The sequence below is a fragment of the Macaca thibetana genome, chromosome 2, assembly GCF_024542745.1.
Source record: "Macaca thibetana thibetana isolate TM-01 chromosome 2, ASM2454274v1, whole genome shotgun sequence".
In the NCBI taxonomy this organism is placed as follows: domain Eukaryota; kingdom Metazoa; phylum Chordata; class Mammalia; order Primates; family Cercopithecidae; genus Macaca; species Macaca thibetana.
Genome location: NC_065579.1, coordinates 51,484,886 through 51,624,497, shown reverse-complemented (window position 1 = coordinate 51,624,497; position 139,612 = coordinate 51,484,886). Strand labels below are relative to the sequence as shown.

The 139,612-nt window shown below is 39.2% G+C and overlaps 2 protein-coding genes across 9 annotated transcripts; one reads left to right on the top strand and one right to left on the bottom strand.

Moving 5' to 3' along the window:
* The first annotated feature begins 42,770 nt into the window (after positions 1–42,770).
* Positions 42,771–97,868, top strand: HLTF (helicase like transcription factor). Of its 6 annotated transcripts, none has more exons than XM_050778201.1 (26): positions 42,771–43,006; positions 44,440–44,647; positions 52,847–53,013; positions 54,544–54,677; positions 55,577–55,674; positions 57,240–57,314; positions 57,455–57,646; positions 60,593–60,688; positions 63,477–63,552; positions 64,851–64,944; positions 67,517–67,596; positions 67,688–67,732; positions 68,878–68,967; positions 72,957–73,054; positions 77,974–78,117; positions 79,343–79,481; positions 80,158–80,293; positions 82,090–82,269; positions 86,380–86,504; positions 87,329–87,507; positions 88,832–88,957; positions 89,284–89,396; positions 89,754–89,934; positions 93,025–93,105; positions 95,639–95,810; positions 96,652–97,868. In XM_050778201.1, exons 1-25 carry the CDS (start codon positions 42,987–42,989, stop codon positions 95,789–95,791), a joined length of 3,030 nt encoding a protein of 1,009 aa, XP_050634158.1. In that variant the 5' UTR covers positions 42,771–42,986; the 3' UTR covers positions 95,792–95,810; positions 96,652–97,868. The 6 variants fall into 6 exon arrangements, with proteins under 6 accessions (XP_050634158.1, XP_050634155.1, XP_050634159.1 ...); XM_050778198.1 differs by having other exon boundaries at positions 87,317–87,507; XM_050778202.1 differs by having other exon boundaries at positions 68,881–68,967; positions 95,639–97,868.
* Positions 97,869–100,334: 2,466 nt separating this feature from the next.
* Positions 100,335–137,306, bottom strand: GYG1 (glycogenin 1). 3 transcript variants are annotated; one of them, XM_050778203.1, is made up of 8 exons: positions 137,002–137,306; positions 134,349–134,484; positions 131,814–131,988; positions 131,391–131,553; positions 118,965–119,091; positions 103,893–104,112; positions 101,468–101,518; positions 100,335–101,208 (listed from the first exon to the last, which is right to left on the bottom strand). In XM_050778203.1, exons 1-8 carry the CDS (start codon positions 137,006–137,008, stop codon positions 101,035–101,037), a joined length of 1,053 nt encoding a protein of 350 aa, XP_050634160.1. In that variant the 5' UTR covers positions 137,009–137,306; the 3' UTR covers positions 100,335–101,034. The 3 variants fall into 3 exon arrangements, with proteins under 3 accessions (XP_050634160.1, XP_050634162.1, XP_050634163.1); XM_050778205.1 differs by lacking the exon at positions 101,468–101,518 and having other exon boundaries at positions 137,002–137,299; XM_050778206.1 differs by lacking the exons at positions 101,468–101,518; positions 103,893–104,112 and having other exon boundaries at positions 137,002–137,299.
* Positions 137,307–139,612: the final 2,306 nt, after the last annotated feature.

The window sequence follows — 139,612 nt, the reverse complement described above, 5'->3', positions numbered from 1 at the left end:
CTTGAACGTGCTTGGCAAAAAGATATTTGTTTAATGAAAGAATTCATGGATTTCATCTTGTAGGCATTTGACAAAAGACTAGTTTGAACCCCAGAGGATAGAAGAACTAGGAGGGAAATTCCCTGGCTTTCAGTCCAGTGCTCCTAAAACTATGTAGTAAATGATCCATTCCTGACATCTCAGCGTGGAGTTAACGATCGCAACGCTTTCCCTTTTTTTAAAACAGATTTAGATGAAACAAGTAGTATAACTTTTTCCAATTCACCTAGAAAATGTATGTGTTAGCATGGATTGAGGGATGCTGTTTTGTTTAGGCACACAGGGACATAAATGAAAGTGCAAAATTTTCTTTAGTCAGTTTCCAGTTCAATCACCCTCTTGAGCCCTTTATTTCAAGGATTTGTAAATTAGATGCAATTGGATTGCAGTTAAACTTGCCTCCCTTTCCTAGGCCCTTCAGATGAATAAAGTATCTCTAAGTAATGGGAGACAACAGATTCTTCAAACTCAGTGAGGCAGAGAAGTAGACATGGAGGTAGCTCAGGTCAGGAACTAAGGCTGCAAAAAATCACAGAAAGCTTCTGTGGAAAACAACCAGACTAATAGTCCACCAGTTATTTGTTCTAGATACAACACTTGAGAGCAAATATCACAATCAATAGTAAAAAAGGTTCGTTTCTACAAATATCTGCCATATTATTCTTTTTGGCTTAATTTTCTCCTTCAAGACTTAATTCTCCTAATTAAATTTCCTCCTAATGAAGACTGATATTGACTTTAATGTAATCTCACCTGCATAAAAAGAATATCTATTTTGGATAAAGAAGTGAGATTTGCTCAAAGCCTGGAACCCCAGTCCTTCCTAGAGATAGTGTCTTCTTCCTTAGTATAGTCACTGCACCTGACTCATCTAAAATTCTTTGGGAAGAGACATGCTACCCAAGGGAAGTTGGGGCATGTGTCTGGTTTCCACATTTGTCAGGAGCCGTGAGCAGGAGCTGCCCACTTGCATTCCCGTTACAAATGCAGGGGCAGCAATGGCACACCATCAATTCCTTATGGGAGGTTGTATTTGTTTGCAAGGGCTGCCATAACAAAATACCACAGACTGGGTGGCTTACACAATAGACATTTCATTTTCACAGGTCTGGAGGCTAGAAGTCCAAGATGTCAGCAGGTCTGGTTTCTCCTGAAGCCCCTCTCCTTGGCTTGAAGATGACTACCTTTTTATTATGTGCTCATATGGTCTTTCCTCCATGTGCCTGCATCCCTGGTGTCTCTCCCTTGTCTTATAAAGACACCAGCCACATTAGATTAGGACCTACCCTTATGATCTTATTTAGTCTTCTTTCTTAAAGGCCCTATCGCTATATACAGTCACATTCTGAGGTATTGGAGGTTACAGCTTCAACATATGAATTTGGGGGCAAGACAAAATTTAGCCCATAGCACATGCACTTAGGGTAGCACTCTGTTGAAAAAGGTTGTCTTGAGAACATCCCTCCCTCCCTCCTTCCTTCCTTCCTTCCTCTCTCTTTTTTTAAAGAGATGGGGTTTCGCCTGTCACCCAGACTGGAGTGCAGTGGTGTGATCTTGACTCACTGTAGCCTTGACCACCTGGGTTCAAGCAATCCTTCCATCTCAGCCTGCAGATTAGCGGGGACTATAGGCACATACTACCATGCCTGGCTAGTTTTTACATTTTTTTGAAGAGATAGGGTCTTACTATATTACCCACGCTGATCTTGAACTCCTGGACTCAAGCGATACTCTTGCCTCAGCCTCCCAAAGGATTACAGGCATGAGCCACTGCACCTGGCCCTAGAACTTCTTCAAGCTGTATTTGCCGGGGAGATTTAGGATACTATATGGGTAAAAAGCTCCCCCCAGTTTCTTCTGGGTGACAGCACTGCTGGGGATGGCTACAAAAATGGTTCTGCAACAACATGGACAAAGAGCTCTACTCAACCAGCCTAGAAAAGAAAGATTCTGGATCTCTGGAGCACTGATTCCCTATCGCATCTGTGAGGTGCCTCGGGATATCTGCATTGATCTTAGAAGACGTATTGAGAAAGTCACTCACAAAACGCCATTTACTTCTCATTTATTTCTATATTTCCTCAAAGTTCTTTCTGGAAAAGTCACAAAAATCGAACAAGGAAAGTGTATAGGAATTCCCAAAAGGTAGCTGACCACTCTTTGCATAGGTGGCTCCATTATTTTTGCTTCTTAAAAAAGGGGCCTCTGAAAGACTTTTTAAAAATTAGGTTAGTGTTGTAAGCATGCTTCCGGAAGAATAGAACATGACTCTCTCAGAGCAATGGATGAAGTGGTTTCTGCATCTCTAAACACCACCATCACGACGGTCAGAGAAGCCCAAGGCACTTGGGGAAATCAAGTGCCAGCATTGAGGTGTCCAGCCCTTAGCCTTCAGATAGAGCAGTTGGTGGGGTGTAAGGAGGTGCAAACAACAGCTCCACTGGCCTTCCTTCTTCTTCCCTAGCCTCCTCTTCTCTCCCCTCTCTTCCCTAGTTTTCTTTGCCAAAGTGGTACAGGCAGGCCACTTCTGTAGATTTCCTGGCTTGCTGCATTTAGAGGGTATCCTTGCCTTTAAGATCCACCACATTGCCAAAACTAGTGCTTGCATCTTGACCCGTCAGCACCATTGTATTACTCTGTCTTCTTAAATCATTCTCTTCACTGGGCTTCTGACAGTCCACTTCAGATTTTCCTCCTCTGTCTACTTTACTAGATCCTATCCCTCCTTTCTCTAAACTCTAAAATTAGATGAACATGTTCTCTCCATCTATACTCACTCTTTCAGTGAAATCAACCAATCCCATCACTTAAAAAATTATCTGAATATTAAGAACCCCTGGATTTATATCTCCAGCTCTCAGCTTCCTTGAGCTCTTACCTTGAATATCCAATTGTGTTAGGCTAGTCTCACATTGCTATAAAGAAACACCTGAGACTGGGTAATTTATAAAGAAAATAAGTTTAATTGGCTCACGGTTTTGCAGGCTGTGTAGGAAGCATGTTGCTGGCATCTGCTTAGCTTTTGGGGAAGTCTCAAGAAACTTAGAATCATGGCAGAAGGTGAAGGGGGAGCAGGCATATCACATGGCCAAAGCAGAAAAAAGAAAGGAGAGAGGTGCCACACACTTTTAAACAGCCAGATCTCTCAGGAAATCACTCCCTATCATGAGGACAGTACCAAGGGGAGGGTATTAAACCATGCATGAGAAATCCACCCCCATGGTCCAATCACCTCCCACCAGACCCCACCTCTAACGTTGGAGATTGCAATTCAACATGAGATTTAGGTGGGGTCACAGATCCAAACTATGTCACCAATTTAACATCTTTATTGCCTAACAGTCATTTTCAGACTTCAGATGTCCAAAACTAAACTTCTGATTCCTTCGTGCCCTGCATCCACCTCTTATCTTCCCTAACTAGGTAACTAGCACCAGTCACTTAGGCCAAAAGCCCTGGAATGTCACTGACCCATCTTTTCCTGTATTTTTTTTTTTTTTTTGAGACGAAGTCTGTCTTGTGCCCCAGGCTGGAGTGCAATGGCACGATCTCGGCTCACTGCAGCCTCCACTTCCCGGGTTCAAGCAATTCTCCTGCCTCAGCCTCCCGAGTAGCTGGGATTACAGGCACCTGCCATCATGCCCAGCTAATTTTTATATTTTTAGTAGAGACTGGGTTTCACCATGTTGGCCAGGCTGGTCTCAAATTCTGACCTCAGGTGATCCGCCTGCCTTGGCCTCCCAAAGTGCTAGGATTACAGGCATGAGCCATCATGCCCGGCTGACCCTTTTTCTCTCACACCCTACATCCAATCCATCACAAGTCCTGTCTGTTCTGCCTTTAGAATCTGACCACTTTTCACCATATCACGATTACCATCCCAGTCCATGTCATCATCATTTCTTACCTAAGCAAATGCCTTCTAACTGGTTTCTCTGCTGTACTCTTTGCCCACCTCTAGTCTATTCTCCATAGAACAGCCAGAGACCTTTTTAAAAAGTACTGCACCTTCTCCTCCCCCTCCTTTTCTCTGTCACCCAAAAAATTCATCTTAAAACTATTAAGTGGGGTAAAGTAAGACCACCATAGTAGGGGGAGGAGGAAGCCATGCAAGTGAGGAAGCAGAGCCAAATGTAATGAAAAGGGCATCCATGATGGGGTGGTACAGCCTAGTGTGGGAAGTCAGAGGCCACAATGGGTGAAGAGGGCATTGCCATGGTGTGTCAGAGCCTGATTAGTGAGGAGAGCACTCATGCAGGACAAGGAGGGCATCCACACATGGGGTGGGCTTGTTTGAAGTGTTAGAGCCTGAGCAGAGAGGAGGAGTGTTCATGTGAGGGTGTTCGTGTGGGAGGGGCAGCCTGACATGGAGGGTTGGTCTATTCAGTAAATACAGTATATTAAGAAGAGTGGGAGGCAAGTTTCTCCCTGCTGACAAAGGAAAGGACAATATAATTACTAAAAGGAGAAAATCAGAATTAGTCAATAGGAAAAATAGGAAAAATCGAAATTGTGTATCATGTGATGGGAAGCAATAAGAATACAGCATCATTTCTGAGACACTTTTATTAAAATTGCACAATTTAATAATGAGGAAAACATCAGACCAATGCAATTTTTTTTTTTTTTTTTTTTTTTAGACGTAGTTTTGCTCTTGTTGTCCAGACTGAAGTGCAGTGGCATGATCTCGGCTCACCACAACCTCCGCCTCCCGAGTTCAAGCAATTCTCCTGCCTCAGCCTCCCGAATAGTTGGGATTACAGGCATGCACCACCACACCCTGCTAATTTTTGTATTTTTAGTAGAGACAGGGTTTCACCATGTTGGTCAGGCTGGTCTCGAACTCCTGACCTCTGGTGATCTACCCACCTCGGCCTCCCAAAGTGCTGGGATTACAGGCATGAGCCACTGTGCCTGGCCAGACCAGTGCAATTTGAGGAAGATGCTATGATGAATTAAACTACAAATTAATGACAGAAAGATGTCTGGAAGATCTCCAAATATGTAAGAACCAAATAGCATACTTCTAAAGAAGCCATAGTTCAAAGAATTAACCAAATGGAAAATTAGAAAATTTTTTGAACTGAATGAAAATAAAAACAAACAAACAAAAAACAATACCTACATTAGAAAAGATGAATGGCTTCAAATTAATGACTTCAGCTTCTACCCTAAGAAACTAGATCTCAGAATAGGGGAAAATGATTTTAAAAAGAAAAAATTTTTTAAAAAAGAAACCAGAATAAAGAAGACTAAATTAAACTCAATGTAATCAAAAGAAAGCAAATAAAGTTCAGAGCAGAGTTCAGAGAAACCAAATACAGAAAAACATTGGATAAAATCAATAAAATCAAAAGCTGTTTCTTTGAAAAGATCAATAAAATTGGTAAAACTCTAGCCAGACTTATCGGGGGGGGGGGGGAAGAGTAAAAATACACATTACAAGTATCAGGAATTAGAAGGGTGACATCATTAAAGATTCTTCAGATATTAAAACAATAATAAGGGAATATTATAGATAATTTTATGCTAATATAGTGAACAAAGTACATGAAATGGACAAAAACTCTTGAAAGCACAAGCTACCAAAGCTCACTCAAAAAGAAATAATCTGAATAGCTGTATCTATTTAAGAAATTGTATTTGTAGCTAAGAACCTTCTCAAAAAGAAAACTCCAAGCCCAGATGATTTCATGTAAACATTTACCAAATATTTAAGGAAGAAAAAGCAAATACCAATTCTACAGAATCTTTCAGGAAATGTTAAAAGAGAAAATGCTTCCCAACTTATTCTTTTTTTTTTTTTTTTTTTTTTTTTTTTTTTTGAGACGGAGTCTCACTCTGTCACCCAGGCTGGAGTGCAGTGGCCGGATCTCAGCTCACTGCAAGCTCCGCCTCCTGGGTTTACGCCATTCTCCTGCCTCAGCCTACAGGCGCCTGCCACCTCGCCCGGCTAAGTTTTTGTATTTTTAGTAGAGACGGGGTTTCACTGTGTTAGCCAGGATGGTCTCGATCTCCTGACCTCGTGATCCGCCCGTCTCGGCCTCCCAAAGTGCTGGGATTACAGGCTTGAGCCACCGCGCCCGGCCAAAACCTAAAACTTTTAGACGAAAACATAAAAGAAAATCTTTGTGACTTTGAGTAAGACAAAAATTTCTTAGATACAACACCAAAAATACAATGCAGAGAGAAGAAAAAAATTGATATATATTATAAGTCGGGCTTGGTGGCTCATGCCTGTAATCCTAGCATTTTGGGAGCCCGAGGCAGGCACATTGCCTGGGCTCAGGAGTTCAAGACCAGTATGGGCAACACGGTGAAACCCCATCTCTACTATAAAAGAAATTAGCCAAGCATGGCGGCCTGTGCCTACAGTGCCAGCTACTCGGGAGGCTGAGGCAGGAGAATTGCTTGAACCTGGGAGGCGGAGGTGCACTGAGCCGAGATCACGCCACTGCACTCCAATCTGGGTGACAGAGTGAGACTCCGTCTCAAAAAAAAAAAAAAAATATATATATATATATAAAAAATATGCATATAGGATAATATGTATTGGATTTCATTAAAATTGAACATTTCTGTTTCTTGAAAGACATTGCTAAGGGAATGAAAAGACAAGACCAGAAGAAAATATTTGCTGGTTTCCAGAAATATATAGAACTGTCTTTAAACACTACAATGGAAAAAAAAATAAAATGGGCAAAGGATTTGAACAGATATTTCACCAAAGAAGATACATAGTGGCAGATCAGCACATAAAGGATGGATGCTCAGCATCATTAGTCAAGAAATGCAAGTCAACACCACCATTAGAAATTACTACAAACTTACAATGACTACAATGTAAAGGACTATCATAAGTGTAGATGAGTATGGGGGCAACTGGAGCTCTCATACACTACTGGTGGTTATCCAAAAGGTACGACAACTTGTAAAAACTGTTTGGTAGTTTATTACAACATTAAACATATACCATACACCTACCACATGATCCAACCATTCCATCTCCTAAGTATTTACTCAAAAGAATTAAAAGCATTTGTCTTTAAGAAGACTTGTGAACACATTCATAGGAAGTTTATATGTAATAGAATGAATGGATAAACAAATTGTGTTTTATCCATACAATGAACTACTACTCAGCAATAAAGAGAAATGAACTATTGATATACACAACAACATGAATGGATCCCAAAATAATTATGCTGAGTGAAAGAAGCCAGACAAAAAAATAGTTCATCCCATATAATTCCATTTATATGAAATTCTAGAAAATATAAACTATAGTAACAGAAAGCAGTAGTTTGCCTGGGTCTGAATAGGGGACAGGGGTGTGAGAGGGGGAGAGATTACAAAAGAGCACAAATAAACTTTTGGGAGTGATAGAGCACAAATAAACTTTTGGGAGTGATGGATACGTTCAGTATCTTGATTGCGGTGATGGGTTTATAGGTATATGCATATATTGAAACATTACAGGCATATACCTGTAAGGATAAACGTATATACTTAAAATATGTAGGTTTTTTTAAAAGACCACAAGACATATGACTAAGAAAATTATTCCAAATTATACTTCTACTTAAAGGTAAAGCTCACTATATGTACCTAACTACATAGTAGATACTTAACAAATATTTGTTCACGAATTTAAAATGTGAGAGAGAGGGAGAAAGATAGTGCCACTTTCCTACTCAGAACATCCCAATGGCTTCTCATGATACTGAGATTAAAAGTAAAATTTCTTAGGTTGACCTGCGAGGCCCTGCATTATCTGGCCGTGTCTCTCTCCAACTTCCAACCAAGCTTTCCTACCACTATCTTTCATTGCATCCTTGACACAGAACCCCTCTCAAAATGCCTAGACACAGAAGTCAGTATTTTTTAAAGATTCCAGTAGGAACCACTGAGTTTATAGACCCCTTTTTTTCTGTGCTTAGAGCACTGAATAAATCGAAGCTCTTACTCTAAGATGTTGTTTCACTTTTCTAACTAATGTGTATGAAACTATGAAAGTATGTCCTCAAGTTCTAGACAGACTAAATAGCTCTTCAGACGAATACTGTTAGTCAATAGCGACCTCTGGCGGTCTGATGAGAACCTAAACGAATGATCTAATTTTCTTGGTGTAGGACCGCTCTTAACATAGGAAAACACTTCCCCCCGCCAACACACCCCTCCCCTACATACACATATTATACAGAAGGGGAAACGGAGACCCAGAGAGTAATTGATAGCTGTGGAACTGGAACATGACTGGTCCACCTACCTCCCCTTCCTCTCAAGGGCATCCTCGCCCAGAGTGGCCTCATATTCGTATCTTCCCATTATAAGGAACACCAGCATTCACCAGTAGCTTCCAGGGCTTTTCTAGCTCCCAAGCATGACCCTGGTTGATACCTGCAACTGCCAAACACAGCCACATGACTAACCTCAGTCAGAGTATCTGGAGAGTAATGGTGGTCCCTTTCCTCTATACCCTATGGTTTTGATTTCCCCTCTGGGTAGAAAGAAAAAGTTGCACTGTTAGGTAGGAAAATCTGATGGATGGGGACAACGTATAGGCTGATTTTTCCGGTTAACAATAATGGTTCCCATTTAACAAATTAGAGGACTAAGGCCCATTGAAGGTAATTGCCAAGACCATTTATCTCCACATGTTCTTCCTCTCTGTCCTGAATCCAAGGGCCTTCATACCAAGTGGGGAAACTGAGACCCAAGAACGGAACTATGCTTTCCAGGTAGGCTTCTGAAAGCCCCTGGCTGACTTGTAGCACCAACAGTAATGGGACACCAGAGGTGTGACGTTCTCAATATGAAGTAACAATGGATGATGCCAGAGTCCAAAGGAAAAGTAGTCTGAAGGAAGCTAGGATATCAGAGTTGGAGGGCAGAGGTTGAAAATTCATGCTGGAGGAGAGGGATCCTTGAACCTAGACTGGGAGAATTAGTTCCTGAAGCAGGAACTGAGTGGAATTTGAGGACTGAAGATCCAGGAGCAAGAGAAAAGGGAAGGCTGGGGCCTTATGTACGTGTCCCCTCTAGAGACAGAGAACAGCCAGTGGCTGCACTGCTGCTACCTCATTTTGTGCAGCAGATGCCTAAGGTGTGGATGCCAGGGCACTGGGACCACTAAAGAACAAGAGACCTTTCAAGTCAGTGTGAGCAGGAAAAGACCTGGGGGATAGATAGGGTCTCCTATCCCTTTCTATTCACCTGTCTCTGCTTGACACAGGAGAATCCAGCGGCAGCAGTGGAGAGTCCTACCCTTTCCACTCCATCCAAAGTCTTAATTTCTCGGAACTTTTATTGACACCATGAGGTGCCAAACTGTCAAGTCTAAAAGAGGCTTCACAGACACCTTCACCAGGAGAAAGCTAGGGGCTGCCCTTGTTTCCTCAGCAAAGGGAAAGATACAGATTAATCCTGGTCTCTGTAGTCCAGATGAAAGAAAGGCTTTGAAACCCAGCACAAAGCCCTGTGGAGCTTTCAGGGAAGCGTAGCCCTGAATGAAGAGGGTACATTTTCGAAGCTCCCTGGAAGTAGTAGTTTTTGTGCTCCAGATGCTCATGACCTGCTTGGCATCTGTGCTGCACTCGAGGCTGGGGCCCGATCTTGTGCCAAGCAGGCACATATGGCCATCCTTCAAGGCTGGCCTGGTGCCACTGTGTCCAGAATTGGTGGGTTCTTGGTCTGACTTAAAGAATGAAGCAGCAGACCCTCGCAGTGAGTGTTACAGTTCTTAAATATGGTGTGTCCGGAGTTTGTTCCTTCAGATGTGTCTGGAGTTTCTTCCTTCTGGTGGGTTCGTGGTCTTGCTGACTTCAGGAGTAAACCTGCAGACTCTTGTGGTGTTTCAGCTCATAAAGGCGGCACCAACCCAAAGAGTGAGCAATAACAAAATTTATTGTGAAAAAGAACAAACCTTCCACGGTGTGGAGGAAGACCCCAGCGGGTTGCTGCTGAGGCTTCCTGGCCTGCTTTTATTCCCTTATCTGGCCCCACCCACATTCTTCTGATTGGTCCATTTTACAGAGAGCTGATTGGTCCATTTTACAGAGAGCTGGTTGGTCTGTTTTGACAGAGTGCTGATTGGTGCATTTACAATCCTTTAGCTAGACACAAAAGTTCTCCAAGTCCCCACCCATCCTAGAAGCCCAGCGGACTTCACCTCTCACTGGCATTTGCCCTGGACTTTGTGGCACCCTGCCCAGGCACTCCAGCAGCCCAGAGGCAGCTCCTCACAGACAGCCAAGAGGCAAAGAGGGGAAGCGAGAAAGAGACAGAGATCGGCCATCGTGGCCAATGATCCCACGAAGAGGGAATGGCAGTCCATGCATGGGACTAGCCTCCAATCAAGCCCAGCAGTCGCCTGCCAACCGTGTGGAGTGCGGAGCCCGCCGAGCCCGTGCCCACCCAGAACCCGTGCGGCCGGGGCCACGCGCAGTCCGGCTCCCGCCGCACCTCTTCCTCCACACCTGCCCGCCAGCAGAGGGAGCCGGCTCCGGCCTCAGCCAGCCCCAGAGAAGGGCCCCCACAGCGCAGTGGAGGGCTGAAGGGCTCTTCGAGCGCGAGGTGGAGGAGGCGCGGAGAGCCCGAGGGCTGGCTAGCACGTCATCGCCTCTCACCACCAGGGGTGGAGTGGGTGCGACTGTTACCCTTCCGTTTGCCTGTCTGTCGAGGGTGGAGGGTCGTTAAGACTTTACTGTAGCATGGGACTTAGTGTATCCAGAGCTCACAATCTGGAAAGGGCTAACAAGCAAACCAACAAAACAATCATATGTTACAATTGCTATGTTGGGCAGAAGTGCGTGGGTGGGAAAGTTTCCCAGAGGCACTGAAGTTCGAGCTGAAATCTGGGGAAGCTGGAAGCTGGAAGCTGGCAAGGCGTACAGGCAGGCCCAAGGTCTCCGGGAGAGGTATCACAGGCCCAGGGACCAGAGAGGAGTTAACAGAACTTAAACCTTTGGTGGGAAGAGTAAAGAGGTAACGGGGAGAGAGGTGGGAGTAGGGAGAAGGACCACCCAAAGCTAGATTGAGCAACTTGGACTGTGTGTCTAGGATAGTATGGAGAAATTAGAACTCCAGGCAGAGGTCTTATCTACTCGAAATTGGATTTTAAAACAATCCATTTCCATTATGGAGGGTAGATTGGAATGACTGACATTGGGGTCAGGAATTCATGGGAAGAAAATGATAGTGATCTTGGCTAGAGCAGAAGCAGTGGAGATGGAGAGGAGACGATATCATGGCAATGAGATGTATTTTGGAGATAGGCTGGGGGAAAAAATGGTCATTGATTGGGTGGGGGATAGTAGATTACTTTGGGCCTCCTGGGGGTAGGGTGGGTGCCATTCATTGAGTAGAGAAATTCACACACGTGTTGCCCATTTTTCTTGCACAGGATGTCCTTATTTATAAACTATCTCATTCGAATAAATAAACTGAAGATTTCCAACCATTTGCACATGTGCATGTGAACACACATAATATGCAATGCACTGATAGACATAAATGCATAAGTTGCGTTAGATTTGGAATGACAAACTAGGTCCTTGCCGCCTCACTCCTCCCTTTATACACCTCAGGGTCTGTTCCTCTTCATGGTGAGCTCTTGTGCAAGCTGCTTAGCCTCTTTTGGCTTAATTTCCAAAAGGCAACTGCTTAGAGATGGACCAGTCAATTGTTACGAGCATGTGGCAGTTTAAGCATGACCCTTAAGTACTAAAAGAATCCTAGTGCGTTTATTGATAATGGCATCTGTAGAAGAGATGCCCACTTAGAAAAGAGGAACCCAGCATTGTGTCCGGAATTGGTGGGTTCTTGGTCTCGCTGACTTCAAGAATGAAGCCGCAGACCCTCGCAGTGAGTGTTACAGTTCTTAAAGATGGTGTGTCCGGAGTTTGTTCCTTCTGATGTTCGGACGTGTTCAGAGTTTCTTCCTTCTGGTAGGTTTGTGATCTCGCTGACTTCAGGAGTGAAGCTACAGACCTTCGTGGTGAGTGTTACAGCTCTTAAGATGACATGTCTAGAGTTCGTTCCTCCCGTCCACAGTTATCCATTCCTCCCAGTGGGTTCATGGTCACTCTGGCCTCAGGAGTGAAGCTGCAGACCTTCATGGTGAGTGTTACAGCTCATAAAGGCAGTGAGGACCCAAAGAGTGAGCAGCAGCAAGATTTATTGCAAAGAGCAAAAGAACAATGCTTCCACAGTGTGGAAGAGGACCCAAAGGAGTTGCCACTGCTGGCTCCGGCAGCTTGCTTTTATTCCCTTATCAGACCCCACCCACATCCTGCTGATTGGTCCGTTTTGACAGGGTGCTGACTGGTGCATTTACAATCCTTTAGCTATACACAAAAGTTCTCCAAATCCCCACCGGACTTAGGAGCCCAGCTGTCTTCGCCTAGTGGATCCCATGCGGGGCCTGGGCAGAGCTACCCACCAGTCCCGCACTGCACACCCACACTCCTCAGCCCTTGGGCGGTTGATGGGACCGGGTGCTGCCGAGCAGGGGGCGGCACCCATCAGGGAGGTTCTGGCCGTTCGGGAGCCCACTGTCGGGAGGGGGGCGGGGGGAGGGGGCGCTCAGGCATGGTGGGCTGCAGGTCCCGAGCCCTGCCCCGCGTGGAGGTGGCTGAGGCCCCGGCGGTGAGAATTTGAGCGCAAGGCGAGTGGGCCAGTAGTGCTGGGGCACCTGGCACATCCTCCGCAGCTGCTGGCTGGGGTGCTAAGCCCTCATGGCCTGGGGCCGGCAGCACCAGCCCCACTCCAAGTGCAGAGCCCGCTGAGCCCATGCCCACCTGGAACTCGCTCTGGCCCACTAGCGCCACCCACAGCCCCGGTTCCCGCCTGCGCCTCTCCCTCCATACCTCCCTTGCACACCTCCCCAGCGGCAGGCTGAAGGGCTCCTCAAACCTGGCCAGAGTGGGCAGCAAGGCCAAGGAGGCACCGACAGTGAGGGCTGCTAGCATGTTGTCACCTCTCAGCATGACTGTACAAAGACAAGTGAAAAGAAGGGTTGAAATAAATATATCTTCCCGCGTTTAAAAATGCAAACATGGAACTTCGGGAACATTTGATGAAATGGAGATTATGGTGTAAAAATTAACAAGCATTCACAGCCTCCTTCTGACCACAGAACTGTCAACATATATACTCGTGGTATTGAAGGGTGGACTGGGAAATGGCAGAGAAACAAAAACCTGTTTTCTTCTGGGGCTGACCCAGAGGCAGAAGTAGGCCATAACCAATGCCAGGATGAACAAAGGAAGGTAGGTTTCTTCCCCAGTAAATGCCAGATTCATGTTGGCCAAACTGATGAGAGGTTCCACGGGGTCTGTAGCACATGTCCTTGATAGGAAGAAGTTAGATGTCCCAGATGTCCCTGGGATCCCCACAGGGAGAGAGAAATAAAAACCAGGCTCTCTCCTTTCTGGGTGATGGGGAAGTACCTCCCGGAAATAACTAGTAACTCGGGCAACTGTGCTAATGGTTTTATTACAATGAAAAGTGGAGAAGAGTATAGAGGAGACCCCAAATGGAGCAGAGAAGAGGTGACCTCCCTTTTAGAAGCAACTTAAGTCTTCAGTAACATAACTCCTTCTGGGCCGGCTCCTAGGTGTGTGGTAATTCTAGGGGGACCTATAGCACAGTAAATCTCAGCCTCTTGGCATTGCAAAGAGGGTGGTAGAGGAATGATTTTCTCTGGGGATTGTATGAGGCTTTAGGTCCCTGAGGAATAGCCACACCTGGAGGAAACCTTTCTAAACAGAAAAGGTCTTTGTTAGTGGAGTACCTTCCCAGAGATATCTTGGAGGTCCAAGCTGCTTCCTTACAAGTATCGGGGTGTCAGGGGGAAGGACAGGTAGAGGTGCATTGGGCAGTGGAGGAAAGGAGGCTACCACTCAGCAGAACTCTCCTATGCAACTAACCCATGAGAGAACCTTATAGCTCCAGAACATTTATCCTTCTGAAGTATTCTTCCTGGTGACTCTCAATGGGATAGTCCAATCTATTTTCCAATGACAGCCTGGAACTGAATCAGTCTGGCTCACAAACAGCACTAAGACCTACCCAAATAAGCTGGATTGTCAGCTACTTGTCACCTCTGTAACTCCAGTGTTTAGTAGAAAAGGCTCTGTCACTTAGGAGCTGACCAATAAATACTTTTCAAATAACTAAATGAAAAATTGAATACAAAATATTCAGTACTATCTTAGGTATTGCAGTAAAATAGTCTTGGTGGAAAAAAATGTAAGGGTGGTCTAGCCTGGAGAGAAAAGAACTCCCTAATTTTGCTAAGTCCTAGAGGGTCATACTTTAACCATTTATCATGCCTCTTGCTTAATCTTTTTTAGATAGGCCGAGTATAGGCCTCATTTTTTATTAGTTCCTCCTTTAGCTGGTATTCTCGGGTTTTCCCACCTCCAGCTTCAGAGAATAAATTACAGTATTATTCAAGGTTCATTTTAAGAGTTGAATAAATTTTGAATTGGAAGACAAGTAGAAATAATTTTAGATTTAAATTCCAAAAAACACCTTACAACTTCCTTTAGCCAAAAGATATGAAAACTTTTAAGCCTTAATACTAATTACAGTGATCTTCTATTCAAACTATTTGTCATTTAGGCCAGGCACGGTGGATCGCGCCTGTAATCCCAGCACTTTGGGAGGCTGAGGCAGGTGGATCACTTGAAGTCAGGAGTTTGAGACCAGCCTGGCTAACATAGTGAAACCCCATCTCTTCTAAAAATACAAAAAATTAGCCAGGTGTTGTGGTGCATACCAACAGTCCCAGCTACTCGTGAGGGTGAAGTGGGAGGATGACTTGAGCCCAGGAGGCGCTGGAGGTTGCCGTGAACCAAGATCATGCCACTGCACTCCAGCCTGGGCAACCGAGTGAGACTCTGTCTCAAAAAAAAAAAAAAAAAAAAAAAAAAAATTTATTTAAGTGGTTTAATTCCAGAAACATTTTGAGGTCTAAAAATACCCACAATGGGTGCTACTGATATTTTTATGTTTCTTGTAAAAGCACAAATTCTAAGTGGAAAAACCTAAAGAATGGCACAAAGAATATAAGAAAAGAAGGGACACAAATTGGGAGAGCAATTGGAGGTGGGATGAGAAGGGGATATTGAAACTGATCCAGTAGCCCCATGGACCAGCAGTCTCCAACCTTTTTGGCACCAGGGACCGGTTTCGTGGAAGACAGTTTTTCCACAGACTAGGGCAGGAGGCTGGGGAGGGGCATGATTTTGGGATGAAACTGTTCCACCTCAGATCATCAGGCATTAGTTAGATTATCATAAGGAGCACACAACCTAGATCCCTCGCATGTGCAGTTCACAATAGGGATCGGGCTCCTATGAGAATCCAGTGCTGCCACAGATCTGACAGAAGGCGGAGCTTAGGTGGTAATAATGCTCGCTTGCCTGCAACTCACCTCCTGCTGTGCACAGGCCCAAATTCCTAACAGGCGATGGACCAGTACCAGCCTGCCACTCAAGGGCTGGGGACTCCTGCCATAGACAGTTCTTTTGGATAAACATAGAAACTGACCCTCTGGTTTTAAAACTTGAAATTTGCATTTCTTTTATCTGAGTTCCTTCCTCCTGAGAAGATCTCCAGGCCACTTAAAAAGTATTAGAGAACTGAAACTCACCAGATCACCACATGCAGGCAATTAGAATCCCTCATTTTGTTTCATTACCCCTCCCTAGTTTCTGTTTTCCAACACATTGTTACATATGTTCCCTGCTATATAAAGCCCTAATTTTAGTGGGTCAGGAAGATATATTTGAGACTGATCTCCCATCTCCCTAGACAGTACCTGCTGAAAGCTTTCTTTCTTGGAAAAGCCTTCTTGAACCTTGGCAATAATCATCTCAGTGATTGGCTTTCTGTGCCGTGAGCATCAGGACCTAGATTGAACCCCTGGTGTTTCAGTAACAGATTTCATACCCTGACCTGGAATGCATTGCTCAGCTGCTTTGGGGCCGGTAAGTCTTGGAAAACCTCTGATCACCTGACCTCCCAGTTTTGGCAAGAGGTAAGTTCTGGTCTGTCTATGGCCTTGTGGCAGCCAGCCCCAACTATGTGCCTGACAGCCTACAAAGAACAGCCTTTGAAATTTGACGTATGTATACGAATAGGTGAGTGTCCTTTGTGGGCCCAGACAGCAGGATCTGCTCCTCTCAATTTGAGAAATTTTTAAAGGAATTTCCATTTGCAGGATGAACAAGCCCAGTTGAGTAAGAGAGTGAAACACTTTGTTTCAGTTTGGACCCTCTTGGGGGCTTGTTTGTAATTGTGTGTGCGTCCAGGCTTGTTTGTGGCTTGTTTGTAACTGTTGTGTGTACGTCACAATTGTTGTGTGAGTCTTTTGTGGATATCAGACAGAGGGATTGGCTCCTCTTAATTTGAGAAATTGCGAAGGAATTTTTGATTGCAGGTTGGCCAAACCCAACCTGTTGAGAGAGGACACTGTTGGAGCTAGTTTGTGGCTGCAGCAGTTGGATTGTGTTTTGGTGATTCTTTCGTGTGTGTGTCAATATAGTCGTGGGAAATTTGAATTTGATAAACTAATATCCTTTTGTAATATTGTTTCACCCCAATATTGTTTGGAATCTGGAGTTTGCTGTTAAATGGGCAAGTGAAATGGAGTTCCATGTGTTCAGGTTTTTGTGCTGCTGTTCTAAGCAGGGCCTGGCCTGGTTAGTATGTAGTGTTCTCCTGTGGTGCTGCTGTTTGGCTTCAGTGTTGCTTGGAGCCTAGGAGGCTTGGCCTTTAAAAATCAAACTGCCATGGAAACTGCTTTACCCAAAATTTTGGTTCACAGCGTTCACTGGATGATACAGTTTGGCTGTGTCCTCACCCAAATCTCATCTTGAATTTTACTCCCATAATTCCCATGTTGTGTGAGGGACCCGGTGGGAAATAATTTGAATCATGGGGGCATTTTCCCCATACTGTGCTCATGGTAGTGAATAAGTCTCATGAGATCTGATGATTTTACCTGGGCTTTCCGTTTTTGCATCTGCCTCATTGTCTCTTGCCGCTGCCGTGTAAGAAGTGCTTTTCACCTCCCGCCATGATTGTGAGGCCTCCCCAGTCATGTAAAACTGTAAGTCCAATTAAACCTCTTTTTCTTCCAAGTCTTGGATGGGAAGAAAAAGAGGTTTAATTGGACTTACAGTTAAACCTTATCAGCAGCATGAAAACAGACTAATACACTGGATTACCTATTGAGACAAACAAAGCATAGCCATGTAAACTGGTGAGTTTGTATTGCTATCTCATGGCTAGAGTTCTGAGGTAAATGCTATTGGATCTTTGTCTATGTGTGTGTATTCGTGTCTAGATGTGCTTAGGTATGTACATTTATTATATGTTGTGTCTACTAAATTGGCTTATAAATAAAAGAGCACTTAATATATTAAGCCCAAAGTATTTTTCAAGTTCATGTGACTTATGTAAACCTTTAATAAACAAGCTGGCTTTAAAATTATTGATAATATAAAAATGGAAATCTCTTCAGAATTGTCAGCGTACCTTTATGTCTGGATTTTGTATTTGTCTCTGCTAGATATTTTGAAGTATCAGGCTTTGGCATAGAAGGTTATAAAACTATAAACCCAGCCAAAACAAAATGATCTTGGTTTGTGTGCCTTGACAAATGAGACTAATTTAATGTTGTTAGCTGAATCTTCTGAGTTACTGGCAAAAATACGTATGTATTTAAGGTTCTTACGTAGGTGAGTACCTGATGTTCACTGGCTGTAAAAAAAATAAAACAAGCTTGTGCGGTGGCTCAAGCCTGTAATCCCAGCACTTTGGGAGGCTGAGAAGGATGCATTATCTGAGGTCAGGAGTTCGACACCAGCCTGGCCAACATGGTGAAACCCCATCTCTACTGAAAATATAAAAATTATCTGGGCATGGTGGCGCACACCTGTAATCCCACCTACTTGGGAGGCTGAGGCACGAGAATCACTTAAATCCAGGAGGCGGAGGTTACCATGAGCTGAGATCGCACCACTGCACTCCAGTCTGGGTGACAGAGCAAGACTCCATCTCAAAATAAATAAGTAAATAAATAAATGAATACATAAATAAATAAATAAAACAATGGCTAACAAGGAAATAACTTTAAATGATGATTAGCTGTGACTAATATCTCAGTTTTCAGAAGTAGTCTAAACTGTTGAAAATGAAAGAATTGAGTACTTGTAAATGGGATAAATGTTGTAGGTGTTTTTTTGTGTAATTTAAAATCTTAAAATGATTTTTAATGCTCATTAGATATCTGGGTCGCTTCCAATTAAGAAAAGGTTATGATATGGTGAAACATATTTGTAAAAATTATTGAATAGTTTTCATCTATAAAATGATAATATCTGATAGGCCGCTCAGGATTTTTTGCTTCCCAGGTTTTCACTAAAATTTAAGGTCTAGGGATAAGAATTATAGTTAATATATTATTCTGTATATAAAATGTACCAAAAAGAGGTGTCCTTAGTGAGAAAAATAATAATTTTTATTTAATTCAGAAGTTATCTAAAGTTTAATTCAAAATATGGACTTGAAAAGGTACTTTGTGAAACAAAGTAGTAAGAAGTAGGGGAGAGTGATGAGAAGACAGTTACGGCTATGAAGATGTGTTTTTGGTAAGGAAGGTTATAAAGAAAAGAGAATACTTTCATATGAGAAAGGATGGTAAATTGTGAGGTAAATTTTTGTCCTAAAGTAAAATGACTGGTTATTAAAAAAAAAAAAAAAGTTGAAAAAGTTTGGATAGTAAAATATTCTTTAAAGCCTGCTAGAAAATTGGAGAAATTCAGCAAATTAACACTGCTCATAAATTAAATTTTGTAAAGAAATACATTGGCAGTTTGGCCATTCTTTTTTAATGAAGTTAAGCATGAAGCCAGATTTAGTTAGCATGGAGCCAAATTTCACATATATGCTTGCATTGCTTCACACTATATTTGCTATTCTGCATAGATAGTTTCAGCACTAAAATACTTACTGGTCATGTACCTAAAGTGAATTTCTCAGTTGCAAAAAATACATAATGGTATTAGTGGACTTAAAGACATTTAATTGTGTATCAGCAACAAAATATTCATCATGTGTTTTCTTAGGCTCCAGGCAATACTATAGCCTCCCTGGTAAACCAAGTAAGAGAAAAATTGGAGGGTGGTTTCCTGTTTATTTGTTGTTTTTCTTCTAATTTTCATTTATTTGCTGTTTTTTTCTCCTTTGCATTTTACTTATATAAACACATATAACACCATTGATTTTTTTAGTTTCTAATGGAAGGCTTTTATTTGGTTCTATGAATAGTCATTTTGTTTCCTATGATTTTCCAAGAATCCAAAAATCCCTAAGCTACCATTATCAAACCTCTAAAAATTGATAGAGGATACCAGGTATTTGAAATTTGATTGGTTTTGCTACTCTGATGCTCTCGAGAGTCATGAGAGCTTTAGGGTTCCTGGCAAAAAAAAAAAAAAAAGTACATAAAAGACTTACTTTTATAAGTTCTAAGCAGAAATAGTATATTATATATCTTGTTATTTGGAAAAGTAGATGAGATTAAGATTTTTAAAATGGTGTTTATTTCCAAAGAAATTCAGTTCACTCAGTAATTGGAATTGATTTCAGATCTTTTCCTTTAGGTCATGAAGAAAAACTGTGATATGGGTGCAAAGTTTTAATGTTCAGGAAAGATTAGCCTTGTTTTTTTTTTTGTTTTTTTTTTTTTTCAGACGGAAGCTCACTCTGTCGCCCAAGCTAGAGTGCAGTGGCGTCATCTCAGCTCACTGCAACCTCCACCTCCCGAGTTCAAGCAATTCCCCTGCCTCAGCCTCCCAAGTAGCTGGGATTACAGGCATGTGCCACCATGCCTGGCTAATTTTGTAGTTTTAGTAGGGACGGGGTTTCACCGTGTTGGTCAGGCTGGTCTCAAACTCCACACCTCAGATGATCTGCCCGCCTCAGCCTCACAAAGTGTTGGAATTACAGGCGTAAGCCACTGTGCCCAGCCAGCCTTGTTCTTAAAGAAATTACTTTGACTAGGATTTCTCTGAAATTACTTTAGTTGCATTAACCATTATTAAAATTAAGTGACAGTCACTTGAATTAAGTAGTAATTTTTTTTTTTTTTTTTTTTTTTTTTTTTTTTAAGGAGAGACTTTCTAGTGATCTTTGATCCTAAGCTTTTTATCACTGTTAGGCCTTCATGTGTGTACTTGAAAATAAAATATGTACAAGTGTTAAGTTGGTTTGAAGATTTTAATGGTGAAAGTTACCTAAACAGTTGTCAGTACTATATCTAGAAACCAACTTGGAAATGCATGATGATGCTCGTTTAAATAGCTGAAAATAAAATATTGTATGCTTGTTCTTACTTTGTGACTGTTTTGTAGTATAGAGTTTAAGGGAAGGGAGATAATTTATCTTCATACTGAGTTTCCAGAACTGATATTTGCATTTGCCTTTTTTTTTTTTTTTTTTTTTTAAATAATGGAGAGAAAGGTTAGTTGTCTTACTTTGGTGAGTTGGCATAGGACCTATCACTTTTTGATGCTTTTGGTCACAGATCTACCACTAGAATGCTAGAGTTAGACATACGCAATGAGTAATCTAACTACTTTAATATGGTGGTTTGAAGTACTATAGGCAATAATTCCTATACACCAAATCACAGTGTTTTAATTTGTAACATGTTAGAGCGAGTGATAGGAATTTCTGTAGTATAAACACCCTATTAACTAATCCTTGTGCTGTTAAGGGCTTTGACTCCTGGGTCTTAAGAAGGCACTTACGCCTTCTAAATTTTGAGCATTGACACAAGTTGAAGCATCGTCTTCAGATGCTAGAGAAGGCAACAATGAAAATTAACTGCTTTCATGAGACACAGGGCTGAAAATTGAAACTATTTAGTCCCTCTAGGCCCAGGGACTATAGTGGAAGAGGTGGGTGCATGAGATTGTTAAGTGCTGATTTTGAGGGATAAGATTAGTTTAGACTGTTTCTGTAAATTAAACATTAATATCAAAAGCATACTGATGCAAGGCCAGCATCTGGGACCATATGTCTGAATAACAGGGTTTTCTTGGAGCATTAATCAGCTATTTAATAAAAAATCATAAAAGGTTATAAAAATTTTTTGGAAATCTTACTTTATGGTCAAACTGATTAAAGTTAGATAGATTTGTTTGTAAGGTTTTATTTAAATCAGCTTTAGTATTAATAATATACCATATAAATATAAAATTTGGTTTTTTCTTTTGAACAAAATTTTCATGTAAGAGATCTTAAGAGATTTGCGTTTACCTTTTGAGTAAACTGCAGGAAAAAAAAATAGATGGCGAGGAGACACATTTAGTTGGCTTCACGTTGAATTTATTAGGTCTTATTGTTTGGGAGACTGGGTCTGTCCCCTATCAAAGAGTAAACATTTTTGTTTTATCATTTCAGCTAGATGAATGACTATTTCATAATTACCTATGGTCCTATTTTGTGATATGAAGTGTCTTAAACCTTTGATAGACTCCAAGAGTGGAATTTCAGGTTTTAAATTCAATCTTTTTGACCTTAAAAAAACTTTTTTGGATATTAGGTTCCCTGAAGTTACCTGTCTGTCTCTCCAAGAGAGACATATTAGGCTTATTTGTTCTGTTAGAATTATGCAAAAAGCACTGTCAAATCTGAGGTAGTAGTTAGCTTCCTTTGGGTCATATTTCTAGATGTGTTGCCAACGTATTCCAGGATTGTATGAGATTCCTAAAATTCTGGTATGTCCTAATGTATGTCATCAGTAATAATTATGATTATTAAATTATTGTATGTCATGGAGATAAACCAAATTATCTTGTCAACTGTGTCTTTATGGCCGTGCTAAATTTTGCCATCTACAATTGTTTTGTTTTGATCCTTCTCAAAAAGTGACTTATGATTAGCTACAGTCCATAGAACTTTGGGGGAGTTCGTGAAAGGACTCTTTGAGTGCAGGTTTCTGATAACTTTGGAGACTGTACCATTACATTAGAAAGAAAACTTTCAGGGCACTAATTGAAAGGCTGATATGTTCATAAAGATTGCTAACCCTTTATGAAGCAGAGCAAGAGTTGATTGTATGAACTGAACTAATGGAGGACTGAAATAACTTTTATGGCTTTTTTTGTTTGAACTATTGCTGATTCTTTTTGTTTTTTTCAGAGTCTGGAGAAATTTTTTTTCTTTTGAGCTATATAGCCTTTAAGGATACTTTAAGTATATTGAGTAGAATATACTTTTGTAAACAGACTTTGAGGCATATTTCTCTTTCTGCCTAATTTCTCCAGAATTTGTAAACTGTTTGTGAATATTCTTAATTCATGGCAATGTGGTTGTTTGCATGTGGTTAATAAGAACCTGTTTTCTTTTCTAATGAGACACAGTTGGAGGAGCTTGTTATTTTCCCAGAATTTTGACTGAAATGGCCTTGTGAGAGGTTCCAGCAACGTCAGTTTAGGAGGCCCTATATGGACAATGATTCTTGCTGTATTTGTGGGGGTAATCAGGCCAAGTATAGTGAAAGAAGCTTATTTTGCAAGTAGGTTGGTCTTGCTGTGACTTGTCTTTGGTGGAAGTGGGAGACTGGAGTGAGAAAGATTGTGTTTCAGAAAAAAACTATAGTATTAGATTAACCTTGGATTCCTAGCTAGCCATGTGGTCACCCATGATATGGAGTCACACTTCCCCTCCTCAGCATTCAGAAAGATCAATGACCAGATTCCCCATAATTAAGGAACTGATAAATAGAATGCAGGGATTGAGACCAATCCAATAGTCAAATAGATTTTTTTTTGGATAAACATAGAAATTGGTCCTTCTGGTCTTAAAGCTTGAAACATGTATTTGCTTTTCTCTGAGTTCCTTCCTCAGGAGAGACACCCAGGTCTCTCAAAAAGTATCAAAGAACTGAAACCAGATGCCCAAATGCAAACAGTGAGAAGCCAGACCCTTGATTTTGTATCTTTACCCCTTTCTAGTTTCTGTTTTCCAACACACTGTTATATTTATTTCCTGCTATATAAACTCCTAATTGTATTGTTAAGGGAGATGGATTTGAGACTGATCTCCCATCTCTTCCGCTGCAGCACTGGATGAAAACTTTCTTCCTTGGCAATAATTGTTGTCTCAGTGATTGGCTTTCTGTGTGGTGAACAGCGGGACGTAGACTGAACCCATGGTGTTTTGGTAACAATATGATTCATTTTGTATGTATTCTAGTGAAAGAGACCTCCTCTACTCTCCTCTAGTTTTGTAATTTTTATCAAGATTGTCAGATTTGTATGACTTTATTCTACTTAAAAGTAAACATGTTAGATGTATTTTGTGTTATTTACAGCAGAAGTTCTCACTGGAAACAGCAGTGATTTGGATAAAATTTCTGAAATATCTAAAATAAAATGTTGGATAAGAAATTGCTTTCTGAGAAGTTTTGGGGGATTATCAATTGTCTTTTTTCAACTACAGATTGAGTGTCCCTAATCAGAAAATCCCTAATCCAAAAATCTGAATTCCAAAATGCTCCAAAATCCAAATCTTTTTGAGCTCCAACATGACAATGAAGATGACATTGTTATACTGCAGAAAAACTGCGTGTGGATAACATGGTGAAAAATGTATGATGGACTTATCAAAGACTAGAGCAAGGCTGGGCACGGTGGCTTACGTCTGTAATCCCAGCACTTTGGAAGGCAGAGGTGGGCGAATCATTTGAGGTCAGGGATTCAAGACCAGCCTGGCCAACATGGTGAAACTTCGTCTCCACTAAAAATACAAAAATTAGCTAGGCATGATGGCACACGCCTGTAATTCCAGTTACTTGGGAGGCTGAGGCAGGAGAATCACTTGAACCTGGGAGAGAGTGGTTGCAGTGAGCCAAACTAGTACCACTATACTTCAGCCTGGGCAAGAGAGCAAGACTCTGTCTCAAAACAAACAAACAACAACAAAACAAACAAACAAGGACTAGAATAGCATGCATTTATCACAGAACAAAAAATCATATCAGTTTATGAAATCAGAGACTTTTAAGACAAAAACTATTGTTAATGAGTCAGATGACTCTGGAGGAAATATTTTAAAAGGTCATCCAGCAGAATGCCTTCTTATCCCTTGAGGACTCATTTCCCGGACCCTCAACAGTTTCTGATGTTTCTTCTCATCTAAAAATATAAAATACAGTGTATAGCAACCTTTTAATCAAAATAGAGTTGACTCTTGAGCAACGCAGGGGTTGGAGCGCTGACCTCCTACACAGTAAAAAAAAAAAAAATCCACATATAACTGACTCCCCCAGAATTTATATATTAATAGCCTACCGTTGACCGGAACCATTGCCAATAACAAAAACAGTTGATTAACATATTATCTTTTATGTCATATGTATTATATGCTGTGTTCTTACAATAAACTACAGCAAAGAAAATTTTATAAAGAAAATCATAAGGAAGAGAAAATATATTTACTACTTATTAAGTCAAAGTGGATCATCATGAAGGTCTTCATCCATGTCATCTTCATATTAAATGGGCAAAGAATGAGGAAGAGGAAGAGGAAAGATTGTTCTTGCTATCTTGGGGGTGGCAAAAATGGAAGAAAATCTGCATATAAGTGGACCCGCACAGTTTAAATCCATGTTTTTATTTTCAAGGCTCACCTGTACAGCATTGTAAGTGGAGACTGAAAGCCTGCCATTGTTTGTTGATGTTGTTCTTTAATGGACGGTATAGGCATTCTGGTGATGCTACTGTGCTGCTTACTTACCTCCAAAACATTGTTTTTTTCAGTATCTTAATGATATGTCCCCCCCTTTTTTTTTTTTACTGTTAAGTACTTATGTACAAATAAGTGTAAGAAAATGATTGCTTATCAGTAGCATATAAATTCAGAATCAGGAATGACAGTGATGCCAATCAAAAACAGATTGTTCACATGGGTGACTGATAAAATGATATCTTTGCTTTTTGATAGTTTAGTGTACACAGATTTTGTTTTATGCACAAAATACTTTTAAATGTTGTATGATGTTACCTTCAGGCTATGTGTATCAAGTACATAAGAAACATAAATTAATTTCATTTATAGACTTGGAGCCCATCCTCAAAATATCTCATTATGTATATGCAAATACTCCTTTAAAAAAAATAGAGACAGGGTCTCTTTCTGTCACCTAGGCTGGAGTGCAGTAGAGTTGATCATAGTTCACTGCTGCCTCGAACTCTTAGGCGCAAGCGATCCTTCCACTTCAGCCTCCTGAGTAGCTGGAATTACAGGGTCTCACCATATTGCCTAGGGTGGTATCAAACTCCTGGGCTCAAGCGATCCTCCCTCCTTGGCCTCCCCAAGTGGTGGGATTACAGGCATGAACCACTGCACCTGGCCACAGATATACCAAAATAAAAAAATTAAAAAATTAAAAAAATCCGAAACCTGAAACACTTCTTGTCCTAAGATTTTGGGTAAGGAATACTCAATATAATAACACAAGAATCTACAGAAGAAAGTATATTTTATGGCAGGATATAATTTGATTTTTTATATTATTACTTTCCTAAGTTATGCTTAGATGCAAGAAAAGGTGATTTACTTTATTTATTTAATCAACAAATATTTAATATTTACTAGATCCTCTTCTAGGTGCTATAGGATCAGCTGTGAACAATGTATGTTCTTGCTTTGGTGTTTATCTAGGAGAAGGAAACAGGTGGTGATCAAGAAAACAAAATAATAATTAATTCCAGTTAGTTATAAATTCTGTGAAGATAATATAACAGGAAATATGAGATAGAAATGGTAGGCAAACTGTGTCTGGCTGGCCGTTTTGTAAATAAAGTTTTATTGGAATGCAGCTACTCCCATTATGTATTGCCTGTGGCTATTTCTGTGCTACTATAAGAGAATTGAAAAGTTGTCACAGAGACTTCATGGCCCACAAAGCTGAACATATTTACCATCTGATTTTTTTTTTTTTTTTTTTTTTTTGAGACAAAGTTTCGCTCTTGTTGTCCAAGCTGGAGTGGAATGGTACGATCTTGGCTCACTGGAACCTCCGCCTCCCCGTTTCAAGTGATTCTCCTCCCTCAGCCTCTCAGCAGCTGGGATTATAGGCGTACACCACCACGTCCAGCTAATTATTTGTAGTTTTAGTAGAGACGGGGTTTCTCCATGTTGGTCAGGCTGGTCTCAAACTCCTGACCTCAGGTGATCCACCTGCCTCGGCCTCCTAAAGTGCTGGGATTACAGGTGTGAGCCCCCACGCCCGGCCTACCATCTGATCTTTTACAGAAAAAAATCTTTGTTGATCCCTGAGATAGAAAGTAACTGGGGAATAGTATCATAGATCAGGAAGTCAAGAAAGGCCAGGGTGGCTTTTGAGCCGGGGTCTGAAGCAGGAGAAGGAGCCAGGCGTGGAAGGATCTGGAGGTGCACATACAGGAAACTTCAGAAACCTGGAGGTCTGAACAAGCTTGGTAGTACCTATGTCATAAACAGAAAGAGGGCCAGTGTTGCTGGAACATAGAGAACTGAAGAAAGTATGGTGTGAAATAGGATGAAAGAGATAGGCTGGGGTTAGATAATGTACTGTGGAAGAATTTGGATATTGTTTTAAGGCAAACATAATTCATTGGAGTGTTTTAAGTAAGATGATGACATAATATACTTTACATTCTAAAAAGGAAGGCATTTAGTCAAGAAGGTATTGCAATAGTTCAGATGAGAAGTCACAGTGGCTTAAATGGTATAATAATAGTATAGATGGACATAAGTAAGTTGTGATGTATTTTGGAAGGAGAGTAAATAGGAGGGATAAGACGCATATGGTATGAGGGAAAGTAAAGAATTAAGAATAGCTGACTACAAGTTTTTGGCATACTATTTACTGAAATGTGGGAAGCTGGAAGAATAAGCATGTTGAGGTGGAGAAGTGGAATCAAAAGTTCTGTTTTTTTATTTATAAGCTTAAGATGTCTATTAGATATGAACCTGGAGCTTAGAGAAGTCAGGGTTACTGGAAGACAACCTAGGCAATACCATTCAGGACACGGGCATGAGCAAATATTTCATGATGAATACGCCAAAAGCAATTAAAACAAAAACAAAAATTGACAAATGGGATCTAATTAAACTAAAGAGCTTCTGCACAGCAAAAGAAACTATCAACAGAGTAAACAGACAACCTATGGAATGGGAGAAAATTTTTGCAAAGTATGCACTTGACAAAGGTCTAATATCCAGCATCTGTAAGGAACTTAAACCGATTTACAAGAAACAAAACAACCTCATTAAAAAAGTGGGCAAAAGAAAAAAAAGTAGTCAAAGGACATGAACAGACACTTCGTAAAAGAAGACATTAATGTGGCCAACAATCATATGAAAAAAAGCCCCAACATCACTGGTCATTAGAGAAATGCAAATAAAAACCACAATGAGATACCATCTCCCACCAATTAGAATGGCTATTATTAAAAAGTCAAAAAATAACAGATGCTGACAAGGTTGTAGAGGAAAAGGAATGCTTATACACTGTTGGTTGGAGTATAAATTAGTTCAATCATTGTGGAAGACTGTGGTGATTCCTCAAAGACCTAAGGACAGAAATACCATTTGACGCAGCAATCCCGTTACTGGATATATAACCAAAAGAGTATAAATCATTCTATTATAAAGTCACATGCATGCCTATGTTCATTGCTGCACTATTCACAATAGCAAAGACATGGAATCAACCTAATAGACTGGATAAAGAAAATGTGGTACATATAAACCATAGAATACTATGCAACCATAAAAAAGAAGGAAATCATGTCCTTTGCAGGGAAACAGATGGAGCTGGAGGCTGTTATCTTTAGCAAACTAACACAGGAACAGAAAACCAAATACGGCATGTCCTCCTAAGTGAGAGCTAAATGATGAGAACACATGAACACATAGAGGGGAACAACATACACTGGGGCCTGTTGGAGGGTGGAAGGTGGGAAGAGGCAGAGGATCAGGAACAATAGAACTAATGAATACTAGGCTTAATACCTGGGTGATGAAATAATCTGTACAACGAAACCCCATGACACATGTTTACCTGTGTAACAAATCTGCAAATCCTGCACATGTACCCCTGAACTTGAAAGTTAAAAAAAAAAAGCCGTCCGGGTTAGAGAGATATTTGGGAGTGATCAGCATATAGATGGTATTTACAATTGTGTTAGGCTTGGAAGGTGGTGTTATTTTAAATAAAAAAGGAAGTCATGTGTGAATGAGATCATGTAAGGCAGTGTTTCTTAATGGAGAGTGATTTTTCTCCCCTCTTACCGGGTCATTTGACAATGTCCAAAAAACATTTTTGACTGTCAAGTGGTCAGGAGGAGGTGCTACTAGTATCCAGCGTATAGAGGCCAGGGATACTGCTAAACCTTCAACAATGCACAGGACAGATATTTCCCCTTCGCAACAAAGAATGATCTAGTCTAAAATTTCAATAGTGGCAGAGTGTGGTGGCTTATGCCTGTCCCAGCACTTTGGGAGGCCAAGGCAGGAGGATCGCTTGAGCTCAGGAGTTCAAGACCAGCCTGGGCAATGTGACAACATTGTCTCTACAAAATATTTTTAAAAATTAGCTGGGCATGGTGGCATGCCCCTATAGTCCCAGGTACTTGGGAGGCTGAGGTTGGAAGATCCCTTGAGCCTAGGAGTTTAAGGCTGCAGGAGTTGAGATGCATAATTGCCCCACTGCACTCCTGCCTGGGTAACAAAGCAAGACCGTATCTCTAAAAAATAATAAATAAATAAATAAATAAATAAATAAATAAATAAATAAAATTTCAACAGTGTCCATTTTGGGAAATCCTGATGAAGGGTGTGGATGTTTTATGTTAGAGAAACATGGACATGTACTGCTGAAGTTTCAGTGGGTTATGTATTCCTTCCTCCATTTTCCCTAAAGATCATTGAATGGATGAGCTGATATACTGCAGTAAAAATTGCACATTTTGACTGGATTTGGTGCTGGAAAAAATTACAAAGTTGTATCTTCTGTATCTGTGCCATCCAATGTGGTACTCACTAGCTACATGTGTTTAATTATATTTAAACTTAAATATAAAAATCAGTTCCAGTCGGGTGTGGTGGCTCACGCCTATAATCCCAGCACTTGGGGAGACCAAAATGGGCAGATCACTTGAGGTCAGGAGTTTGAGACCAGCCTGGACAACATGGTGAAACCCCACCTCTACCAAAAGTACAAAAAATTAGCTGGGTGTAGTGATGTGCACCTGTGGTCCCAGCTACTCGGAAAGCTGAGGTGAGAGGATCTCGTGAGCCTAGGAGGCAGTGGTTGCAGTGAACTGAAATCACACCACTGCACTCCAGCCTGAGCAACACAGCCAGACCCTCTCTCTCAAAAAAAAAAACAGAAAAGAAAAAAAAAATCGGCCGGGCGCTGTGGCTCAAGCCTGTAATACCAGCACTTTGGGAGGCCGAGACGGGTGGATCACGAGGTCAGGAGATCGAGACCATCCTGGCTAACACGGTGAAACCCCGTCTCTACTAAAAAAATACAAAAACCTAGCCGGGCGAGGTGGCGGGCGCCTGTAGTCCCAGCTACTCGGGAGGCTGAGGCAGGAGAATGGCGTAAACCCAGGAGGCGGAGCTTGCAATGAGCTGAGATCCGGCCACTGCACTCCAGCCTGGGCGACACAGCGAGACTCCGTCTCGGGGGGAAAAAAAAAAAAAAAAGAAAAAAAAAATCATTCCATAGCTGCACTAACCACATTGCAAGAACTCAGCCACCACACATAGTTTGTGACTACCCTATTGAAAGCATAGATACCGAATATGTCTATAATTGTAGAAAGTTCTATTGGATGATTCTGTTCTAGATATTTGGATAACAGTTGATGTGGAATTACATTTCTTTTGGTTTCTTGTATTTGTGTAGAAATTTGATTTGTTTTATATAACAGCATTAAGACTTTCAAATATGTTTGTATGAAGTTTTTCTGCATAATAACTCTTCTACATGGTAAATGCTATCTAACATCTACTAATACACTTTTGCATTTAAAAATGGTAGTTAAAATCTACAGAAGAAAATATAGAGACAAACCCGTATTTATTTGTCAGGTTTGGCTGTATAACAAAATAGACTGGGTGGCTGAAACAACATAAATGTGCTTTCTCACTATCCTGGAGGCTGGAAGTCTGAGATCAGGGTACCAACATGGTTGGGTTCTGTGAGGATTCTCCTCCTGGTGTGCAGCTAGCTGCCTTGCTGTGTGCTCACATAGACTTTCTGCTGTATGTGCAGAAAGAGAGAGAGAGGAAAAGAGAGAGAAAGAGAGAGAGAGAGAGAAAGTCTGTACTCCTGATTCTAATTTTGCATCTTGTCTGTTACTTTGATTCAGTGACATAGGCATTTTACCATAAAAAACTTTTGCATTTCATCTTGTATACTTGTCAAAAGTTATGTCGGCCAGGCGCGGTGGCTCACGCCTGTAATCCCAGCACTTTGGGAAGCCGAGGCAGGCGGATTGCGAGGTCAGGAGATCGAGACCATCCTGGCTAACATGGTGAAACCCCGTCTCTACTAAAAATACAAAAAATTAGCCGGGTGTGCTGGTGGGCGCCTGTAGTCCTAGCTACTCGGGAAGCTGAGGCAGGAGAATGGTGTGAACCCGGGAGGTGGAGGTTGCAGTGAGCTGAGATCGTGCCGCGGCACTCCAGCCTGGGCGATAGAGCAAGACTCCATCTCAAAAAAAAAAAAAAAAAAAAAGTTATGTTATTGAACATTAGGATTTGTAGAAGATCACTAGTTGTACCCCTAAATCCCCTAAATCTGTTCTCTCTTCCATGGTAATAAACTTCTAGCTGGGCTCATCACTACCTGGCCTCCCTTGCTGCAGGAGTGGCCACTCCACTGACTAAACTTTTTTCAGTGGGATATGAAACATCAGTGAGGTGTGTAATTTCCCTGTCATTTGCTTAAGATATCACTTGTCTTGGACTAATTTTTTATGATTGTTAATGGCACTAATCAGGGAGAAATTCAAACTGATGTCGAGAAGTGTATCCAGAAGTTTCCGGGTATTGCAAGACAGAACTTTTTTTCCTACCAAACAATATTGCAGTTATCTTTCAGGAAACCAGAACAAGGCATCCAAAAGGATGTGTTGGCATTAAGGAATAAATTATAATGGAAAGATATTCTGGTCAGAAACATTTGATAAAACAAAGGCAAGTGTAGGACAACATCAACAGGCAGCACAAAAACCTTCAGAAATTCCTCAAGAGTACTTGGTGTACCTGGAAAAGGCTTCTGCTAATATCCCTGCACCTGTGAAGCAAGCATGAAGACAAGTACAAAGTGAATTGGCTTGAATATTATCTTGTATATGATTCAGCCTAAGAAGAGGGTTTCATAAGACATTAATTTTTGCAGACAAAACATTTTGCAGGAAGACTCTACCAAGTATGAGACAATTTTCGTTTTCAGCACATTTTTACCCTATTTTTCGCTTGTTTGTTTTTTGAGATGGAGTCTCTGTTGCCCATGCTGGAGTGCAGTGGCACAATCTCAGCTCACTGCTACCTCTGCCTCCTGAGTTCAAGCGATTCTCCTGCCTCAGCCTCCTGAATAGCTGGGATTACAGGCGCCCACCATCATGCCCATCTAATTTTTGGACCGCGCCTGGCCTTACCCTATTTTTATAAACTGAATTTCTCAAGTACTTTCTAAAATGCTATAGCTTTAGTTTAAAAAATGGTAAGTGGCTGGGCGCGGTGGCTCACGCCTGTAATCCCAGCACTTTGGGAGGCCTAGGCAGGCGGATCACGAGGTCAGGAGATCCAGACCATCCTGGCTAACACGGTGAAACCCCGTCTCTACTAAAAATACAAAACAAAAATTAGCCGAGCCTGGTGGAGGGCGCCTGTAGTCCCAGCTACTTGGGAGGCTGAGGCAGGAGAATAGCGTTAACCCGGGAGGCGGAGCCTGCAGTGAGCTGAGATCGCGCCACTGTACTCCAGCCTGGGTGAGAGAGCCAGACTCCCTCTCAAAAACAGAAAGTGAGTTTTGGATCTTTTGCTTAGTCTGTTAATATGCTGTCACTTACAGATTTTTTTAGTGGATTTTTTTTTTTTTTTTTTTGCTTTTTATTTAACTTGTGATTTTTGTGTGACTTTTAATCTCCGTGTTTACAGTTGTTAGATTAAATTGCATGATTGGAGGAAAAGCATTCTACTGGCGGTGTGAGGAAATGAGGACTTTGGTGGTAGGCCTTTGGGGATAATTACTCTTCAGTGGTGGTATAGAAAAATATGTCATTTTTGCTGTGTTTATTTCAGGACTTTGAACTATCTCAAGTAAAGCAGCAATTTTTTTTTTTTTTTTTTTTTTTTTTTTTTTTTTTTTTGAGACACAGTCTTGCTCTGTCTCCAGCCTGGAATGCAGTGGGGTGATCTCGGCTCACTGCAACCTCCGCCTCCCGGGTTCAGGCAATTCTCCTGCCTCAGCCTCCTGAGTAGCTGGGACTATAGGCGCGCACCACCACGCCCAGCTAATTTTTGTATTTTTAGTAGAGACGGGGTTTCACCATGTTGGCCAGGATGGTCTCGATCTCTTGACCTCGTGATTTGCCTGCCTCCGCCTCCCAAAGTGTTGGGATTACAGGCATGAGCCACCGCGCGGGGCCCTAAAGCAGCAGTATTTGTAATGATTCCCTAGCTCTCCGAATGAGGATATTTTGTAAACAGGTAGAAGGAGGATAACAAGATCCTCATTATGTAGTAGTATTACAGTAGGATCCTTAGACTTATGTGGACCTTTATTTCATTCTTTCAGTGATGTTTAATGATTTGGGGGGTGGTAGGAGAGGAAATATGTTGGGGACATAGGCCAATTATAAGGAGTTAAAGTTTGCTGTGATAGTCTCTCCGTTTTGTTTTGGTTTTGTTTTATTTTGTTTCTGAAATACATTTTCATTAAGGAAGATTTTTGCTAATAGGCAATATTGATTCCAAGGGACTGCTGGGGTGGGTGGTGGCCATCAGGACAGCCACTCAGCAAAATAACCACAAGAAAAAGCATGTTAAGCCTTACTGCTTAGGAAAATATTTACCCTTTTTCTTTTCATTCGCCACCTCAGATCCTATATTGAGAAATACAAAACTGCACTGTTTCTGGCTTTAGGTGGATGGAGTTTTCAATTCATTGTTTTATATAGTTTCTCATTAGACGTCCTCCTACTCAAAACAAACATTCCATTCATCCATCATTTTTTCTGTGTACTCTGTGACTTGGCTTTGAAGACCCATTTGCAACACGGGCATTGAAATCCACTCATCATTCCTGGTTCCCCTTAGCTGTCACCTAGTCCTTGAAGCTCAGAATACCCAAGGCAAAGCCTTGTTCCCAGAGCACAATACGTTTAATCTTTATCACTGTACTTTGTTAATCTCCCTGGTAGTTTAGTGATTTTTGTCTCTTTTTATGCACCTTTGTTTTATAAGCTCATGAAAGACAAGCACTACTTTCCTTTGTGTATTTAGGGACAATTCATTACTTACCATTTATTTATTTATTTATTTATTTATTTATCCAGCCTTTCATCTAGGCTGGAGTGCAGTGGTGCGAGTTTGTTAATCTCCCTGGTAGTTTAGTGATTTTTGTCTCTTTTTATGCACCTTTGTTTTATAAGCTCATGAAAGACAAGCACTACTTTCCTTTGTGTATTTAGGGACAATTCATTACTTACCATTTATTTATTTATTTATTTATTTATTTATTTATTTATTTATTTATCCAGCCTTTCGTCTAGGCTGGAGTGCAGTGGTGCGAGTTTGGCTCACTGTAACCACTGTCTCCTGGGTTCAAGTGATCCTCCTGCCTCAGCCTCCCAAGTAACTGAAATTACAGGTGCGTGCCACCATGCCTGGCTAATTTTTGTATTTTTAGTAGAGAGGGGATTTCACCATGTTGGCCAGGCTGGTCTTGATCTCCTGACCTCAAGTGATGCACTCACCTCAGCCTTCCAAAGTGCTGGGCTTACAGGCATGAGCCACCATGCTGGGCCTCATTATTTACCTTTTATACTTCATGACCATGTATTTTTGTTTGTGTGTATATATAGCATCATCTGTACTTCCCAGCCTAAGGCCAGGAACCCCTGGCAAAATACTCATTACCTATTTTTGATGTTAAATATGATTAAATATATCTCATTAATTAGAATGTATAGGTTAAACAAAGCCTTTAAAATTGTTTTTACTCAAATTATATCATTTCAAACAAAGCCTTTAAAATTGTTTTTACTCAAATTATATCATTTCAAGTTTGTTAGTGCTAATTAGAAGCTTTGATTGGCTTTTAAAATTTCTTGATTAAAAACTGAACAAACTGATCAAGTTTTAGATGACCTTTCTACAATAAAGGGGTACTTAGTGAAAAGATTGGGAACAATTCTATTTGGTATCTAGTTAAAAAATATATATGTACCAGGGTTTGTTTTTTAGACAGGATCTTGCTCTGTTGCCCAGGCTGTAGTAAAATGGCATGATCACAGGTCACTGCAGCCTTGACCTGCCAGGCTCAAGCGATCTTCCCACCTCAGCCTCATGAGTTGCTGGGACTACACTACAGGTGCACGCCACTACACCCAGCTAAATATTATGTTTTCTTGTAGACACAGGGTTTGGCCATGTTGCCAAGGCTGGTCTCAAGCTCCTGGGCTCAAGTGATCCTCCTGACTTGCCTCCCAAAGTGCTAGGATATCAGGCATGAGCCATCACACCTGGCCTGTACCCAATTTTGCCATTTCTTTTCTAAATCCAAATTTTTGTTCAAATAAATAGGAAATTTTAAACAAGTGCGTAGTCATTTCTTTTCTACCAGAAATATCTTGAAGAAGTCTTCTTAAAATACCAGGCTAGCTGTGTTTCTAATTCTTTTAAAAAATCTAAAGTTGGCTTGTCTGAAGTTAGTGAGTTATCTCGATTGTTTAGTCAGTTACAGATCGAACTCCTTGTTCTACTCTTTCCCCCCTTCTCACTGCAGCATTTAAAAAAAATCTGAACTACTTTTATGAGTAAAAATATGTCTTGTCCTTTTTGATTATCCTTCTTTTTCATAGATTGCTAATTTAGCCAACTATTGATGTTTCCTGATAAGCTGAATTTTCTGAATATTTACAGCCAGCTGTACAGACTTCAATACATTAACCTAAGTCATCAGTGCTTTAATGTTTCTCTTGGGGGATATCCTACCTTATTCCTCTTGAACCCAATGCCTTACCCAAAAATGTTTAATAAATGGATTTTTTTTTTTTTTTAAATTGGCGATAGAGTCTCTCCATTGCCCTGGCTAGAGTGCAGTGGTCATAGCTCCCTGCAGTCGTGAACTCCTGGCCTCAAGCGATTCTCCCACTTTAGCTTCCCAAAGTGCTAGGATTACAGGTATGAGCCACCACACCTGGCTAGAAATTTTACTTGTAAATGTTACCAAGTTAGCAACTCAATATTAATTGAGATAATTAACATGTGTTTGCTAATTTAATATATATGATAGCAATAGGATATCAATATATTCTAACCCTAAAACTTCATCAGTTTATTAATTTGAGTCTCTTAGAATTTCTAATTCTATTGGATCAGATTAAGTTCCTCTCAAAATCTATTGGAATGCTTAATTTTTTGAATTTTTTTGAGACAGGGTCTCACTCTGTTATCCATGCTGAGTGCAGTGGCATAAACACAGTTCACTGCAGCCTCTACTTCCTGAGCTCAGGCCATCCTTTCTCCCCAGCCTCCCAAGTGGCTGGGACTTCAGGTGCGTGCCACCATGCCTGGCTAATTTTTGTGTTTTTTTTTTTTTTTTTATAGAGATGGGGTATTGCAGTGTTACCGAGGCTGGTCTTAAATACCTGGGCTCAAATGATCCTCCCACCTTGGCCTCCCAAAATGCTTAGATTACAAGTTTGAGCCACAGCACCCTGCTTTTTTTCTTCAAATTTGAGAAATGTGTTTCTTTGTGAGGTTTTTTTCTTAACTTTCTAAAAGGCTATTTGAAATAGCAAGTTAGCAAGTTAAACCTTAATTTTAGGGTTAGCATAAGTATTGCTACAGGATGCAATAGTTTGGTAAATTGTGATAAAAATGACTTTTAAAAAGCCATTTACAGCCAGGTGAGATGGCCCACGCCTGTAGTCCCAGCTACTTGGGAGGCTGAGGTGGTAGGACAGCCTGAGTTGAGTCTAGTTTGGGCAACATAGTGAAACCCATTTGCTAAGAAAAAAGAAACCAGTGAATTATTACTACAATATAATTGCTCACTTTCTAGGCTAGGTGCAGTGGCTCATGCCCGTAACCCCAGCACTTTGGGAAGCTGAGACAGGCAGATCTCTTGAGCTCACGAGTTTGAGACCAGCCTGGACAACATGGCAAAACCCCATCTCTATAAAAAATACAAAAATTAGCCAGGTGTGGTGGCATGCACCTGTAGTCCCAGCTACTCGGGAGACTGAGGCACGAGAATTGCTTGAACCCAGGAGGCGGAGGTTGTAGTGAGCTAAACGCACCACTGCACTCCACTCTGGGCAACAGAGCAAGGGTCTGTCTAAAAAATAAATAAATAAATAAAAGTAGTATTTCTTTATTATATCAAAAGTGTATTTAGAGTTGAAGTTTTAATTTTCTAGCCATAAAAGAGGCAGAAAGGCTGGGCATGTGGCTCATGCCTGTAATCCCAGCACTTTGGGAGGCTGAGGTTGGAAGATCACTTGAACCCAGGAGTTCACGACCAGCCTGGGCAACCTAGAGAGACCCTGTCTCTCCAAAAAAAAAAAATGCAAAAATTAGCTGGGCATGGTGGTGTGTGCCTGTAGGCCCACCTACTTGGGAGACAGGTAGGATGACTGATTGAGCCCAGAAGTTTGAGGCTGCAATGAGCTTGTTTGTGCCACTGCACCCCAGCCTGGGCATCAGAGCAAGACCCTATCTTGAAAGAAAAAAAAAAAAAGGCAGAAAAAATGTTTATTAATCCTTGCAGTATTCATTAAAATAAAAAGATTACTTTGGCACTTTGGCATGATGATGACAGAAACCCTAAATCATTCCAGGGCCTAGAGTGGTACTTCCCTGAAGCTGGGGAAAGGACCCTGGGCAGAAAGCAAAGGAGGTAGCAGATCCCTGGCTGGCCTGATGGCTTGCAACCCTGGGCTTGAGCCACGTAAGAGCATTTAGTGAGTCAAGGACTAAAGGAGGAGGGAACAATTATCTCCTGGGAAAGGCCTGTATAATCTGGAACACCATAGATTTCTCAGAGAGAGTTGAGATTAGAGTGTCTCCTACTGCTTGATGAAACAACTCAGTCTACTTCAAGGACATGCACCTGGAAAAATGACTGGCTTCTGCAAACAGTGTTATTCTGCTATTTAGGAACAACCTTGCTAATTGAGACTCAATCAGGAAATAGGCCTCAATCAACCATATTTCTTAAGTGCTAGAGGACTTGTTAGACAATAACTCTATTACAACAATAGCACTTATTGAGTGCTTACTCCAGGGCAGCACTTCATATTCATTGTATTATTTAATTAAGAATATTTTTAGTTGGCATTAATTTTATATCACTTTGGCCCTATCAGCTGTGGTTTTACTCAGGATTTTGCCCAAAATCTACAGAAATCTGATTAACTGTAGGAAAATTTAGTAAGTCAAAAAATATTTTATTTTCTATCATTTCCACAGCATTGTCTTGGTTATTTTTAAAAACGGTTCGGAAATAGTATTGTACCAATGTTCCTCATTTTGGTCATTGTACTATAGTTATGTACGGTATTAAAATAAGTGGCATAAAGGATACGAGGCAACAACTTGTACTAAATTTGTAATTTTCTGTAAGTCTACAATTAGATAAAAATAAAGTTGAATAATAGTTCATCATTTCTTTAATTTATTTAATAAATTATTTTATTATGGCAAAAAAGAAATACATGTTTAATGTAACAAATATTTTATATACATATAAGTAAAAAGAAGAAAATGAAAATTCCCTAATTTAACCAGCTAGAGGTATTTACTATAAATATCTAAGTATATATTCATCAAAATGTGTGCATATAGACATATAGCATGTATGAATTTCAATCACTGACTATATTTGCAAACATAAAACTTTATATTTCTTTATTGAACTTATTTTTTCTTAAATCTTCAGTCTGCCTAATGGCAGGTAACCTAATTTAGTCACTTCTGAATAGTTCAGTCATTTTAAGATTTAAAGTCATTTAAATGCAGCTTTCAGATTTAGTTCCCTTCCTCTTACCCGCCAGGGAGGTTATGTTTGGACTCCATTCATCTTCTACAGGCACCCATTTCAGATGTAACTCATCTCACCTCATCGTTGGGGACCAGCATCCTGCTTTTGTTTGCTTGAACCATGATCCTGATAATGCCCTCCAGCCTTCACAGGGCTAGAGGCTCACGAGGCTGCCCTGGGTCCCCTTAACAGAGCCAACTCAGTCACCTTTACTCCTTTACTACCCTGGCACATTTCTAGTTTCTGAGGTTCTCTCTGAGATCTACAGAATACTAAGGCCACTCTCTGGGAAATGTGGCATAGTTTCCTTTTCTTGTGTGATCTACAGAAACTTTGCTAGACTTTCTAGCACTCTCCCTTTGTGGAGATTGGCCCAGTGTGTATTCCAGGTCTTCTCTCTAAGACTCACTTAAGGTATTTACTCTGCAAACCCTCCTGCCTGTCATTCTTGAAAATTCTCCTCAATTGAACTGTTATCTCCTTTGCAGCGAAAGAAGCGAACAAACAAGCAAGCTCATAAGTTCATCCTACTTTCTTTAGTCTATGAGTTATGACATAAGCTTAGAAGTTTCTGTATTGAAACCAGACTTCTAGATATTCAGATTCTTCTCTTAAAGCCCCTCCCTGCTGCCTGGTCCCCACCCCCACACCAATGGCTTTAAAATTCTATTTTGCAAAGTGTAGAAAATTTTTTTTTTTTTTTTTTTTTTTTTTTTTCCGAGAGGGAGTCTTGCTCTATTATCCAGGCTGGAGTGCAGTGGAACAATCTCGGCTCACTCCCATCTCTGCCTCTTGGGTTCAAGTGGTTCTCCTGCCTTAGCCTCCCAAGTAGCTGGGACTACAGGCGTGGCACCATCATTCCCTGCTAATTTTTGTATTTTTAGTAGAGACAGGGTTTCACCATGTTGACCAGGCTGGTCTTGAACTCCTAGCCTCAAGTGATCTGCCCGCCTCGGCCTCCCAAAATACCAAGGTTACAGGTGTGAGCCACCACACCCAGCCTAGAAAAGGCCTAGAAAAAGTGGCTCACACCTGTAATCCCAGCACTTTGGGAGGCCAAGGTGGTGAGATTGCTTGAGCTGAGTTCGAGACCAGCCTGGCCAATGTGGCAAAACCCCCTCTCTACAAGCAATACAAAAATTAGCCTGGGGGTGGTGGCGCTGTGCCTGTAGTCACAGCTACTTGTGGGGCTGAGGCTGGAGGATTGCTCGAGCTCAAGAGGTTGAGGCTACAGTGAGTCGAGATCGCACCACTGCACTCCAGCCTGGGCTACTGGAGTGAGACAGTCTCAAAAAAAAAAAATTTTTTTTTGAGACAATTGTGAAAATTTGATTATGAACTAGTTATTAGAAGATACTAAGAAGTGATTTATTATTAATTTTGCCACGTCCGTAGTTTTTAGAGAAATTAGTGAAGGCCATTATCGGCAGGGTGGGTTGGGAAGTGACCCGAGAAATGAAGCTACTGTGGGAGGAAGAGCCACATATGCCATTCTTGGATTTCAGGCTCACAGAATCAAACAGGGGAGTGACATGACATGATTAATTTACATAAAGGTTCTGTGTGTGTGTGTGTGTGTGTGTGTGTGTGGCAGGGGGGTGCAGATGAGAAGTGTGTTTGTGACTGGGAAGTGGCTGACTGGAGAAATTTTGGATTCCTTTCCTTTCCATACCATTCCTACCCAAATTTATCAGTAAACCTTTTGGTTCTCTTGGCTTCATCACCTTCCCTTTCCAAGCCACCACTATCTCTTATCTGAACACAATAATTTCCTATCAGTTGCTTCTATTCTTGTTTCCTGTAATTCTCCACAGGGCTGCCAGCATTTTTAAAAGCCTAAATCAAGTCATCCTCCTGCTTGAAACATTCAATGGCTTTCCATTGCAGTTAAAACACAGTCTTTACTGGAGACTCTTAAGTTCCTGTGTAATCTGGACCTTATCTTCCCCACCATCCTTTTAGTGCCACTTTCCTCCTTACTTACTGGCCAAACCCCACAAGCCACCCTACAGTTCATTTTCCAGTTACAAGTGTTCATTTTTCATATGTACATGTGATGCTGTTATTAGAATAAATCAAGAAAAAACCAAAAAAGTTAATTTTTCAGAAAACATTATCTAGTATAATAGTTCTGAAATTGTAATTGCTGTAACATTTTAATCAAACTAGTACAAATTGTACTTGATCTTTGAAAATAAAACAAAGAATGATTGAGGGAAAGAATGTTCTACTCCTGGTTCTGAGATGTGAAATACTGATAATATAGAGAAAACTGTTGACTTTAAATAGCAAATTTTAGTTCATTCAAAGCACATTCTTTAACCATGGGACAGTCATTATTGATAGATCTTAAGTCTTTTTATTTTTTTGAGACAAGAGTCTCACTCTGTTGCTGAGGCTGGAGTGTGGTGGCTTGATCTCGACTCACTACAACCTCTGTCTCCTTGGTTCAAGCGATTTTCCTGCCTCAGCCTCCCACGTAGCTGGGACTACAGGCGTGCGCCACCACCTCTGGCTAATTTTTGTATTTTCTTAGTAGAGTCGGGCTTTCACCATGTTGGCCAGGCTGGTCTCGAACTTCTGACCTCAGGTGATGCACCCAACTCGGCCTCCCAAAGTGCTGGGATTACAGGTGTGAGCCATTGCGCCTGGCCAGTCTTAAGTCTGAAAGAGCTACGTTCTCACATTTGGAATTTTTTCTTTGTCTAGTAAGCCTGACTTTCTTACTCTTACACACAAAACATCAATTTGAGCAATATCTGGCATATTTTCCAAGAATTTATTTAAAATCTGGCATACCAAATGCTGAACTGTATTGCCATTTGCCTCAACACACTTCAAGAAGAACATAAAACAATTAAAATAATTTGAAATGCCATTGTCTTTATCTTCTTCATCAACTTTGGTCAAATGAAATAATATATTGCTTCAAATTCTATTACTCATCGAAGGTTCATGATTACAGATGACTACAGTTTATTTACGATAATGAACAAATGTCTCTCTTGAAAAGCTGACTACCGGCCTGGCACGGCGGCTAACGCCTGAAATCCCAGCATTTTTGAGAGGCCGAGGCGGGCAGATCACCTGAGGTCAGGAGTTCAAGACAGCCTGGCCAACATGGTGAAATCCCGTCTCTACTAAAAACACAAAAATTAGCTGGGTGTGGTGGCGGGCGCTTGTAATCTCGGCTACTCGAGAGGCTGAGGCAGGAGAATCGCTTGAACCCGGGAGGTGGAGGCTGCAGTGAGCCAAGATCGCACCATTGCACTCCCGCCTGGGGGACAGAGCGAGACTCCGTCTCAATAAAAAAGAGAAAAAACAGAAAAAGAAAAAAGAAAAGAAAAGCTGACCACCTAGTATTATTGTGTTGACGGGCGTGTAATGTGGACCTCTCTGTGACGGGCAAGTATTCTCTGGCAGTTACACGGCACCGCCTGTGCAGATCGGCGCCATCACCGGCTTCCCGCCCTGTGCGATTAAAAGGCCACCTTCGGGGACAGCAGCCTCCTCTCCATCCCCAACGCGCAGGGACCAGCCCTGATAGGCGTGGGCTGCAGCTGGTCCAAGGCTGACGGTCCCAGGGCTGCATTCTCCTTCCAGTCACCTCAGACTCTGGAAAGCGAGCCGTGGAGGGCCTCAGAGCGCCCCTCTGCAGTTCCTTGGGGAAAACAAGGGTCTCCCCAGCTGGGCTGGAGCAGCCACGTGCCCACTGGGAAAAGGGTCCTGTCCACCATTTCCGGCAAACGCCCCCATAGCTGTGATAAACATGTGATGGCTTTCCTGTACCAAGAAAGGAAAATTTTCCTTAAAAATAACGAAAAGAGGTGGGGAGGGGACTCTAAGTTCCATTTAAGATTTTTCCAAACTCGTTGTGTCTCATCCATACGCTGAGGCTTAGCATGAAAATTTGGAGCGAAAGTCCCCAGGGTTCACCACAGGGAATGAAACAAAGTATCTCGCCGGTAGCTCCAGGTCTCGTAAACCGTGGAGCTCCTTTAGTATAACGCCCTATTACGTGCCACATTAGATGAGGAGGAAATAAGAGGAAGGATACGGTAGAGGCTTTAGAATGGGGTTGAGTCTTAGGACTTGTGGGGTAAAGGAAAGTCGTTTCCCTCCGTTTAAGGCAGGGAATCAAACAAAACGCCGGCACCGCAGGCACCGCAGTCGCACTCATGGGGCCTCGTGGCTTTCCCGCGCGCCCGCCTTGGGGGCGGGGAAGAACCCGGATGGAACCACCCTTGCAGCCGGGACCCCCCGCAGTCTTTGAATGGCAGCGGGGCGGAGTTGCCCTCCCTTCTGTGCTCTGATTGGTTTGGCTCCGCACTCTTCTCTTCGTGATTGGGCTTTCCTAGTGCCAGTCACAGAGCGACGCTGGTCTCCCAGATTGTTGCTAGAAGGAGACGGCGTCGACGTCTGACTAGACTCGCAGCGACTTATCTTTCAGTCGTGCGCTCCTTATCCGGCGCTCGGAATTTGTTCCCGGCTTCAGGGCTGCGGGACCTGGAACGAGGCGTATCGAGGCGGCTCGAGAACGATCCAGGGGAGCCGAGGCGCTCCTCTTGTCATCCCACTCAGCGCCATGTCCTGGATGTTCAAGAGGTGAAGGGGGCGGAGGGGGTGGGGCGCTGGGGCTAAGGGCCTGGAGGCGTCCCCAAATGAACCTGACCTTCCCCGCGTTCCTCCACGTTCCCCGGGCGATTTGTGCAGCTGTATTCGTTCTGTTGGTCGCATATGTGGCCGCGGGAGAAATAAATGCATTGTCTTGGCTGGCGAGTAGGGGCTATTAGGGCGAGTCTCGTGTTAGGGACTTGGGAAATCTCTGTCACCGACTGTGGGGGGCCTGGGGCTTAAAGCCTCTCGGCCCATGCGTTATTCAACAAAACATCCATTAGATACCCACTGTGCGGCAGGCATTATGCTCGGTGGAGGGCCGAGTAAGCCAGCCGTTGTCCCCAAGTGGCTCATAGCTTATGTGTATGCACAGACGTGCAGATACGTATTTGCAGAGGAGCTAATAGAGAGAATGCGCCACTTGCAAGGAAAACGCAGCGCAAATAAGCGACTGTTCTTAGGAGAATGGAAACTTTCTGCAATGCTCCAGTAGACTTCCCCTCACTTTTCATTGTCCAAATTGGTTTTTATGGTCATTCCCGAAACAGTTACACGTAACGGGTTTGGGGTAATGCTTAAACCAGCGACGGGAGGCGGGTACGGGTGGCTTGGGGCCAATTTCCCACGGTGGCGTGGCTTAGATACCAGAATAAAGTAAGTGTTCTGCTCGGAGGGAGTTACAGTGATGGATGCTGGATGTATTTTCTGGAAAATTATAAACAACTTCGTATACAATAGTAGTTGTATTTTTGTAAGTCTTTTGTAGCTGAATCCCTATTGAAATTTTGGCATATAATTTTATTTTTTTAATAATTTATATTTTTGAGATGGAGTCTCGCTCTCTCGTCCAGGCTGGAGTGCAGTGGCACAATCTTGGCTCACTGCACCCTCCGCCTCCCGGGTTCAAGAGATTCTCCAGCCTCCCGAGTAGCTGGGATTACAGATGTGCGCCACCACGCCCGGCTAATTTTTGTATTTGTAGTAGAGACAGGGTTTCACCATGTTGGCCAGGTTGGTCTCAAATTCCTGACCTCAGGTGATCCACCTGCCTCTGCCTCCCACAGTGCTGGGATTCCAGGCGTGAGCTACCACATCTGGCCCATAATTGTATTTACAGACATCATATACATTTCAGTTTAGATGATTTTCACTAGGAAAGATATTAGTGAGCTCTGACTAGGCTTTTCATTTTGAATTCCTAGGGGGCAGGTAGAAGAGCCAATATTGAAAACAGGTAAAGTTCCCGGGAAGCCTTCTCCACTCACTGCAATTCCTGCTTTAACGAGAGTAACTAACTATTAATCTTTACTGTGATTCCCATGTAAGATTTCATTTGCTGAAGTAAAGCATGAGAAAACCACTCATATGGTCTTTGGAAGTACTTAAATACTGTTTTTCTTTGCCTTTAAAAAAAAAAATAGGGATCCTGTTTGGAAGTACTTGCAGACTGTGCAGTATGGAGTTCATGGAAATTTTCCACGCCTCTCATATCCAACTTTCTTTCCACGTTTTGAGTTCCAAGATGTTATCCCTCCAGATGACTTCCTAACTAGTGATGAAGAACTAGATTCCGTTTTATTTGGAAGTTTGAGAGGTCATGTGGTTGGACTACGCTATTACACGGGAGTAGTGAGTATAATAGTAGATAACTAAATTAAATTTTGATTATATTTGTGGCGTTAATCTAGAAAATAAGAGAATTAGCAGGTGATGTGTACGGTTCATCTTTATTTTACTTTAAGTTAATGAAATATTTGTACCCCAAAAATAAAAAATACCTCAAGTGACCCTCCCACCTCAGCCTCCCAGAGTGTTGGGATTACAGGAGTGAGCCACTATGCTTGGTCTCAGTGCGTTATGTTTAGTTATTATGGGTAACACCCCGCCCCCACACCCCAGTGCCTTGTTCATGTCATCGATTTGTTGCAAAAAGGAGGTAGTTTTGTGAAATCTTCTGGATTTTATTCTTTCATTTCTCCGTATGTTTCTTACTTTTAAGCTTCTTAAATCTTTTTTATTTTGGGGTGTCTGAAGCATGTTCAGCAGGAGATTCCTTGGGAGTTTCATGTTCTGGATTTGTTTTTCTCCTATATTTCCTTTACATTGGAACTTTACAAGTTGTTTTTTGATTGTCTGAAATGTGTTGTCTAGGAGATTCCTTAGGGAGAAACAGTATTTCCTAAGTTTTTGTCATAATTGTGGCATTTTATGAATGACAGTTTCATAAAATGAAAGTTGTGAAGGACTTAATGACAGTTGGGCTGAATTTAAAATCTTTGTAATATATAGTTTCTCTCCATATCCTAATGTTGTATAGAATTTTCAGGCCAGTGTGATTTTCTCTTTCACTTAAGAGAATTGGATTTTTTTTTTTTCCTTTTTTTTTTGAGACCAAGTTTCGTTTTGTTGCCCAGGCTGGAGTGCAGTGGCCTGATCTGGCCTCACGGCAATCTCTGCCTCTCAGACTCAAGCAATTCTCCCACTTCAGCCTCCCGAGTAGCTGGGACTGCAGGTGTTTGCCACCATACCCAGCTAGTTTTTGTATTTTTTTTGGTATTTTTTTGCAGGTTTTCGTATGTTGTCCAGGCTGATCTGGAACTCCTGGGCTCAAGTGATCCGCCCACCTTGGCCTCCCCACGCGCTGAGATTCTGTGCCCAGCCTCTAGTTTTTTCTAATAGATTCTTGAAATCTATCAGTTCTTATTTCGTATCTATGTATTCTCTAGCTCTCATATGCATTTCTGAGCTTTTCTGTTTCAGATTTGTGCTAATTTTTCAAAACTTACATTGTTTTCAATAATTATTTTATACCACCATGAAATACTAGATTATGGTAGTTATTGATCTTAGAACAATCAGTATTTTGGATCTGAGAATAATCTCTGTGACCTCGGTAAGCTAGTGTGTGTTGAAAAAATGTAATCATCAGTTTTCTTCTTTTGCCAAATATATATATTTTAAATTTTATTTTTTCCAGGAACACTGTGTTGAGATATCATTTATTTTATAGTTAATACATGTTCTTTTTTTTTTTTTTCCTGAGACAGAATCTTGCTTGTGTTGCCCAGGCTGGAGTGTAGTGGTGCAGTCTTGGCTCACTGCAACCTCTGCCTCTCAGGTTCAAGCGGTTCTTCTGCAACAGCCTCCTAAGTAGCTGGGATTACAGGCATGCGCCATCACGCCCAGCTAACTTTTTGTATTTAGGAGAGATGAGGTTTTGCCATGTTGGTCAGGCTGGTCTTGAACTCCTGACCTCAGGTGATCCACTCACCTTGGCCTTCCAAAGTGCTGGGATTACAGGCATGAGCCATCGCGCCCAGCCGTGTTCATTATTTTTAAATGGCTAAAAAAGCATTAAATCTTCTAAAGTGTATCATTCAGAACCGTAACTTATCTTCTACACTTGTGTTGAGTATATGCATGTAAATTGGAATCATATTACATATTAATAAAAATAAGATCATATTATCCCTAATGTGATTAGGAATATCATCTATATTGGACTTATAATTTCCTTATTGATGGACATTTTTGAGTTAATCACTATTATAAAAAAGTAATAAAAATTGAGGTACTATCTTTGCATACTTGTTATTTTAAGTTTTGTCTTCTTTATTGAGATGTGGTTTACATATGATAAAATGTACATATTTTAAGTGTATGATCCTAGTGTTTTGACAAAGATGTATACCTGATAACTATTACCCCAATCAAGATACAGATTGTATCCATCTCCCTGAAAGTATCTTGTATCCTATTACAATCATTTTTCCCTGCTCCTGCCCTAGGCAACTGCAAGTCTGATTTCTATCGCTATAGATAAGTTTTGCCTATTCTAGAACTTCACGTACATTGAATTATACAATATGTACTATTTTAAGTCTGGCATTTTTCACTCAGCGTAATTTAAGTACTTCTTTGGTCAATTTTGGTTATTTATATTTTTGAAGAAAAGCATCCATTTTATTTAGATAGTGGAACTTATTCCCATAGAATTGTGCATAGTAATCATGTATCCTTATAAAATTGTAACTCAGATTTTCTGGAATTGGGATTTGGTGGTGTGACAAACTTGTGATGCTCACAAGTGACCAGAACTCCTATTCCTGAAGGATTTTGAGATCAAGGAACACGTATTTAAACTCCCGTTTATGCCTTGGTTCTAGTTCCTCTTTCCGAGTTGAATAACCATTTTTTTGGTGGTTTTAAGTTGGTGCTCTGAACCTTAATTTCAGTACTCTTAACAATGAATTGTCAAATTTTGATAAAATGTGCCATTTTTTAAATGTCTGCCAGAACACAATTTTATATGCCTTATTGGCTCCATTAAACTTTTTAAAAACTTTAAAAAAAAGGTGGTTGTGTTCCTGTTTTTATTCTTTGCATTATACATTTGTGTCTTTTTTATTGATTAACTGTGACATCATTTCAAGACAGCCTCTTGTAGATTTTTCTTAATGATTATGTTTCTTGGCTTAATAATTACTCTCTTACATTCGGTTTTTCTACTTAGGTTCATTTTCTTTTTTTTTTTCTGTTGGACTTGCAATTTGAACCTTAATTTGAGTCATTTAATCTTTTAATCTTTAAACGTGTAAGTATTGCATTGCCTTTAGGCACCAAGATTTGTTATATAGTATCATTCTTTATTTTTAACTCTGGTGTTTTTTTATTCTTATTTTTATTTTTTCTTTGTTTTGTTGTTTTTTTTTTTTAAGTGTGTTTTCAATAAGTGTATGGTTAAATTTTTTATTTTTTGACCCATCAATGGCTTTATTTTATAATAAGGTGATTTATTTCTTTTTCTATTTTAAAATACAGTTATGTGTTGGTTAACAATGAAGATACTTTCTGAGAAATGTGTTAGATGATTTCTTTGTGGGAAGTAGAGTGAATAAGATGTTACTTTACTGAATACTGTGGGCAATTGTAACACATTTGTGTATTTAAGCATATATAACATGAAAAAAGTACAGTAAAAATATTGTATAAAAGATAAAAAATGGTACACTTCTATAGTGAAGCCCCATTATAATCTGCTATTGCATAATGTATGTGGTCTGTCATTGCTGAAATGTTGTTATGCAGGGTATGAGTATACTGTTATGATTAATTCTCATTCCTTTTGTTATTCTTTGTGTGTTTTTTATATGTTCTATTTTTTTTTTGCTGCTGGAACCATGTTTTTGTTTTTATAGTCTCCAATATTTTGGCTCATATATTTTATTTAAAATTCTAGTAGTTATTTGTAATGATAGCTTATTATGATAAATTACAATTATGTAATACCTTATTTGAGATGAAATGCTCAAAAATTGTTAGTTTTGTGCCCTGCTTTTTTTTTTTTTTTTTTTTTTTTGGTTATGTATTTTCTAGGATTTGCATAATACGGTTTAAAAAAGATCATCCTGTAGGCAGTGGCAGAGGGGTGGTGACTGGGAGAGAGCATAGCTATGCCTCATAGATAATATCTCCAAAGGGCTAGAGATGAATATCTGTCTAATACTCTGTTTGGTTCTGGTTGTAATCTCTTGAGTCAGTAGACAGATGCTGGAAGAAGTTTGAAGCCGCTTTCTTGTATATTTTAAAGGAATTTTTAAAAATTGAGATACATTTATAATAAAATTTACCATTTTAAAGTACACAGTTGAGTAGTTTTTAGAATACTCATAAGGTTGTGCAACCATCCCTACAATCTAGTTCCAAAACATTTTCATTACTCCAAAAAGAAACCTCATTCCCATTTGTAGTCACTCCCATTACCTCTACCCCTCATTCCCTGGCAACCATGAATCATTCTACTTCCTGTGTATATGGATTTGCCTCCTCTTGACATTTCATGTAAATGGAATGATACAATATGTAGCATTTGGGTCTGGCCTCCAATACTCACTTTTATGTTAAATAGATTTTTTTTTTAGTGTACCATTTTAATTCCCTTGTTTCTTTTACTATATATTTTGAGTTACATATGATTACTTTAGGGACTACAATTAACAACTTAATTTATTAAGAACCTAGTTTGGATTAGTGCCAACTTAATAGTATATAAAAAAACTTTGCGGCCAGGCATGATGGCTCATGCCTGTAATCCCAGCACTTTGGGAGGCCAAGGTGGGCGGATCACGAGGTCAGGAGATCGAGACCATCCCAGCCAATGTGGTGAAACCCCATCTCTACTAAAAATACAAAAATTAGCTGGGCATGGTGGCACCTGCCTGTAGTTCTAGCTACTCGGGAGGCTGAGGCAGGATAATCACATGAACTAGGGAGTCAGAGGTTGCAGTGAGCCGAGATTGTGCAACTGTACTCTAGCCTGGCGACAGAGCAAGGCTCTGTCTCAAAACAACAACAAAAATCCCCGAAAAAAACTTTTGCTCACAGCTCCATCCTTTTGCCTTCTTTTGTGCTATTATCATACAAGGTATATCTTTATATATGTAGTATACCTATCAACAAAGATTTATAATTTATATACTTTTTAGTCAGATAGGACAAAAATTACAAAAAATTATGCTTAAAAATTTATTTTTTATTTTTTTAAATAATTTTTTTTTTTTTGAAACTGTTGCTCTGTTGTCCCAGCTGGTCTCAAACTTCTTTTGACAGATTATGATGTGATCAGGTGTGAATCTCCTTGAGTTCATTTTAGTTGGAGTTGTTGAGCGTCTTATATGTGTAGAGTAGTAGTTTTCATCAAATTGGGAAGTTTTTGGCTGTTATTTCTTTAAATTTTTTTTTTTGCCCCTTTCTCTTTTCTCCTTATGGTATTTTTATTATGTATGTATGTTAGTATACTTGATGTTACAAGTTTCTGAGGCTGTGTTATGTGTTTCATTTTTTTGTTCCTTAGATTGTATAATCTCAATTGACCTATCTTCAGCTTCACTGATTTTTCTTATGCCTGCTCAAATTTGCTGTTGAGTCTCTCTGGTGAATTTTTTCTTCAGTTATTGTACCTTTTGACTCTAGAATTGCTGTTTGGTGAGACATTGTTTTCCTGCTTTTAGACATGCATTTTCATGTCAAAAGAAATGGTTTGCTTTAGGTCTTTGAACTTTTTAATTTTTTTAGAGATAAGGTCTTGCTCTGTTACCCAGGCTGGACTGCAGTGGCGTGATCATAGCTCACCGTAACCTTGAACTGGATTCAAGCAGTCCTCCCACCTCAGACTCTTGAGTAGCTGGGACTACAGGCATGTACCACCATACCTGGCTAATTTTTCTATTTTTATTTTGTAGAAATGGGGTCTTGCTATGTTTCCCAGGCTGGTCTCAGATTCCTGGCCTCAAGAGATCCCTCCCACATCAGCCTCCTAAAGTGCTGGGATTACAAGTGTGAGCCACCATGCCCAGCCCCTTTGAACATATTTAAAATAACTGACTTAAATTCTTTTTCTACTGTGTGAAACATCTATACTTTCTTGGGGACAGTTGACATTGATTCTGTCTATAGACCATACTTTCATTTTCTTGCATGTCTTGTACTTTTTTTCTTGAAAATTTGACATTTTAAATAATGTGGCAACTCTGGAAATCAGATTCTCCTCCCTTCCAGGGTGGTTTGTTGTTGCTGATTTTTGTAATTAATTGTGTGTGTGTTAGTGATTTTTCTGAATTAATTCTGTGATGTCTATCCTTTATCGTGTGTGGTCACTGAAGTCTGTACTTGGATAGCTTAGTGGTCAGCTAATGATTGTGCTGGAACAAATAAATTGCACATTCTTTGCTGAGAACTTCTGTATGTTGAGACATTCCTTCAACATTCTAAGGCACTTGACAACTCTGCTTTAGCTTTCACTTCTAGCTTGTTTAAATACCTCAAGTTCAGGCAAAGGTGAGAGTTTAGGGCCTTCTCAGGTCTTTCTTGAGAATGTGCACAGCCCTGGTCATGCATACCAGCCCTGTGCCTGCTTATGGCCTTCTAGATTTCCAGAAATACATTGGAGCTTTTCAAAGCCATCACAGACATCTCATTCCCTAGCTCTTCTTTACAAGCCTTTTTGTTTTTTTGCCTCAGGCAGCCATGAAGTTAAAACACTTTCCTGGAAAATTGTTTTTGACAAACATTCACCCAAGGGAGGTTTTTTTGTACTTGGTGAGCTCAGAGGTTAAATACAGTCAACCTTGCAAGTGGGGTCTTCTGGGGAACTTCAGGAGAATAACAGTTCCTTGGGAATGAATCTCTGAAAGAACCGTAACTCCATTCTCTTTTTCTCTGTTGACTGCCAGGCTTTACCTAGGATCCCAACAAGCTATTATTTTTATGTTTGTTTGTTTGTTTATTTATTTATTTATTTATTTTATTTTTTTGAGATGGAGTCTCGCTCTGTTGCCAGGCTGGAGTGCAGTGGTGCTATCTCGGCTCACTGCAACCTCCACCTCCTAGGTTCAAACGATTCTCCTGCCTCAGCCTCCCAAGTAGCTAGGACTACAGGTGCACGCCACCACACCCAGCTAATTTTTGTATTTTTAGTAGAGATAGGGTCTCACCATGTTGGCCAGGATGGTCTTGATTTCTTGACCTCGTGATCTGCCCGCCTCGGCCTCCCAAACTGCTGGGGTCGTGAGCTACTGTGCCTGGCCACACGCTCTTATTTTTAAAGGCTACAGTATTGCTGGGGATGGGACTGAAGTACTGTTATTCAGCTGTTTATTCTTTTTATTCTTGAATAAGTGTTACCCAGATTTCTGCAAGCCTTTGATTTAGTTCTCAGTGTTCTGTAACATTTGATTCTGGCAAATAATTTATCTAGTTTTTTGTTGCTTTTTTTTTTTTTTTTTTTTTCTTTTGAGACAGAGTCTGGCTGTCGCCCAGGCTGGAGTGCAGTGGCGCGATCTCGGCTCACTGCAAGCTCCGCCTCCCGGGTTCACGCCATTCTCCTGCCTCAGCCTCCCGAGTAGCTGGGGCTACAGGCGCCCGCCACCACGCCCGGCTAATTTTTTTTTTTTTTTTTTAGTAGAGACGGGGTTTCACCATGTTCGCCAGGATGGTCTCGATCTCCTGACCTGCGCCTGCCTCGGCCTCCCAAAGTGCTGAGATTACACGAGTGAGCCACTGCACCTGGCCTTTTGTTGCTTTTATTGAGAAATTTTTGAAAGTCCTTGTTCTACCATTCTTTGTTGTGTTACACTCCTTCAGTTTTTAAAAATATACATCATAATATTTAAGTTACATCATACAGTTTTTAATAAAGTAGAATGAGAATGGCATGAGTTGAAGGCTGGATATATTTTTCTTACCTAGTTCCATCCTGACTTATAAATGCCTTATTCCCTGACTTTTAGATTCTGGAGAATTGAGGCTCAGGAACCACCCTGTCTGGGTTCAGATCTTAGCTCTGCTACTTTTTAACTTTGTGACCTTGAGCAAGTTACTTAACTTTTCTGTGTTTCAGTTTCTTCATTTGTAAAATGGGAATAATGATAGTACCTCCCAATAGAGCTGTGAGGATTTAAAAAGTCAGTCTGTGCAATGTACTTAGACCAATGCTTGACACATAGTAAGCACTCAATAAAGGTTAGCCATTTTTCAGAAGTTATGATGTTGAAAATTTTAAGATAATTTCAATTTGCTAGTTTACGTTTGACTATTTTTTAGACATTAAGGATTTGTTAACTTCCTAATGAATATAGATTAGAAAAGTAATATTAAAGAATATAATAAATATGTTAATATTTCTGTAGTTTGTGTCTAAGAAAATATATTTTTCTTATGTGCAGTGTTTAGCAGTAGCATTAAAAAATGAATGGAAATCCCAGATAAAGTATAACAAAGTTATTGTCTATTATTTATAATGTAATATTATCTGTTTATCATTTTTATTAGGTTAATAATAATGAAATGGTTGCATTACAACGAGATCCTAATAACCCTTATGATAAGAATGCAATTAAAGTAAACAATGTGAATGGAAATCAGGTTGGCCATTTAAAGAAAGATCTTGCAGGTGCTTTGGCCTATATCATGGACAACAAATTGGCACAAGTTGAAGGGTAATGTACTTTCAGAATTTAGTTTTAATAATTGTGAATTATAGTCGTCTTTGAACTAATTAGGCCTTCTTGTTAGAGCCTATAAAGGTTTGCTAACAATTTCTATCACTGTACTCTTGGTATGTGTTAAATAAAGTTTTAATTCTCCTTCTACATACTTCTACTACCCCAGCCATCAAACAATTGTCCTCTCATTTTCCTTTGGAATTATTACCATGGAGAAAATAGACCTTGGTTCAAATATTAGGAAGTACATTCCATTTCTGCAAACCTTTTGGTAACTAGGTTTAGGAATTTGGAAGTGTTTGTTTGTTTATTTTGAGATAGAGTCTCACTCTGTCACCTAGGCTGTAGTGCAGTTGTGTGATCTCGGCTCACTGCAACCTCTGCCTCCCGGGTTCAAGCGACTCTCCCTGCCCTAGCCTCCAGAGTAGCTACAGGTGCCCGCCACCATGCCCAGCTGATTTTTGTATTTTTTAGTAGCAACAGGGATTTGCCATGTTGGCCAGGCTGGTCTCGAACTCTTGACCTCAGGTGATCTGCCCCCCTCAGCCTCCCAAAATGCTGGGATTACAGGCGTGAGCCACTGCGCCTGGCCTGGAAGTGTTTGTTTATATCAGAGGTTATAAACTGGTGTTCTGTGATATGATGTAGGTGAATTTCATTTTGCCCTACAGTGTTTTAGACATTTTTTCGTTTAGTACTAATATTGAAATACCTTGCTAGTCTGCATTTTATACATATTAATTTATTTCCTTAAATACAAAAACCTTATTTTTCTCTCAACAAGTGGAAAATCTGGCAATGCAGGATGAGTTGTCACTTCCATATGACAACAGTTGACTGGAACTCTCCCTTTAGCTAGGGCATATGCTCTCCCAGTTTTATCACCTATTTCTTTCTTTTTTCTTTTTTTAAACTCTTTCTAGTCTTTCAGTTACCTTTTCTCTTTTAGGCATTTGTACTTGTGATCTCAATTTAAGTATCCAGAATATTTAGGATCTTGATATTCTAATTCTAATTTTTAGGATATTCATATCATAATCCTAGGTGAGTTTAGAAGATAAAATAAATGCTCAGTAATGTCTCACTTTGTTTTCTCCTTTTTCAGTTTATCAGGTTTTTCAGTTATTGAGAATAACTTAGTGAATCACAAGTTCTTGCATTCCCCATTTTCCAAGCAGAATGAGTTACTACCCTCAGTGGTTCCATTAGCCGAAGCTCTACCCTTTCATTTAACTTACTTTACTTATATTACAATCTTGTTTACAGGCCATCCTTGCGTTTTTAAAAGTGCTTTATTCCATTTTCTCAATTTTTTCTGACACTCTGTTTCTAAAAATCACCCTTTTCTTCTGATTGTGATTCTATTCCTTGTCCTTTTTTTCTTTCAAGTCTGCCCAACTGGTTCCTTGTTACTTTACTTCCACGTAAAATGTAAATGATGCACTTAAAATATTGAACTACTTCTTAGTGGGGATAAAAAGTAATGCTTCTAATTTCCCTTTCTTTTTCTCCCAAATATAATAGGGTTGTTCCTTTTGGTGCAAACAATGCTTTTACCATGCCTCTGCATATGACTTTTTGGGGAAAAGAGGAAAATAGAAAAGCGGTTTCAGATCAGTTGAAGAAACATGGATTTAAATTGGGTCCTGCACCAAAAAGTAAGTTTAGGGTTTGACTTAATATTATTCTGATATTATAAGATGCAGGGATTATGAAACATTTATTCTCTCTTGGAGTTTGTTGGCTAATTTGTGCTCAAGGCTCCAAGGTACAAGTTTTTTTCAGGAGTCTTTTTGAGAAAGTCTCTGATTTTTCCTTTTGCCTCTATTCAAATAGATTCACACATAAAAATATACACGGTCAGAATAGTGAGGGGATATTAAACAAAAAAATTAAAGAAAAAGTATATATACAAGGAATTCTCATATATACCCTCCCCTAATTTTCCCTAATGGTAACATCGGAAACCCCTGACTTTAAACATTCTTTTTGATAAATTTTAGACAAAGAGAATCTTCTAATAGTGAACGAAAAGGAGTGTTTGGCAAGAGTTTGTGCAAATAATGTGGAATTACTTGTGTTTTTTGAGTGATTTAGTATTTAGCTTTTTAAAAACCTCTAAAATACAAGGCTTTTAATGCAGTTTATTATGCACATTTTATTTATTTATTTGTGTGTATATTTTGAGACAGAGTCTTGCTCTGTCACCTGGGCTGGAGTACAGTGGCCACGATCAATGGCTCGGTGCAACCTTGACCTCCTGTGCTCCAGCAATCCCTCCACCTGAGCCTCCCAAGTAGCTGGGTCTACAGGTGCACACCATCATGCTCTGCTAATTTTTGTATTTTTTTTACAGACAGAATTTCACCGTGTTGCCCAGGCTAGTCTCGAACTTCTGGGCTCAAGCAAACCACCTGCCTTGGCCTCCCAAAGTGCTGGGGTTACAGGCGTGAGCCACAGCACCCAGGCCTGTTATGAACATTTTAAAAGCTACTTAATAAAAGATAAAAACCTATTTTATTTGATGGCTTTATTCTTTTTATTTTGTAAATTATAGCTTTAGGATTCAATTTGGAAAGTGGTTGGGGCTCTGGAAGAGCTGGACCAAGCTATAGTATGCCAGTGCATGCTGCAGTACAGATGACAACCGAACAGGTGTGCTTCTCTTTTATTTTGTAATCTAAAAGTGAATATCAAATGTTGCGGGTTGTATTTAAAAGAACAGGATGAATATGTACGTGTGGGTATTATATCATCTTCAAATATATTTATAATGAAACATGTTATAGAATAGTATATACATATATATGTTAACATTTTATGTAAAAAGTTCTGATAAGAAATAAATCCATACGTGAACATTTGTACCTAACATGCAAAACACACACGTTACTGTTTATGCATAGCATGTTTTTGTATTTGAAATGTTTTAAATGTTCATGTAGTAATTTTAAGAAAAAAATTAAAGTTGAGACTTACTCCTTTCAGTAATTTTGCAAATGCAATGTGAAAGAATTAACTCCCAATTCTTCACATTATCTTTGTCTAATTTATAATTTAGGATGACATTATGCTGAATTTCTTTGAAAAAAAGTATATAAAATAAACTAATGCTGATCAATTTAAAAATAACATTAAACTTTTTTTGATGTTTGTATCTACCAGTGTTAGTCCTTTTATCTACTAATTGTAGTTACCATATTTCCCCTGCTTATTGTTAGAAGGACTTGAGCATGTTTCTGGTAGATAAACCCCAGGTTACTTCTGATTTTTTAAAAGTCCTGGCCTGATTTCTTCTGAGTTGCTGCTGTGTTTATGTGTTAATTTTCAAAAATATCTGTATCACATATATGTTGATATAAAATTGGACTAACCTAGTTTAAATAGTCAATTAAATTAGCATAATAATAAAAGTATCCTATAGTGCATGGCAGGTTCCTTATTGCAATAATAATAAATGGAATATCATTGACCTAGTAGGACTGACAAATATTTTGAATACAACTGATAGCATCACAGAATTTTAATGGTAGGAGGAACCTTAGAGACAATCTAAATTTAGTTCATCCCTTTCATTTTATAGGAATAAGACATGGGGCCATAAAGGTCAAGTCTTGCCAAAACTTGTATGTAAGCTTATTTGTGATAAAACTGTGACTGAAACTCAGGACTTAAAACTCTTCTATATTCTTTTACCTCCTAAAAACTAAAGCACCTGTTCGTTATCTCTTCAGTGAGTTGTGTAATCCTAGGGTTGATTTATGTGCCTTTTTGACGTTTGACTATTTTGTGTTTTTTAAATTTAATTTAATTTCAGTTTTTTAATTTTTTGGGACTGGGTCTTACTTACTTGCCCAGACTGGAGTGCAGTGGCATAATCATGGCTCACTGTAGCCTCTACCTGCTGGGCTCAAGTGATCCTCCCATCTCAGCATCCCTAGGAGCCAGAACTACAGGCATGTACCACCATGCCTGGCTAATTTTGTAAAAATTTTTTTGTAGAGATGAGATCTCTCACTGTGTTGTCCAGGCTAGTCTCAAACTCCTGATCCTCCCACCTTGGTCTCCTAAAGTGCTGGGATTATTGGCATGAGCCACCACTCCTGGCCCATTTGACATTAATGTCAGTTAATTAACTAAATGATTTCAAATCTGACTTACATGCAAGTATTATTTTAATTAGTTTGTTTTACATTATTTCTTGTTGCTGTTTGTTGTAGCTTAAAACAGAATTTGACAAATTGTTTGAAGATTTGAAAGAAGATGATAAAACCCATGAAATGGAACCAGCTGAGGTATTGAACCAGTATTTTTTATTTAAGACTACTCAGAATGTTTAAACGTACTTATAATCTACTCTTTGTTTAATCGCAGGATCTGCATGTGAAAAAAGGAATGACTTACTGTATTTGCCTTTATGACTTTTTTTTTATAGGCTATTGAAACACCACTGCTTCCACATCAAAAACAAGCTCTAGCTTGGATGGTGTCACGGGAAAACAGCAAAGAACTTCCACCATTCTGGGAACAGCGAAATGACTTATACTATAACACAATAACAAATTTTTCTGAGAAGGACCGACCAGAAAATGTCCATGGAGGAATTTTAGCTGATGATATGGGTTTGGTAATTATTTTTTTTTTTAGTTAATAAAATCTAATTTTGTGATGATGATTTTCTAGAAAGTAATTTTGAAGTAAAAAGAGATAGGAATATGTTGGTACCAGTTTGGGACTAGATTTTTACTATCTTTGTAGAACACAGTGTTTCCTATAGTTTTTACTTAAAATAGTGGTAAAGTTTTGGTTTGGTTAAAGTACAATTAAAATAATTAGGTAACAATAATGGTATAAAGATGTTTTCCTCAGTTTTCTTTTTTTTTTTTTTTTTTTAAGGTGGAGTCTTGCTCTGTCACCCAGGCTGGAGTGCAGTGACGCGATCTTGGCTCACTGCAGCCTCTGCCTCCCAGGTTCAAGCATTTCTCCTGTCTCAGCCTCCCAAATAGCTGGGATTACAGGCATGTGCCACCATGCCCAGCTAATTTTTATATTTTTAGTAGAGACAGGGTTTCACCACGTTGGTCAGGCTGATTTTGAACTCCTGACTTCAAGTGATCCACCCGCCTTGGCCTCCCAAAGTGCTGGGATTACAGATGTAGGCCACCCTGTCTGGCCATGTTTCTCAATTTTCTTTGCTCTTTGAAATTCAGGGTGACCTGTCTTTCATAGGTTTTCTTTTAAAAAGTAAAGACAAAACAATGTTATGTGAAGTTGTATTCCAGCACAAATATTGTGGTATGCAGAGTAATATTTATGGGTCCTTACACTAGCAGTTTTTATATTTTTCGGTCTCAGTAACCCCTTCTACTTATAAAAATTAATGATCTCAAAGAACTTTTGTTTTTGGGTGCTGTTATCAGTATTTATAGTATTAGCCAGTGGTAACTAAAGATAACAGTACAAACTCATTACTTGTTAACATAAATAGCATATTTTTAAATGAAAAGTATGCCAAAACAATTTTGTTGAGACACCTGGCATTGTTTTACATTTTTGCACATCTCTGTGTTTGGCCGAATAGATGGCAGCTGAATTCTCACCTGCTTCTTCATTCAGTCTGCTCTGTTAGGTTGTTTTGGTTGAAGTATATGAAGAAAGTTTGTCCTTACGACGGTATGTAGTTGTAAAGGAAGGAATATTTTAATAGCTTTTTAGGTAATTGCAGATTTCTTTGATAGACTACATCAAAATTTAGTAAGTATTAGTTTATTAAAGGTTAATTGTTGTAATACAGAATGCTAAATCATATCAGTGAGCTTTTTATACCCTGTTCCATTAAAATCTATTTGCGTATCTTGCCCATTGAATGGATATTTTACCCATGTATGATTTTTATAACACCAAGCATTGCTCTTTTAGAAAATGTTGGTTCATTGAGTTGGGCAGACCTGCCAAATGTTGATGTATTTCGTATGCAATATCCAAAACTTATATTCATTAATGTTACCACTGATGTTATTAGAAAATCATTTACATTTTGGGAAGGCACTATGTTCATAGTGTCACAACTTTTCCAACATTCTAATTTTCTATTGAAAACTCACATTTTATCATTTACAAATAATCTCAGTTATTTCCTTTGTAGATGACAGTCTCACTTTGTTCATTTTTAAGAAAATATCTTTTAGATAGTCGTGATTGATAGTTGTCATTCAAGTAAAAATGGTGTTGCATGAAAAAAGTGATTAGTTGAGCTTATAACTCCCATCTTGAGTGATTTTTCTCTAGCTAACCCTCATAGTTTGATACGCAACAGAAGTAGTTCATATGTAATTACCATTTCACTACACAGAATGATTTGTACTTAAGTAATGAGATTTAATAAAATTAATGTGTACTGCTTCATCAAGAACATTCTTCTTCTTCTTCTTCTTTTTTTTGTTGAGATGGAGTTTCACTCTTGTTGCCCAGGCCGGAGTGCAGTGGTTCAATCTTGGCTCACTGCACCCTGCGCCTCCCAGGTTCAAGTGATTCTCCTGCCTCAGCCTCCCAAGTAGCTGAGATTACAGGCATGCGCCACCACACCTGGCTAATTTTTTGTATCTAGTAGAGACGGAGTTTCACCATGTTGGTCAGGCTGGCCTTGAACTCCTGACCTCAGGTGATCCACCCGCCTCAGCCTCCCAAAGTGCTGGGATTATAGGCCTTAGCCACTGCGCCCAGCCAAGAACTTTCTTAAGGAAAACTTTTTTTAAAAACTATGTGGCAGTTAAGAATGTGATGACTAGTACTAATATACCCCTTACTACCAGCTGCTTTGTTTTATGCTGAGGCACTTTTTTCACCATTGCTTTTGGGCTTTTTGTGGGATTAGTGCAGATGTTGACAGAGTAAGGTCTGTCTTAGTAGTATTATGAAAACAGTTTTGACTTCACATTTTCGTGAAGGGCTCCTGGGAAACCCTCCCCATCCCCAGTGGCCTGTGGACCACACTTTTGAAACTGCTATTATTTACACTGCTTTAAAATTGCCAGAGATTTACTTCTGTATTGCTAACTATGAATTAAGCTGCAGTAAACATTGAAAAATTACATGCTTCCACTTAAGAAAAATACATAAGAAATATGTCTTTTATGCTTTATGGAGAAGTTACGACTTTTAAGCTTGGTATTATCTTTAAGTCAAATTTTAATAAAATGATTATATGCATACTGGAATTACTAATCACTTTAGCTCCGAACTTCATGGCAAATGAATAGTTATAAATAGTTGCATGATAAAAATCAATAGTTCAAGGTTAAATGTAGAATTATAGAATAGCAGTCATTCAATAAAATGACATTTCTCAGAGATACTTTGTAGTATTTTATAGTGTAAATAATTTAATAATTCCCTAATGCAGTGGAGGAAAGCATTTTCTAACTCATTTTTCATTGACATGTATAATATACAGTACACTTTTGTGGCCTTGAATGATATTTGATATTCGATTACTTGATTTTAAAATGGGAATGTTTTTCTGGTGAACTGGGTTTCAGAATCTGACCATTTTTCTTTTTAAAACATTTTTAAGGGTAAAACTCTTACAGCCATTGCAGTAATCCTCACCAACTTCCATGATGGCAGACCTCTTCCTATTGAAAGAATTAAAAAGAATCTACTGAAGAAGGTAAAGTAGTAGTAAGTGCACTTTATGTGAAACCTCCAGTTTATTGTGAAATCTTTATATTTCATCATTAAAACAAACTATCAAGAAATTGTGTTTTCAGAAATGTGGTGAATGGTCTCTCTGTCTCTCATGTGTGGCTGATAAGAATGAAAGTTCGTGCCACCTTCTTTTTATGTTTTCAGACAAGGTGTGGCTCTGTTGCCCAGGCTGGAGTGCAGTGTTGCAATCTCGGCTCACTATAACCTCTGCCTCCTGGTCTCAAGTCATGGGATTTCGCCATGTTGTCCAGGCTGATCTCAAACTCATGAGTTCAAGCGATCTATCTGCCTCAGCCTCCCAAAGTGCTGGGGTTATAGGTGTGAGCCACCAGCAGGTGTCACATGCTTGAGAGCGATTGATAATTTGTATCAAGAGACTTAAAATTGTTTATAATCTTTGAACAATTTTGCCAGTCAGTAATGCCATTTCTAAGAAACTGTCTGAAAGGAGTTACCAGAAATTCATTTTTTCTAAAGAAAGTACAAGTTTCTTTTTTTCCTCAACATTGTTTTAAAGGCTGGGCATGGTGACTGGCGCCTGTAGTTCCACCTACCTGGGAGGCTGAAGCAGGAGTATTGCTGGAGCCCAGGAGTTTGAGCCTATGGTCAGCTATGATTGCACAATTGCACTCCAGCCTCAGTGACATTGTGAGACCCTGTCTCTAAAACAAATAAAAATAAGATAAAAGTGGACAATTTGAAACATCTTTTGACAAGGGAACAGTTAAACGATATACCCATAAAACTTACATTAATAAAACAATGCAACCATTAAGTATTTTTTATGAATAATCACTTTCATGATTCTTTTTAGTTAAAATATGACAGGTACAAATCTTTGTGTGAAGTTTGGTTCCTCACTTTGTAAATAATATATTCATGTGTGTTTTAAGTCTGTTCACATACACTATCTGTACCAAAATGTTAATAATAACTTACATCCTAGTGATGAGAATAAGGGTGACTTTTCTTGAAACTGTGTGTGTGTGTGTATGTGTGTATATATATATGTATATAATATAAACATTATATTTGGTCTCTAAGAATTAAAAATTAGTTTAGTGGGAAAAATAAATGTTATTAGAGAGGAACAGTTACTTCTTTTCTTACCTGAAAATTCAAATAACTTAAATAGAAGGAAATAGCAAAAAGATGTATGCAATATACTTCTTTTCTGAACTCTTCTGAATTGCCATTCTTCCCTGTTTTTAGTTTTCAGTGAAGGCAGTACATCAGTTTCCTGTCAGTGCTATTGAGATTTTATTTTATTAATGTCTGCACTTAGTTATATTTCCTACTTTCTACTTTTATTGAGAGTTAAACCTGTTGAAGTCTCAGATTCAGTTCCTCACCCTGAGCAACCTAATGTTTTATGTCTTGTTCTTCCTACATTTGGTTATTGAAACTGAAGTTTTAGGTTACCAGATTTGATAGAAGCACGTAAGACTGCTTACGGCTTTAGTCTCAAGTATTAATTGAGAAATTATCAATTAACAATAAGGATTTCTCTTATTTTTCCCCAAGATCAGTTACATATTTGAGGTGTGTTTTATAGTAGGAAGGTTTTAGGATATTTGGGTTGCTACATTAATTGAAATGGCAACTGAAGATGTGATTTCCAGCCAGGGATTTACTAAAAAAAAAAAAAAAAGTCACTCTTTCAAGTGTGTTTAGATATTCCAAACATAAGTATACTGAAATACTGATTTAAATTCCTCTAGATTCTAACATACTATTATTTCATCCAGCTTGGACCTGATAAAAAGTTTATCTTTGAACTTTATAGAGAAAAAGTTTGCTGAGCAAAATATTTTGATATAAAGAATAATCCAAAGCTGGGCACAGTGACTCATGCCTGTAATCCCAGCACTTTGGAAGGCCGAGGCGGGCAGATCACCTGAGGTTAGGACTTTGAGACCAGTCTGACCAACATGGTGAAACCCTGTCTCTACTGAAAATACAAAATTATCTGGGTGTGGTGGCGCATGCCTGTAATCATAGTTCCTCGGGAGGCTGAGGCAGGAGAATCACTTGAACCTGGGAGGTGGAGGTTGCAATGAGCCAAGATTGTGCCGTTGCACTCCAGCCTGGGCAACAAGAATGAATTTCTATCTCAGAAAAAAAGAAAAAAGGAAGAAGATGAATGCAAAGGACATCCTTTATGTTTGAATAAATGTTTCGTTTTTTTTTTTCCCCCATACTGTTTAATATAAATGGTTATAGTAATTATTGAAGACTGGATAGGACGTTTGATGAAAAACATGTTTACTATCTCTTTCTCGGAGCTAATGCTTAGACGTTAACTATCTAAAGTAACTCTTCTAGTTATGTATCTCTATTGGATTTTTAATTTATTTTATTTTTTGAGACGGAGTGCAGTGGCGCCATATGAACATGGAACATTGATTTGAAAAGTTTGAAGTCTGAGAATTCTTAATTATAAAGTAAATCCCAGTTCTTGAATTTTTCATTAATGTGTCATTTATAATTAAGATTTGCTTTTGGTATTCCTTTTGAAAAGGTAAAGACCAAGTAGTTTTTTTTTTTTTTTGAGATACCCATGAAAAAATTTTAAATCAATTTGTATATTTTCCTCTTCACTTATTCACCCTCCCCTTCAGTTGCTCCGGAATTGGGTAGCAATTTAAGTCGTTTTTATTATGCAAAGTAAAGCAATATAAAACAGGATGCATTTAAAGTTATTTAAAACTGATAGCAGTACTGTTTAAGAAATATGCCTATTTACCCAGGAATGTAATGTTAACGATGACGCTATGAAACTTGGAGGAAACAGTACCAGTGAAAAGGCAGATGGACTAAGCAAAGGTAAATTTTAATTTTGAAATGACCCAATATTTGATCTGGTAAACTTTAATTTGAATATGACCCAATATTTGATTTGTGTTTTTTCAGCCTAATATTGTAATTCTAGTTTTGTACTGTACAAAAATTTAGGATCTCTTTTTTAAAAGGTCTTTCCTGAGTACTGGTAGGAAAGGTTTCATCAAGGAGATGATTGAATTGGGTAGTATACCATTTAGAGAACTGGGGAAGAGCATTTTGGGTTGTGAAAAAAAATCTCATGAAAGGATACTTTAAAAAGAATATGTTTTATTTTGGGACCTCAGTGAATTTTATTGTATTTAAAATGTAATACGCATGGATGACAGCAGATAATGCTGAAAAGCTAGCTTTAGAGCCAAATTCTGAAGTCATAGGAGAAATGGAAAGAGATCTGTGGATTTTACAGTTAAATGACCTTCATAAAGTTAATTTCTAAAGATAGATTAGAACAGAACAAAAATATTTTAAGAGTAGTAGGTGAAAAATTGTAAATAACAGTTGTGTGCTATTAAGTTTGGAATAGGAAAGAAATAGGTGGCTGAGTTAGGGTAAGATGAGGTTTTTTTTTGTTGTTTTTGATTTTGTTCTGTGGTTTTAAGAAAGGAATCCATGAGATTTTGGATTTAGTAGAAAGACTAGTAGGTTGTGGGAGGAAATAGAATCAGGAGAATAGGTAGATGAGTTAGCAGTAGAAGGAAAGAAGTAAGGTTGAGGGAAAGTATAGATAAATGAGTGCATTAAAAGATAGGAAAATTGAGATTTTTATGGAAGATACCATCTCATTTTCTTTGTAAAGTGAAATAGGTCATCTTGGAATAAAAGGAGTTAGAATCTAGGCAAAGGGGTCAATATAGTATGGATCATTCTGGTATGGATCATGCTGATGAATGGGTAGGGGAGCTGAACAGTGTTTAGTAAGAAGAGTTACCAAGTGACACAAGGTGACAGCTGAGATTTGAACATGTAAATTTATAACAGCACCTATTTGTGGTTCCAGTAGCTCTTAGCTGCCTTGGTACAGCAAAACATTCAGCTAGTGTGGGGATTGGCTGGATGAGTACAAAGAAAAGACTGGGTCATAAAAATTTGAAGGTACTTTTTAATTAGAAATGAGGAAATACTAGATTAGGAAAAAAGTAGAGAAAATAGAGTAATGAAAGGAATGAAGATGTTAAGAAAACTGAAAATCAGTAATTAGAAAACCAAGGTTTTAAGAGGGATAATACTAGTTTCTAAGACACCTTACTAATACTTTATATTTGCATTTTTCTTTGAAATAGAAGCATCTAGATGTAGTGAACAACCCAGTATTTCAGATGTCAAGGAGAAGAGTAAGTGTCGCATGTCAGAATTGTCTAGCTCCCGCCCCAAAAGGTAAACTATTATGGTTTGATTATGTCATATGTTTATTTAGACCCTGTTTTCTTATGTGTAAGAGAGATAGAGGCTGGGCACAATGGCTCACACCTGTAATCCCAGCACTTTGGGAGGCTAAGGCAGGCAGATCACAAGGTCAGGAAATCAAGACCATCCTGGCTAACGTGGTGAAGCCCCGTCTCTACTAAAAATAGAAAAAAATTAGCCAGGCCTGGTGGTGGGTCCCTATAGTCCCAACTATTCAGGAGGCTTAGGCAGGAGAATGGCGTGAACCCGGGAGGCAGAGGTTGCAGTGAGCCAAGATTGCGCCACTGCACTCCAGCCTGGGTGACAGAGCGAGACTCCGTCTCAAAAAAAAAGAAAAAGAGAGAGATAAAGATGACCATGACCATTATATTTGTTAAGTAGTTCTTTCATATACATTCTTTTATTTGAAACTGCCAAGATCACGATGACTTAGGCAGATAGGGTATTCTCATTTTACAGATGAAGAAAAATGATACCTATAAAAGAAATGGTAAATTTTAATAATCATTCATCTTTCTACTACTTTTTTCTACTTTATCAAGGAACTGAGATCTAGATCTTGGGATTTTTGCTTTTTTTGAGATTTTAGAAGTTTTCTTTGTGGATTTAAGGGGATGAAAACTGAGGAATATTTTATTATATAGCTTGACAAAAGCATTCTTGATTGTTTCAGTTCTTCACATGTAGTGGAAATAAGACATGATAAAGTTATTTATGAACAGTATTTTATTAACATAGACTAGAGGGAGAATTTAAAAAAAGATGTAATTCCCCTCTGATCTTGTCTTGAATCTGTTAACTTTACAAACTTCATTTATCCTCTGAGGTAGGTCTAAAAACTGGGCTTTTGTTGTGTTATATTGTCTACCATCAGTATCTACACAAGTCATCGCAAATCTGTCTCTGCTAGCTATTTCATCAACAAAGGTTTTGAAACTGTGGCTGTGTAAATTGTTCTGTCATTAATAGCCGTCTGAACTAAGCACAAAGCCAGCACTCATCAGTGTTATCTAAATCTAATTCCTTCAGATTTAGATAAATGACAAATGTTACAACTTTGAACTTACCATAAACCTGGGTAACACAACACTGTTAATTGGACCGGATCAGATTAAAGGACATAGAAATAATAATGGTGAGGACATGAGAAAAACTAACAACAACTGACACATGTGTTATAGCTAATACAGATATGCTTATTGTGTAACAGACTTTTGCATGTAGTAACATTAGGGGCTTTTTGCATGTAGTAACATTTTATTCTATGAGGATTATATTTTTATTTCTATCTTATGAGGAAACAGACATTGAAGAATATTAGGTGATTTACTTAAAATCACATAACAAATTACTGGTGGAATGAGGATTTGAAGCTAGGCAGTCTGACTTCAGAATTTTTTGCTCTTAGGCACTTAATCACTGTTAAACTTTCTACACAAAATGTATGAAATTTTCTATTGTGAAAGAATTATATTTTTGCCTTTTGGCTGCTTATTTCATTGTATTAGAAGTATTTTCTTTGAGAGCCAGTTATTTTTCTTTTCTTTTCTTTTCTTTTCTTTTTTTTTTTTTTTTTTTGAGACGGAGTTTCGCTCTTGTCACCCAGGCTGTAGTGCAATGGAACGATCTCGGCTCACTGCAACCTCTGCCTCCCGGGTTCAAGCAATTCTCCTGCCTCAGCCTCCTGAGCAGCTAGAACTACGGGCATGCATCACCACACCTGGCTAGTTTTTGTATTTTTAGTAGAAACGGGGTTTCACCATGTTAGCCAGGCTGGTCTCAAACTCTTGACCTCAGGTGATTCGCCCACCTCTGCCTCCCAAAGTGCTGGGATTACAGACATGAGCCACTGTGCCTGGCCAAGAGCCAATTCTTTTTTGTTGTAGTTTTACATGCTTTAGTTGAACTACCAAATATTGAACCTTGTATTGAAATTATTAATTTTTTAGAATGACTTAATTTCTCTATTTTATTTTATTTTATTTTACTTTTTTGAGACGGAGTCTTGCTCTGTTGGCCCGGCTGGCGTGCAGCGGCGCAATCTCCACTTACTGTAAGCTCTGCCTCCCGGGTTCACGCCATTCTCCTGCTTCAGCCTCATGAGTAGCTGGGACTACAGGCACCTGCCACCATTCTCGGCTATCAAATTTATTTTAATAATAGTGAAATTTGCTGGGTGTGGTGGCACGCACCTGTAGTCCTAGGTACTCCCGAGGCTAAGGCGGGATGATCACTTGAGCCCGGGAGTATGAGGTTGCAGTGACTTCTGACTGTGTCACTGTACTCCATCCTGGGCAAAAGAGTGAGACCCTGTCTCCAAAAACAGTAACAGTAGTACTCCATTTTGTATAGTAAATGCATCTGTCTGGTTATGAAAGCAGAATGTTTTTAGCAGATTTGATTTTCATTTGTCAAAATCTTTAAAAAATTTTTTAGAAAATAAACAAGTAGTACAAAAGTTTTTTATTGAATTAAACATGTTCGTGTATCTTATTTTGATTTGAGTTGGTCCAAAAATTTCTTTGTGTATACTTAATTTTAGAAGAAAAACTGCTGTCCAGTACATAGAAAGCAGTGATTCAGAGGAAATTGAAACAAGTGAATTACCACAGAAAATGAAAGGTAACATGTAATAGATTTGATTTGATAATGTGTCCTATATTCTAATGTCCTATTTTGCACATTTTTATGTTTATTTTTGTTTTATTTTTAGGCAAACTGAAAAATGTACAGTCCGAAACTAAAGGCAGGGCAAAAGGTATGTGTATACTATATACCCATAATCTAGACTTCAAGATTATTAAAGTACAACTCCATTGATTTGTATCTCGCTAGGTTGGAATGTTTTAGTAATAGCTCTTAAACTTGGCTGATGTTTACATTTGAACTCTTCGTGGAGCTTACCATGGGTGTTAAATTAATTTTGTAAAGGAGGAAAAATGAATGAATAGTTGCAAATTAAAATCTACAGTATAATAATATTTAAACTATCCTTAGAACAATTTTCTACTACCTATAAAATGACTTCAGTAAAACCTATGTGTGTAGTATGAATAGTAATTACAAAATTAGGTTGAGAATGTCTTCCTGGCAATACTGTTATTGTTAGTTTACATTATTATACAGATGTGAAAATAATTAATATTTTTTCTTTTTCTTTAAAATATGCTCTATTTTCCTGTAATTCAGATCGTACTATATTTCTCATTCGTTGAGAAATTGTATTGCAATTTGGGAAATAACTGATCATCTTGACTGATCTGTAAATTTGGCAGCCTTATCATTAGGAATCAAACTATTTGTTTCCTTGAAAAATTCTTCTTCCACCTGAGAACTGAATCACTTTGCATATAACTGCTTATACTTTTTTTTTTTTTTTTTTTTTTTTTTGAGGCAGAGTCTCGCTCTGTCGCCCAGGCTGGAGTACAGTGACCCAATCTCGGCTCACTGGGAGCTCGGCCTCCTGGGTTGACGCCATTCTCCTGCCTCAGCCTTCCGAGTAGTTGGTCCTACAGGGGCCCACCACTATGCCCAGCTAATTTTTTGTATTTTTATTAGAGACGGGGTTTCACCATATTAGCCAGGATCTCGTGATCCACCTGTCTCAGCCTCCCAAAGTGCTGGAATTACAGGCATGAGCCACTGCGCCCGGCCAACTGCTCCTACTTTCATTTCTTCTCCTCAAGTGTTACCATGAATGACTATATCGTTTCTCTCAGTTGAAAAGATATGCTTAATGTCAGAGGTAGTAATTTTGGTTACCAAATATTTAGCTTAATAATATAAGCTCTTAAAATAAGAGTGTGAAAAAGGTATTCTATTTCTTACCCTTAGAAAGTAACTGTACTCTCTAGCACAGGAGATAATTTGAAAAAATTTTAAGATTCTTTGTTGTTTTATCAGCAGGATCTTCTAAGGTTATAGAAGATGTGGCATTTGCATGTGCATTAACTTCATCTGTTCCTACAACAAGAAAGAAAATGTTGAAAAAGGGTCAGTAAATATCCTGGTTTTCTAGTTTTTTGTTTTCTGTTTTTGAATGAAAAAATTTAACATTTTAAGTTATAAAGCCATATTACAAGAAATTTAGAAAATAGAGATTATTTTTTAAAGTATATATCCCATTAAAAAAACAAAACTACATCATAATTTGTTTCCCTTTTGGTGCATTTTCCTATTGTATTTGTTTTAGTTAGGGCCAAAATGTGATGGGGGGCCCTTACTCCTGAATAGCAGAAATATTTCTTCTAGTGAAGGCACAAAGCAATTTGTGGCTGCTTTAAAGCTTAATTTAATTTGGATTAATTTAAGTTAAAGGTTTAACTTTTGGTATTAGAATTTGCTTTTCATTTTAAAATGTTAGTGATCTTTGTTATGATTTTATATTTTGTAATTCATAGGAAAACAACACTGCTTAAGAGACTAAATATTTGAGATGGGAAGATATTTAACTAAGGTTGAGGAGATTTGGTACAAATTATATCTCTGTCCCTTGGTCTCCATTTATTTTACATGTTGGGGATATAGCACACTATCTGTTTTCATAGACCATATAATCTAATGATGAGAGAAACATACAATAAGCAAGTCAACATAATTTTAAATAATGAGAAGTAATGTGAAGAAAATAAAGGAGGATAATGAAGTAAAGATTGACTTGAAGGGGCTTGTTTAAGAAGGTGATATTTGAGCTAACAGACTCATGAGAAAGAGCTGACTTTTGGTCCAAGAATCAGATCATTAGAAATAGAAAATATAGGCATGCTGGGTGGAATTTTAGAAATTTAAAGAAATGTGGAAATTTCAATTGAGATAGAATTAAATTACACATTGGAAACCGCTTTCAGTTGCATATGCATAGCTGTGATACAAGAGAGAAAATTTTAAAAGTCACAGCTGTATGTCATTTTGGTTTTAACCAAACTAAGCATACCTTTGAAAGAGAAGCAGATAGAAACAAAATTCTATGAATGGAAACAGAAGCCATAATCGTAATTGTCCTTGTGGTAGATAGTGATCTCTTTAGTAAGGCACAAAAGGTCGTAAGGAAAAGATTGATTAAATGCCACTACATTTTAAATTTCCATGCATCAAAAGGTACCATAAACAAAAGTAAAAAATGATAAAACTGAAGAAGATAATGTGTATTAAGTGTAACTCACAAAGGATTCAATTCTAGACTATGTAAGAATTTCCCAAACAATAGGAAAAAGACCACCCAATAGGAGAATAGTCAAAGGATATACCTGTGGAGTCCATAGAAAGAAAACCCAAATAACCAGCTAACATTGGAAAAGATACACTGATTAAGAATTATTGTGGAGATGCAAATTAAAGGAATAGTAGGGGCAGGCATGGTGGCTCATGCCTGAAATTGCAGCGCTTTGGGAGGCCGAGGCCCATGAGTTCAAGACCAGGGTGGGCAACATGGCAAAATTCCATTTATAAAAAAAAATACACAAAATTAGCCAGACATGGTAGCATACGCCTGTAGTCCCAGCTACTCGAGCCTGGGTGGTCGAGGCTGCAGTGAGCCGTAATAGCGCCACTGCATTCTAGCCTGGGTGACAGAGCAAGACCGTGTCTCAAAAACATAAAGGAATAGGGGGATGCTCTTACCCATCGTATTTTCAGACATTAAAAAATCTTACAATGCAAAGTATTGACAAAGTTGCGCAGCAACAGGAATCCATGCATTGTTGATGGGAGTGCCAATTACCAAGGAGAGCAACTGGACAAAAATATAATGAAGCTGAATGTAGACCACCTGTAACTCTGTAGATATAAATAAGGAGACATGAAAAAATGGTTTTCATTGCAGCATTATTTTAATGAAATAAGAAATAATGTACATATTGTCCAGTAGGGGAATGGGAAATAAATTGTAATCTGCTTATGCAGTATAATGCTATGCATTGGTTAAAATGAATACACTAGAGCTACAAATACTAATAAGTATAAATCCCAAACACAGTTGTTATTTATCTGCAGTTTCATGTGCTACAGTTTCAGTTCTAAAATATTATATACAATAAGATATTTTGAGAGACAGAGAGAGACCACATTCGCATAAGTTTTCTTACAGTACAGTCATCCTGCAGTATATGTCGGGTTGGTTCCAGGACCCCCTGTGTCTACCAAAATGTGTGCATACTGAAGTCCCACAGTCTTCCCTGCAGGACAGCAGGTATATATCAAAAGTTAGCCTTCCATATACATGAGTTTTGCAATCAGCAAATACTGTTGTGGTTGGTGTTTTAGTTTTTTTTTTTTTTTGAGATGGAGTCTCACTCTGTTGCCCAGGCTGGAGTACAGTGGCGCGATCTTGGCTCACGGCAGCCTCCACCTCCTGGGTTCAAGCAATTCTCCTGCCTCAGCCTCCCAAGTAGCTGGGACTACAGGTGCCTACCACCATGCCCAGCTAATTTTGTGTATTTTTAGTAGAGATGGGTTTCACCATGTTAGCCAGGATGGTCTTGATCTCTTGACCTCATGATCTACCCGCCTCTGCCTCCCAAAGTGCTGGAATTACAGGCGTGAGCCACAGCACCCAGCCCATATTGTATTTTTAATCCACATTTGGTTAACAAAAATTTGCATGTAAGTGCATCACATAGTTCAAACTTACATTGTTTAAGGGTCAACTGTATATTGTTATAATTGTTCTATTTTATTCTTTGTTATTGTTACTAATCTCTTACTGCACGTACTTTATAAATTAAACTTTATCGTAGGTATATATAGGGAAAAAACATTATATATAGGGTTTGATACTATTTATGGTTTTTAGCATCTATTGAGGGTCTTGGAACGTACCCCCTGTGGATAAGGAGGGACTACTGTAGACAGCACTGAGAGAAAAAAGCAAGTTGTGAATGATACATAGATATAGTATTATACTTTGCTCACCTTCCATTTTAATTTTGAAATTAGCGTGGAAATACAATTTTTTGAAAACTCAGAAATTTGCATTTTAAATTTACTGAAAGATACTCCATTGGTAAGGGATACCAGCTCTGGAATTTTATTTCAAGAATTTGTAAAAACACTTTATTATTACTATTTTTAAACATGCTCCACAGAAAAGTATTAAGAATTTTTGTTGTAAATATATTAGTTCCTATTACTGCATGACAAATTATCCTAAAACTTAACCATTTAAAATCAGACATTTATTATCTCACACATTTTGACAGGGCTAAGAATCGGAATGGCATAGCTGTATGGTTTAATGGCTTATGGTCCCTCACAAGGTTGCAGTCAAACTCTTCTTCAGGGGCTGCCGTCATCTGAACATTCGACTTAGGGAGGATCCATTTCCAAGTTCACTCACATAGTTGTCAGCAGACCTCATTACTTGCTGGCTAACTGTAGTCTTCGGATCCTCACTACGTGCATCCTTCCATAAGCTGCCTGAGTGGCCTCACAGTGTGGCAGCTGGCTCCACCAGAGTAAAAGATTGGAGGGAGAGAATGAGTATGAGAGTGAGCTCACACACCCAATACGGAAGCTTCTTCTTTTATAACCTATTTCAGCAGTGACATACTATCTTCTCTGCTATATTCTGTTGGTCACACAGATCAGTCCTGGTGGCGTGTGGGAGGAGATTACATAAGATTGTGAATATCAGGAAGTAGAGATCATTGGGGGCCATCTTGGCTGGCTACCAAATTAAGTATAACAAATTCAGAAAACTGCATAACACAAATGTTCGTCTTAATGAATGACTATGTCAGAAAATATTAGAGACTTTCTCCTTGTGACCTACTCTATCACCGTCCTTTGGTTCTTCTCATAATCACTATGTGGATTTTTAGTTTTTTTGAGTGACGAGGTAAAATTTATTCCCTGTTGAAAGTCTATCTGCTTCATTTTAATTGTTCCTAATTTATCTTTTCATGGAGGCACATTATTACCGTCTCCTTATTGACATATATATTTCAGAAAAACAGCTAAAGGTTCTATCAATGGTTTTTTTTTAGGAGCTTGTGCAGTGGAGGGGTCAAAGAAAACTGATGTTGAGGAGAGACCAAGAACAACACTGATCATCTGTCCGCTTTCTGTGTTAAGCAACTGGATTGTAAGTCTTTAAGCCCTTTAAAAATGTAGCATAATTTGTATTTTATCTATAAGGTAAAAAGTATTCTGTTAAAGACTCATTAATTGGGGAAAATATACTTGGTCATCAGTTCGTATCTAAGTTCAAATACTCGTCAGGTGAATTGGATTATGTTTGCTGAATTGAAGAAATTTTTCTTTATAGAAGGTAAAGGAACATAATCAATTGCTAACTTAAGATTTTGTTTGTATTTCTGCCTTTGCTATTTTTGTCCCCCAAAGTGGGAAAGATGTATAGTTTGACTCCTCTACATTTACAGATTGACTATTGGAACTCTCTTTTCTAAGAGCTCAACCAACAGTAACTGACTTTTATAACAGTAACAACAGTTAGTCAACTCCTATTTATTTGGTTTGTCCTTAACATCTTTTTAAGGATTTTTCTTATTTTATTCTCATAACTATTATCCTGATTTTCCAGGTGCCCACATTGAAACACAGAGAGGTTAAGTAACTTGCCTAAGGTCATCCAGCTAATAAATGATGGATCTTGGATATAGTTTCCAACATTTTGAATCTAGAGCCTGTCCTTTTAAGATTACCCACCAGAAATTTTTTTTTTCCAGATTGCTTTTCTGTTCTGAAACATTGACATTGGAATGGAACCTTTTCATTAATTGTTTATTTGCAGCCTAGATATGTTTTCTTCCTAGTTTGAGCTGCAAATTTCTTGTTATAGTGAAATAAAGACTCTCTTGGAATCCCTGTGAATATAAGGACCACTCACCACTCTTGCCACTTCCAAGTTATCTGTTTATCTCTCCTCGCCATTCTTCTTAGAGGAGGAAGAGATCGTACTCTTTAAGACCAGTATTTAATCTCTACATTGGATTCTCTCTTTTCCCACATTTGCTTATCTGTTCTTTTTTCCCTTGTTTATTTAGTCTCTTCCCACTGGCTCTTTCCTGATACATACTCAGGTTTTTTTCATTTTAAAATACATTCTCTTGATATACATCTTTAAGTTGCTGCTCTTCTGCTTTCCTTCACTATCATACTCTTGGGGGTTAATTTCTACTTTGTGCTTTTACTTACTAATTCCTTAATTCATTGTAATCTGGCTTCTACCATTAGTTCTCTAAATTGCATTGGAAAAGACTACTTGTGATAGTCTAATTGTCAAATTTAGTGACCTCTTCTTGGCTTTATATAGTCTTTTTTTCCATGACATGAATTATCTTTTTTTATATAAGTTTTTGGTTTATTTATTTTAAAAGAAATAAATCCACCTTGTCCTGATTAGTGTATCATTTTTCCTCTAAGGACCGGAAGAATGAATGTTACTGGTCTGTTGCTGTTTTTTTATTCCAACGAAACTGTTCTTTCTTTAATTTGTTGTTTGTTATGGGAAGGATAGTTCATGGGTACTTGAATGGCAGTTTCGGGATAAGGTTTAGAGTATTAATGGAGGTATAAACAATATAACTGCTATTATTTTAGGGCTTGGGGTATAGAGATGTATTTTTAAAATGGACAATCAGTATTTAATTATAATTTTATATTTAGAAAAGTCCAGGTAATGTAAAGTTCAGAAAGGAAACTGTGGCAAAATCTTGCCAGGTGAGATCATGCACACTGAATTTAAAGGAATGAGGGGTGGTTTGGCATATAGGGATTCATGGTTGTGTTAGTCCATTCTTGCATTGCTATAAAGAAATAACAGGCTGGATAATTTAAGAGGTTTAACTGGCTCATGATACTGCAGGCTTTACAGGAAGTATGGTGCTGGCATCTGCTTCTGGTGAGGCCTCAGGAAGCTTACACAACCTCAGGAAGCTTACACTCTTGGCAGAAGGTGATGGGGATCCAGCATCACATTGCCAGAGTGGGAGCAAGAGAGAGAGTGGAGAGGTGCTACAAACTTAGAAACAACCAGATCGCACGTGAACTTAAAGAGTGAGAACTCACTCATCGCTAAGGGGTTAGCACTGAGCCACTCAGGAGGGATCCGCCCCTATGATCCATACACCTCCCACCTCCAGGCCCCACCTCCAACACTGGAGATTACATTTCAACATGAGATTTGGAGGGGACAAACATCCAAATGATCTCAATGATCAGGAATTAAAATTTCACAGTCTCAACAAGATACTCTCTTCCTGGCTCTCAAGTAAAGGATCTAGCATTCTGCAGAGCAGGCTAGAACTGACTTATATTCCCTTTTTTGTCTCAAATAATCCAGGTAAAGGAGTAGAACCTGGGTACCAATCCTACTTCTACCACATATTTGTTCTGGATATTTAGACAAGTAATCTCATGAAATAACACCTATTTCATTTTCTGTTGAGAGGATGATATATACATACATCAACAGAATAGCCTAACACTGTCTAGAAATGGAGTAACTATAGTTCTCTCCCTTCATTCTCCAGAAAAGCTGATTTTCTTCTCTTCCGAGTGTAATCCCTTTATAAACATGCACTGTCCCATTTCAAGGCCACCCATTGATTCAGTTTTCTCATATTGGATTCTTTGTTTTGCTGGATTCTAATCTCCTTTTCTTCTTTACCAAATTTATTTAAGAAATTCTTTGCGTTTTCAGCTTTACTTTTTCATGTTTTATCCTCTCTGCATTTTTGCCTTTATTATTTCATGTTTAATACTTTCTTCAGTCCTTGGTAGTCTGGTTGTTGCTTCCACTCCCTACAAAAACTCCCTTTGCAGAGATCTTCAGACTTCAGTATTGCCATGTCCAATGAGCTACCCTTTTCCTCTGCCTTGAATATGTTACTCATTTATTACTCTTTTTTTTATGTCTTATTTTGTAAGCTATCTCTAAACCTTCTTGTAAAGAATGGGAATGAAAATAGATGACAAATTAAAAGTTCACCTTGTTTTTTTTTCTTGAGACTTTTATATTCTTTGGATCCCAGGCCTTTAACCTTTATGTTTGTTGTCCTGACTTAAATGTTTCTCTTTGTTCTGGTTCCTATTAAATCTGCCTTTTCTGTATTTCCATACAATACGGAGTTTTTTTAAAAGAGTATTTTAAAAAATGTTAATTAGATCTCCATTTAGTCATCAAGATTCAAAAAGTACCAAAAGTCTGACACATGTGCTTTCCTTTTTTTTTTTTTTTGCTGGATTTTTTTTGTTTTGTTTTGTTTTTTGAGACAGAGTCTTGCTCTGTCACCCAGGCCAGAGTGCAATGGCGCATCTCAGCTCACTGCAACCTCCAGCCCCCAGGTTCAAGTGATTCTGCTGCCTCAGCCTCTTGAGCAGTTGGGATTACAGGCACGTGCCACCACGCCTGGCTAATTTTTGTATTTTTAGTAGAGACGGGGTTTCACCATGATGATCAGGCTAGTCTCGAACTCCTAACCTCATTCCGCCCGCCTCGGCCTCCCAAAGTGTTGGCATTACAGGCGTGAGCCACTGCGCCTGGCCTTTTTTAAAGAAAGAATCTCATTCCATCACCCAGGCTGGAGTGCAGTGGCACAGTCTCAGCTCACTGCAACCTCTGCCTCTTGGGTTCAAGTTATTCTCATGCCTTAGCCTCTCGAGTAGCTGGAATTATAGGTGCGCATCACCATCACCACCATACCCAGCTAAGTTTTGTATTAGTAGAGGCAAGGTTTTGCCATGTTGGCCAGGCTGGTGTCGAACTCCTGACCTCAAGTGATTCACCCACCTTGGCCTCCCAAAGTGCGGGGATTACAGGCATGAGCCACTGCACCTGGCCTAGAATATTTTTAATTATACCCCAGACATCATGTAATTTCTCCCAATAAAAACATAAGTCTTCTCCTTACATATTGGTATTCTGTAGACTCTGTCCCTAACGTTTGCTCACTGTACATGCTCTCTTTAGGAAATTTCATTCATTCTTATAGCTGTAAATATTGTCTGCTGTTAACTTTAAAATTCATATCTACACCTCTCACTTTTACCTACAGGTAATTATTTACGTTTTCCTAGTATACTTCTTCAGTCAGGTATTCTATAGTGACCAAAAATGATAAAGGTCTAAAATATTCATCTTTTTCTTACTTGGATGCCACTTTTCCCTTCTTCTTCCTTTTTTTTTTAAAACTTCCTTATATTTTAATCACACAATTCTAGTTAGTCATTGAAGTATCAGAACATCTTAGTCTTATTATTTTTATTCATATTTCATATTTAATTAGTCCCCAAGTCCTATCAGTCTTGTCTTAGTTTCTTTCTTTCACACCTGTCCTTTCCACCCTGTTCCTACTTCTACCGTGCTGGTTTAGGGCTTCATCATCTCTCCCCTCATAGCTTCTGTGCTGTGTCTCCCTGGTATCTTCTCTTTTCAACTTAATCAGGCTGGTTTTTTCTGCTGAAAATCTTCTAGGTCTGGTGTTTTTATGATTTAAAAAAATAATAAGTTTTTAAAACTGATCATATCCTCAAAGTCAGGGATGATTATTTGTTCTTCGTTTTTAGTTACATCACTGTTGTAGTTGATACCTGGCAAGTAGTAGGCCAATTAATAAATGAATGAAAGTGGTACAGTGCTTGAATCTCTGCCCGCATCCTTGAAATATTGGTGGTGGTTCTTTTACTGTTTAATTTTTATATTATTAAATCTGCTAACTAATACAGCATTAAAGAGCCTTCTAATTAAAATATTTTTATAAAACTCATTATTGTTTTAAAGAACTTTGGATTTTCCTCCTAAAAATGAATCAGTTGCTGATTGGTAGGGCCAAGTCAATTTTAAATAATGTGTTACTATTACTCTGTGTGTGTCATTTTTCTTATTGTTATTATTTTGGTCTAGACTGCAGGAAACTTGATTTCATACAATTTTAGTAGTTGGATTTGTCACACTACTGCCAGGGCAGTTACTTTTTTATACATGTATTAAGTCTGACACTAATCTGCTCATTGTTAAAAATATTCCTAATTTTTCTTTAGGACCAGTTTGGACAACATATAAAATCAGATGTACACTTGAATTTTTATGTTTATTATGGTCCTGATCGTATTAGAGAACCGGCCTTACTTTCAAAACAGGATATTGTTTTGACTACATATAATATTTTAACTCATGACTATGGAGTAAGTATTGCTGATACTTAAGAGATCTTTTAAAGATTGAATGTAAGAAATATGCCACAGGTTTCTAGAGTGTTCCAAAATTCAGGTTTTATACTTTTTTTCTTTTTAAATACTTAATAATATATAGAAAATGAATGGTTTTTTTTTTTTTTTTGCATTAAAGGGGGGTTGCATCTTATTTAGATGCTAATTTAGGAATATTTTTCTTTTCTCCTCTCCTCTCCTCCTCTCCGCCTCCCTCTCAGTGGAGTTTTGCTGTTGTTGCCCAGGCTGGAATGCAATGGCACAATCTCAGCTCACTGCAACCTCTGCCTCCTGGTTTCAGGTGATTCTCCTGCCTCAGCCTCCCAAGTAGCTGGGGTTACAGGCATGCACCTTCACATTCAGCTAATTTTTTTAATTTAGTAGAGATGAGGTTTCACCATATTGGTCAGGCTAGTCTCGAACTCCTGACCTCAGGTGATCCACCCACCTTGGCCTCCCAAAGTGCTGGGATTACAGACGTGTGCCACCACACCCAGACAGGAATATTTTTCATTTAGAACATTTTAAGTTAAGATTTAAAATTTGGATTTTAAGTATATAAAGCAATTTGTAAATGAATTCTATTTTCTTTTTTAATATTCTGGAAAATTATTTTCTATCACAATGATTTAATATCTCAGTTTGAAGGTATGCTTTTTTTGTAGTTACAGTTCATAAGTTTTCCAATTAGTCTAATTGATTTTTACCTTCATAATTCCAATTGTTCAAAAGTTAAAGTTTTTTGAAAAATACTGTGCTATCAAAATTTCAGTCTTCTGATAAAAATATTACCTTTTATATAAAAGAAAGTAATGTTGAATTCAAGTAATTCTTACAACTGCCATTTTCTGTATCATTGCTATGTTTTAATCTGAGGTAGAACAGTTCAGTGTATTGACCAGTGACTCAACAGAGAGCTAGACTGCTTGGGTTTGAATGCTAGTTCTGCCATTTATTACCTATGGTGCTTTGGGTAACATACTTAGCAGTTTGTGCTTCATTTTTCTCATCTATAAAATTAGGTGTGCTAATAAGTACTTATTTTATAAACTTGTGAGTATTCAATAATTATTGTGCTTAAAGCAGTACCTAGCACACAGTAAATTTGATATTAAATAATGATAGCAACTAGTTAGCAAATCATATTAAGTACTATTTTACTTTCCTGTGTTTTTTAATTCATATAAAACATTTATTTCAGACTAAAGGGGATAGTCCATTACATAGCATAAGGTGGCTAAGAGTGATCCTGGATGAAGGACATGCCATACGAAATCCAAATGCTCAGCAGACAAAAGCTGTACTTGACTTAGAATCAGAAAGAAGATGGGTTTTGACAGGTAATCATAGCATTAAACTTATTAAAACTTTACATCTCTAAAATGTATCGTTATGTAAGTTAGTAAAATAACTTAGTAAACTTCAAGTGGATGTAAAGTCTGCCCCAAAATTAATCCTAGAAATAGTTTAATCAAATGTTTTGAGTTGTTTTTCATAATTGCCCATGATATAACAACATTTGACTTACTGATAATTTATGGAACAGTCACTAGACTTATTTTTGAACCTTGGAAATGGAGTAGACACTCTAGTCATCCAGTCATAATCCTGATTTCTGTTTCCCATCCTTGAACCTGTTTGCCATTCACAATGCCTTTACTGGAAGGTAAGGAAAAGAATGTAAACTTAAACTAGTTGCTTTTTCCTTCTTGCTAGTGCTGCTGCTTTAAAAACCAAATAAGCAGATGTACTTGATAAGGAGAAAGTATTTTCCACAGTCTTTTTCTTGGCTAGTGTGGCGTGTGAGAGCTAAAAATTAGAGCACAACTGTATCTTGAGATGTGTATATATTTAATAAAGCATTATAGTTAGCACTTGATAGTTTAATTTAATTGATAATGATGGGCCTGGTACAGAGTGCTCATTTTCAATTGTTGTCTTCTCTGATTGGGCCAAATAGATATTCTTATTGGATACTCTGGTTAAAGAGTTACAACAGTTTCCTGTTATTTCTAGGGACTCCAATCCAGAATTCTTTAAAGGACTTGTGGTCTCTTCTTTCTTTTTTAAAACTTAAACCATTTATTGATAGAGAATGGTGGCATAGAACAATACAGCGTCCTGTCACAATGGGAGATGAAGGAGGACTTAGGTAAGTAATTTCAGACAGTGATTAATACTAGTTACAAATAACTGTTAGTAGCTTGAACCAGTTGGCACTTTCTTTACTATTTTAACTTGACTCTTAACTTTTCCTTCTAAAAAGTGTTTATGGCTTAATGCCTTTGTCGTTCAGAACCTAGTGATGCTTGTTTGGAAAGACAAAGATTTCTAATAGTCAATAACTACCCTTCCCCTGTTTTGGCTACACTGAAAGGAAAGACATAACTTTGTGTTTTTTGTGTGTTGCTAAGCCCCAAAGCCCCAAAACCACCATTAACAGATTTAGCAGGAAACATTGTATATCCTTTGAGGCTCTAATATGCATTAAGTTTTCGTATCTTATATAGCTTTATTTACTTATTTGTTGTTTTTGTGTTTTGTTTTGTTTTGTTTTAAGATGGAGTCTTGCTCTGTCATCCAGGCTGGAGGGCAGTGGCGCAATCTTGGCTCACTGCAACCTCCGCCTCCTGGGTTCAAGTGATTCTCCTGTGTCAGCCTCCCAAGTAGCTGGGATTACAGGTGTGCGCCAGCACACCCCGCTAATTTTTGTATTTTTAGTAGAGACGGGGTTTCGCCATGTTGGCCAGGCGGGTCTCAAACTTCTGACCTCAGGTGATCCTTCTGCCTCAACCTCCCAAAGTGTTGGGATTGCAGGCATGAGCTTCCGCACCCGGCCTTACATAGCTCTATGTAGTGAATGATGTGATGTCCCGTGACGTCAGCAAAAGTTGTATAGGAAAGTTTTATGTGGTTGTTTCTGGTGGAGATGGAGATAGATAAAAGTTGAGAACGTAAATTAAAATTCAGTAATAGCCATTTTGCAAGATGTAGACTAATGTGGTTCAACTTTTTGACCAAAGCGCCAGTTTATAGACTGAAGATTTGAGATCTGTTAGTGGGACATAAAATCATTATAAAGGTGGTAGCCAGCATTTAAAAAGACAATGAAATAGAGAAGAGATTAGTAAATATCAGAGTGCATGATACATGGTAAGTATTATTTTGTAAAATATTTGTTTCTTTTGTATGTGTTTGTATATTTTTGCTAGATAGAATAAAATGTGTTTCTTACTGTAAGTTATAGTGAAAAAGTTTCAAGAGCCACTAACCTAGTTGGCAGTACTATCCACTTGATTCCTCAAAACCAACTATTTAAACTCCAGGAAATTGTATTTATATTTTAATTTTGGGAAAAAACAAGAATTGATACATCTCTTTTTTCCAGTACTGAGAAGGAAATGTAAAGATTGTGGAACCTGTAAAGGATTTTTGTGTGTTCTGAATTACCATATTATCTTTTTATTTTGGAGGCACGCATTATTTTATACAATTACTTATTTATATACTTTTGATTTTCATATTACAGAAGGTAGTATCTTACCTATATTTGTATTCTTACAACATTTAATTCAGTGCCTTGCACTTAATAGATACTTAGAATCTGAGTGTTGACTGGTGATGGAGTTGACAGGACAGTTGAAAAGTAAAAGAGTTAATGATTGGAACAAAAATGACGAGCAGAGCTTAAGAAAACAAGGACAGGATATAAAAAGATTAAACTATGATAGGTATTGAGGGTAAATTTCCATACATTTGTTTTAATAACTTTATTTTTGTAGTATACTTCTGTGATTATCAGATTGGTTAAAACCCCAAATAGGGGATTTTAAAAACACTTCTACAGAAACTGTAACAGTAACAAATTAAAGTGTTATGTTTTGTTCTTCTTGGATCAATTTATATAGAAATTAAAAGGTACATAATTATTTGTTTTATTCTGATTAGGCGTTTACAGTCCCTAATTAAAAATATCACACTTAGAAGAACAAAGACAAGCAAAATTAAAGGAAAACCTGTTTTGGAGTTACCAGAACGTAAAGTATTTATTCAACACATTACACTTTCAGATGAAGAGAGAAAGATTTACCAGTCTGTGAAAAATGAAGGCAGAGCCACTATTGGAAGGTATGGAGAAAGCAAGCCATGTTAAAAAATAGTTTTTGTTTACTTTGTTTCCCATTCACTGAATGACATTATTTAGATGTGTTAGCAATAGTTTGAAGTATACCGAAAGATGATTAGCTTCTATGAATTACAGTGTTTTTTACAAATTAATAGTTAAGGTGAATGAAATAATAGTATAATTCGCCAGGTAAGTAATTTCTTAAGTTAGGAAACAATTTAAAGCTTACATTAAATGACAAGTTCTCAATTACTAGCCAGAAGATTTTGCTTGCTTCTATTTCCAACATCGTATGGAAATCTGGGAATAGGAACTGATGAAACAGGTTTAACAAGAAGATTAAGGATTGGTAGAAGGTATGAAATTCTAGTCCAAGCAAGATCAGGTTTAATGTGAATGCCCACAGGAACAGAATGAATAAGAGACAAGTGAAAGCAGAACAGGACTGTGAAAGGGGAATCTTCAAAACATAAAAACTTAAGTGAGGTAGGTACAAAGCAGGTTTGGTAGGAATTAGAGAGAGTGGGAAAAATTGTTCTAAGCAGGAGATTTCTGAGTGCAAAATCTTATTTCTTTTCATATTCATTTTTTCAACAAAAATTTATTAAGTGCCCACTGTGTGCCAGGCACTTATACACATTGGGATACAGCAGAATAAAATAGACAAAAATCCCTGCACTCAAGGAATTTATATTTTAATAGGAAGAAACAGGTAATTTAAAAACATGATTAAGTTTTAAGGAATAAAGCAACAAAAGGGGATGGAGAATGCCAAAGCTGTTTTAGCAGGGTGTTAAGAAAGACCTCACTGAGAAGATGATAAATAGGTAAAGATCTAAAGGAGATTGGGATTAAGGGGTGTTTCAGCCAGAAGGAAGAGCAAGTGTAAATGCTCCCAGTTGGGAGCATGCCTAGTGAGCTTGAAGAATAACAAAGAAGCAAGTGTGGCTGAATAGTATGAACAAGAGAGAAAATAGTCATGATATCAGAGATATATTGGAATGGGGATATGTAACGCATATATCGAGGACTTTGGCTGTTACTTTTTATGACAGGAAACCTTAAAGGGTTTTGAGCCAGGAGAGTGACATAATCTGATTTATATTTTTAAAAGGTCACTCTGGCTGCTGTGTTCAGGTTTAGGTTATTTGAATAGGAATAAGGTCAGAGGTAGGGAGACCAGTGGCAGTGAAAGTAAGAGATGATGGTGGTTTTTGCCATAGTAGTGATAAAGGGAGTGAGAAATGATTAGATTCTGTTAAATTGTGAACGTAGAACCAACAGAACTTGCTGGTTGATATGTTATGGCATGTGAAAGAGAGGAATCAAAGATAACTTCAAGCCTTTTTACCTGAATAACTGAAGGGATGAAATTGCCATTTACCAAGACAGGTCTATGGGAAGAGCAGAGGTTTTTTTAAGCTAAGATCAGAAGCTCAGTTTGGACACATTGATCATAGGATGCCCGTGAAGTTTCCAAGTAGAGATATCAAATAATTAGTTGGATAGGAGAGTCAAGTTCAAAGTCACCTATGTGTGGATGGTAATTAAAGCCATGAGATCACCAAGGGAGTGAGTAAAGTCAAAGAAATCTAACTATGAAGACAGCAATGGCTGGTGAAATAGAAGGAATTGTCTAATATTTAGCACATGGTAGGCATTCAAAAGAGATCTCTTAAACTGAAATGCTGAGTATGGGTAAGTTATGACTGTGCCAGGGAATAATTAGTGTTAGTAAAGGTTATTCTATTTGAAAAAGTTGAAAAACTTTAACTTTACTGAAACTGTTCTCAGAAAATGTTATTTTTAAAGTATTCTTTTTAATAGGCTATATATTTACTAACATTTATTTAGCACTCACTAGGTGTTATACATTGATCTAAGTGCTTTAAATGTATTCACAGCAATTCTATTAGGTCAGTATAATTATTATCCACATCTTATAAATGAGGAAACTGAGGCACAGAGCAGTTTAGGTGACTTATACTGTTGTCACACAGCTAGTGAATGACAGGACTGATATTTAAACTCTGGCAGTTGGGTTTGGAGCTTGGAAGTTTAATCTTTGTATTATTTTGCCTATTCCTTGCATTCTTGAATATTCAGAAGTGTTTGTTGCCATAATACTAACAGTTCTAATACTAGCAGCAGATTCATGTATAGCACTTAATATAGTCCAGGCACTATTTTAAATACTTCACATGTGTTAAATTAAATAATAGTAGTTGTATGAGGTAGGTACTTTTACAGTGCCACTATTACGACTGAGGAAGCTCAAGACATAGGTTAAGCAGCCTGTCCAAGGTTACATAATTAAATTGGCACAGCCAAGTTTTTAATTCATGACCAGCTAGCTCTAAAAATTTGTACTCCAAGTCGTTAGGCTGTATTTCTTCTGTTGCCTTAAAATACTTAAATATCAGATGGCCTGGTTATATAATTTTTGGATCGCCCATTTCCTTAAGAATCTACATTGTCTTTTTTTTTTTTTTTTTTTTTTTTTTTTTTTTTTTTTTTTGAGACGGAGTCTCGCTCTGTCGCCCAGGCTGGAGTGCAGTGGCCGGTTCCCAGCTCACTGCAAGCTCCGCCTCCCAGGTTCACGCCATTCTCCTGCCTCAGCCTCCCGAGTAGCTGGGACTACAGGCGCCCACAACCGCGCCCGGCTAATTTTTTGTATTTTTAGTAGAGACGGGGTTTCACCGTGGTCTCGATCTCCTGACCTTGTGATCCGCCCGCCTCGGCCTCCCAAAGTGCTGGGATTACAGGCGTGAGCCACCGTGCCCGGCCAAGAATCTACATTGTCATTGTACCACTGTATTTTGTATAGAATGTTTCTGTGGGGAAGCCTGGTTTGTTTGTTTTTTTCCTCTAAAGTTCAACAACTTCTCTGTTGACTTTCCCTGGGACATGTGATACTATTTAAATCTTTAGATTCCAGGCTTTTCCCCTCTTCTTTTTCCTGGAAAGCTTTCTTTAAATATTGTTTTCTGCTCCATTATTTTATTTCTCTCTGTGTATGTTAGATGTCTTTTATCTGCGTTCCATAGGTATCATTTTATTTCTGAACTTTTACATTTTTGTGTTTAATCTTGATTTTCTCAATCCTGTTTCCTACATCCTTTTTCTATGTTTTTATCAGTGACTAGTCTTTTTTTATATTGGCTTATATTGGTTTCAGTGTGACTTTCATTTCTCTGATGATTCACATTTTCTTTCACTTTCTTGAGCCATACCAGCTCATCTTTCAGCTCTTTATGTTCTCTTGCCATATTTTTTCAAAGCTCTTTTTCTCTTTTTTTTTTTTTTTGGAGGAATTGTTTTATTGAGTGGTGTTAAATTGTGACAGTATCTTTAGTCATAATTTTTATTTGCTCTGTGGCAACATTTTTCTGCTGAGTTTTCTTTCACTGCCATGTGTTCCCTACCTTTGCTCTCTGCTGATTATTACTTATATTTGAATATCTTGAGTTCTTCTTGGACTAGCTGCTTGCTAGTCTAGATGTACGTAAAGGGAAAGGTCATAATCATGTCCCAGACCAGCAGGAAATAACCCAATTTACTTAAGAGTCAGGGTTACATGTTGAGTTACTTTAGGTTTTATTAGTACACATAAATAGAGATCAGAAACTTTAGGGGTGCTTGGAGTGTAGAGTGCTGTGCCCATAGTCTTTTTTTGAAAAACACAGTGCATCTGTATGTTTCTGTGTTCAGTTTACCTTCCCTCTTTTTTGATAAAAATTTCTCCAGGGAAGCTCAAGTCACCAAGCATGCACCCTGTTCCTGTTTCTGCACATGAGAGGTATTGATTTTCTCCTCAGGGCATGCCATCCATTTTAAAGAATTATGTTTTGGCAGCTCTGTTTGAGATCTGCAGTCATCTCTCTCAGCATCTTCCTATCTGACTTATACTGCAATTGGCAACCATTTCTCATATATTGTGCCTTATTGTTAAAGATCTCTCCTGATTTTATTAGAGTTTGTTTTTCTGTTTTTCATTCTTGTTTTGGAGTAATTTCTAGAGAAGAAAAGAACAATGCCATTTTACTCTGCTGTTTTAGAATAGGAAGTTATTGTTTAGCGGACTTAGTAATATTTGACATTTTAATCTCTAGGTATTTTAATGAAGGGACTGTCTTGGCACATTATGCAGATGTCCTGGGTCTTTTGCTTAGATTGCGGCAAATTTGTTGCCATACTTACCTTCTTACAAATGCAGTGTCTTCCAGTGGCCCCTCAGGTAGGTAAATTTGATTGCTTCATATCATTGTTATTTGTCAGAGATACTTAGATAAGAATGATCAATTTTTTTTTTTTTTTTTTTTTTGAGACGGAGTCTCGCTCTGTCGCCCAGGCTGGAGTGCAGTGGCCGGATCTCAGCTCACTGCAAGCTCCGCCTCCCGGGTTTACGCCGTTCTCCTGCCTCAGCCTCCCGAGTAGCTGGGACTACAGGCGCCCGCCACCTCGCCCGGCTAAGTTTTTTTTTTTATTTTTTAGTAGAGACGGGGTTTCACCGTGTCAGCCAGGATGGTCTCGATCTCCTGACCTCGTGATCCGCCCGTCTCGGCCTCCCAAAGTGCTGGGATTACAGGCTTGAGCCACCGCGCCCGGCCCAGAATGATCAATTTTTTTTATGTAGCATACATTTAGTTTGTTATTTTGTTCTGTCAAATGGAGATTGCTTTTAGTGTGAGACTCAGCTAGGAATATATTCAATAATTTTTTTTACCAGTGAAATGGAATTATAATGAGGTCTTTCCAGGAATTCCAGTGATAGATACCCTTTGATGAAAGATTCATATTGGATCTGCCTTTTATTGTGTGCTGGTATGTCACTATCATGTTATAATGATGCTTCTCTATGAGGTATATTACGTGAGTTGGCTACTATTTTGGCTTCTGAATGTTTCTTAAATTTCAAATTTAAATTATGCTTTTTGCCTGTGACAGAAAATGATGAGAGACTTTCCCTACTGGCAAGCGAAACTTTTCCTTATATAAGGTAGATTAACTTGTCATATTACAAACCTTGCTCTGACATTAATTTTTCAGCCTTTTCTCTAGGAAATGATACACCTGAAGAACTGAGAAAGAAGTTAATAAGGAAGATGAAGTTAATTCTGAGCTCAGGTTCAGATGAAGAATGTGCAATTTGCCTGGATTCTTTAACAGTTCCTGTGATAACACATTGTGCACATGTATTTTGTAAACCCTGTATTTGCCAAGTCATTCAGAATGAGCAGGTTAGTTTTTTGCTCAGTAGAGGTTCAGTGTTTGATAGAGTAGTGTACCTGTCTTTAATAAAAGATAATATATGGAGTTTTACAATTGGATTTAATAATACACCTTTGATAGTTAATTATTCCAGTATTTTAATAAGTGATATATTTCTCCTAATGCAACACTTTCAACATAAAAAGATGTTCACAATCAATATCTTAATTCCACTAACTGTTTATATCATTGCTGTTCAATAAATGGATTGATAAAGTGAGACACAAAGGTAATTTTAAGTTTTCTAGTAGTCATACTCTTAAGTAAAAAGAAACATTAAGCTAATTTTAATACATTTGTATTTAACCCAGTATATCTAAAATATAAAAAGTATTAATGTGATGTGCTTTTTGCAAAAAACTAAATCTTCAGAATTTGGTGGTAGTGTATACTTATAGCACACCTCAATTTGGCTTAGCCACATTTCAAGGACTTAATTGCCCCATGTGATTATTGGCTATTGTGTTGGATAAGGTAGGTCTAGATTCTTTTGTGTGGTTGAATTTTTTTGAAGTAGACTAGTTTGTTAAGCAGTCATTCAGCTAGGGTAGAATTTTTTTAAACATTTTAAATTGATATATGTAGAAAAAATGTATAAATTCATGATTAAATAGCTCAGTGAATTATCATGAAGTAAATATATTCCTGTATCTACTGCCTAGGTCCCCTTGTGGCCCCTCCCAATCATTTACCCTCTCCCTCTTCCCCAAAAGTAACCCCATTGTACTGACTTAAATAATTTTACCTTCAGAATTATTTTATTGTAATGGTGTTTTATATATAGTTATTTAAGATATCTTATTTTATTAGCAAGTTCAAATGGGTACAACAGATGTTGCTTTGGAATGAACTTGATAGGATTTAACAGATCCTAGTAGCTTTATAAGCTGTTATTAGCTTTATAAGCTTAATAGCTTTATAAGCCATTAAGATGGATTTTTTTTTTAAGAATAGTACTAAATAGTGTAGCTCTATTGTATTTAGGTTCAATAAACTGTTATTCATGACTTTTTTTTAAACTTGCTTACAAACGTTATAATGTTTAGTTTCTTGCTGTTGCTTCTAGCTAGTCCAGATCACATATGTTTGCTCCCTCCTTTACCCATTCTACTTATCACATGTCTGGAATTCAGCAGGTTCAGATGTCTCTTAAATGGATGAAATCTATTAAAAGGTTTAATAAAATGTTAGCTATAAGAGATACAGATTTTAGCATACATTTAAAAATTTTTAGGCATATTTATATTTGTTCTTCTGTTAAGTGTTGCTCATACTTTTTTCTTTCTTATATAGCCACATGCTAAATGCCCTTTATGCAGAAATGATATACATGAAGATAATTTATTAGAATGTCCTCCAGAAGAATTAGCATGTGACAGTGAGAAAAAGTCTGATATGGAATGGACATCCAGTTCAAAGGTAGAGTACTCAGGTGCAAATATTTGAGTATTTGTTTAACCTTTATATAAGGAAATATACACAGTATATCAAAATCATAATTCTGCTTTCATTCCTGTCATTTTAGTATTCTGTTGTTGACCACTGTTTATTTTTAGTGGTGAATTTGAGAGGAAATAGAATGGGTTCAGATTATTATAGTGTTCTTTCAGTCTTAATTCTTTGTTTTAAATGAGTAGTCTTTTGCATTTTAGGGAAATAATATTTCAGGACTTTATGATAAAAACTTTCAGACTAATTTTACTGATTTAAAATGGAATCTAACGGACATCTTAATATTTTTTCAGATTAATGCGCTAATGCACGCATTGACTGACTTAAGAAAGAAGAATCCCAACATAAAAAGTTTGGTTGTTTCTCAGTTTACAACATTCCTGTCTTTAATAGAAATACCACTTAAGTAAGTTCCACGGTGTTTTTCACTTTCAGTAAAAGGATTTTATATGATTGTATTGATTTGAATAGCAAAAAAAAAATAAAAAGCTTATTTCTTTTGCCAGTTTTAGTCATTTTATCTAAAAGATACTGAGAGTCACAATAGAGAATACTTCCTGGCAGCACAGGAGTTTAAAGATTAAGTCCTGAATTTATCAGAAAATGACTGACTGCAGTGTCTAGCATATTAATAAGTGTTCAGTAAACATTTGTTAACATAAATGAGTGAAAGAATTTATTGAAGAGATTTGTGGTTACTTAACTCTGTTTTATTTTTATAATGATAGTGTTTGTTGCTTGTTTCTTTTCTTCCCCCATTAAGAGCCTCTGGATTTGTGTTTACTCGTTTGGATGGTTCCATGGCCCAAAAGAAAAGAGTTGAATCAATTCAGTGTTTTCAAAACACTGAAGCAGGATCTCCAACTATAATGCTTCTGTCCTTAAAAGCAGGTGGAGTTGGTTTGAATCTGTCTGCAGCTTCTCGAGTGTTTTTAATGGATCCAGTAAGTAGTTTTGTAAATTTTTTCAGAACCTTAGTACTTCTTTCAAAAAAATAGACAAAAAAAAAGTGGTAAATACCTTCATAGTTATAATTAACTGTGAATATTCTTAGGCAAACTTTAGAAATAGATAACAAAAACTTAGTAAATGTAGATTAAGAGCTTTCTCTTAAGCACTTTACTGAAATCCTCACAACATCCTTATGAGGTAGATAACCATTATTAAATGCTGTGTTTTGGCCAGGCGCTGTGGCGCATGCCTGTAATCCCAGCAATTTGGGAGGCCAAGGTGAATGGATTGCCTGAGCTCAGGAGTTTGAGAGCAGCCTGGGCAACATGGCAACATGGCAAAACCCCATCTCTACAAAAAAAAAAGTACCAGAAAAGTTACTCGGTTGTGGTGGTGTGTGCTTGTAGTCCCAGCTACTTGCTGGGCTGAGTCGGAAAGACTGATTGCTTGAGCCCAGGAGGTTGAAGTTTCAGTGAGCCATGTTCCTGTCACTGCACTCCAGCCTGGGTGACAGAACAAGAACCCGTCTCTGAAAGAAAAAAAAGAAAAAAACTCTGTTTTACTGAAGAGGCAACTGAAGCACAGAAAAGTAAATAATGTGCCCAGTATCACACAGTTTAATGGGCAAAACCAGAATCATAGTCCATGTATTTAAGTACTATTATGCTATGCTATTCTACTTTTCTTCTATAATAAATCTTTATTAACCATAATGCTTTTTAGGGTAGTGGTTCATTCAGCTGACAAATAATGAGATCCTGCTTTGTGTCAGTTGTTATAGGCACTGGGAATCTAATTATAAACAAGATAGACAAAATGACTACCATCATGGTTCTAGTGGTCTTAAGCTTTAATGTGCATACAAATTAGGTAAATGCAATTTCTTTTGCATTTAACTTAGAGACTTAGGCGTTCTAGGATTAGACTCAGGAAGCTGCATTTTTAGCATATCATAGGTGATTCAGGTATAGGTGGTCTAGGATCACAATTTGAGAAACAAATGGTCATTAATGGAATGTTCTGAGTACATTTTAATGCCTAATACAGTGCAGTCACTTGTGGTTGTGTGTAGTACAGGCATAAGGGTAGAACAGAGGCTAAAATTCACTTTGAACTTGACTCACCAAGCTGTGTCACCTGGACCTGCTTTCACATAGGAACATGTTTTTCTACATGTACAGAGGGGCTGTTTGGCTTGAAAGGACCTTGGACTAATTCAGTTTCTAATTTGCACTAGGTACTATGTGGGCTAGAGGCAACCTTTGCTGTTTCTGTGCATTCAGACTTAAGATTTGTGGTTGTAGCTTGTTGCCTGAAACTCAGAAGATTTTTAACATGTAGAAATTCTACTGAGATACAAATTTTAGTTACTTGGGTGAGGCTACCTTGTTGATGCATGTATGTTTACTGAGGCTTCCTTTTTCCTCCCTCCACTGAGGGTATCCTTCTCAGTAAGATTGGGTATCCTCAGCAAGATTATAACTCGGGTCATCATACTTAGGCCTTCATGGGTGAATATCGTGGATATGGTATGGTCTGTTGTATTTCCCCCTTTTTCTTTTTTTTTGAGATGGAGTTTTGCTCTGTCGCCCATGCTGGAGTGTTGTGGCGCGATCTTGGCTCACTGCAACTTACATCTCCTGGGTTCAAGCAGTTCTCTGCCTCAGCCTCCTGAGTAGCTGGGATTACAGGCACCTGCCACCATGCCTGGCTAATTTTTGTATTTTTAGTAGAGATGGGGTTTTACCATGTTGGCCAGGCTGATCTTGAACTCCTGACCTCGTGATCCACCTGCCTTGGCCTCCCAGAGTGCTGGGATTACAGGCGTGAGCCACTGCACCCGGCCGGTCTGTTGTATTTTCTTTAGTACTGTGGATAAAGTTTTAAACCTTTGTTGCAGTATTTTATGGCTACTATACAAAAATATAGTATATCGCGCCACTGTACTCCAGCCTGGTTACAGAGCAAGACTCCATCTCAAAAAAAAAAAAAAAAAAAACACTTGTAGTTTTAATTTAAAATTTAATGATCCTTATCCAAACAATTCATGATTCATGATACTATTTAAAAACCACTTACCAGAGTTCTGTATCTTTTTGGTTATTCTTCCCTTTTCATTGTTGCACCATTTTATTCTTTTTTTTTTTTTTTTTTTTTTTTTTGAGATGGAGTCTCACTCTGTCACCCAGGCTGGAGTGCAGTGGCGTGATCTCGGCTCACTGCAAGCTCCGCCTCCCAGGTTCACGCCATTCTCCTGCCTCAGCCTCCCGAGTAGCTGGGACTACAGGTGCCCGCCACCACGCCCGGCTAATTTTTTTTGTATTTTTAGTAGAGACGGGGTTTCACCATGTTAGCCAGGATAGTCTCGATCTCCTGACTTCGTGATCCGCCTGTCTCAGCCTCCCAAAGTGCTGGGATTACAGGCGTGAGCCACTGCACCCAGCCCATCATTTTATTCGTTAGCTTAAAACAATTCTCATGATCAGGTCTGTGTTAATTAGCTAATGGTACTTTTTTTAGCTCAGCTTTAAAGTCAAACTAACTTCAAATACTGATACAGAAAATTGCATCAAAAAAACAATTTTTAGGACTTCTGACTCTTAAAACCCTTTTTTAATACTTTTATTTCATGAACAGAGGAAAGTGCAAGAAAACCAGAAAAGGGGGAGAAAACTTTTTTATAAATAGGCCCAAGAATTGCATCTTTTCTCATATAAATTAAGTCACCTAAGAGGATGTATAAACTTTTTCTGCTGTTAAGCACACATAGATTCTTTTAAAAATGAAAAAAAAAAAAAAAAACCCAGAAATTGATTAATCAACAAATACTTATTTTGGGTGCTAACACATATGTCGGGCCCTGTATTAGGTATTAGAAGTAGTAGTATGGGGAGGATGCCTGTTATCATAGTGATTGGGAGGGTGGATTTTTCTCCCACAATATTTGTGATGTTAGTATCTGACTTCAGGCAGAAAACTTTCAGTCAGAAAAAGATGAATGAATACTAGTGAAATGAAAGGACAAATGCAAAACACTCAAAGATCAGGGCAGTAATAAAGCAACTCATCCATGTTCTTGTTAGGCCTGGAATCCTGCTGCTGAAGATCAGTGCTTTGACAGATGCCATAGACTTGGCCAGAAGCAAGAAGTTATCATCACAAAAGTGAGTTTTTAAACAAACTATTTTAAGACTAGGTTGATATGATTTTTACAATTAAGTAATGCACAAATACATTATTATAATGATTCAGTGGAATTATGCAGAGCAAAATATACACCTTTTTCCTCCTTCAATAATTTAATATATGCTGTTTAAGGGCCCTTTCTCTGTACATACATTTATGTTTATGTGTACATCTCCTTAAAAACATTCTTTTAAAGATAAATAGATTATACTTTATTCTACAACATACTTGTTTCCGTTAAAACTGTACATTGGAGACTACCTCAGAAGTACATTTAGATGAACACATTTTTAAAAATAGTGGTAAAATACAAAATTTACCATTTTGAAGTATACAGTTTAGATGCATTAAGTACACTCATGTTGTTATGCAACAGCCATCACAATCATCTATCTCCAGAACTTTTTCATCATCTCAAACTGAAACTATGTATCCATTAAATAGTAACTTCTCATTCCTCTCCCCCAGCTCCTGGCAACTACCATTCTACTTTCTTTGAATTTGACTACTCTGCAAAACCTTATAGATACATCATAACGTATTTAACTCATTAAGTTTTTTCTAATAAAAACAGTGCCATAATGAGCATTATTATATATAAATCTTTGCACATAGATGCAAGTAATTCTTTGGGATAAGTTAAGAAAACTAGAATTTTGGATTTAGAATTTTTATTAACTATCAAGTTGGTTTCAAAATAGGATTTATATTAAAATTGTTAATTTATGCTTCTGTGGCCAAAAAAGTGCTGTTCTAATTTGCATTTACCTAAAACCTTGAGTATATTTCACATATCTTGTTTATTAACATTTTTTCCGTGAATTATTTGTATCTTCTGTCCAGTGCTCATAGTTATGGTGCAAATAGTTTTATAGTATAAAGGACTCCCTGATACAGTCTGACTTTAAATCTTCTGTTTATGTATGTTAAAAATGGTTTATCCCATACTCTTCCTTGTCTTAAAACTGCATTTTTTGGTCATGAAAAAGCTTTAAAATTTTTATGATTTAAAACATCAGCCTTTTTTTATACGTTCTAGGTTTTAAGGTCTTACCTAGGACAGAAGGCTTTATTTTCACATTTTTTCAACTATTCTGTATTTACTTATGGTTCTTTTGGAAGGTTTTATTTTTTGTTTTATGATTTGTGACATGAGTCTAAGCTTATTCTTTGATCAGATGAAGAACAATTTGTTCTGTCACATCATATCATTTTTTTATTTGAAAATTCCAACTTTTTCCCTACTAGTGTGAAATGTCACTTTTATCATAAACTAATTTATATATATTACTTGGGTCTTTTTCTAGACTATTCTATTCTGTTGATCTCTTTTCCTTTTCTTAGGGCAGTATTACTCTTATCACAACTATGGTTTCCTAAAGTAAGTTTTGATATCTGATAGGGTAAAATATTCTGATTACCCTTTTTGAAAATTGTATTGGTGGTTATTATTATTACTCTTGAATTGAACTTTAGATTTTGGTTATAAAATCCCATTTAAGATATCTTGTTTGAGATTTATTGAATTTATTATTACTTTTGAGAACTATCTTTCTTTATAAATAAGGAATGTTTCTATACAGGAACATAGTATCTCTTTTCCATTTATGTAGATCTTTTATGTATTTCAGTAAAATTTTATTATATAACTTTAGTTACGGCAGTAATTGGGACTTCTTAAATAATGTTAAATAGTAGCAGATAGTGACCATTCTTCACTTGTTTCTGTTTTGTTGAGAATACTTTTATTGTTTCACATTAAATATGTAAGGTTGAGACATTCATTCGTAGTTAGGGTATTTTAAAATCAAGTTTTTATCAGGAATGAGATGATCATGTTTTATTTTTCTCTTTGTTAGTGTTATGAATTATACTAAAGATTCATTCTTGAATTTCTGGAAATGGCTTTTTTTTTTTTTTTTTTTTGAGATGGAGTCTCGCTCTGTCACCCAGGCTGGAGTACAGTGGTGTGATCTCAGCTCACTGCAAGCTCCACCTTCCGGGTTCACACCATTCTCCTGCCTCAGCCTCCCAAGTAGCTGGGACTACAGGCGCCCTCCTCCACGCCCAGCTAATTTTTTCTGTTTTTTAGTAGAGACGGGGTTTCACTGTGTTAGGCAGGATGGTCTCGATCTCCTGACCTCATGATCCACCCACCTCGACCTCCCAAAGTGCTGGGATTACAGGTGTGAGCCACTGCGCCCAGCCAGAGTGGCCTTTTTAATATAATGCTGAAGTCATTTTTCCAGAGTTGCCTATATAGTTTGCTTTTTTTATCCTTTCTTTTTTGCTTTGCTTATCTCATGATCTGTAACTTCTATTCGTACAGCCATATTCTTTATGTAAGAAAACCATATTGGGTAAAGAAAGCAAAACTCAGTTCTATTAAAGAGTTATTATAGTTTGGTGCAAAAGCAATTGCGGTTTTTGCCATTAGGCAAATTGTTCATTTAGTTTTTTTATGCCTTAAAAACTACTTAACCAATTTAACATTTTTTTTTCTTTTTAAAGTTCATTGTAAAGGACTCTGTTGAAGAAAATATGCTGAAAATACAAAACAAAAAGAGAGAACTTGCAGCAGGAGCCTTTGGAACTAAAAAACCAAATGCTGACGAAATGAAACAAGCCAAAATTAATGAAATCAGAACATTAATTGATTTATAATTTGTGGGATTTTAGTAAGGTCAGTTTGATTGGATACTTAAGTTTTAGAAATGAGAAAAATACAGTTTTAGAAATGAGATCTAGAGAACATGTCTTCTAAAAGGGGCATATTGTTTTATATTAGTGAAGAGGTATTACTGACACAATTTCTTCTATATACGAACCTATTTTTAATGAAACTTCAAATAGCAATAAGTTCTCTTATATACTGTGGCCTAAAATAATTTTTTGAGAAAAAAGGTTACTTTGTTATTTAGCTTTTCATAGCATCTATGCTGAGTATTTTCATATATCTTCCAAGTACTCAGCTTTTTCGTATTTCAAATAAGGTCAGACCTTTTATACTTTTGACCAAATAGTTATTTTCTATGTTGGACACTTAGTTATTTACCAAAGCCTCCAATCTGTGATGCAGTGTTTGTAGTCCTTGCAAACAATATATACAGACCATACAAGAATTAATTTTATTGGGCTTTCAAAAACCGTATTTGCATTCCAGAACCAAATCTTAAATGAGACCAAAGTCCAGGTTAGCACAGGTTTTTATTTTTCCTACAGCTACATTGAGATATAATTCACATACGTGACTTGGAGTTTTATGTTCATGAAAAAATTAGGGATTATGTTAAGAGTACTATTTTTTCCATTTTAGTTAAGTAGTACTACACTCATTGTTTAAATGTAACTTGCTGTGTCTAGGGTGTAAATATAGTCTGTGGGAGTGAGAGGCAAACCAATCCTACCCAATTTGATTTGAATATTTTAAATTATGGAACTGCTAAATAGATATTTCTATAAATAGGTAATTTTTATTTATGTAGCTTTTTTTGGAAGTAACTTTATAAATTTTTATAATTCAGAAGACTACTATATGTGAGAGGCGTGATATCTGGATGGAAGTTGGGCTGGATGATCTCCAAAGTCGTTTCAACTCTTAAAGACATCTTAATCCTGAATGTAAAAAATTGTTGTGTTTAGAATCAGAATTTAATTTTGAACTTAAGTAATTCATCCTTACATCTATCCGTAGAGACTATCTTTTTTTTTTTTTTTACTTTTTTGTTAATAAGCAAACTTATTTGCTGCAGAATTCTGGGTTGACTCCTGAGCATATTTAAAACAAACAAGCTAGAAATTTAGCAGTCAGATTAGGTAGGTGGTTTTATTTCAAAGGGAAACTTTAATCCAAAGATTAATTACTCTAACAAGAGAAGCTTCGTGTTTGATGATACAGATGTAAGAATACCTGAGACTTGACTTGGAGTGTTGGAAGTGATTTGATAGAAAGATGAGATCAGAGACAATGTTGTGTTATAGGGCGCACATTGAAGGTATATGCCAAATCTCTCACCATCTAAGTCCTCTTCTCCCTGTGCCCTGTTTTTTTGCTCAAAGGGAACAGTGAATTAGCCAGCTAGAATCTTCCTGGTCCCTTTTTGAGGCGGTAGCAGGTAAGGAACGGGCTGATTTTCATCAAAACCAAGACCTTTCTACAGGGATGATAGTGGAATAATAATTTGGGATTAGCCCACTGGCATTAGGAGCAGTAGGGAAGTTACCTGGTAGATCAAGCATTACACACAAAAAAATCAAGTTGATCAGAGTATGGGTTCTCCATATAGCAATACTTCAGTGAGATTAAGTATAAACAGTTTTTGGCAAAAAACAACACAATCTACTCTTCCTGCTTACAAAGACAAAGCCTTACAAACTCACTGTGAAGGTAAAGGGAGGACAGCTTACTTCTTTGCCCAGATATTTACAAAGTTGTTTTTAAAACACACTCATAAGTTTGGCAATTTGTTTAAAAAATGTCTTGTTTTGTACAGTTCTGTTAGATGTTGTTAAATTTTAAAAAGTTTAATTAAAAAAATTTAATTTGTCCTTCCTAAGAAGGATAAATATATAAAAAAGCCACTGGAACGTAAACTTCCTATTATGCTATGCTGTTTTATTATTACATAGAAAAATAACTTTAGAAAAATATTGAAGACATTGTATTACCAGTTGTGATTCAAACAATTTTGTGGTTAAAACTGGATTTTAAATTTAAAAATCAATAAAAATTTCAAATGTTTATTACCCTCCTTGGTGCCATAATTTTGACTTTATTTTCAAATAAAATAAATCCTTCATTAATAGTGACCTTTCTATGCAAGTGTTACGTTTTTATTGAGAGTACACGAAGATTACTGTAACAGAATAATGTACTCATATCCTACCTTTATTTTACTCAATTTAACTGGCTGAAATTCTTGTTCAGAAATCAGAGTGCTTATTTAAAATGGCTTGATCTAAAAACATCGGTCCCAATTAATTTCTTCATCTGGAAGAAAAAAAGGAGTTGTGATAATACCTATATACACACAGATAGCACTCTGAATCACTGTATATTTTGTCCTTAAAATTACAGCTCTAGAATTGGAAACAGAAACTAACCACATGCAGTTTGTTACCAGTGAGTACTAATGAAATTATCTTCGGCAGTGTGTGCTGTTTTGGGGAATGGCAAATACATTGCTGTATTTTTTTCTTGTTTTATTTATAGTACTTGCCAAGATTTATGCATTAGCATTTGGATGAGCTTCATTAAAAATATAAGGGCACATTTGATGTTTGGCTTATAACAACTCAAATGTTTAACCTCAAGTTTTTAACACATTAACTTCAAAATATCTGCAAAATGTGTTATACAGCAGGACAATATGGGTATAAGGAGAATTAAGGTAAATATTTACTTTATGTTCCACCATGGAGCTAATCTCCAAAGGCGTGGATTTGACCTCTGTTGTGGGTAAGTTTGTCTTAAAATCAAAGGTCATACCTACCATTGCAAGGGGATAAATATATATGGATCACCTCTGCAAATATAAATCTTGTTACTGTTGCCTTTTTATACATTTTACTAAGTTACTGTTGAGTTTGAGTTACTGTTGCTTTATACATACTAGTAACCCTTAGTATTCTGGACTCCCTAGAAAAGATTTTCCAATATTTGTATAGCTTTATATGGAAAAGTTAATACTTCACCTTAAGACATAGATCATAGAAGGAAAAGAATGTTTAGTTCAGTGACTTTCTAGCCAAATAACTGAACAGCATTATATGCTATGTCTTATGGCAAGCTTGTCATTCTTTCTGATTCCAAAAGTTAATAGCCTTCACTACTTATTTGAAATTTAAAAATTGGCTGGGCGCAGTGGCTCCCGCCTGTAATCCCGGCACTTTGGGAGGACAAAGTGGGTGGATCACGAGGTCGAGATTTGAGACCATCCTGGCAATGTGGTGAAACCCTGTCTCTACTAAAAATACAAAAATTAGCTGGGTATGGTGGTATGTGCCCATAGTCCCAGCTACTCAGAAGGCTGAGGTAGGAGAATCTCTTGAATCCAGGAGGCAGAGGTTGCAGTGAGCGGAGATTGCGCCACTGCACTCCAGCCTGGTGACGGAGCAAGACTCCGTCTCAAAAAAAAAAAAAAAAAAAAATTAAAAGTTATGTCAGCTTTTCACCTTAGAGCTTCATTATGCTACTGTGTAAAAATTAGAGAATGAACGGGGTAGTAAATAGAAAAAACGCTGAATGCATATTGAATGTCCACAAAAATAAGACATTTTTTATCTGAAGACTGTGTTTCTGTTCATCTTAACCAGGGACTCGGAAGCCAGAAAGACCTCCGACTAGCTAAAATTATTTTGAGAAGTCTCTGTGCCACAGCACCTGACACATGGAGGCACTTCAGTCAGTCTTCGGTAAATGCTTCATTGTACTTGAAGATCAATAGTGACTCATTCTTCACCAGTCCAAATAGCTAGTTTATTTTCAGAAGTCATTTATCATTTAATATTTTATAACTCTAGGTAAAGCCTCAGGTTCTTCTTGAGCTCCTATGGTAACAGCCTTCAAGGTGGCCCCAACCATTCTTGACTTAAGCTGTCTATATGCTTGTATGTTAATTCACATCAATATGAGTAAGGAGGGTGACCTTGAAGGCTAAGTCACAAAAGCTATGCAGCTTTTGCCCAATCAAACCTCTAAAGTTTCTTCCTGTCATGGTTAACTGTCCTGTTTTCTTCCATAGAATCATTTCTGACCACTCATTTTAGTTTTAAAAGGTCATCTTGGATCCTACCCTTCTTTAGCTTGCCATCTCTTACAACCTAGGATGATCTATAAATTTAATAAATACGCTTTTCCATTCCATCATTTTAAATCATCGATACAACACTAGTAGTGATGTACTGATTCTGACAGTTAGGAATAACTTTAAAGGTTAAAATATTCTAAATAGCTAAATACCCATAATAGGGAGGTGCAGTATGAATGACACGATGTAAGTTTGATCTCAGTTTGTTCTGTCAGATCCATCACCATCACAGAAAAACAAGTAGATTGAAATCATAGATACCAGTTTTTAAAGCATATATCCCAATGTCAAGCTACACTTTTTTAAGACTATGACAAATTCCAAAAATTATGAAAAATTCCCTAATAGATTTGTTCAAGGGTGTGGTAAGATTCCTTAATTTAATTCAACAACCAAGATACAGCAGTAAGTCTTTATTTTTTGTACAGGGTGCCACCACAGGTAACCATCAGAGAACACGCTGCTATTTTCAAATATACAGAACTGAACAAAAGCATTTTAGCATGCTGCCTTACTGTACATAGAAAACTGGTGAGCATCTTCAGACACTAAGACCAGGAAATAAAATGGGTTAAAGGTATTTGCTGATACGTTTATGAATCACTCAGCAGTGTTAATATAGCTTATCTTTACCTGAAAGCAGAATTACACTCACTCACTGGCAGCACTGGGCAATTCTAAGATTCAGGTCTCGTGAAAGGTAGGCACAACCAACAAGCAAGCAAGGAACAGATGCCATGTCTGCTTCTGAAGGGAGGGACTGACTTTGAAGCAGGCTCTGCAGATTTTAAGAATTGATACAGCTGTCTTAATAGCTTAATATTGAGTTTTCCTTACTTTGTATGTTGGCAGTCAACAAAAGAATTTCTGAAACAAGCTAAATAGGATTATAAAGCAGAACACTGTCCATATAACAGAATTGCTGCTTCACAACTTTTGCCCAGTTCTCACCTCTTATCCTAAAAAAACCTCTCATCTGATAAGTTTTAATGAAAACCTCTAGCAACTGTAACAGACTTTTTTCAACCCAGCTCTAGATACTAAGTATCAGAAACAAGGCTTGTGAAGTGAATGTGTTCACAGAAAAATGCAGTGTTTCTACTGGAGGTAAGTGTCAAGTTTCCTCTTGATGTTGTCAAAGGAATCTGCTCCCATATAATCAGCCTGGCCCTGTTCCCATCGCTCCTTCCGTTCTTCCGAGGATACAAATGGCTGTGCCATAGCTGGGATCTCCCCAAGGGACAGATGTGATATGGCTCCTGAGACATCTTCCTAGAAAGGAAAGCATAATTGACTCTATGAGAGCTGAAAATCAAACTGTTTTAAAGAATGCAATAAACTGAAGACAGTGAGAAAAGCCAGGATGAATCATGCAAAGTAGCAAAAACTGAAAAGTATTACATGAAACAAAAAAAAAGACACAAAAATATAAACATTATATGATTTTTTCCTAACAAAATGAAGACTTCTTGACTCAGTGAAAACATTGGGAGAACAAAGTAATTAGGGTTAATGTTTAAGTTCTGCATACCTTTCTACAGAAGCCACAAGAGAAAGCCAGTGTATAGACCAAGTCTGAAAGCTGCAAACAGTTCATTAGAAAGTGTAAGATGGATGGGCAAGGGAACACAAAGTCTCAAGATAAATTCTCAATCTGTGTGGGCTCTGAAAGGTTGAGAACTTAAACAAAATGATACCCCAACAGGCTACATTTCAGAAAGAATCTAACTAGAGAGCCGCAACACATACTCAGTTATCACATTGTAAGAAGGAAAGTTAAACTGGTTTGAGACTAGGTACCAAACTTCTCTGCTTGTTCAAGCTTTCATTTGGATTACCAAGTAGCATCTGTTCATTTAATTTACTTAATTTTGAACATCTTTCAATTCCCATCTTCACCTTTCCTTGGTTCATAATTCCAGCCCTCATATTGCAGAAGGAACAGGGTAAGATGTGCAACAAACAAAGCAGACCTAGTCTACATTAAATTTGATTCTCATTACATGTACATGGGTGATCAATTTCACATGTACCACAAATTTACCAATGCTATCCTTCAAAAAGTACTAAGGTGCAAAGGTACTGGAAATCTTAGCAGAGAAAAAGGAAGGTAAATGAATACAGACAAGCATTGCTTTTAACAGAGAAAATGGTGGAAAAAGTGTTTTGACTGTTTTTGTTACCATATATATGTAAGCATATAGGTATGTATTTAAATTCAGTGGAACTTTAAGGTGTTTGGGTCTATAGGATTGCATTATAGCTGAGGCAACATAAGGCCTTCCATTGGATAGTCCTGCCTTTGCCTTGTACTTGGCAACAGTAATGATACAGAGGCATTCCAGAGTCCTCTGTTCACAATAGGGGGGCTGTGAATTTATACCCTAAAAGAGAGGCCCCTGAGGTCAGGCCAAATACACTGGACATAACTTAAAATAGTTTAGCATTTAAAGTGTAACTCTCCCTTCACCTGCCATAAAAGGTACTATCTTAATTCTGGGCTGTAGATGGCTACTTTTAAGCATAGTCCATCTCAAATTTTCATAAGGATAAGTCTCTTCAGACCTGGGTTTGAAGCCCATTCTGCTACTTGACTAGTCTGTTACACAACTAAGACAAGTTATATAACTTCTTTAAGCTTTGGTTAATTTACCTATAAAAGGAGATATTAATAATACTTAATATACTTAACAATACTAATAGTACTTAATATAGTGGTTTTAAGGGTTAAGAAAGGGTAACTTTCATTAAGCATTTACGATGTGCCAGGTGGTTTTAAGTACTGCATGACAGGGGTCCCCAACCCCCAGGCCACAGACCAGTAGTGGTCCATGGCCTATTAGGAACCAGGCCGCACAGCAGAAGGTGAGTGGCAGGCAAGCAAGAATTACCACCTGAGCTCTGCCTCTTGTCAGATCAGAGGTGGTTAGATTCTCATAGAAACATGAACTCTTATGAACTGTGCATGCAAAGGATCTAGGTGGTATGCTCCTTATGAAAATCTAATGCCTGATGATCTGAGGTGGAACAGTTTTATCCCACAACCATCCCCCATACTGGTCCATGGAAAAACTGTCTTCCACAAAACCAGTGTCTAGTGCCAAAAAGGTTGGGGACCACTGCTGTACAAATATTATGTCATGATCCATATAAAGCACTCAGAGTAAGAATGCAAGTGTTAGTTCTTTCTCCCTTTCTCCTTTCTATATCTTAGTAAGTGCTAGTAAGTGAAATGGCTAAAATCTGTACCACAGAAAAGCGAATAATCTCTTATGATCTCCCCATTCTGTTCTCTTATTTATATCTGAATATGTAACAGTTTCATTCCTCATCCTCCTCCAATTCTTTCATAAGAACAAACCTCAGAGAAGACCTTTAAAGTGAGAAAATATGCTAAACAGGGTTGTTATAAATGTTAACATGTCATCTCCCTCCTACAAAGATATTTCTTTTTCAAGATCCTATAGTAATCTTAGGAGTACAAACATAGGAAATAAAAATAATCCTACAAAAGTATTTACTGTATGTTCATATTGTGATTTTCACTGAAAACACATTCTTCTAAGCAGATGGCAAATATAAAGTAGATACATCTAAATGTTTGCAGTTCCTAAAACATTCAATGGGGTGTTATTTTTATAGACCACTACTTTAGGAATAATCTAAAAATCTTTTCAGAGGAGAATGGGCTAAGAATTCTAGAGTTAAAATATACGGGTATATATAGAAAATTCTTAAAAAACTATGTTCTCGGATCTAAAGAAATCTGCCACACAGTTTATTTCTGCTACTTCTTGCTGGGAATGTTTCTCCCCTCTAAGATGGTTACCATTTTCTTTCCACAAAATTTTATTTATCTCTGTTTAAAATGCTGCTAAATATTCCATGTCTCTATTGATACAACAAGTTTTTAAAAAGCAGCATTAAATGATCTGAAGAAAAGAAACAGAACCTACCACATTTACATATGAGCAGGTGTCTTTGACAAGGCCAAATTGTTGAAGCAGAGGTAAAACGTTGGTGGTAAAGATGTTCCACCACAGGATGAGAAACTCTGGATGAGTCATGTTCGGATCATGGGCCTCACTTTTGACACTTTTTGTTTTGGGATCATAAGTATAATTCCATGGTTTGACTCGTCCCAGGAAATGCACAACTTTGGCACTTGCACCAAACCTGCCAAGTGAACGCAAGTTGAAACAGTTAGTGGATTCTGAGTACTGACAGAAAGATAAGCAGCACTTTTCTGCAGCTGTCTTTTTATTTTTTTTAAGAGAGAGTGTCTCACTCTCAGGCTGGAGTGCAGTAGCATGAGAGCTCACTACAGCCTCTAACTTCCCACCTTTAGGCCTCCTGAGTAGCACAGGCCACCATGCCTAGCTAATGTTTAATTTTTTTTTTTTTGTAAAGACAGGCTCTTGCTATGTTGTCCAGCCCGGTCTTGAACTCCTGGCCTGAAGCGATTTCTCCTGCCTTGGCCTCCCTATTCTATGGCCTTAACAGCGTACTTTCCATCCTGCAGTAAGGGTTCAAGATCAAACTGAGTTCACTGTGACACTGTGAGACAGATACTTTTAAAAGTACTTACTCAGCTGTGTGTTATGTTAAATACATACAAAAAATGTAAATGTAGTATTGGTTCGGTGCAACACTGAAGCACCAATCCATTGTGGATAGAACAGGCACACTACTTGGAAAGTATTTGGTATTACCTAGTAAAGTTAAAAATGCTCAGGCTGTACAATCCAGCAGCTCAGCTCCTAAGCGTATACACTAAAGAAATGCTTGTGTATGTGCAACAAGAGATATAATCAAAATGTTCACAGCAGCAGCAGCACTGTTTGAAACAGTCAAAAACTGGAAACAACCCAAATGTCTGTATTAGATTTTTGCTCAGCAAGTATACATTACTCCCAGCCTCATCGGGGGAGGACACTTTCCCACCTGATGTTGGACGTGTCCTATGGCTTGACTTGACTAACACAATATGAGCAGAAGTGACAGTGTGCCTTACAGAAGCAATGCTTATTTCTGTTCACCCTCTGAGAAGTTAAAACTTCTGCCAGCAGAATATGCCTGGGTGCTTGCTGGTTCCAGAAAAAAGAAACATGGAACAGATCGGGACCAAACCTGTAGCCTAGCTCCAAACTCTGCTGAGATCATCAGAGCTGTCCTAGCCAACCCACCAACATATAAGTAAGAAATATTTGCTTATTGTTGAAAATGACTGAGACTTTAGTTATACAGCCATCTTTTTTAAAGGAAAAGTTCTGCTATATTCATAGCATGGAATACAATCTAAAATGAATGAACTATAGCTATATACATCATGCAGCAAAAAGATGAATTTTTAGAACATTTATGTTGAAAAAAGCAATGGGTCAAACAATTACATATATACGATTCCACTTATATAAAGGCAAAACAGGCTGGGTACAGTGGCTCACGCCTGTCATCCCAGCACTTTGGGAGGCTGAGGCAGGCAAATCATGAGGTCAGGAGATGGAGACCATCCTGGCCAACATGGTGAAACCCTGTCTCTACTAAAAATACAAAAATTAGCTGGGTGTGGTGGCACATGCCTGTAATCACAGCTACTTGGGAGGCTGAGGCAGGAGAATCCCGTGAACCAGGGAGTCGGAGGTTAGAGTGAGCTGAGATTGCGCCACTGCACTCCAGCCTGGTGACTCTGTCTCAAAAAAAAAAAAAAAAAAAAAAAGGCAAAACAAGAAAAAAGGTACTGTTTAAAGATCAGAAAATTATAATAAATGTAAATTTAATGATGCTGGTTACCTCTGGGGGAAAGGTGAAGCTATCATTGGGAAGGGACAAAAAGAGGTTCTAAGGCACTGGTTGTGTTCTATGTCTTAACTTGGGTGACATTTTTAAACAATACACATTTTTAAATATGTATTCTTTAGTATATATGCTCCATTTCACAATAAAGAATATCTTTAAAAGAGTAGGAGTAAAGTGTGGTCCTGTTCTAGCTGGGAGGAAATCTATGTATATAAAAACAAAAAAACAAACGTGAATGTAACAAGAGTCAAAGCAAAAATAGGAACAGTGAGTGCTCAGGAATTCACAGCAGGAAGGGCACTATCCAGCTGCAGCGGGAGCAGAGGTGCTAAGATAGTGGGATGTGACTTCAAGCTTATACAGCAGATGTGATCCGGGTAGCTGATGATATTGTAGGGAATTCCAGGCAGGCAACGGCAGGTATCAGGTGAGCACCTGTGTGCTTGACCAGGTATCCTCTGTGAGAGCCAGAGAGGAAGCTTTGAGTAGGGAAAGAAAAGTAAAATGGGACAGAACCTCAGGTACTGGGCTCAAGTGTTAGATTTCAGTAGATTTATACTACAGGCAACCAAGATACGTGAGCATGATATACTGATCAAAATAATACAAACTCATGTAACCCTTCCTATCCCCTAAAGTTTATCTAAAAAAAAAAAAAAAACTTAGGAACCGGTTAAAAAGCTATCATCAGAGTTTACTATATTTGGAGACCAAATTCTTTAAGGATATGATGGGGAATAATAATATTTCTACAAGGTAAATCTTACCAATGTGTTAACTGAGGCTGTGAGAGACTGAAGTGAGATGCCCAAGGTCACACAACTATTAAGTGTTAGAGATGGGGTTTGACGTGGTTTTACCTCTAAGGCATGAGCACTTACCATCCTACCATGCTGCTGCTGCTCCAAAAAGCATGCAAGAAAAATATAGCCTATTTGTAAAGCTCCTTCCTCTTAAGGTTAATTGATCATTCCATGGTTTGTTTCTTCTGATAAATGAAGAGGATATTTGGTATCCCCAAGCTTACTCTTTATTTTATACACATAGTATATGTAACACACACAACCCTCTTGCTCTATTTAATCCTTAAAAGGATAAAAAGACTAGGAGTAAAGTTTGATGCCCAAATTTGTGCACAGATAAAGCTATCGATTAAATAAGCAACTGTTATGCATATGGCACTATGCTCACTGTGTGGCCCCAAAAGGCTTTTGTTCAAACAGGAAGATGGGTCATCTGCATAAAAATAAGCAAGGTGACAAGTTGGGGCTATCAGGGCAGTATTGACATTAAGGGCTACTGAAATTCCAAAGCAATGAATGCAGGTGGGATTTTCAGAGGTGGCTTTATGCAGGAAGTGGGGGCAGGGACAATGCATGGAAAAGAGTCAGATGACTGCCTTCAACAAATGTTCTAATGAGGATGGGGGAACCCATCACACAGCTCTGACTCCTGTGTTGCAGAGTGGAGGGAAGGCACTGCCCCATCCTAGCAATATAAACCCATAAGCCTAAAACCGAAATAGAGCGCATAAGAATGAGATATTCCTTCCACCTCCTCGGACATTCACCCCTCCTGACTCAACTTCCCTGCCTGCAGCCACAGCACCTATTTAGATCCTCTTGTGTTAACTTTTTGATCCTCTTGTTTTAACTTAACTGCTAAGCTTCAGCCCATGATTTGCCTAGACTTAATATAAATGTCATACACAGTCATAGCATGATAGTAATACTAATTAAAATAAGTTAAAACATGAATATAATGTAAACTATTCTTTTCTAACCTGTTCTCTTGACAGTTCACTAATGACTAAGCAGTAGTAATAACTCATAATAAGAATATAAAGTATTCATATATCGCAGGCATTGGTTAGTGTTTGCTTGGTTTACTCAGTTAATCTCCAAAATGACAATGTGAGGAAACCAAGGCATGAAGAAGTTAAATAACTTGTCCAGGATCCCATGGCTGGTGAGTGACAAGGCTGGGATTCCATCCAAGCAGTCTGGCTGCAGAGCCAAGGCTCTTAGCCATGACTAGGCTGCTATTGTAAGACACTCCCAGAATTATAAGGGTATTGTCTGAGAGTGACATTTGTTAATTTATGGATTAACTCCTGCCGATGGACAGTTAATATGAAAGTGGAAAAGGTATGCCTAAGAATCCTGGCAATCCCCCAAGTATAGTTAAGGACCCAGCAACAGAAAGTAACCAATAGGAAAGCATGTTATGAAGTAAGTAACTTAGCATTCAAGAAGACTGAAGAAAGACTTTTTAGAAGGATGCAGTTTGCAACAGAGGTTAAGGAAAAAAGGGAAGAACAAGAAATGGGTGGTGCTTAAGATCAGCAGGTGACTCACAAGTAGACTGTGCTGGACATTGTCTAAGGGCCTGCCCAGCTCCTGTCTCTGGATTTGGGTGTCACAGCTCATGCAGAGGAAGGGCACAATGTTCCAATCCACCTGCACACGGACTGCCCTCTGCTGTAAGCAAGAATATACACCTGAGCCTCTAGCTCCGTCTGTATCCCAGCCTGGTTCTGGACGTCCACATGACTGGTTCAAGAGGCCTCTGCAGCCCTCCTGGATACCAGCTCCATGCTGGTTAAATACCTCTCCGTATGGCCTATGGCCTTCCTCTTGAATGTCAACAGTAACACCATTTGGAAACAATCCACACCCTGCATTTCACTGTGGCTTAGGCACTGATCTCTACCTTTATGAATCCATGTCTCTGAGTATCTCTTTAATTCTAAATCTGTTACTCCCTGTGGTCAGGGGAAGGATCTCCTTTCTCAAATTACCTTCTTTACCTATTCTAACAAAGTGAAAAAGCTGTATCCGCTGGATAGTCCTTTCATAGACAGGGCAGTTTTCGTTTTAAGAAATCCCTTGGTAAGACTGTTAAAGTAGAAACTGGGATCTTAAGGGGTCCTAAATGTGGGTGAGACTGCTTTTTCTGCCCTAAGGCAAGAAATTCCTTGGGTGCCAGCAAGACAGGGGGTGAGTGGGGAGAGACAGGAGAGCAGGATTGTGGAGGGCAGTACTGCACAGTGATAGAGCCTCCCAACAGCCACCTACATTGCAATGAAACAAATCACAAAGTGTTAGGATGTAAGTAGGTTTCTTTAAAAATTAGTTGGCGCCAGTTTACTATCTGGCAAACTTGAAACAGACTCAGGGGTGTGAAGGCACAGAGAAGCATGAGAGGGGAGGTAAGAGAGATTCTGGGGCATACAGGAATCACGCGAAGGATGCAGATATCATGGGTATGGGCTATGCTCAGCCCTCTTTCTGTCCAGTAAGGAATGGAAATGCTTTTAGATGCATTAGGTATTGACATTACTTTCTTTTTTTTTTTTTTTTTTAGACAGTGTCTCACTCTGTCACTCAGGCTCGAGTGTAGTGGTGCAATCTCATCTCGGCTCACTGCACTTCAACCTCTGAAGCACAAGCAATTCTCCCACCTCAGCCTCCCAAGTAGCTGCGACTATAGGCACAAGTCACTATGCCTGGCTAGTTTTTGTAATTTTTTTTTTTTTTTTTTTGGTAGAGACGAGGTTTCACCATGTTGCCCAGGCTGTACTTGAACTCCTGAGCTCAAGCGATCCACCTGCCTCTGCCTCCCAAAGTGCTGGGATTACAGGTGTGAGCCTGATATTACGTGCCTGGCCTGACACTACTTTAATCAAACTGTTACACACCTAATATCTATGGAAATGGACAGTGGTAGTGAGTGGTCGGAGGTTTTAGAGGACCAGCTTTTTATGAGAAGAGCAGGCCTGGATGAGTCACTGAACACGGAAGGTTCGGACCAGCCCAAGAGCCCTTTGAGGGTGGGAAGAGGGCAGAAAAGTGAGAAATAAGGAAGCTGTTAAGTGGGGAAAAATGGGGCTTGGATAGGAGGGTGAGAGGGAAGTGAAGCCAGATTTTGCAACTTTGTGTAAGGCAGTCATATCACAAGTATGTTCCCAGAACTCATCTAGGGCAGCACTTGGCTTGATATGAGGGATACTGCCTGGACCCAACAATGGCCATCTTATATGAAGGTTTAGGAGTCTTTTTAACTCTCATTATGCTCTAATTGTACAACTAAACAGTTATTTACACAGCAAAGGAACCTAGAGGGCTGGCTCTATAAGCTTTCATAAGACACATCATACACAAAAAGAATGAGCAACAAGTCTTGAACACTAGTCTGTTTTCATATCTAGAGTTTCAATCTAGATATTAATTTCAAGTAATTATTTTTATGTCTCGACTTTGTTCTCTGAGAAATGTCTTCAAAAGATCATTTTCTATCATAATCAATTTACCCTTTAGTCATTTATGAAAATAGAGAATTACCGTATCAAAATGAAATAAGGCCAAATGTCATAAGTAAAAGGAGAAACTACTTCTTAAGTTAACCTAAATGCAAATTTAGGGGAAGACTTTATAAAAGGGTAACCCAGGATATTTTTCTAGTGTTTTCTCTCTCCCACCAAATGCAACAAGCAGTCAGAATTTACATTGCACAGCTAAAAACAAAATAGAGGCTGGGTGTGGTGGTTCACGCCTGCAATCCTAGCACTTTGGGAGGCCCAGGCAGGAAGACTGCCTGAGTTCAGAAGTGCGAGACCAGCGTGGGCAACACGGTGAAACCCCGTCTCTACTAAAATACAAAAAAAAAAAAACTAGCTGGGTATGGCGGTGTGTGCCTGTATTCCCAGCTACTTGGGAGGCGGAGGCAGGAGAATTACTTGAACCGGGAGGAGGTGGAGGTTGCAGTGAGCCAAGACCACACCACTGCACTCTAGCCTGGGCAACAGAGCAAGACTGTGTCTCTAAAAAAAAAAAAAAAACCATCAAAAACAAACAAACAAAAAAACTAAATAAAAGAAAAGCAAAATACTCCACCAAAGAATAAGAAGGGGAAATGTTGATGTCAGAAGATAGCACTGAACTGACCTCAACCCAGAGTAAGGATAACCGTAAGATTCACTGACTCACTCCCTGACTTACCACTAAACTACCAGCCAGGAATTTAAAAAAAAAAAAAGAGTTGGGTACACGTCACAATTGTCTGTAAATTACTGACAGCCATTCATTCTGACCCAGTAATGGGGATTTGTCTCAGCTTGCATACATCTCTTAAAATAAATGTTCTAATTTTAACTTGATAGAATCTCAAAAGGGTCGTCCAGATCACAAGACATAGTTTGAACACAAGCCAGCAATAATACTGCTTATGTTAGCCGTTAAAATTATCCCTGTGACCTGATGTTACCAAAAGATCAGATAGAATTTTCATGACTAGTTTAGTAGTTGAGAAACAGCCAGTAACATGTGGATGAGACTACAGAACTGTTTAGAACAGAAAAGGAACTGGTTTATGACAGCACACACAGGAGCAATTTTACTCCTCACTAAGCTCTTTTTGTACATTGTTCAATCAGATACAGAGAAAGACAGCACTGCTTATGCGACACCTCTCTGGGAATCGTGGCAGCAGTGCCAAGCATCCTCTTGCCCGCTTCTGTGGCTCATGTTCTCTATTATGTTGCGACTCACGATCATGCACCTTCTCAGACTCACTTGCACACATGGGCAGAGCCACACACAAGCCCTTCTCCCACAACCAACTGCACACCTCTCCTCTCTCACGCACTCACAATCTAAGTTAGGAGTCACAAACCCAAGTGACCAAGGAGTGGGGCTGATCATAGAGAGGAGGAGTGGACTTGCTGAGGTGGGGCCTGAGGAACATAAGAGGGTGCACATCCCATCACTAGAAGAGAGCTGTTACCCCCAGCAAACAACTGACCAGACACTCATCCAATTTCTTTGCCTTGCCAACTAATCCTCCCAGTAATACCCTGGAACTCAGAACAATGTCAGCACTCAAACCCAGACTTTAATAACCTAGACTAGGTCCTAGTCAACAACATTATCTTCTAGGCTGGCCTCTCTTCACGGACCAGGTCAGAGAAGGACTTACAACACCAGCCACTAGAGAGACTCTCGTGGAGGTAGCATGTCATTCTTAGCCTCTATTGGCTGATTGCTCATTCATTCATTCAGCCAAAACATAACACCTGCCCACAAGCATCTGTGCCTATACACTTTGCCTTCCTTCATGTTACCAAGGATAAACTGTCCTGGCTCTTTTTTTTTTTTTTTTTTCTTTTGAGTCAGAGTCTTGCTCTGTCACCCAGGCTGGAGTGCAGTGGGCATGATCTCACTGCAAGCTCTGCCTCCCGGGTTCACACCATTCTCCTGCCTCAGCCTCCTGAGTAGCTGGGACTACAGGCACCCGCCACCACACCCGGCTAATTTTTTTGTATTTTTAGTAGAGATGGGGTTTGGCTGTGTTAGCCAGGATGGTCTCAATCTCCTGACCTCATGATTCGCCCACCTCGGCCTCCCAAAGTGCTGGGATAACAGGCATGAGCCACTGCGCCCGGCCTGTCCTGGCTCTTATCTGAAGCCAGTCTCTCCACTTGTGTTCTAGGTGCCGTCCCCTTTCACCTATCCAAGGACATCACTCCAGCGTCTCCCCTCAGTTTTCTGCATTGTTAATGTCACCGACCCCACCCCCAACATCATTCCTATCAATACAAAAACATGCTGTGGTGACATCTATCTTTACACAACAATCACCGCCACCCTCTCTTGAACCTACATTCCCATCCAGCTGCCACCCCATTAGAGCAGATGCCTCAGAAGAGCTGTGTACATTCATTGCCTCTAATTCTCCTCCTTCATTCTCCTGGACCCAATTCAGTCAGGCTTTCTCCCCCACCACTCCACCAGACGTCCTCCTGCCAAAGTCACCAGGAACCTCCACATTCCACATCCAGTGCCAATTCTCAGTTGTCTTCATATCTGACCTTATATCTGTGAGCATCTGACACAGACACAGATCACTCCTTCCTCCTTGAAACCTTTTCCTTGCTCAGCTTCTGCAATACCACGCTTCCCTGGGTTCCCACATGCCTTGCTGTCTCTTGTTCCTATTCTTCTATTCTCTTGTCCCTACTATCTTCCTGCCGTTGGGTCAATCCTCAGGACCCTTCTACTGATAATCACTCCCTTGGCTACATCATCTTGTCTCATGACTATAAGTATCATTATATGCTGACAACTCTCATATGTTCCAGACTTCTCTCTGGAACTCCTGACTTTTATCTCTACTTAGCTATTTCATACTTTCACTAGGATGCTCATATGCACCTCAAACTTTATACATCTAAAACCTAATACATTCCGTTCATTTCTGACCAATCCCTACCCCTACAAACTTGCTTCCCCCATGTTCTTTCCCATTTCAGGAAATGGTAACTCTATCATTCCAGTGACTTAGACCACAAACCTGTAACAGTCACATTTGACATATCCTACCAAATACCTGATTTTTCCAAAGATATTGGAAACCTAGGTTTTATGTGAAATTCCCTAATTTTTAAAGCATTGACAATTAAGTTTAAAAAAAAAATTCTGTGTAGCAGAAATAAAACATATTTGTGTGATAAATACAGTTTGTGGCCCACAGATTTGAGACTTCTGAGGAAGTTATGTCTTTTTTTTTTTTTTTCCTTTTAGAGACAGTCTTGCTCTGTCACCCAGGCTGGAGTGCAGTGGTGCAATCTCAGCTTACTCCAACCTCCGCCTCCCTGGTTCAAGCCATTCTTGTGCCTCAGTCTTCTGAGTAGCTGGGATTACAGGCATGCATCACCATGCCCAGCTAATTTTTATATATTTATATATATGTATTTTTTTTTAAGTAGTGTCAGGGTTTCAGCATGTTGGCCAGTCTGGTCTCAAACTCCTGACCTCAAGAGATCCACCCTCCTTGGCCTCCCAAAGAAATTATGTCTTCTTCCACTCAGTCCTCATACCTTTAACTTCCCATGAGCTCCCTCTTTGACTGATATAGTATTCCTCACCCAGACTTCTGCCCATGCGCTCTCACTCCTTGTGCCCTTTTTGCTATTGTCAGAGCAGCATCCAAAGGCTGGGTTGGGTCTGATATGGAAGCTTTTCTCTTGGTGATAAAGACTTAGGTAGGGCACCAGAATATGCAGCAGTGAGATCTGAGGACAGATCATCTGATAAAGATAAACACTTCAGATGAGGTCAGAATGACCAGACAGCCACGCTGTGAAATGGGGCCCCAACATGCATCACTATCACCAAGAAAGAGGGAACAAGACATCTGTGCAACCACTGCTTGATTCTTCTTCTTAACACTCGAACCATGACAGACTGTGCCATGTGCCATACAAGAAACTGTACATCTAAGCAGTGGCTAAGTGGGTTAGACTCCAAGCTCCCTTATTCATCTTTGAGGCCTTGAGTGAGCTGAAAGCATGGCACAAGGTACATTCTCCAGGTTCGCCAACTGAATGAACGACCAGCAGGCCAACAAATGGCTGGAGAAAAAGAGTGACCCGAACTCTTTTTGAGTCAGCCTCAAGGTTGAGTGAATATGTATGAGTGTGAAAAGAAATGAAAACAGACTTCCAATAACAATAGTTACGTGGAGAGTTAGAGCCAAGGACGTGTCTCAGGGAGCGAAGAAAAATAACCAAATCAGAACTACACAGGGACAACAGAATTCACAACACTAAAGGTTTAATTCGTTTGAGGAAAATATTGATAAATAGGTTTGATAAGGTCTTAGTGAATGAGTCTGATTCTTAAAAAAGAAAGAAATATAAATATCTTCAGAAATGTTTAAAAGAGTAAAATAAATGAAAAAATATTTAATTCTCATTAGGCCAGGTCTCTGGTCATATCTAAACTCAAGTAAAGGGTAAAACAAAATATTTATATGGAAAGTATTGGGTTAATGAGACTTTGTACTCAATCAATTTGACCAATTAATTTATGTAGTGGTTTGAAGCAATACCAGAGAATTCTGTCTCTCTGCTTTAAGGTGTGTTTTGTATAACATGAGATTCCTAGACAGCTTTTAGTCAGTGGATATAATAGAAAGCAAAAATGGAACTAAACGATTTTTAAAAGACTAATAAGATTTTTTGTTTGCAGTACTATGCACAAACCAAAGTATATGCTATCTGGATGAAACAAAACCTTCATTTAGAGAAAACTTAAAAAAAAAAAAAACTTATTAAAAGCCTAAGAAATCTACTAAATATCCCAAACATTATGCTAGGCACTTTCAAAAATATTATTAATAAATGCATTTATGAGCTGGGCACAGTGGCTCATGCCTATAATCCCAGCACTTTGGGAGGCTGAAGTGGGAGATCACTTGAACCTAGGAGTAAGACCAGTCTGGGCAACATGGCAAAACCCTGTCTCTATGAAACACACACACACACACAAATTAACTGAGCATGGTGGCACGTGCCTGTAGTCACAGCTACTCATCAGGAGACTGAGGCAGGAGGATCGCTTGACTCAGGAGGTCCAGGCTATAGTGAGCAGTGATTGTGCCACTGCACTCTAGCCTAGGCAACAGAGCAAGACCCCATCTCAAAAAAATGAAATGCATTTATGATTTGTTTTCTGATGCAATACTACAAACTAACTTAAAAATTACTAAACCAGGCCGGGCGCGGTGGCTCAAGCCTGTAATCCCAGCACTTTGGGAGGCCGAGACGGGCGGATCACGAGGTCAGGAGATCGAGACCATCCTGGCTAACACGGTGAAACCCCGTCTCTACTAAAAATACAAGAAAATTAGCTGGGCGAGGTGGCGGGCGCCTGTAGTCCCAGCTACTCGGGAGGCTGAGGCAGGAGAATGGCATAAACCCGGGGAGGTGGAGCTTGCAGTGAGCCGAGATTGCGCCACTGCACTCCAGCCTGGGGCACAGAGCAAGACTCCATCAAAAAAAAAAAAAAAAATTACTAAACCAAACATTTTAGTTTTCAAATTATGCTGTGTTAAAAAGGATCTTCCCTTACAAAAACAATACTAATTCTGTTTTTTTATATTTGAGTAGTCATTCGAAGTGATAAAACTATTAAAGTTTGTTTCCTTTATCTTTTGTTCTAACCCAATGGTACAGAGAGAAAGGCACTAGATGTGCTGCTTTGTGGCTTAAATTCATATTAAGTTTGCTTTATACCAGGGCATCCTTTAGCTGAAGCTTCATGTAAGGCCACGATGTTCTAGATATCCAAGACTCTAAGATTCTGGGGTGTCTAAATACTGCTTTGGGGACATCCTAGTACATGGTTATTTGGAGTTGGTGACACAAACACTCCATTCTTTCTTCCATGAAGCCGAAGTTGCTCCAGACCACTCCATGGTCTCTGATTCCACCTGCCACCACCCATGCTGTCCTAGGAAAGGCCAGCATACTATAGGGCTACTCAGTCCTGGAGACCACCAAGGTTATTCTGAACCCAAGGGTAGGCCTTCAAATTCACAGGGCTCTCTGGAGAGTAGCAATGATGACCGAAATGCTTGTAATGGATTACTTTCATTTAAAAAACATTTGGACCACAATTTTATATTAACTTACAATAAAAAAGAAATGTAACCACCTGTACCTTTTCAGTCTTGCCCAAATATAAAAGAATATAAGGAAAAATGTCTCTGGATGGGTCTCCACAAGAAAAGCAAATATATTTTCTGGCAGAGGGAAGGGAAAATGAGTTCTCTGATCTGGTTTAAATATTCAATAGGCAGCAATGGGCGAGACAAAGCATGGCTCTGAGTAGCCTTATCACAGAAACGTGGAGTTGAACCCCACAAGAGCGAGGTGCGCAGAAGCAGCAGCATCTCCGGCTGGCCCTGGGTCAGCTGAAATCTGCCTGCTGGACGGAGTTGCTCCCAACCTTCCCAGTGTGTCATATTCTCTATGGTTACAATAAACCCAGGGGATTTCCAAAATTAGCACTCACTCATTGAGCCAGGAAGAAGAAAACCATCCTGTTTCAGTAATTTAGATCTCAAACTGGATTTCTGGGGGCAATTCATTTGGAAGATATAAAATCAACTGGGTTCTTGAGAGAGAAAGGCCAAGCTTCTAGCAAATTCTGTCTGTCTTGCTCCTCAAAACTTAACTCTGCTCCATCTGCTTCTTGTGTGTTAAAATAAAAGTACTGCAAGCAGTGTCTGTATAAACCAGGCTATCCCCGAAACGTACAATGTGCTCAATGGTAGTAAGGTGGAAAACAGATGGAGTTAAACAGAACCACACACTCACTGTGCAAGACTGAGTGGAATAGTCACACTATTCAAAAGTCTTTCTCCTCTGCACTGTCATCTTTTTGCTTGCTAAACTGAATTTAATCAATTGAACTATAAGCAAATGTCCTATTATAGACAAATTCAGCTCTAGGGGCCATACTGTCATGGTTTGCAGGAACACTATTCAAACTAGCAAGGTTATAAGTAAGGATTAAAATGGATCAGGTTCACATTTCCATGTGAGACAGGTTTGTATTTTACAAGGCCAAGGACTGAGAGGTGAAAATAATGCTTCTCCTATTCCTCCCTTGACAGTGAATCCTGTTGTTTGCTTTCCTCAGAACACAGCTGGTATGTCTAAGAGTCTGCTTGTTCCCATTGTACAAAGGGAAGAGAATGTAATATGTTGGAGACATATGCCAAGGGAACAGTTAGGGAGGAAAGAACACAAGATGCTTCTAATCCTTATCTGGAGGACGTTGATAGAGTCTTCCCAGAAAAGAACAGAAAAGGAAACACTGCTGCTACAAAAAGCCAGACATGCTCATTACTGTGGTGTAAGACTTATGGAAAGCACTTTGGATAATGAAATATGAGGAGTGAAAGGCTCTTTGTTTTCCGCTAACTCAGGAATGTCCATATGGGACAGAGATTGGCCCAACTCAGTGAAGGGCTTTGCTGCTCACGACTGTCTCAGGATCAACCTGACAGCTAGGCCCCTGTTCAAGAAATCTAAATCATCCTCTTTGTTAAACACAAATGAGTCAGAGGCTAAATAATAGGATCCTGTCCCTAACAGTGAGGTAAACATTGCAACAAGGGCTGTATTAGCTGTAAGGTGTATCAGAACTACACCAGAGGCCAGGAGCAGTGGCTCACGCCTCTAATTCCAGCACTTTGGGAAGGCAAGGTGGGCAGATCACCTGAAGTCAAGAGTTCAAGGCCAGCCTGGCCAATGTGGTGAAACCCAATCTCCACTAAAATTACAAAAATTAGCCATGTGTAGTGGTGCATGCCTGTAATTCCTGTTACTAGGGACGCTGAGGCAGGAGAATCACTTGAACCCTGAGGCAGAGGTTGCAGTGAGCCAAGATCATGCCACTGCACTCCGGCCTGGGCAACAAAGTGAGACTTTGACTCAAAAAAACAAAAAAAACTGCACCAGGGACTGTGCTAAACAAGCACATTACCAAAAACAACAAATGTCCACTGAGCACTTTATATGTATTAATTTGCTTCATCCTCCTGACAACCCTGTGAGGTAGGTACTATTTTCTTCCTTGTTTTACATATGGAGGAGCTGAGGCACCAAGTCTTAAGTCATGTAGCAGATAAATGGCAGAGTGAGGACATATGCCCTGCCTTTCTGGTTTATGACTTACTCTGAACACTATACTGCCTCTCTCAAACAAAAATGACTAACAACCTAACAAGTACTGAGCACTTGGGTAGACCAGGCCCTCTTCTAACCATGCTACATGATGACCTCCCTTAATGCCCACAATAACCCTATGAAGACATGGAGGCAGAAGTTCAGTAAGTAGGCCAAGGTCACCATCCAGGAAGTGGTCACTGCAGGATGTGAAGTGAGGTCATCTAGCTCCGGAGTCCTTACTCTTAGCCACAGCAGCAACACTGCTGCCTGCATCTGGCTTAATCCCCACAACAACTCTGAGGGAGCTTTCAACACCTTTTTGCAGGTGAAGGAAACCAAGGCTCAGTAGACAGTATAGGGAAGACACTGAGTTAGAGCACAAACTCAACTCCTCCAAGTTGTAAGTCTGCAGAGCTTAAGAGTCTGTGTTTTTGACCATGACACATGAATAACTTACCAGAGGGCCATGAACCCCAGAAACTGATGGGAACCTTGTCCCAAAGGCAGCTAAGTACCCTAGGGTCAAGCACGAGGCAATCAATAACATCAAGGTTTCTCCCCACTGCAGCCACGGTTCTTATAAGAGAAACTTTCCTCAAAGTATCTACCTGTTATTTCCCTCAGAATGACAATGAGGCAGCCCCCAAATTTTACACCCCCCTTCTCTTCCCTCAACATCTCCAACAATAGTTAAACCATTTGCACTTACACTTTAAATGCTGGGAGGTAGGAGTATATAGAGATGCTGCTGAGGTTATAAATAAAGGGCAGGTGTTTTCTGATATCTCTTGTTGCCCAGCTACTAAAAAATGTGTTCAGTATGCCTTGGTCCCCACCTAAAAGAAAAAAATATATAAATTAGTTAACAGATCTCTATGACAGTTTAAGAATTTTATAGGAGCACATAACTGGACCTTTAAAAATAGACACTAATTCCATTTTTATTTTATTTTTTTTCTGAGATGGAGTCTCGCTCTGTCACCCAAGCTGGAGTGCAGTGGCACAATCTCAGCTCACTGCAACCTCTGTCTCCTGGGTTTAAGCAGTTCTCCTGTCTAAGCCTCCTGAGTAGCTGGGACTTCAGGTGCATGCCACCACGTCAGACTAATATTTGTACTTTTAGTAGAGATGGAGTTTCACCATGTTGGCCAGGCTGGTCTCAAACCCCGATCTCACGTGATACACCCGCCTTGACCTCCCAAAATGCAAGGACTACTGGCATGAGCCATCACGCCTGGCCCCCATTTTTTAATAAGTTCCTTGACACGCCAATTGAAAACATTTTAGGGAGTGGCCATTTCCCTGATTTAACTCATTAATTCAACCAGTATCTATTGAGCAGCTACTATGTATCAGATACTGTACTAGGCAGTGCAGAGTCAACAGTGCACAAAGAGATATGGTCACTGTCTTCACAAGGGTCAGGTGGGAGACACCAACAGCAGCAAATCAAGTCAACAAATATCGCACAGATGGAGATGAATGCAGTGAAGGAATGTACATGGTACTACAGGCACACATAGAAGTGGCTTGAGCGACATCTGATGGGTGAAGGAAGGCTTCCGCGAGCAAGTTGTGTTTAAACCAGTATCTGAGGGGTGCACAGGCACACCCGAAAAATGCAGATGGGGGAAAGACAGGGCACAGTGTTTCAGGCAGAACAAAAACAGCGCACACCACAGACCTGTGGTGGGCAGGAGCATGAGGCTATGGATAGAGGGCCTGGAAGGTGGCCTAAGTGGACTCGGCGGGAATGAATTGCATGACACCAGGTGAGTCTCAGAGAAGGCGGCAGGGACCAGACCACATAGGGATCAGGTTTTACACTTTATTTCCAGTTAAAGATTTCAGACTTTCCCCTGAGTGTAATAGGACAAAAAGAATCAAAAAGTAAAAAAGAGCAAACTGGAACAACGGAATTGTTTTCCAGGGCCCACAACTGTTGGCTTATCAACAGAGGGCCCACAAGGCCACGTTAACCCTATGGTGCACTCTCCCACCACTGACCAAAAGTCTCTGGGCAGATCCTGCTCAGTCACCACTGTGGCCAGCGCCAGCTACAATGATACAGCAAAGTGTCTGCTCAGCCCTTGGGGTTCCTGGACTTCATATCTTCCTCAGAAAGTGGGGATCATGGCCACTCATTCAAAAGAAATAAAAACAACACAAGACACATTCTTCCATGTATTTCACGTGCTTTCTATTTTAGACTCATGAGATTTCAGAAAACACGCTCAGAACGAGTCTCCCAAGCAGCAGAACAGGAGTTAACGGTACGTGTGTGTGTGCATGAGCGCATACATGTTAGTGTGTATGGGGATGGCAGGCAGGGAGACACCTGCTCTAAGTGTCAGGCAGGAATACTGCAGAGTCACTCCTCTCCTCAGCCTCCTTTGCCGAAAAATCCAGCTCCTTTCTCAACATACAACAAGTCCGGTTGGCTGTCATCGCTATTCAATTATCCTTAGTTTTCAAGGAGACTTCAAAAATCTAGAGCTCTATTTAATTTTTGGAGTTAAGTAATATGATCAGGACTTTAGGTTTAAAGTCCAAGTGTACCTTATCCACCCTCTGCGTATTCTATCCTTTCCAAATACCTTCAATCAACTCTAAGAATCAAAGGCATTCACTGATTGTCTATGAGGAAAGCCCTCCTTAAACAGCACCCCTGACAGGTCTGTGTTCCTCAAGGGACGAACAACAGAAAATCAGTTTCACTCTTATAAGTTCTAAAGCACAATAAAGATGGCAACAGAATATGCTTCACTGTTACAAAAATGCAATGGACTCAATGTTTAGATATCCCCGAATTCCTACACTGAAATCCTAACCCCAAAGTTGATAGTACCTGGAGTGACGCCTTCAGAAGGTGATTAGGTCATGAGGGCTCTGCCCTCATGCATAGGATTTGTGCTCTTATAAAAGAGGCCCAAGACAGGCCCCTCACCTCTTCTGCCACATGCAGCAGTTATAACAAAAAAATAAATAAATAAAAAAGCTGTCTATGACCCAGGAAATTGGCCCTCTCCAGATACTGAATATGCTGCACCTTAATCTTGGAATTCCCAGCCTCTAGAACTGTGAGAAATATATTTCTTCTATAAGCCATTTAATCTATGATATTTCATTATAGCAGCCTCAATAGACTAAGACAATGGACAGACATGAGAACTAAAGACAATTTTAGCTATATAGGCAAATGAATATATTTTGAGGCACAAACTATCGAAGCCAAAACATCATGCCATTCATTAAAGGCTTATTTTGGATTCCACAAAGATACCCCAAATGTGGGACTAGACACTAATGGCTGAGGTACAGAGGCCTGAAGTCTTAACTAATTTCCTTTCACACATAATCATCAAAATACTGCCAATCAGTTCCATGGGAACAGAAAAAAAAGCTAAGGAAATGTTCATAGCAGCTTTGTTCATAATAGTACAAACTGAAAACAGCTCCAATGTCACTCAACAGGTATATGGATATGGCACATCCATGTGGAATATTTCTCAGCTATAAGATGGAACAAACTAGAGATACAATAACCTGGATGAATCTTAAATTAATTACACTGAGTGAAAAACTCCAATCTCACAAAGTTACATACTATGTAATTTCACATATATAACATCAAATAATAAAATTACAGAGATAGAAAGCAAATTAATGGTTGCCAGGGGAGAGGGAAAGAATGAGAGATGCAGTTGTGGCTGTAAAAGAATATGACGGGCCAGGAGCAGTGGCTCATGCTTATAATCCCAGCACTTTGGGAGGCTGAGGCGGGCGGATCACGATGTCAGGAGTTCAAGACCAGCCTGAACTATATGGTGAAACCCCGTCTCTACTAAAAATACAAAAATTATCTGGGCGTGGTGGCACACGCCTGTAGCCCCAGCTACTTGGGAGGCTGAGGCAGAATAGCTGGAACCCGGGAGGCAGAGGTTGCAGTGGGCTGAGATCACACCACTGCACTCGAGGCGAGGTGACAAAGTGAGACTTCATCTCAAAAAAAAAAAAAAAAAAACAGAATGTGATGAAGGTTCTTGTGATGGAACTACTCTGCATCTTGACTATGGTGGTGGTCACACCAATCCACATATGTGATAAAGTTGCATAAAAACCAAAAGTGCATATATACACACGTATACACACAGAAAAGGGAATACATACAAAACTGGTAAAATCTGAGTGAGATTGGTGGATTGTTCCAATATCAATCTCCTGGTTGGGGTGACACATTTTAGTTATACAAGGTATGACCATTGGGAGAAAACAGATGAAGCGTACATGGGATCTCTCTGTATTATTTCTTACAGCTGCATGGAAATCTACAGTTCTCTCAAGATGAACAGGTTTTTAAAAAACTCTTACAATTAACGTGCAAAATACAATCAGGAATTAGCTGCTAAATTCCACAAGAACAGAGATTATGGCTTTTTGCTTACCATTATAATGCTAACATGTAGCAGAATGCCTTACACTTAGCAAATTATTTATGGAATGAATGCAAGAATCTTGAAAATACTCTGTAACAGCAGAAAAAATTTAAACGACTTACATTCTACCACACAGGAATAGTTAGTATATTGTAATACTAACTACTCATGGAATATTATTCAGCAATTAAAACTAATGTCTATAAAGACAACATCAGTACACTGTGTAATATAAAGATATACAGCTACATACATTGTGATTAAAACTAAGAACATAAACATTAATGAACATTTATATTAAAAGAAAGTAAATAAAATAACTGCATTAGGAGATTGGTATAATAGATGTTCCTTCCCTCCTATTTTTCCTAATATTACTCTTGTAATGCTAAAATATTAGTAATACAACTAGAGGCAAGAATGAGAACTGTGCTTAGACCTTTTCTTTCTAAATATTCTTTACTTTTAATTTTTATTATGAAGCATACTACCAAAAGAAAAATACGTGTAGGTTATAAAGGATTATTAATAATAAAACTCTACACATTTATCCCATTTGAGAACCTGGACACTGTAAGACCTTTAACTGAAGCAATTCCACTTAAAATGACTAACAGCTACTCATAATGCAGTAAAGAAATCTAATTCCATGGAGGCCTAAATCGTAGTTGTAAAGTAGAACTTCCAAATCCGACCTGTGTGGGCCTGGGAAACAGGAGTCAGAGCTGCTGATCCCTCAAAGTCCCTGGCTGGCTGCCTTTGGCCACAACAGGCCGTTTCTGTTTACCCTCAGGTACCCTACAAACATCATCTGCCCATCAGCTGTGTGCCACAGGGAGGCTGGGAAGCACTGGTTGTACAGAAAACGAGCAAGGAGGAAGAGAAAAGGCACTGAAGTAGAACTGGTGAATCAACGGTGCCTGTTAAATTGGCAAATCCTGAAACACTCAACAAGAACCTTGGCTCTAGAGGGGACACACAGGTCGTAAAACTTCCAGGGCCACTGACCTCACTATGTGACTACAAAGGTTTATTATTTAGTCCAAAATTGTGGATTAAAAATAAATTAAATACCATCTAGAAGTCTGTAGCTGAATACCATCTTTTCCCAAATGCACAGTTCAACATTTCAAGGTCAGGCAAATGTTTTAACTTCATCAGAAAAATCTATGTATGGTGTTACCAGTATCCTCTCTTTAGAAAAATCTTTAAATGATAGCACAGTTCAAAGCAGAATGCAAATCTAGGCACATCTATGTTAGAAAACACACAAGGATGCCCTAAAGACTGCTGAATTTCCATAACAAAAACCCTACAACTTTTGTCCGACACGTTTTAGTCAGACTTCCAGAGGCAGCTTTATTTAATCTGACAGGTTAAGATACTTTTAATCTCACTCATCTCAGAGCCAACAAACATGATTAGCAGGCATCACTAGCAGCTGTGATCCGGTACGCCAGGGTGTGGTAACACAGGTGAGAGACAGGGAGAAAGGAAATGAACAAGGGGCACACTGCATCTGCTTTGCGAACAAAAGCAAGTATCTCATTCTGAATCATCCTTCCACCCAGCTGCCCAAACGCTACGTAATCACCTTGCAACTACAGACTTGGTACTTTCTGTCTTTTAAGCAGGGTCACATACCTGGTAACCATGGACACACCACAGCATTGATCAGAAACTGGGACTATTTGTTTCCTAAGACAGAAACAGAATTAAGTGGTGTCTTTTTAAATCTGTGCATTTGTTCAATGCTCGTGTACTTTGCGTGCTCTTCCATAGTTTGCTGGCAGCTGGCTTGTCTACTGTGGGTAACAGGGCAGTGAGTTAATTCTGATTTAGACATGAGCCCCAGCATCTCAGTCAAAGGAATGCTCCCCCTATAATAGTGCTCCTCAAGCTGTGGCCTGGGTTCCAGCAGCATGGGCATCACCTGGGAGCTTGAGAGCAGTGCAGACTGTTGAGCCCCACCCGACCTACAGAATCAGAAGCCACATTTTAATCCCTAGGGAATTTGTCTGCATATTAAAATTTGAGCAGTACTACAATCTTTCGAAGAATGACTTTATTATAACAAAGGATAATAACTCTTAAAAATGTCATTTCTATAAAAAATGTCTAACATTATATAAATTTGGTATTCACATAATAGGAAGATTCAGATAGGTTCCAACTCTCAGATACTTCAAAATCCAAAAGGGGACAGATGGACAAAGTAAATAAAGTAAAAGGTCAGGCATGGTGACTCACACCTGTAATCCCAGCACTTTGGGAGGCCGAGGCGGGTGGATCACCTGAGGTCAGGAGTTCAAGACCAGTCTGGCCAACATGGTGAAACCCCATTTCTACTAAAAATACAAAAATTAGCTGGGCATGGTGGCAGGCACCTGTAATCCCAGCTACTCAGGAGGCTGAGGCAGGAGAATCACTTGAACCCAGGAGACAGAGGTTGCAGTGAGCCGAGATCCGAGATCGCATCATTGCACTCCAGCCTGGGCAACAACAGCGAAATTCTGTCTCAAAAAAAAAAAAAAAAAAAAAAAAAAAAAACATTTAAAGTAAAATGTGCTTTATACTATAACTGAGCTAGAAACAAGGACTGACACGAACACGTGACTCACCTCTATCTATTTATTAATTTATTGAGACAGTCTCGCTCTGTCACCCAGACTGGAGTGCAGTGGTGCGACCTCAGCTCACTGCCTCTGCTTCCAGGGTTCACGTGATTCTCCCATCTCAGTCTCCCAAGAAGCCAGGACTACAGGCACATGCCACTAAACCCAGCTAATTCTTGCATTTTTCGTAGAGACAGGGTTTAATCATTTTGGCCAAGCTGGTCTGGAACTCCTGACCTCAAGTGATTCGCCTGCCTTGGCCTCCCAAAGTGTTGGAATTACAGGCGTGAGCCACTGCACCTGGACACTTTTTTTTAAAACTAACTTCCTACAAAATGCTTGGCAGATATAATCATTTCTGCCTATAGTGAGCATGCTAAGGATTAATAAATTACAGCTTATGAAAGCCCAGCTCTTGGGGATATTTTTATGAGATTTACTGAGGATCATTAGATTAACCCAAGGTGGCTTATGGAAATCCAGGCACTTGGAGCTTGGGCCCCAGCATCACTGCATCTCACTGGCCTCAACCCATTTAAGCCAAGAATAACTGATTTCTTTTACTACTTCATGTTATAGCTTTTGTTTTTCACTATTTTGTTAAAAGATTATTAAGTATCAAGCTATTAATTATTACATACATGCAAGGAAACATTTATTCTTGGCTTAAATGTCAGTTTCTCAGTCGAAGGCAGGTACTCCTAGTCTGGACTCTTAGTACTCTGAACTTACTAGAATCATGATTACATAACTGTGTACTAGTTGTTAAATGTCTGTAAGGTCTCAGAATATAAACTTTATAGAGGCAGGAATAAAATGTGTATTACTTACCAGTCTATTTTTGCCCCTTAAATTTAGGATTTTTCCCAGATTAGAAATTAAAATGATGTTTGAAATAATGAATGAACCTACTACAGAAATACAGGTGACAGTAACACTTCTCAAAGTACTTCCAGACTCCATAAAACAATGCACGCCAATGAACTGTGCTGCTGATTTTAAATGACAAAGTATTTTTAGGTATTTTGGATCAGAGGGGAGGAATAGTAGCAATAGAGATAGAAGACTTGAGCCTCCATTCCTTCATTTGTAAAATGACGAATATACCAGCTGCTCTGTCTACTCAGAGAAATTACTTAATTAACCTGACATAAAGCCAAGGTAATAAGGATCTTCCTCCATCCTGTATCATTCTCAGGACACATACTCAAGAATGCTGCCATGTGAGAGAACTGGGAATGGAAAAGCCACCCCCCACCACCAGCACCCACCCCACCTCTCCTCCCCGCAACACATAGCCCAACCAGAGCTCAGAAGGACCCTGATTCAGACCTGACTTTGCCTCCGCTGAGGGACACCAGGAAAGCTGCTGTCCTGAACTGTAACAATGGCAGGTCCCCAGTGCTAGCTAGATAGTAGGCTCTCAACGAGTATTTGTTATATGAATGGATGTATGAATGCTTACCTCACAGGACTGTTGAGAAATAAGTGAAAAAGTAGGTAAAATGACCAGCGTAAGAGCCTGCACACATATAACACATTAGTCGCTTCCTCCTCCTCTATTTCTCACAGGGTCATGATCTCTGACCCTGTGTGCTCATCAATTTTGCCACTACATGTTATGGCTTTTGCTTTTCCTCAAGATACTTATTATCTATCAATAAAATGACATAAATGCAAGAGAACATAGTCATTTCCAAAACAACTGATAAATTACTAGAACAGGCAGCCTAGTGCTTAGGTGGCTGGGGGAAGTCACCATGGTAAGATAACTGTCCAGGCCAACCTATCAAGTCAGGGAACCAAGTGAAGCACACCAAAATCTCTGAGCTCATTTGGTTTGGACAAGACAAGTACTATCTTGAAATATCTCAGTCCTTCATTCTTTTTTTGGGCAGGTCCAACATGAAGCCTAATTAACTACAAAGATTTTAAAACCTAGCTCTGGGGTCAATTTTACGCTTTAATAGAATGTAGCACCAAATCATTTCTGTTAAACATTATTTCAAAACATTACTGTATTCTGCTTATGGGACTCAATGACCACTTAGAATTTGGAACACACAAATATAATGATCTCAAAGCGGATCATGGACTCTACTTAAATAAATCATACCTAATATTCTGCCACTAATTTATTCTATCCTATGTTTTCTTCTTTCTAGAAATTCAACTACAGACCAAAATTCCAGTACACCAATCAAAAGTTTAGGATATTTACATTGCAGTAATCAAAATGAGTATAAGATGTTTTCTAGGAATATTCCAAATTAGAAAATATGAATTCCTCTGACCTAGGTTTTTGAAACTGACACATACAGATGAAATAGACAACAATTTTTAAGCACTCAACCCTTCAACTATACAAGCACTCTTAAGATATATTAGTCACAAGGGAAAAGAAAATAAACCTCAACTTGCATTCAGGTTGATTTTTTCAAATTAAGAGTCAAGTTCATCAGCCTCATTTCACCGATGTGGCAGAAGCAAAACTGATTAGAACCTAGAATATAATGATCCCTCTCTTCCCCTCTTACTGCTAACATGCCCTGAAGTTAACTTTATCTTGTCACATCCTATACAATACTAGTGTATAACTATTTCACAACAGCTATTGTTCAACTTTTAGGGAAATACGTAATTATAGTGATGAAGTAAGTGCCAAGACAGTTTGAAAACACAACAGTATAGAAGCTTGACTCTTCATTATGGAAAATTAGACAGCAGCCATGAATTAGGTATGTAGTCACAGTTCTAAATTTTAACATTCTAGAATTTTAGAAAGAAAGAGAAGTCAAGGTACCTAGTATGGTTTGCCATATTAGGATTATTCTCTTGGCCAGAGTCACAGAATAGAGAGGTGGAGGGGCTGTGAATAGAGGGCTGGTGATTAGAAGAATGACAGCCACATTCTTTTGCATGAGAAGGGTTGCAAAAGCAGCTGCAAATGCTCAGCCATCAACAGCCTATGTGGCTTGTCAGTGGACACCAGGCCCCACCAGTTTCTGCTGAACACAGGAAAGAGGTTAAAAACATGACCTGCAAGATATTCGCACTGAGATACAGTCATCTGAAAAACTGGTCTGAGCTGAAAATTCTGGGACTTAAAACTGACTATGGGGGTGGTGGAGGGAGAAACTATGGTTGTGAGAAAATGTGGGTAACTGTGAAAGGAACACCTGAAAATGTTCATCAGTGCCTACAGCATGACACCTAACCAAAATTATTTTTTATATAATTCTTAATTTTTAAGATTTACTTTTACTATATTTTTATATAATAACATATTGAAAACTACAGGCAAAGGTTACTGCCATTAGACAAAGTCATTGTCCATAAAGAAATATTTTATTGCTATCAAGCGTAAGTCCAACACATTTTTATGTCACATGGTTCACACATTGATTCAAGTGGATAGTAAACCCCTCCAGAGAGAAGCAGCCTCCCAAGGTACAGAGTGAGCTTTCCTTGCTAAGTAAAGCTTAACACATATTTCAAGTGAACACAACCTCTGATTTGAGAACTGCTAAATTTCTTCTTCTGCTGAATTTAAACAACATATTGAGAACTGTAAGTTCTCAGCTGCACAGTTGCCTTTTTACCTCTTTCAATTTCTATTAACAGAGAAGATTCAGTCCTTCACCACCAATGAGCCAGTAAATGGAATACCTAAGAGGACGGCCAGCACCTGGAAACCTGCTGCTGAATAATGAAATGTGCTAGAGGCACAGACAGAATCTCATGGTGGTTTCAGATCTTGGCTGAAAAAGCAGAAAGTGCTTCCTAGTCGCACACTTTGCACACATCCAAGCTTCTTAACAAAGAATAGGTTAATTAATTAGTTTCATATTCTCAAATTATAACCTAGATAATTTACCATGGCACACTACTGTTTGGTATCCAGAGTCTTACCTCTCAATAACATTTAATAGTATTCTAGGTTAGAAATTGGATTCTCTTTACATGATTAAAATCATGTGATTTCAGGCAGTTGGCAGGCCACAAGATGTACTTTAGAATGTGATTCACTTAATGAAGCTGAAAAGAGTCACACTGAATTTCTGACAGGGTTACACTTACTTCCTTCAAATTAGGAGAAGAGGTGAAGAAAGCTACACTCTGACGGGAAGGTTAAGACAAATAGTGGACTTCTGCTAAAAACACTCTCCTCTTCCTTTTATGCAAAGGTAACTGTTTCCTTATAAGCAGCAGTAATAAGGAATACATCTTTTGAACTTAAATACTAATACAGCTTTCATTCCTTCTATGAAAGGAAAATAGCAGGAGTGAAAATCATGTCAGTAAAGTGAAGAAGTTTCATTTGGTCTTGACCACGGAGAACATTTAACACATTATTATTTTCTTATTTTAAGGTTGCTTAAAACAAGACTTCACTTCTTGTTAGATGCTGCCATACATGATGGTTCAGATACTCCTGCTCTGTTTTAGAGCATGTAGAGAGCAGAGTTTTGCAACCTCAGCACTACTGACATGCTGGGCTAGGTAATTCTTTGCTGTAGGAGATCGTCTTATGCATTGCAGGATGTTTAGCATCCCAGGGCCTCCACTCACCAGATGCCCTTTGCACCCTCCCCCTTCAGTTGTAACAACCAAAAATGTCTTCAGACATTGCCAAATGTCCTTTGGGGGACAAAATCACCCTTGTTTGAGAACTACTAGCTTACAGTGTAAACAAGCTAAATAGTTACATAAAACTGAGACTTAAACTTCCTTATTACTTTCAATTACAATTCATATAGCCACAATTCCCAAATCCTCAGCCAAATAACTAAAAAGAATTCAATTTCTGTGAATAGCAACAATGAAAACCCAATCTCAGTTTTATGTATAATTTGAAATGTTTTAACTTCCAGTATCTTAACCTCAGCAATCTAACAAACTTATAGATCTAATGTTTTCACTTTTCAAGTTTAATATTTTGATTTTTAACTTTCTAACTAATTAATGAAAATGAACCCTCATATCCGCACCCAGGATTGAATCTTTTGTCAAACGAGAAAGGCTGTTTCTGCTATTTCTAAAAGATCTACTTACTGCAAATCTCAGATCTACTCTTGAGACAGGGAGAGAAGGAAAGAAGCCCCCGCTGTGTCTCCAGCAGAGCTCAGGCCTCTGGCCCAACCCCATGTGAATAGCACACAGCACTGTGCTCTGCCACAATGTCACATATCTGATGGTGAGTCACTGCTGGGAGGGTTTCTAAGAGAATGTCCTTCTTCTTCTCTATTCTGGGTCTTTATTCAAAAGAACCATCAAAAATAATTTTTCAAAGAACTCCTTCTGCATATTAACTATTGGTTTTGTCCTGTGTGTTTTTGTTTTTAAAAACACGGCTTGTTATTTCAGAAATTGGCCTGAAACGAAAGCACACTAATTCATTTGATCAACTTCTCCAAAAGATATGAGACCCTATATCACAGACAGAACTGTTGTATAAATATAACTATAAAAACATTTATATGTTACAGAAAATGGATGCTGACTTTGTCAATGTTCTACTTTTTGGCCCTGCAGATACCTCTGACACACAGCCTTGTAGAGAATGAGAGTTTGGAAGCAAAGATTATTCATATAAACTTTCTATCTTCTTTTTTATGCCACCTGAGAGAATGAGACCCAAATTATCAGGTTTATTCCTCAAGTTTCCATAGTGACAATGCTTAATCCTCCTGGAATGGCCTGTCAAACTCTCTTGAGCTTACATTTACTTAGGTTTAAGATAGATGTTAAAGTTTTTCAGTGTTTTGAATTTTTGAATAATCACAGTACATTTATCATACTCTAAATTAGATACAGGAAGACAACTTAAAGACAATCCTATAAAATTGCCTATCATAGTTTAATCTTTCACATCTATAGAAAAAGATGCATTTACATACACACACACACACACACACACACACACACACACACACTTCCCAAAAGAGCACAACTTAAAATGCTTGCTCCATCTCTTATACCTTTCAGGCAGAATAAACCACAGCAATTATTTCTGAGAAGAGCAGCCCCTAGAAATAACTAATTATTCACAGCTTATCAGACATGAAGATAGTAGATACATACCATCAAAACTACCTTGCTCAGAAGCAAGATGCAACAGCTGATTATATGTTTCAACTGAAGGCTGATAAACGAAGACTCCGGAATTGAAGCAGTCAGGCCACCCTGGGTCTGGTGCTGCCGACAATTCTTCTCTCTCAAAAAGATCATCAATATTTGCTAGGACCTGATCAAAGGGGAGAAAGAGCATTACAGAAATGTTTTTGCTACAGAATACCCTTCTTATGTTCTCCCTATGTCATCCAACACAAAAGATGGTGACAGCTGTAAGGCAGCCTGGGCCTCCTCTCCTTCATCCCCTGACATATTTCATGACAGTGGTTCTATCTGAACTTTGCTGTCAAGTCTTGACAGCATTCCTCAAATGCCTAATAGGTGTCTATTACCATATATATCTTTCTTTTCTACCCTCAAAGCCACACTCACCAGAGTATCTGCATCCATGAATACACATTTTGAATACTGTGTAAGTGACCAGCAGTGGAGCTTTGTCAGTGTGACACCCAACTCTGGCCTCTTCATTAAGGTTAGATGAGCAGAATCGCCACTGTCCAAGACATCTACCATGATGACTTCATCGAAGACTGTCTCTAAAACTTTTCTGTCAAAATAAAATCCAGAAAACCACACTTAGCATCTTTTCAGAACAAGTGACCCACTAATGCAAGACTGATGCTTTATTACCCTCTCCATCAATTACTAGAACAATGTATTGCTTTGTAGAATATGTACCCTTAAATCTGTTCTAATTTTACTCCAGGACAAATTGTGTTTATTTGCATGTCCAGTTAACTTCACTAAAGTAATAAGAACTGCTTATGGTGAGGATGAAATGCGTGTCTTAAAACATTATTATAGGCCGGACGTGGTGGCTCACACCTGTAATCCCTGCATTTTGGGAGGCCGAGGTGGGCAGATCACATGGTCAGGAGATTGAGACCATCCTGGCTAACACAGTGAAACCTCATCTCTACTAAAAATACAAAAAATCAGCCTGGCATGATGGTGGGTGCCCGTAGCCCCAGCTACTTGGGAGGCTGAGGCAGGAGAATGGCATGAATCCGGGAGGCAGAGCTTGCAGTGAGCCGACATCGCGCCCCTACACTCCACCCTGGGTGACAGAGCGAGACTCCGTCTCAAAACAAACAAATAAATAAAATAAAAAAATATTATCACAGAAGAAATTTTCTGGGTTTTTGTATTTTACTATATCACTGAATAGCAGATAGGTTGTGGAAATAGCTTGCAAAAATGTATAAAGGGCTCCGTTTATTAGGTTGCCCATTTTGTAGAATCCAATATAACTAGTGTTTATTACATGCTGAGCACTTTGCTTAAATATAATGAGATTCACTTTGGTTTGTGAGGTACAACACTTCCCTACGCCCCAAATTAACTAAGGCTTTATTTTAGAAAGTTCTTGATGGTGGATCGGGAGGGTAGACTTGAGTAAGACACTAAATTGAGCACAAGAAAAAACACAGGGTAAAAACGTATCATACTAAAAGTTTATAACATCAGAGATGCAGAACAAAAGTGGTACTGTATTCTGTCTCCAAAGCTGTACAAAAATATGCTACAGTTCACACAGTAAACTTGATGTTTTTGAAGAGAAACGGTGAGGAGAATCACTGACCAAAGTAAACTGATGGTGGTTACAGGAAAGGTAAGACTAGATCTGGTTTCTTAGACATATTCTAATAGACTACAAATTAGGGCATACACATTAGGAGACAGGCTTTTTGGCATCTTTCTAAATTACCATTTAGGAACAAGGGTGTTAGTGTGAAAGATATACGTATGTATACAGAATGCCTACTTTTTAGAGACCCTTGGTCTGTGCTTATACTTTTTGGGAGAAAAAAAAAGTTACAAAAAGGGCATTTTCAATTTCTTAGAGGGCCAGGAGACCACAAAAATAAACACATCACAAAGTTACTAATGTGCCCAGATACTTTAAAAGTTAGTACTAGGGACTAGGTAGCTCATTCAGATACTTCGATTTGTTGTTGTTGTTGCTATTGTTGAAGACAAGAGTCTCACTCTGTTGCCCAGGCTGGAGTGCACTGGCACAATCTTGGCTCACTGCAACCTCCACCTCCTGGGTTCAAGCGATTCTCCTGCCTCAGTGCCTAACCCCAAGTAGCTGGGATTATAGGCACGCGCCACCACGCCTAGCTAATTTTTGTATTTTTAGTAGAAACGAGGTTTTGTATTTTTAGTAGAGACAGTGTTTCGCCATGTTGGTCAGGCTGGTCTGGAACTCCTGACCTCAGGTGATCCAACTGCCTCGGCCTCCCACAGTGCTGAGATTACAGGTGTGAGCCATCTTACCTGGCCCAAATACTTAAAAACTTAATTCCATCAGATCAAAGTGAACTAACCAATCACGAAGCAGTTTATACCCTTTAGTGTGTTTCCCGTAGTAAAACCTAGTTTGGAAAGCCCTTTGGTAAAGATTCTAGTATATTATATTGTAAATAAAGACCTTTAGCTTACAAATGTCAACTGGCAATGGATAATATAACTACTTTTCTAAGTCACTTAAGAGTTTCCCTAGTTTGCAACATGAAACAATGTAGCCCCTGCTCCATCTTGGGAAAGGAACCTCCATGAATTGTCACTGCATAAAGGTGTATGTAAGTAGGGAATGCCGGACACACTCCTTCAGATCACCCAGAGGGGATGGAGTGAAGGAAGACGACTCCTTCTTCCACTCCTAGCTGGAATCAGAAAGTGTGGGCCAGCACACCACCTTCCAGAAGAGAATGTAGTTGGAATATCTCCCAAAAGCTAGGAGGTGTTTTCAAATCCAGCAATCCTTCACTCAGCATCTCTCATTTTTCTCTACCCCGGGCTCAACTCCTGAAAAGAGCATGGCCTCAATGTCCAATGATGTCAGAAACAGGGAGAAGGATGTCAGAGACCCTGTGGATGCTGGGGCGGCAGCGAGGTCCTCACCTCATGGAGTCTGAGACCTGAGGAGTAGCGAGCACAACCAGCCTCCTGGTGGTCCTGTGCTGTTTCAGAGATGAGCCCAGGACCAGGGCACCTTTGGCATAGGCATCGTTTGTGGTCAGTGTCACAAAGGCCTGATCTTAATACAAAGAAAAAAAAAAACACTCATTACAATATCTTATCTGGAGAGAACCTTTTCCCCAGGAACCCATTCAAACAGTAATTCAGCAAAACCAGTTCCTCTAACATCAACTTTCTCTAAGAATCAAGCTGCAGCCCCTTTGGGGAGAAAACCGTAAGTATCCACTTCAAGAATGGTTCAAGATCATAGCAGGCACAGATGGCAACCTTCAAGAGGTTGATTAAGCTACAGAAATTAAATCCAACTTAGAGTCCCGACATGCTAAATTCTCAGACAAAACAATAGCTTAATACCCAGAGTTTGAACTCCAGACAATTAACATATGGTAATGAAGAGATCAAGTAGTATATCTTCTGTTTCTTCTATCAAGTACCGTAGACAGTGTTTTCAGACAAGCACAAAAACAACCGTCAAACTCAATTCAGACAGTCTGAAAGCAGAGTCCATATTCTTCATTCTGGTACTTATGTTTACGCCATGCCTCAGGCATGTATGTATGTATGTATGTAGGTATTTTTTGAGACAGGGTCTCACTCTGTCACCCAGGCTGGAGTGGAGTGGTGTGATCATAGCTCACCGTAGCCTCGAACTCCAGGCATCTTACACATAACTGTTTCCTCAACCTGGAGCAAAAGCTCCCCTGCCCCAATACCCCTGAAGAATAACGTTGAGTCTCTCCTCAAATATTAGCTCCTCAGAGAGGCCTTCCCTCCTTGATGCTTCTATCTAAATAGTGATCAATCACTGATAAATAGATTTGGAGATCACCCACGAAGCCCTAACCAGCCTGCCTGCTTTTCTTTGAAGAAGGTGGTGCAGGTCCATCCTGCACCCTGCCCCTCCCCACGCCCAACCCAACAGACATGCACCCCAATCTCCAATAATTACTTAGTTGCCAGAAGAGAAGGTAAACACATGGATTTTTCTTCCTACTGAACGGTCCCCACCCTCCCAAGACCCCTAGCACAGGCTTCAAGATTTCTCCAGTCATTCCCTGGGACAATTCTGGGCCATGTTCCATCTCCAAGAAACATTAAGTTGGTGGGCATCCAAATGCATAGGACACTTCAGATCAAGGTCTGGTAGGCGTCAGTTGCCTAACCAGGGAGTTGGGACATTTTGTCATGAAGTCCTTCTCTTTCGGACCCGTGTTTCCTCATTCTCCCTTGCCCATTTTCCAAGGTGGAGGCTGGAAGCAGTGGAAATTCCACTGAAACGTGAGAGGAAGCTGTGGGTTGCCTAGTGGGCCAGCGCATCCCTCGGCTGCTGACCTGACAGTCATCTTCACACATTTTATTAGGCCCTCTCCCATGGCAGGCCAACTACTAAGTTGTAGGAAGACCAGTTCCCCACCCTCGAAGGGCCACCAGCTTCCCAGTCACTCACACTCTAGGAAAGCTCTGAACAGTGACACCTGTCCCTTGACAGGACCATCAACATCCGCCTGTACTTGCTCCCATTATCTTCAGCCCATTATAACATGGGTAACATCCCAGTCAATCTGCACCAAAAATACTTAAGCTGGGCAAAATGAACGATCATCTAACTCAAATGAAGTCCAGGTTCCAGGCGATAATGGAGAAAAATGTAATAAGGTGAGCAGGATTCAAGGATTTACGGAAGCAAGAATATGGATGATTTTCAAGATTAAATAAGGGATAGAACACAGGTTAGAACACCAGACTAGCCAACATTACAAATGACCAAGAAAGACCAATGACAGCTGGGTAGGAGTTTAATCTTCCTAAAGACGGCTGAACTCTGGGTTACACCTGCAATCTTTGTGGCAGTTCAATTGCTGTAATAACCCTGGCCATTACCCTCAATGACACGGAAGGACCAGCTAACTCGGAGCTTCCCAGTGCTGGGGCTGACTCGTGGAGTGGCCCGGACGCCTCGCAACAAGTGAAGCCAAAGCCGGCGCCCTCCCACCTGACGGGGCCCGCGCCCGGGGACGCTAGTCCCACTCCCGGCTTCCCGCAACCCGGCCCCAAAGGCCTAAAAATAGGCTCGGCGTGGCGGCCGGGGCCGGGGCGGGCGGCAGAGGAGCCGGGCGGAGGCCGCGGTATCCCCGCCTCGGGACCCCCGCTTTCTGGAGTTCCGGGCCGCTAGAGGCCGTGGCAGCTCCCCAAGATGCCGCTGCCCCCCGGACTCCCGCCTGGACCCCCCAGGCGAATCGGTTCCCCACCCCCACACGGCTCCGCCGCAGCTGCTCCGCCCGCCGGCCCTTCGCCGTGAGAGCAGGAGGAAGGGCGAGGAGACGGAAGCAGGAACCAGGGCCCCGGCCGAGGGCCCGGGCTCTGCCCGGCTACCCCATCCCTGCGCTCCGGGGGGCGGCGGGGCGGCCGCTGACGCAGGCAGAAGCACGCCTGGCTGCGGCCAGCCAGCAACTTTGCGGCGGTTTTGTCCTGCCGGGAACACCCCGGGGCTCAGGGCGGAGGCGGAGAAGTGAGGCGGCGGCTGGGCAGGGAGCCGGAGTCCCGGGGCTGGCGGCGGCGGGCTGCGCGGCGGTACCTGTCATGGTGCTGCCGGGGGCGCAGGCGGCCGGGGTAGCCGCAGGTTGGTGGCTCAGAGAAGCCGGCACCAGGAGGGAGCGCTGCCAGCGAGGAGGCACGGCGGGGAGCGGAGCGTCTGCCCCATGCGCTCTTATAGCGGCCGTCACGTGGCCGCGCACGCTCTCGCTGCCGTCCGCATCCTCCCTGCTGTGCGGCCGGCGGGGGCGGCGGCCCGCGGGGCTCCGGGGCCCGCGTCCGCCTCGGCTCCTCCTCTCTCACTCGGGGCTAGGCTGCGGCTGCGGCTGCGGCGCACCGGCGGCCCTGGTCTTACTTCCCCGGGGCGCCGGCTCTTGTCAACCTCGCGCGCCCCTCCCGCCCCGTCTCCGCTAAACCTAGGAGTTTAAGGGGGACTTTGGGGCTGAGTGCGGCATCAAACTCCCCAAGAAGCCAAGGGTTAGGGAAACTTAAAAAACAAGCAAACAAACCCCAGATCACTCTAGTTAAAATCATGCGTCCGAACTGCTTGAATGAAACATAAAATTTTCGCTTTTTTTTCAGAATTTCGATCAGTCTCTATAATCATTCCTTAGTGTATTTACAATGGTTTTGTAGCCTTAACCTAAAAAATATAGTGAATATTTGGTTAAGTGTTAAATTCTTGGAGCCATCTGCATCAATTAGGCATGGAAGTACTTCGTTTAATCCTTGTACCAACTCAGTGAGGTGTTATATATTCATTTAACAGACGATGAGGAAACTAAGGCACAGAAAAGTTAAATTAATTTTCTTCTTCTTTTTTTTTTTTTTTTTTTTGGTATTTTTAGTAGAGACAGAGTTTCACCATGTTGGCCAGCCTGGTCTGGAACTCCTGGCCTCAAGTGATCTGCCAGCCTTAGCCTCCCAAAGTGCTAACTTTTCTATAGTCATATAATATAAATGGAGAAAGTAGGATTTAAACCCTGGCAGTTTGGTTACAGAATCAACCTTCTCACCCAGAAAGTCTTGGTGCCTCTTGGACACAGGGGCTCCAAAAAGGTTAGTAAATTATGGTAACTGTAGTTAGGTAATGTTTTGGCTAACCTGTTTCACAAATCTTGAAATGGTCAATTTGTCATTTTGCTAGGAAGTTGAGAAACAGCTTTAATGTGATCACTTCTCTGCTCCCCATCCCCAGTCCAAACACAGCACAAGCCTCTGATAGTTCAGTTCTCTGCAAACTGAAAACTGAAATTGCTCAGTAAATGCTGAATGAGTACTGCAAAGCCATTTGGAAACCAATCAGGAAGTTGACATCAGTTCAAAAAGCAAAATAGATGCTTAAGAATAAGTGATTTATTTGCAAGGGTGGTACTGCTGTCCTCAAACCAGTTATATCACTGTTTCCTCGTGTGTGGGTGTGGAGCTCCTACATCGGAATCACTGGAGGTACTGGTTAAAGTGTAGACTTTTGGGCCTAAACCCAGACCTCCTGAATCAGAATCTTAAGGGTAGGTTTATTTTGGTGCAAAATAATTTTGAAATCCATGCATGGTTTTTTTTATAATATGTATATTCTATGGACTTTTTGAAGTCGCTTCATATACTCTTGATGTAATGAGATACTCTGTAGGTATAATCATTATATATTTTTAATATAAAAAGCTATTCAAAATATATTATTTGAAGAAAAACAGGTTACAAAACAAAAAGAATCTTAAGGGTAGAACCTTAAAATCAGTATTTTAAATATCACCTTTCAGGAGCCTCTCTTGAGTCCTTCCTAGTCTTGACCATGGCCTAGAGACCACTGATCCACGTGGGAGACTCTCCCAGTTACTTAGCATATGTGCTTCCTTTGCAGGAAACAGAAAAGTGGAAGGGGCAATAGATCGGTTTCCACTTATTCAAAAGATACAGGCTAAGAAGAGTTGGAACTCATTAAGGAATACAAAGGCTATACTTTTGTATCTAAGTGGGGAGAGGGAAAACAGGTACTTCTCAGTCTGACTGCTCTTTTCCAGACTGAGAGGTGAACTTGGAAGAGTGATATTTCCATCTTTCACCCAGAATCCTCCTGCCATCAGCTGACCCTTAGCCATCGACTTCTTGCAGCCCACTATCTCAGGCTGGACTTAGCCAGGGATGTGGTGGTGGGGCTGAAAGGGCAAAGCCAGGAGGTAGAACTGGGGACAACTGGAAAAACTGGAAAAATAGAAAAGCTTCCCTTAGAACAAGCTCCTCTCTGCTGCAACTCCCAGGACATTTAAGTAAAAGGAATGGTTACCACAGCTTCCCTTCCTGAGTTTCAAGTATATTTACACAAATAGAAAGTTTACAGCTTTTACCACTTTGAATCAAATAGGGACATTTTGAGGTTGCTACAGTCTGTTCTTGTGCATTGTCTTAATGTAGATCATAATGACCCCACTGCCTACTTTTCCTGAGGCTGCCCTGCGTTGAGCTTCAGTCTGGTGTGAGAGCAAGGCCTCTTAAACTTTAATGTACACACAGATTGCCCAAGGATCTTATTAAAATGTGGATTCTGATTTAGTAGTTTGAGGGTGGGTCTCCCAGGTGATCCCCGGGCTGTGGACCCACACTTTAAATAGTGAGGTGTTCAAACATTTAGGATTGTAAGGCCTTAGAGGTAG

Bases quoted from the DNA above. Each gene is read 5' to 3' on its own strand.
- GYG1 (XM_050778203.1), bottom strand. The intron at 104,113-118,964 runs GTAAGTGCAAAT...TTCACTTGGCAG, and splicing joins TACCTCCCAGCATTTAAAGT to GTTTGGTGCAAGTGCCAAAG. The intron at 101,519-103,892 runs GTAGGTTCTGTT...AACTGTTTGCAG, and splicing joins CCTGCTCATATGTAAATGTG to CTTTCAGACTTGGTCTATAC.
- HLTF (XM_050778198.1), top strand. From the start codon at position 42,987: ATGTCCTGGATGTTCAAGAG. The intron at 64,945-67,516 runs GTAAACTATTAT...ACTTAATTTTAG, and splicing joins TCTAGCTCCCGCCCCAAAAG to AAGAAAAACTGCTGTCCAGT. The intron at 79,482-80,157 runs GTAATCATAGCA...TGTTATTTCTAG, and splicing joins AAGAAGATGGGTTTTGACAG to GGACTCCAATCCAGAATTCT.